Here is a 117,758-nt window from a genome sequence, read left to right on the forward strand (position 1 = left end):
ACTTGTTGTCTAATGATCATTTCTGTTTTTGCTCAGGTCAAAGAACAATGGATCCATCCACTTGAGCTGGACGAGCCCTACATGCTCCCACTGGACGACATCGGCAAGGAGAGGATGACAGTCACACTGATGGATGCCAACCACTGCCCAGGGGCCGTCATGTTTCTCTTCCAAGGATACTTCGGCTCTATACTGTACACTGGTCAGTGTCTGAATGCATTGGGCAGTACCATGATTTGCAGGGTTACAGTGCATCCATTTTAGTTGCATTTGCTCCCCCAAATAAACTTATGCTACCTAGGAAATTCTAAAAGGCGCACTTGCACGCTTCACATTCAATGTAGAGGTGGGAAATTTTGTTAATTTTCACAGATTGAGCTTCTAAATTTAATTTCTGTGCTTTAAACATTTCCTGTTCAGAAGCTTATGTACTCCTTGAGACAAATGCTACTTTGGAATGTTGATTTGTTTGCTTTTAGGTTTTAGGGATTATTTTGAAAACTGTGTTTTATTAATTGGGATTTGTTACTGTATTATATTCCGGCTTGGTTCCCTTTTCTCTCATTTAAGCATAGTTGAGTTGAAATTATATCTTTTAATGGCAATAAAAATATTTTTTACATTTCGTAGAAGATATGAATCAACTACTAGATGTAATTCAAATGCTTTTAAGCAATCTTTGTTTTTGTTTTTTTTGTACATCATTACTATCATTTGATGTTAAATTATCTAGACTTGGGGCACAGGTATCATTTCATTACAGTATTAAGGGGGATAGCAGCGTGATTTCATACTGACACAAATTCTATTTCAGGTGACTTCAGATACACTCCTTCCATGCTGCGTGAGCCTTGCCTGAGGACCAACACCACTATAGATGTCCTGTATCTGGACAACACCAACTGTGACCCCACCCGCACCCTGCCCTCCAGGCAGAGAGCCATTCAACAAATCAAAGAGATCATCCGCAGCCACCCCAACCACAACGTTGTCATTGGTGAGTGCTTATTGGCCAAATACACCCTAATGTTCTGCAGAGAGAATGCTGTATGGTTAGGTACATCATTTATTTGTCTTAATGGTGTTCTGCAGGTCTGTACACGCTGGGGAAGGAGTCCCTGCTGTTGGAGCTAGCCATGGAGTTTAAAACCTGGATCGAGGTGAGCTTTGAGAGGATGGAGACCCTCAGAGCGCTGGAGCTGCCCGACGTCTTCACCACTGAGCGGGGAGCCGGCCGGATCCGAGCTGTGGAGCAGTCGGAGATCCGATCAGCCGCTATGCAGCAATGGAACGAAGAGCAGCCCACCCTGGCCATCTTGCCCACCAGCCGGCCCCTGGTCTCCTTCCACCCCAACCTCCATGTGGTGCCGTACTCGGACCACTCCTCCTACCAAGAGCTGGAGGATTTTGTCTCTGCGCTCAAACCTACCTCTCTGGTCCCCATTGTAGGCAAATGCGTACCTGGGACCTTCTCTACCTTGCTGCCCAACAAAAAGCGCCATGAAATCCTGGTGCCTGAGTCAGTCCAAAACTACATGGTGAGGCAGCCTGAGAACCAGCTCTCCCACTCCGGACACACCAGCCCTCTCCGCAGCCGCGTCCGACCTGCTGCTCCCAGGGGGGTGGTGTTTGACTCTCCCTTAAGGGACTCCAGGATGTCGTCAGAAGATGCCTGGAAGCCAGCCTCCGTGGGGCAGGACGCTCCTGAGATGGAGATGGGCACTGAGGGTAATGAAGAGGACCCAGACTATATCCTCATAGACCTGAGCAAGGATTCCACCCCTACCAAAAGCAGAAAAGGGGTTGGGAGCCTGTGGAGCCTGAACATAGTCCAGACAGTCTCAGAAGACATGGTGATGGAAGAATCGGTGCCAATGAGTCAACTGAGCCAGAGCAACTTTGCCCCAATGGAGATCCTGACAAACACTGTTGCCTCATTGAAGCCCACTGTGACCACGAGAGGGACGTGTGAAACTAGTCCCAAAGTAAACAACGGCACGTTGTCAAATGAGAATGACACGAGTCAGCATACTGGACATGATCAGAACGACAGCATGACATCAGCGAAGAGTTGCTCCAGTGATGACACATGTAGTTCGCCTGGCTGCTTGACAGAAATAACAGATGAGTGTCTAGAGGAGATCGAAAGGAGTCTCCTGCTGGTGCTGCCATTCACAGAGGAAGACTTTCGGAGTTGTGGCCTCCTGGACCAGAGCCTTGTGCAGCAGTTCCCCCTCTCTCCTTTAGATGATGCAGCGGAGGACGACATCTTCTGCACTTGAGGAGCTAACTGCTCTCAAAGAGATAATGTGACCTGATGCTCAATTTTTTTTTTTGCCTTACTTTAGAGGCCTCTTTTTGTGTGTCTGTCTGCGTTTAAATCACTTCAAAGCACTTCAAATGCACAGACATACCAGCCAGCACACTATTTCCCTGGTATCTTCTTAATTTCTCTCCATTTTCCTGTTCTTTGCTTCCATTTTGTACCGTTTTATAGAGGTTACAAAAGCAGACTTGTGATCGGATGTTCACCGGTCTTCAGTCTGGGTAGGAAACTGAATGAGTAACACCTACCCTCAACTACCGTCAAGGTGGCCCTGAGCAACTCATCTTACCTTCAGCTGCTCCAGTGGTGCTGGTCAGTAGCCAACAGTAGAAGACAAAAGTTGTACTGGCGAACTCCCAGGTGTGAATGTGAACTCTATCAATGTGAGGCAGGTGAGCTTCGTCGACTTTCCCCGGTCAAAAGAATCATTTCTCACGTTAAAACCCCATATTTCTCTTTTTGCAAAGGGGAAAAACTGGAATATAAATAATAAAGTCACACTTTAATCACGGTAGAAATGAGTAAGCTGGCTAATTCGAGCAGAGATCCCAACAGAAACATCTCGTGAAGAGGCGATATTTCAGGATACAAAATACTGTAAAAATAACATTGCTTTGTCATTTGCTTTTTTGCCTTGAGAACGAAATGCCTTGAGGCTGCTGTCGCTCGCTGGTAGCACCGTCCTCCATCACTGAGCAGTTGAAAATGAGAGTGGAGGGAATTGGATTGGCAGTGCCTTGAAACTTCATTCAGCGGGGAGTTTCTGTTTCAAAACAGAGTACAGGCCCCAAAGTCATTCTGTGCTGTGGGACAGTAAAAACCTTAGTTATTGCACCTTTAATTTCAGACGTCAGTATGGTTAGGTATGTACCAACCAGAGGACGATGTTGTTTTGACTGGTTCAGTCTGACGAGACATATCAGTGTATAAGATATAAAAAATATAAAACGGTGTTTATTCTGCTGCCAAGCCTCAAAAAGTCTTTTGGGAAACATTTATAGAAGTTTCAGATTTTGATAGAAGTTGATGGACAATAGTAGCTGTTTGTAAAAAGTTAAACTATCTCAATTCACTTTGTTGCCATCTGTTTCATCTCTTTCATGTTAGTATTGTTGCCCAACTAGGCCACCACAATGTGTTTGTTCATTATGGTGTTGATATGTTTAGTGTGGGCACGTTTTGATAGTCTTATACTCTATGGGCTAGGGTTATCTATAGGCATTACTTATTGCCTACTTGTAAGTGATGTTTCATTTTATCTCAGTAATGCCATATGTTCAGTTCTAGCCAAGAGGTTGAAACAAAGTGAGAGAAAGCTTGGTACCCATCGAGGCTTAAGCTCATGCCAGTTTTTCACTTAAACTTTCATTTTTACTTTTCCACTATGTGCCAATATTATCTTTTAAACATCAAGTTTGAAAGGATATTGGGCAGAAATACATATTTTTTTCCTCTTGTTCTTTAGCAGTGGTGGCAGTGTTCTTTCCTGGGTAGTCCACCACTGAGGAATGAATAAAAGTGAAATACCACTTCAACATCCAAAAGTTTTCACACCTACGTTTTCATTTTTGAATAATTGGTAGCAGCCTCCAGTAAATTTCTTAGCAATGCAAGTGTAATTTAATGGGGAACAAAAGCATTTATGTTAAGTCACATTCAAGTGTTCTAAATGACCTATTGCTTATGCTCTCTCTACAGTTTAGGGCTTTAATACTATTTTAATAGAAGTGTTTTTGTTCCCCATTACTAGCTTTGATAACTTATAAAAGGATATTGCTGCCAGTTTCTCAAAATCACTGTAAACCTTTTTGGATATTTTGGTTAGTGATGACACACTAAGCCATTTGGCCAACACTGCTATCCAGAGCGCCTGATGGTACCATGACAGTATGTGTTTTTAGCATGGCTGGCCCCAGTGGGAGTTGGTACCTGATGAATGGTGCAGACTGGTGCAGAATAATCCTGAATCCGCACCTTAAGTTTTTGTTTGGGGAAAAAAAAAATTTGTTGTAATGCAATGAAAGACAAAATTATGAAAATATAATGCACCGATTAGCTATTCTGTAATGTTCATTACTTTCTGAACTAGTATTTATAACAACATTATTTATAGTGAAACATGGCCTGATTTTGATGCATTATTACATAATATTGTCTTTTTGTCATGTGGAAATAATGATAAAGAAATGTGTTATTTATTGATTGAAGTGAAAACTATACCAAATGTTTCTCTTTAGTAGGTGACCCTGACTGTAATGTACATTACACATTGAATATAGAGTCCTGATAAAGGCCTGGGTGGATGTTTCCCTCAATAAATTAATGTTTATCTGCAAGTCAAGCTGCCTCGGTGTCCTTTTGAAATTCATTTCTTATGCCTGATAAAGAGCTGCAATTCATAGCAGCACCTAGAGAAACTCCTTCAGCATTTATCTGTTCGCTATAGATTGACAGCAATTTCCTGTTGTAATGTTGTAATTCTCCCTTAAGATGGCAGTAGCTTGCTAACAATATGAGCTGATATTTTTACCATCCATTCTCTTAGTTAATCAGTTTTAGATTTCTGCAGCACCACTGGCAAAAAAAGTGATTTACATACGTATATTTGGTGGATAATAGCATGCTGGGCAGTAATGAGCAGCTGTCAAAATGAAATCGCATCAGCCTCCATAGTTTCATATTAATGTCATATTGCCTAGCCTGATAATACAAGTGCTACTTTAACGTTACATTACGACAATTGGCACATACAGAATCAGGCTAATTCAGTCAGAAAATGACCAGATACCAACTACGTATCTGATGTGAAAGTCAAGCTCACATCAAAGTCCTTCCACCTTGGTATCAAGACCTGGTGCTTATGTGAAATACAATGTGAAATACAATGAGGAGACTTTCTCCCATGCTGCACCACCTGACTACAGAGCAGCGCCGGCTCTCTGCCGCTGCAGCCGCCACAGAATGGAAGTTCGCAGGCCCGCATGCTTTCCGGTGCCCCTGGGTAACAACCACAGAGAATCTCATCCACCATCCACTAATGAAACATGACCTTTTCCTCTTTGAGGAAGAGATCCACACTCCGCAGCAGGAGGGGCCGGGCTGCAAACTTGCAGACTAGCACACACCGAGACACAACACTAATGTCTCTATTGATGGAAGAAAGTCCATTCATCACAGGATGAAAATATTTTGCACAACAAAAGTCACCAAAATATTTGAATGGGATATTTTTTGATGTGATTCACTCATTCTGTAGACTGGAAAGTTGTGCTCAAAGCCTCAGTAGCCTGTTTACACTACAGGGTAACTAGGGCTTACTCATTATGTATGTTACAGATCCCTCCCTTCCTCCCCACAGCAGCTTTGTATTGTCAGCAGGCTAATAGCTTTAAATAAACAGAGCTATCGATCCAGCGGTATAAACATTTTGAATTGGCCCTGGTCCTAGCGCATCCCATTTGCCTGTGCTTTGTAAAAGGGGCCTAATAAAAAGTTGTGTACTGTTCCCCCGCTCCCCTGCTAACTTCACAAACCTTGGAGGCATCCTGCTGAGACATCATAAAATCATCATCAGTGGGTTGCCAGATTGACATGCACTGCCAACAGGAGTCTCCTCTTGTGCTCATAAAGGATGAATGACCGGCTCCTGCATGGGGATTCTCTGCATGTGGGAGGAGGCAGAGCCGGGATTAACAATCAGCCAGGGGCTCAGAGTCGACTCTTTGCTGCTGAATGCTGATGATGGCTCCACAGACCTCTAAACACCGACTGTGAAGTGCCACAGGGCTCCGACTTAGCTTCCTATACATGACCAGGGTACAACCTGCGGTATAAGGACTACGGGCAATCAGTTTCCAAGACAAGAGGAGCACTAGAACTGATTGTTATGGGGTGAGTGCGCTGAAATGGCTGCTTAGATTACAGTGAGTTGTAATCTTTCTTGACAGAATGGGGGACGGACTCTTGTACTCTTGAGATTGGTTGAATTCTAATCAGGGAGAGACAACATCTGAGGTTGAATTCACATTAAGATTCCTGCATATTTTACACAGGCCCACATTTTACTGTTGTCCCAACTGCTATTTTGAAGACGGTGTACTTGTATTTCAAAAGACAGCAACTTTGTTCGTGAAAAAATTGTTCGAGGGAAAATGCATTTTCTTTTTACAGTAAGAGAGAATCTGAAGCACTGGCAGTGAGGCCAGGAAATGAAAGGAAATGGAGTGTCACATCCCCCCATGAACATCACAGCGGGGTATTAGGGCTAAAGTAATGGATTCCTCACACACACCATTACTTCACAGTGGAAATCATATGGAAGCTACCTGCAAGGCCAAGCACTTACACCAGGGGTAAAGCTACATATATAATAAGGTGGCTATTTCAATTTGCTCGACCTTCCCTTCAGCACTATAGCTAATATTTACATTAAGGACAGAGATCTGACAAATTATTGCTGGGCAGGCAGGTGTGTGCCATTAATCTTTCTACCCAAGATTATAATGAAGATGCACTGTTGCATTTCCTATTATCACAATGCTGCAAACAAAATTCACCCAGAATCACAGTGTGACATCGGGCGCGCTTGTTTCACGACAATGTTGTGTTGTGTTATAAAGAAGGAAAGGACCCAGCTGGGTAATTTATAGCTATTTTCAAGCAAGGGCTCTCAATACATTCTTCAACTGTTGCTAGGAACTAAAATTCCCTTTCCCTCAAGACCCACAAATAAAACAAGTAGGCACACATGACAGGCTGGCAGGCCAAACCTCTGTTAAAGTGCTGAGTGTTACGGCCCTGATTCATAGGGAGTCCCGGATTGTTATTACCCTGCAAATTCACTGCTAGTATAATCTCCATAAGTCTTTGAACAGGACAGCGTTGATATGTATTCATATTTACTCTCTGGTCTTACTCTGGGTGTTACAAAGACTATAAAGTGTTGTCTGTCAGCCTTAATTTGTCTTTTCAGCCATAAAGGATGAACAGTTGAAGAACTACAGTCCCTCCATTATGTCACGCCCAAATGTATTTGGACAGATTTACATTACGAATTAAGAATATTAATCCTTTCATAGCAACACATAAACATCACAAGCCTTTTCATATATCTTATTGTCAAGTTCACTTTCTGTCCTTTTTGAATTTCAGTGCATCCCAATAAAGATTCAGCTGTGACTGCACTTGTGTAACAAAGCGAGTCATGAATAAAAAGAGCTGCAGGTCTTCAACTCTCAATCTGATATTGTATATGAAAATACCTTCAAATTCAAGCTGACGATCTGCGCTTTAACCTCATACACCGTCATTGCGTCATGTCACATTCAATGAACTAAGAGTACAGAACCAAAACATCAAATAATGCGTTGTTGTCCAAGAACTTGTGGATCTCCCTCTATGTGTGTGTGTGTGTGTGTGTGTGTGTGTGTGGTATTTCAGCACCATGGACAGCACCCAGGAAAATCCACTTTCACGGAGAGATCAAAATCAACCCCAAATCAACTTGAGGCATTTTTTTTTCCATCATTTAGTGAGTTAGAAAATATCACTAATGTGCAGATGAATGCATTTTCCACACGGCTGGGTTTTGTTTTGTTACAGGAGAAGAAGCCTTCGCACCAACGGAGCGTCACATCTTCTCTGCATCGCTTCTAAGCAGAGGATAGCAAAGTCAATCTCTGGAGTTAAAGCAATTGTATCAGCTTGACAGCCCACTTGACTCGGCACAGTTGAAATGAGGACTTTCCTGGAGGCAAAACCGACGAGAAACAGCGAAGCCTTCTATGTCAGACCTCAGAGGGAACCCTTATTCCTCATTTCTCCTGATTTCCGCTTTAATGTCTCAAAATGCTGAGTGTGTCTGTTCTCGGCGGTGCTTCAAAGACGACGCGGCTCTGACGGAGCCATGTGGGTGACAAGCACCAGCTCAGAGCTCAGCATAGGTGATATCAGAAGAGCGCTGCAAGTCATTGAGCGGGCTGGGATAGACAATAAGACAGCCTCTGGTTTCTGCACTTTGTTGTGATTTCTCTCGGTCCTTTTCTCAGACTGTTGCAGAGAGTTGGAGGGATGAAGCTGAGCCGTGTCACACCCACACAGCGGCAAAGGCTGTTATCTTTTTGCCCACAGTCTACTGCTATTTCTGCTGCCTCTGTCGGTGCTTTTGTGTATCTGTGTGTGTGTGTGTGTGTGTTTGCGCGTGCATGTGTGACAGTGTATGTGTCTGTACAGTTGACGTGTTTGTGTGTCCTCTGAGGGGTTAAATACACAAGGATGAGCAGGAGTCAGAGGGATGAGACTGAGCACAGCAGTCACAAAACATCTCAGTTGAAAGGGGAGGGAGCAGAAAAGAAGGATTTGGGGAGCAGAGGTAAAGGCTGCCAAATTCAAGCAGAGAAATTGCAATTATTTTCAGAAATGCAGCTGTGGGTTTGCGGCTTTGAAAGAACTCAGATAACGCTGAGCGATTCTGGGTTTTTTTTTTTTTTATCCCATCATTAAACATTTAGAGTTCTGCGCATTGTTTAGTCTCATTGTGGAAACACATTAGCCGAGAAGATGCATCGCTTGTGATAGTGGGTATCATTAAATGTGCTTAGGATTCAAGTATGTATTGTGCTTTTGAATTTCACAAAAAAAGACAGCGCTGTAGTGTATGGGCCGACTCATTCTTTCACATCAGAGGAGCTTCAATCGAGCAGCCTTGAATTCAACAACAGGCTTTTTTTTTCTTCTATTTTCTCTTTTCTCTTTTCTCTCAGCAGCCATTCATCACTCTCTTTCTCTCTCTCTCTCTCTCTCTCTGCTAGTATCCCACAAGACCGAGGGGAGGGAGTCTCGACTTCCACAGGCTCTAATCCAGCTGCCTGTTGGTGACTCACAGCTCAGTGCTTCCCTATGGGAGCTCCGCCGTCCCTCCTCTCCCCTACTGTACCTCTCTGCTCTCTCTCTCTCTCTGCTCTCTCTCCCGCTGCCTCTCCTCCTCTCTACACTCCCTCCACTCTCTGTCCTCCTCTGCGCTCTCTCTAATCTCCTTTTGCTACTCGCTCCAGTCTGCCATCCCGTCCCCCCTCCCTCCCCCCCCCCCTCTCTCACCTCTTCTCCACCTGCCAACTTTTCTTCCCTTTCAATGCACACTCGCTCCTCTCTCTAATCTCGAAACTCACCCCTCGCTCCTTTTGCCTCGCTCTCTCTCCATCCCCCCCCCCCCCCCCTCCCCATCTCTATTTCCCTTTTTTTTTTTTTTTACAACCCATCTCTCCTTCTCCCTCCCAGCCAATGTTTGCCTGGCTTTTTTTTGTGTGTTTTTTTTTTTTTTTGCGACAGAGATCAGAGTCCTGGCTCTTAGTCGCTGAAGAGGTAATCTAAGGTGTACGGTAAATACAGGCAGAGGCCACCGCAGGTAGAGCAGCTGTCACTGTAGAGGAGGTATTACCTGCTCGCTATGCATCCACCACCCACTTTCACTTCTTTGAAACCTCCAAGGCTATCGCCGCATGACAGGTGTGGTCAAGCCGGTCGTTGTGTGCACTTTTCAGTGTGCTGCTAAATGTCAAAACATCAACCAGGGAATGATTTTCCCCAGTGAAATGGTGTATGGCTGCCGGCAGCTTCAGCAGCCTGAGATGTGATAGCCATTTGATTTGCGTGAGATGTGGCCAGTGTGGCTATCTCGCGGTAATTAAAGGACTTCACATGATCCCAAAGCAACCAAGAGCACTCCCTCCCTCCCTCCCTCCCTCCCTCCCCGACACTGACTTTCCCTCTCCTCCCTCTTCCCTTCCTCCCTCTCTTTCTCCCTCTTCCTCTCTGTCTGTCATGTGCATGAATTCTGTTTCCACACATGTTCATGCATGCACTGTATCCTATTGTGTTCAAAAAAATCTTAGGCAGTACTATAACAAGAAAACAGGCAATTAAAAAAACATTCTTATTGGTATTCAGTGCTTCAGTCTAGGTTATTTGTCTGCTCAGTGTCCTCCTGTTTCGTTGTGCCACGCAGAATCAACATTCATTCAATAAAACCACTAAAATATCCCTGACACTTTCAATTCCAGTGTTGTTTTGTCTGTAATGGGAATGCATTTTTACGGGGAACAGGCTGTTCCAGCACGCAGAAAATAGTAGATAAGATTAATTCTGCCAGGCTGTAATGATATTCAGCACATTGGACTCCCCCTGTGGAGCTAACACTCACATGCTGCAGGTCCTCCGCTGCTCTCCATTTTGTGTTTGTTGATGTTATTGATGTGTGTAGTCAATGCATTAAGCAGCAATTTAATGTTAATTTCCATCCCTTCAAGGCAGAAAATTGCATTTATTTTTTTAGTGAGGTTGTAGCAAATCAATAATAAAACCTCTTCATTGTGTCTTTTAGTTTAAATACAGACGAACAGGTGGACAAAGATACGGGATGTGTCTGGTTTGTTTCAATGAATTTGACGTATATTTAGATGATTCATCACAATTACTGTTTACTATGTGGATAGCTATTGTCCAACACATCATCTCATAGCAGTGGGTGGTAATGGGAAACCGCCCACTGCACTCTGGCACCATTATGGGGGTTTTAGCGCGCTGGAAATTCTCTCATTCTTCTTATATCATTCTTTATTGGTAGCCTAATGATGATTTATAGCCAATACAAAGCTGAGTATTGAGTCGTGATAGTGAGTGCATTTGTGCTCTTGAGCGAGACCTGGGTTGTAGCCCGAGGTGTGTGCATTTTCGACAGCAGAGCATAGAGGTTACGAAAGGCATATCTTAGAGTTGTGTTATACAGCAACTACTGGGAAGACTAGGTAGGGACTGTAATGGCTTTTCCCCACTGCATCCCTCTCCAATTCCATTAAAAATAGCCCTGTATTTTCGATTGACTTGAGCTTCATAAATTGGAGGATGGTGTTCCACCTCCCATCCGACAAGGAGCTGCCCACCTTGTTGCTGGAGAACCTAAGTGGGGCTATTTTAATTGGCCAGACTACAGTGCTGGCATGACATACCATGAAGAGATCTGGTTCTGGTTGGTTACCGGGTCAATACTGAAACTGCAGTCCAGGGCTGGGAGTACAAGAATCTCATTGATTAGAGTGAGAAGAGCTCCTCACCTCCCCCCCCCCCCCCCCCCCCCCGTCCTGTTGACAGATTAAAAACAGGCGCTGAGTCCAGAGGGGCATTCATTAGCTGTAGACCACACTCGCTGCTGACCTTATTAATTCACAAATGCAGACTTGATGCTTCTACCTCGGAAATACACTGCTGTCATCGCTGTGCCGCGTTAGGTGTTGTAAGCTGCAGCAATTTGGATTCATTTCGCCTCTGTAGTTATCCATATATTGAATCTATGTTCTATCATTGGTGCAGTCAAAGTGTTGAGATAAGCATAAAATAGATTAACATCAGATCATTTGCATTCATTGCCGAGGGTCCCCAAAGAAATCAATTCATGAAGCGGTTGGCGTTGAGTCATATTTCTATTACGGGGTATTTGAGGTATTTCTGATGCGAGTGTACCCAGCGTGATTGATTCTGCAGTATCGACAAGTGCATTAATCAATGGTCAAATAGATTTTTACCCATTTGAATATTCAATATTCACTGTCTTTGAAGTGTGTGGACTATCCTGAGATTGATTTGCCAATATCTATTTTGGGTCATAAAATAATGCCTGCTAGCGCTTTGAGGAAATTGGTGCAATTCCTTCCAGCAAAACTCTCTCGTGAATGATTTATGCATATTAAATGTGAAATGTTGTATATAAGTAGAGTATAATTCTATGTCATTAGCTGTTGATTTTCTTCCTAGCTGCCTGTCCGTGGTTATTGTTCAGGCAGTAAGTGGGTGGGCAAGGGAGGTGTTGCCTCTATCTTAGGCTGGTAATTTATGGCTCCAGCTGCTGTCTCCCTCTCCCCAGGTGGACAGCTTGATTCGTCAGCAGTGCATCTCATTAGGGGCAGAAAAACACATTTCTAAGGGAAAGTGCTGCTTGCCAATTGGACAACAGCCTCTCAGGGGGATACATGTGTAGAGACTACAAATCAACCAGCCTGTAATAAAACTCTGCAATGACAATGGGTTTTCTAATGCAAGATCCTACACTGATAAAAGGTTTTATTAAAAAATAAGTGAATGAAATAAGATTTTCTCAAAAATGAAGAGTAAAATGTTGAAAGTTAACTATTCCGTCTTCCTCGCCTCGTCTCACAATGACTGGACACAAAAACCATCTTACATTCTGCAAAAGTTGTCAGTGTTTTATTAATCTTCAATTAAGGCAATCCATTACAAAGCATTTCACAAACCACAGTATGACGACAATATCATGTCCAACACCTGGTTTGGAAATTATTCAGCATGCAAGTCAGAGACCAAGAGAGGTATGTAAACAACCTGGGATAAAACAGGAATAGTGGCAAGAAGAACCCATACTGTATATGCCTAGTGGGAACAGAATGGAAAACAGAGATGCAACATGCTAGGTGGCTGCTATCTCTAAATAACATCCCAAGCAACAAATGAAGCACATGGCAGATGCACTAATCAGGTGAGATGAAGGTAGACCACCAAACGTCCTGCCATTTTGGCACAAACATGCACATTGTCTAAGGAGGCCAAGGTCAACTAAACACATTTTGGCACTGAATATTCTTTATATGGGGCTTATGTACACAATTGGGGTTCAGCCTCAAAAAGAAAATTCAAAATGGTGGGAAAATTAAAGCCATTTCCACCAAGAGAAAATAAATAATTATATTGTTGGAAAGGCCAATTCCATGAAAATACATTTCATAATTGAACTTTTTACAGTTGCATATGTTTAATTTCTATGCTCATTTCATAGTAATAGATTAGTTTGGTCTGGGACGTCCCTGCGGGGGGATCCTAAAGACTCTCAGGGGTACCAGGCCTCAGGACAAAATGACTAGCAATCGTAACAATCGTAAAATAACCAAAGAAAATGCCATATAACTGATTTTGAATGGTCTTAATTGCATGAGATGTGTGTTTGAAAGATGCACACGACGTGAGCTTTGGAGGCCCTGAGGGGAAAAGTTCAGGACTGTAACTGACTGCACTGGACGTCTTTTCTCATTTCATCTCTTCTCACAAACAATTACAGGATTCATGTCAGTCACACTCACAGCGTCTGGGCCGCGGTGTGGCACTGAGAGGCTAACGCTAAACTAATTGTTTTGTAAAGAATAACAAAATGAACAATGTGAAATAAATGACAAATTATTTTTCTTAAAGTAGCACTAAAGCAAGACAAACTTTTCATCGAGCTTACTTACAAAATAAATACACAGACATTTATAATAGACATTTAAATAATATACATTTAGATTGATATTCAATCATTAACTATTTATTATTCTAACTGACTGGTATTTAATGACATAAGTTAATGATTCATAATATACTTCATTATAACTTCTTCATAAATTTATTAGCAAATTTAATAAATATATTTATTTATTTCCTTTTGGCTTGAATGGCTTTCCATAGAGGTATTTGTGTGTCTATTAGGGAAGTAAACTTAACTCATAGCCTCATTTCAGTTCTGATGAAGAATTTGACTGTAGATCAAATACTAATTTGTCTTTTGTGGGAAAAAAGAAATCGTCACTAATGAAAGAAAAAGCAAACTCTGGATCTGGTCTTGCAACATAGGGAGTTCTCTGCTTCTGGACTCTGTGCCTGCAGTACAGTCAGGCTCTGTCTGCTCTCTGACAGCGTTAAAGCGATGGGAGTCAGAGAACAAAAGAACAAAAAGTTCATGATTCATGATTTCCACAGCAACAAAAGTGATCAGACGGCTTTAAACTGCATAATGTTTCACAACAACATGTTCAAAACTCTACACAAAATATAATAACAGCGAGAGGACCAACAGGAAAATGGGAGAGCTTCACATTATCCGACTACAATAACATCTCCTCTTAAACGCTGGTTCTTTAGTGTCATTCAGTGAGACAATACCACAAAGTCATGAAAAAACAAAATAAAATTATGCACAAACAAACAAAACAGATCCAAAATAAGCTCATTTCGTAATGAAACCCATGACATTTTTACTAATTCCTTGAGGCAATGTAAATAGACGCAGTTAAATTGTAAACAAGTCTTGACTTTGAAAATTGTACAACAAGGCTCGGCTACACTGTTTACTTTCATTACTTCAAAGATCTTTTGTGAAGAGTTATAAGTATAAAAAGTATAGAATACTGGTTATGGGAGTATATAATAGCCACTGTGGCTGTAATAATCCTAATCTTGCAACACTTTTTACTGTCACCGTCATTTTCTGCGTGTTGATCTTAAAAGTGACATCTGCTGCTAGCAGAATACAACCTGGGTAATTGAATTTAGATATGTTTCCATATAATAGGCACATTTGGATTAGGATATTGAGTGACTGAGAGATACTACTGAATATAATGGCCATTATAAACGGATCACTTAGGATGTACACAACTGGGCCACAATGTCTGTAATTGTCAATAAAACTCATACACAATAACAATTAAAAGAAAACTTGGTAGTAGCCATAAACAAATGTTGTCCATATTGTGTCTAACACTAGAAAAAACAGCTGGCCTGCAGAATTCAATCCTAAAACAATCTGAAATTGTATATTATGCATCCAAATGGTTTGGCTGATTATAAAAAAAAAATGGGCTGTTGTCCATTGGTATATAGCAAGGTTAAGGAATCGATCAGGGGACACTTAATGTAAAAGCAAAAGAAAAGTGTCACAGTAAAACATAAAGCATCCATAAGACATCGAATGGCAACAAAATACACAGTTTGAATGGGAAGGATGAACTCTTGACTGTTTTTTGTGCAATTAGTTGTTGTTTCCCTTAGATCACTTTAAAAACACATACATCGAAAAGCAAATATGTAAGAAGGCATACATTATTAACCCAATCTTCAGATATCTAATACTGTGCTGCAAGGTTTTTGATTGTTCAGTTTTCATTCTGGGAAAACAAATCAGTTTGAGCAAAAAAATGGATATTAGTTGACATCAATCTTTGCGAAAGGTATTTGTAGGGTCCTTTGAAAGTACTGAGGAAAATCCCAGAAAATAAACCTTAACCACAACAAATATAATGGAAAGAATCACTAAGACGATGGATGTGAGACAGCAGCGTGACATAAGCAGTATGATTTACCTCTCTGCATACTAGAATGGAAAGCCATAATGTGCTTTGTACCTTTCTTCTCTATTTGAGTAAATATAATGTTTTGTATGATAAATATATGTTACAAGTTTAATATATCAATATAATGTGGGTTCAAAATAATTTTCTAATAAACATTCGGTTCCTTTTTACATCCTGTTTAAAATGGTGGTGGAAGACGCTTCATGTTCCTTAAATTAAAAACATAATTATATGATCCTTTCCATTATGTTCATTGTGGTAGTTATTGGTTCTTTCAATGAATGATTTTCAGCTTATCAACATTATGACCTTTGTGCTTTTCATTTGGACAGTAATTAGTGCATTCTGTTAATATAAATATTAGAAATACGTATAAGACATGGTGCTGGAAAATTAATATGGCAATAGCTCACAGCAGGTCCTCTACATAACAGCTGCAGTCAAAAATTGTTGATCCGTGACAATGATTAATAAACTGCTGGATAGGATTTTATCACATGCTTCTATATTACAGTACTTACCAAAGTAGAAATGGGGACTTTTGTATTTCACTGGTCACAAAATATAGGACGGAAAACTACAGGGAAAGTATGACTTTCATCCCCGCCCTTTTAACCCCCTCAAATGAATAAATAATTTCTGCAATAAATAAATAAATAAATTGGTATGCACATGGTTTCCTAGTTCAACACACACCGACTCCAAAAGGTATCACAAACATGATACACACATGGCACATTCTAATATATTTATGCCTTCAAACAGGCCCTCTCTAAGGGTTTACTTGCTATCCATTAAATCACCACTTTGACAGGTTTGACAGCGAACAACTAAGACCTCCTTCTACACCCGGCTCCTCTCTCCACCTCCCAGCGCTCTCATCCGCAAGCGAAAACACTCAAAGAGGAAAAACTTCCCTGATCATCGGCGCTTTTCCCCCAAAGCAGTCTCGCTCCAAACCAAAATGGAGTCTCATCATTTTGTTTAGCGTGACAGCCGGATTAATATTTACGAAAGGGCCTTGAAGCGTTTCCATTTTCCCCCTCAAAGGATCGGTCGGTGGAGGCGGGAGTCACACCAGGGCTCCCATCCTTCCTTCCTTCCTTCCTTCCTTCCTTCCTTCCCTCTGCCCCCTCCCACCCAACCCTCAGCTGTGTGTGTGGGCTCAGATGGGGTTGGGCTGGGGGTGGTCGTCGGGTGAATAGGCCGGTGGGATGGGGCAGGGTTTGATGCCTCGGCTCTTCATGTAGGAGATCAGCTGGTCGGGGATCTCAGCCAGCACGTCCTTGGCCAGCCGCGCCATGCTCAGCACATGGTTGCCCGTGCGGTCCATGTAGTCTCTGAACGGGACAAACTGGGGTGACGGGGGAAGAAATTCATGGAAGTAACGTCATTTATCATGCAAAGAGCGACGCTTTTCAACCACTGTGTCAAGGCCAAAAGAAGCCCGTCTAAGATTAGAAAATATCCCTCCTACCATGAGCTGAGAGTGAGAGAAAAACAGCGGCAACATCTCACCTGTACAATGTCTCTCTCTGCCAGCTTCCCCCGTGAGGAGATCCTGATGTCATCACCATCCAGCTCCACCATGGCTGCAGAGAAGAGCGGTTTTCATTAGACAACCATTTCACAAGTCCTAACTAACGCTAGTGAGTCCTAGTATCCAAACATGCCACGTGTTAATCAGTGAATTTCGAGTGGATCAAAGGCCTTAAGTCAGTCTTCTTAGCTAGACAGGAAAAGCACACCAGATAGGCCAGTTTCAAATTTGTGTCACTTTAATTGGACAGTCCAATGAAGATACTCAACTATGTATCAGGTGACAAAAAGTAGATGCCTATTTGCCGCATCTCTACACACTATGTAACAATACCCTAACCTTAAGATTAACCCTAACCTTCATTTAGCACTGCTTTGTGGTCTGGTACACATTTCAAAAAAAAATTTAAACAGATTTTAAATATATGGAACTGTTGTGCCCTTGCAACTCAGGGCCGATGGTCAAAAAGAGAATAAATGGCTCAAACTTAATCCAGATATTGAATATCTTTAGAGACTTTACACACTATTTTGAGTATCACCTGAGACTCAGAAGCCTTTTTAGTGATAAATCATGGTCACTTCATAGTAAGTTGAGTATCAGCACTGGACTATCCAAATAAAGTGTGACCATTTGTTATCATATGTTGAAAATATTCAAATATGTGCAACAACTGTTATAGCTGGGTGAAAATCCCGCTGGTTGAGTCCAACATAAGCTCGTTGACAAGGAAATCCCTAGTTGAAATTCTGTGTTGGTTTAGATAAAACAAATGATCCACCGTGTAAACACAGACCACAAAAACAGGTTTTCCAGTGCTTTTTTACACATTGGTGCCTCGATGAACTTTATTTACTTCTCTCACCGTCAAACTCAGCTTGTCCAACTCCAACAATGATGATAGACATGGGGAGTTTAGCTGCCTGTCATGAACAAGAGGAACAAACAGTCAGTTGTCAGTCAGATTGGCACATACTGTATTCTGAAAGAGTCCCAATCAAAATATAAAGCGGGTTATACAGATTTCCAATTACTTGTGTTTTCCCCAATGCATTTATTCATCGTTCTGCAAATTCAGTATTAATCTGCAAATACGGTTCCCGAGAGAAGCCACATACAAGAACGACAACAGACGAGATAAGATAAACACAAATGATATACAGCATGATTTTTCCTCTTTGTGTGTCACACTGCAGTATGTTACATAGATTGGGTTGTCTTGGCCCTGGGAGAAATACATTATTCCACTCAGAGGACCCAGGGTTGTTACAACATTTTGCCAGTAAATCATGGAACATTTTTAACGACCACATTACATAGATATCTTTTACAATGTAGAATACCAGAGTAGGGAAGACACAAGGTTACTGTCTTCACAGAACAAGGCAAATGCAAGTAAAGACAACATGAGCGAAGTCAAATACTGTATTCATAACACATGATTGCCTCTTCCTACACATTTCCATCACACAGTCTCTTATTACTTATTCATGATGTTTGCTTTAGGAAAAAATACCATTACCTTCTAATGCCCAGTGCTTTAAGTAAAGCAATGTCCATTCATAATTAGAAATTAACCCTTTCTCTATGCAATAAAGGTTTAATATGGCTTACTGGTGTACCGTTTACGTCTCCACTACATGAATTTAGATTGCTGTTCCGATGTGGAGGATGTGAAAGCTCTGGCATGAATGAATGATCTACGCTTGTGGTGGAAATACATTTGGAAGGGTAAAAGTAGGTCAGCTTTCCTGGAAAACCTCCCGAGGGGGGAGGCCTGTCACGGATAGGAGTAAACAGACTTAGGAGGACCACCCTCTCCATATTCTCTATCATTATTCTCTCTCTCTCTCCCTCTCTCTCTCTACTTCTCTCTCCCCATTTTCTCTGTCCTCCTGTAAGCTCATCCCTTCTGCCCTCTTGCTCTCACAGAAAATACCATGTACCCATACATTCTCTGTGTCTCTTTCCCGCATGCCAGCCCCCACAAACATACACCCATAAACGCCACATCAGGTCCTCAAAAAGTATGCAGACCTGCATTATTCAGTCTACACGGTTTGTTACTTTGCCTGTACTCTAAAGTCACCCTGGGGATCTCTCACTACACACACCACGCTGTCTGAATACATTCCTCTCATTCCACAGCACCGCAGTCATCATGCAGAAACCTTTAATAGATACCTGTTCTCACAATCGCATTCAGTTCATCAGTGAACCTTAAAGGACCGCACTGACTCTATGGGAGTGTGGCCCATTGGTCAGTCACCGCACCCAATAAATGAGGACAGCAATGGCACCAAAATCATCTCTGTGAGTCTGGTATAATAAAGCTCTGTCTGGTGTGCATGCTGATGGTGTGGCATACAGTACAGTACAGTGATCGTAGGCGACTGTCATTATCCTGAAAGTGAGAAAATGAGAACTTGTACCAGCTCTAAGGCTGGGTGGTTAGTTAATTTTAATGACGCAGCTAAAGCTGCCAGGCTTGTTTAGGGTCTCGGTAAAATAGACACAAATTTTGACAAAAAGAATGAACTTTCACTGGCAGAAGATTACTCTTCCCGTGAGACTTCGAGTTTAACTTGTTTTGTTTATGCAGGAACTGAGTGAAATTAGCCAGACAGCCAATGTTTTTTGTGCTGTTCACTAATGGACTTTATTAACAATGAGATTTTGTTTTCAGACATTATGAATCTACAAATCACAGAGTAAAAACTAACTCTGGATTACTAAAAGGTTTATCTTCATACTTTGGATGCTAATTGCCTACGGTTACTTAACATACTGTATGCTAAAGCATTAGCATGCGCATCGGACAGAGCTAACTACCAGAGACACACAGAGATGATTTTGGTGTCAATCCTCAAACTCCCAAAACGTTGGTTTGGTCCTTTTAGCTTCCCTAAACTTTAAAGTATTCATGGCTTTTAATAAGCCACTGACAGAGGCAGCCTCCCATCTAGGCAACAAACTGACAACCCTAGAGATTATCTAATAGCTGGGAAAAAATGAATTATGGGCCGTAATTTTACCAAGTCAGAGAGAGAGAGACCCTCCTTTTTAATAAAGTCCTGTATGAAAACTGGGAGAAAAAAGCAAAACATCAAAGGGAAGAGTTAGAGCTGTTATTTACCCCAAAGGCTGTCTTGTTAGACATGTAGACATACTAGGAACTGAAGGCTAAGGTGTGCTGGGTTGGGGAACAAGGCAACCACAAGAAAGATTACAATTTGGCCAACAGCAGTTCTTACAACATTCCCAACAGATATCTGCTCTGATGCTATGTGTAAACTAAAGACACATTTAAAAAATACAGCTCAAAGACCACAGCACCGGAGGGCATAAATAAGACAGCAAAAGCGCAGAGATCAGAATTGTACATAACTCTTTGTCTATGATTTATCTGTAGAGGAAACGGGCTAAATGCCAGGTGAGCCAGGTCATTCGGTCCTTTGCTCTGCGGTGCGGAGGAGGAGAGGGCTGCCAGGTCCAAGCGAGAGGTGAGAGGTGGCAGCAGGACACAGCAGGTTTGGCCCAAGCAGCTTAGAGCAGCAGACAAGATCTTAAAAGGAAGGTGTGGCTGTTCTAATGGTTTGACTAACAGTCGCAAATTCCCTTTAAACCCAGTCTGCTGGGGGTCAGAGCACCGCGTTGGTCTGACGGTCTGCCTTGTTGACGAGTCCTACAGTCGTGTTCGTATTCCAGCATTACGTGACTTCCCATATTTTCATGAGACGCAAGAATACTGCCGCCGACGGGTGAAATACCTTATAACTCAACTGAAGGATTACATGCTCCTCTAGGGGCTTGGAAAAATTCTACAAACATAGGGCTTATGAAACCTTTTCAAAACCAACTGGATAAACTCAAAAATGCATGGTGGTCACAGTAAAAATAAGGCTGTTTTTCTTAGTTTCTGAAAAGTTGACATTTTGGAGATACAAGGTTTTCACCCAACAACAGCGATTGTGCAACACAGACACAAGTACAATACAAAAATAGTTTGAAAGTTGAACGGCTGCCTCAGATGGTGCACTGGATAAAACCCTTGCCTCTGACAGTAAAGTAAACCTGGTGACCTGGGAGTGAATCTCAGCAGAGCCTCTCAGCCTCCCTGGTGCCTCAGTAAAAAGAAGAAAAAAAAATACTGGACAAACAGAGCATCCAAGGTACAGGGGGGGGGGGACAAGTGGAGCAGAAAACATCCCATAAATCCTCAAATCTATAGTGCTACTGGCTTATAACCCCCTCAAAGTAACAGAAAGCCTGCAAGCAGTGCTATAGTAAGCTAAAAGCACCTGCAATGCCAATGCCCTGCAGAGAAAAGGGAGAGCGAGAGAGAGATAGAGACAGGAGAGAGAGGAGGGGGGGGGGAGTAGAGATCCTCCAGGTCGTATTAGAGCAGCACTCACATTCACTATGGCCTCCTTGGTCTGGGCCATGTCTGATATGACGCCATCAGTGATGATGAGCAGGACAAAGTACTGCGAACCGTCCTGCACCGCCGCTGCGTACCTGAAAGGGAACATCGGTACAGTATGTTGTTGAGACAGCAGCAGACAGGCAGATACAGTAAACCTAAAAATAGACACAGGCTATATGGATTGACATAAAACAAAAACTTCTGAAAATCTAAAAGGCAGCTACAGCAGTGTGTCAGCTAACACTGTGTCAGAGATTAAAAAAAGAAACCCACACATGAAAACCCATCTGCTTCAGATACAAATTCCCTCTGTGCCCAGAGTGTGTCACAAAGGCTTAATATAGACATGTAAAGAAGTAAAATATGTTGTATAGCTGTTCATGTCTCAGAGGCCTATCCAGACACTATTACGAAACCCATCAGAGACTCCACAGTGAGTGTGGCCTAGATTCAATCGCCCATCGTCGGCTGCTCTATGAATAATTTATTAAAGTGTTTATGCAAGTGGTGTAGTCTTATTCTTTCAGAACATTATTGATTGCCTAGTGCTCAATTGACCAGACTTGATAAGTGAAAGGAGGGGGAAAAAGTAGCAGATCATGGTGAAAGCCAAGGACAGGTCAGAGGTGGAGGCGTTCTCTTCCTTTCAGTTTGGTATATTTGACTGTGTGGAGTTGACATTTTAATCAAACGGTGTACCCAGCCTTTGAAAAAAAGGGGATGAGCGATGGCTGGTGTTTAGGAGATTAAAGAGACATTTGTCCTCCTCCTCAGCCACACAACAATGTGGACCACACTCACTGGAGCATCAGACACTTGACCACAAAGGCAGCACCATTACAAGAGCAGCACCAAATAGAATACTATTTTATAAACAGCATAGAAATGTGTTGAAGAGACAAATGAATGCAGAATCTTGCCCTGTTTTACATCATATACTGTACATTCATATCAGCCCTTTTTGGCCCTCTAAGGCATCCTTCACGCGTTTTTCTTCAAAACTGCCACCGCCTTTTTTTTACATTAAAAACATGGGGAGCGGCTGCAAGGCACCCGCTCTTGAAAAAGCGTCGCACCCAGCGGCTTTTTTGGCAGTGCAGAGTGCTTTAAAACATTTAAAAATGTTCAACATTTCAGAAAAGCACAGAGTGACGTGAACTGCTTTTTTTTTTCAGACAACCAATCATGGTGAAGGAGAGACTGGGTTTCATGCTGCGTATGAAGCTGGTTGTTTCCCACAACAACAATGATGGAGAAAGTGCCGGTGCAGAAATTGGTTGTTATAGTAAGTGAATTTCCGGTACCGTGACACCGATCATAAAGAGGCAGTGTGGATCATACTGGATGTGTATTGGTAATATCTGGTAAGCCTTTGCTTGTTGCAAAACACGGTATCATCTGCTAGAAGTACTAACCAGCTAAGTTAGTTAGCAGGCTAGCCAGCTGCTCAGCTGACATCAGATGTCGTTATCGTGATCCGCTTTTTATTTCTCCTCACAAGAAGCTCTCCAGGCAGCGCTTTTTCCACACGAAAAAACGCTGTGTGAACACAACCTAAGAGCATCACAAATATACCACTGCTTTCATCGATCAGTCTCTTTATCTTGAGGGTGACATGAAAAACCTGTGAACTTCTAACCCCCACCATTTAAAAACAGATGCACTGCATGCTCTGCTCAGGCAAACATCTTGTGGTAAGTAGCACATTTCTTATTTTGCTTGGTCAAAGTCTGGAGGTTCACGATGGCAGGCTACTTTCTCTGTTTCTTGTCACATGAGCCACTGTAATCTTTTCATCAACTGTTGGCTGGATGATTCATAATATTTTGACTTGTTATGGAGAGTATAGCGATTCTGAAATTATGGAAGAGAATGAGTGTTTTAGGGAGTGTTTTAGGTGAAAACAAGTTGTGGACCAGTTGTGGTAGCCTTGCGTTTTTAGCATGGCACCACATTGTACCACATTTCAGGTCAGTCAGGGGTGAAACATTTCACACCTGTGCATTAACAAACTTAATCATAAGTTACTGCACTTGTCTAATGTTTATTGAATCTTGTACATTTCAATTTGTTTTATGTTGTGTTTGGATAAATTCACTTTGTCCAATAATCCCATTTGCAATGACAGCAAGCCTGCAATGGGGAAAAGCATGTCGCGTCCCATTCACAGGCTTATTTGTTGCATGCTGTGACTCATTTGTTGAATCGTGTTAGGGCAGCACATAGCTGAAAAGCTACATAACTGACTGTGCGAATCCATTTTCAACTCCCCTGCTAATCCCAATCGCCTTACCTCACCACACCCAAAGTCTAAGAAGCAATTCAGCATCCACACTCAAAAATGTCTGGTACCACAAATGCCCAATTGCCATTTCTATTCATCTCAGCCTGGCAGCTGATTGTTTATTTTCCCTTCATTAGTTCTGCTCAATTTATAGAGCAACCATCACTCACTGTCCTAATGCCTCTGATGCCTCGTCTGCTTGCTGAAGGTTATCTACAGATTGACTTTCAAAGATAGGATGACTGTGCTGTGATGTTCGGATGCGTATTTGTGTGAGTACCTTGCCACATGGTTAACAACAGGAGCAAAGTTGGTGGGTCCATACAGCTGAACTGTCTTAAGGCTTTGATGGTAAGCTTCGAGAATCCCCTCCATCCCGTTACAATAGGGGTTCTCAATGTTGCCATTCTGAGAAAAAAACACACAAGACATGAATGCCAAGTAAATAAAACTGAAGACGGGTTGGCTTCATGGAATATTTCTAACCAAATCTATAACAAATATTTTACATAGGACTGAAACTTTACTTTTACATCCATTTACAAGTGTGGGGGATGAAAGAATGAGGTTTAAATTATTTTGTGAGATGAATCTTAATTCGTAAATTTTAATGGAAACATGGAGTGAAGCAGACGTTACCCTGTAGACAGGCTCCTCATTAGAGTGAACTGTACAGCAGCCAGAGCACATTATCTGGCTGAGAGAAGCCAAATTGATTTAAGAATCCTTCACCCTTACAGAACCTAATTTGCACTATAAAAGGTAAATGGAACTCACTCTAAATTATGCATGTCATAGGTGCGCCGGCATTCGTCTCAAAATGCACACGTCCATACGTAAATGCATATGAAAACACAAGCATACCCACACATGTTGGAGAGGACATAAAAACACCACTAATGCTCACACTCAAAGCTCCACTGGGAGGGCAGAACTCATATTCATGTAGATTCAGCTCAGCTACATGAAACGTTCTGAGGCGGAGTTGGGGTCCGAGTGTCTGCAGGGGGCTTTGAACTCCGGCTCTAACAGCCGCAGAGGTTATAGTTACCAGAGGAAACTCGTGGGAGACCCTCCCATCAGGCGGCAGCTTAGCACCGAATCCCAGAGCCGGGAACATCTTATCACTGTCATAGTCCTGGATGATCTCTCCCACGGCCTTCAGGGCCATGGCATAGGCGTTCATCTGGTAGGGGTTCATGTAGTGGAGCGAAGTGGACTGGGATGGATTACCTATCAAGACAGGAAAAGTCAGAGTCAGTGATGCACACCATTAGACACTGAACTGGCAGCTGTAGCAGGAGAAACACATGATGGGACCAAAACTGAAGTGGATGCTCTGAATCTGAGTTGGGGCTCAATAAAACTGGCTGGCATATTGCCACTACTGGTATTCAGTGCTGCTATGATGGCTGCAGCACAGGAGTAACAGTAGATGTTTATGACGTTCTGTTCATTTTCTGAAGTTGAAGTGCAAATTGTGCAATTTTGAACACTCAGGCATTAATTTCCATAATTCCCTTTTATACAGCGCAAATCCATTCAAAAGATAATATGCAGGAAGAAATATCCAGCCCCCACTTTAATTCATGGAAAATGGCATAGTCATACATCAGCCTATACAAACAGAAGCAGAATGGGTGGATGTTAGTTGGAGCGCTCACCATTTGATGCTGTGAAATCAATGGCCACTGTGAAGTGAATCTGAGTCCTGAAACAGATGAATACGGAGAAGGATGCTGTTACCAAAGGGAGGGCAGGAAATCAAAACTCGCCATGAATGCAGAGCCGACTGCGGGTCGCAGCACTGCGGCTTAATGAGGGCTGACTGGGTCGAACTACCATTCTCCTTCTGACCAAACAACTCATATTCTCTCCACCTCCCAAGGTCTACTCCAAAAATGTTGTCACATTTACACACTTTGGTTTAGAGCCCTAATTCTGCCAATCTGTTCAGAAGCAGTACTGCAATTACTCAGGTTTCAGTCTGCTCTCTCCTCCAGCTCTCACCTGGGAAGCGGTGTGCCACACCTCAAAGCCCAGTTAGGCAAGTCATCCCAGCTACCATGCATGGCCAGACATCTGTCTGTTCGGCTAATTTGAATTCAGACCATCCCTGACATTTTTTATTGAAGTGATAGAAGACAAATACCAGGGGCAAAAGAATCACAGTCGGGATCGAACTGCTTTTTTTTGCCAAGTTAAACATAAAAGGAATCTATCTCAGTTTGGTTGGTGTTCACATGTGCAATTTTAATATGCAAGTCTTACAGACACACATGGTACATGGGATCATACAGGTCCCTACAAACAAATCACAGATGTGCTGTTAAGATCTTAAAGCTATAAAAATATGTTGTTGGGTTGTTTTTTTACCAGCAGAGAGCACAAATGTACCTGTGGTCAAACTCAAGCAATGTTTGGATCTTGAAATGATAATCATGTCTTCAAAGATGTAATAAAACAGTGGCAAAGTGAAAAGCCGCAACCCACATAGCAAAACCTGGAAAAGTGATAAAGACGGAGTAATTTCCCAAATGGTTTCGATAAACACACATAATGAGTGAAGGGAGCTGGTTTAATGGTTTGACAAAATACATGCAGAGGAAAGATATTGTTATTAACAATGCATCAAAGCTGCACAAAGAAAAAGATCCTCTCCCGGTTCTCTCCATTCTCAGTAGTTGTTTTTAAATATTTACATCGTCTTTTCGAGGCGCGGGAGCATTTACACTACACTGTTTAGTGTGAACCATCTCATCCATTATATTCTCCATCCTAATCTTGATCAGTGTAATCATCATTATCATCAATGGAACATTTTAATGATTTCCACTCAATGCATCTGCTGTAATATCAATCTGCAAGCGGCATTACAAAATGTCTGACCAAAAACCACCAGACATTTTTTATTCATGAGCCATGCAATAATGATAGCCAGGACCTTGAAAAGAAACTAAACATGGCCTAACTACTCTCCGCTGGATTTGCCTGTTTCCCATGAGAGACAAGCTGGGAGACGGGGAAGCGGAGTTGAGATCAAAGTGTGTGCTCTTTCATTGTGATTAACACTGATTGCCTTTCCTGACTTCACCTCCATTCAGAAAACCCTGCAAGCATTGTATTGGAGATAATGGCGGTTTTCTCCTGGGGAAACTCTGACCCCAGCTCATTAATCAGCATTGAGTTAGACTGCTCGACTGACAAAGGGGAATTGTTGCAATGGCATGCTGCCTCCATTTAACAGTCTCTGCTGATTTCTATGGTTAGCTCTGAATGTGTGGCTAGAAAAGCAAGGTGGTGAGCTGGAGTTAAGGTACAGCCTCGGACAGTAGAAACGGCCACAATAGAAAGGGAACTGTCAGTCAAACTGGCAATTGGGTCATCAAAGCAATAGAAGCCCAATATAACACTTACATAGCAATTACTGCATTCTGCAGACAGCTGAAGCACGCACAAAGAAAGCTGTCATTTTCATCTATATGAGCTTATGATTGATGTCTTCTAGAAACAACCTCTAACCTCTTTGAACCAAGTGCTGCAGTGGAGCGCTGGCTCTCTGCCCTCTGGTCTGTATATGCACCTGGGGGATTCAATGTTCCCATTGTTGTTTAGATACAGGGTACAACCATTATTTTCCCCCCTCTCCACCTCTTTCTCTGTCGTTCTATATGTCCTCTCCACCCTGCTACCCCTCCATCCTTCCAGATTCCAAGAGGATATGCTGGATGAACAGGTTGGGAAATCAGGGGATTCTCATTGGTGCCACTTTCTATTAAAACAAAGTGCTGTGAGACAAACAGGTCAACAGACCATGGACACACACACACACACACACACACCCCTCGGGGGAATCAGTATCTGCTGCTGTCTGTCTGTGGCCAACTGGAGGAAGAGTTACTTCTCTCAATGCGGTTATGACTGTGTTCAGTTAAATGGCTTCAGCTTCACTCCTTGTTTTACTTCGCTTGCGACAGCACTGGGGATTTGTTAAAGAGCTGGAGCTCACGATTGTTTGAAACTGAAAAATCAATACTTGATTGTTGTTGCCTTATATGCCACAATAGAGGGGTTTTTTTTGCTGGTCCTCTTGCAAACCACCAATGGCTGTTGGCCTTGAGTTATTTCTCTTTTTCCTGAAATCCTCCACTCTAACTGGCTATGGTCATTGAGTGTGGAGAGTCATTGTTGTTATCTTTCATCATTTAGACACACTTCCTTCAGTGATGTGCTAGTCCACACACACATGAAAGTGCCCACATAGTTCCCCAACATTTCTCACATTATTTGATTAGAAGTGCATCAATCTGACAATAATTTTCAAATGGCCTCCTACAACTCTACAGTGCATATGCCTCAGAGCTGGCAGTCAAAAATCTCAATATGGGCTTCACTCTGTCCTTTCACTTCACCATTAACTCGCTTTGGCGTCTCCTCTGCTCTCGGCTCTGTGCATCTGAAAGTGACAGTCCATCAGCTGTTCAGTATGTGCATCACCTTGGATTACTGCAATTGATTCAAAGAGATAGAAACATATCAGTGCCTCACTGACTTTTCCCTTTAATTCAGCCTGACAAGCAGCATATGTGAAATCTGCAATCTGGGCAATCTGGGTTGGGATATTATATGTAATGTAAATGAATGTGTCAAAGAATGGAGTTATTCCCACAATCTCATTAATATGTGTTGGTAATTGGCCAAGCCAGACCATATCAATGAGCAAATCTGCACAATGTTTTTACCATTTAATGAGTTTCGCCCAGATAGATGTGGTGGCACAACAGTAGAAGTTATAGAAAGTTCGGGGAGATCTAGGCTTGTAAGACTGGGATTGCAGAAAACTGTCATGACAGTTTCTTGTTGGGGCAATTCCCTGGACAAAACTGAATACAACCATCTCATACATAAATTTAAAGTGAAGTGCTCTGCCTCTGCTTCTGTACATGAACAGGACTAACGGTGGCCCCTCTACGTCAGAACAAGACCTGGAAGCAGCACAAAGCTTAGGAGTCCACCACAAAATATCTGAAATCTAGGGCACAGTCCCATCTCCTCCTTCCTGTGTTTCTATAAGCCCCTAAGCTAAACAAATTAACAAACCACTCTATAACATGATATCATGTACAGGTCTGTACAGCAAACTATAGGCAGGCAGGACTCGCATCTGAGAAACATCTCCCTATTTTCAGGAATCAGTGATTATTGGAGAAAAAAAATGCCATCGTTCTATAAAAATGCCATATTGCATTCTGACCACAAAGCAGACTTAAACAAAAAGAAAAAATCAACACACCAATATCATTCTCCCATTCCAGGATTACAGGATATTTTGGGATGAAACTATTAAACCTTAATAAGACCTTCATACAATGCAGGCCCAACATAAGCCATTACCCGGGCAATCTCAGTGAAGATTTAATTTAAAAAGAAACATTTTAATACGGCATGTAATGAAAAGAATATAAATCTTTCATTAGCCTCTCAGAATCAGATAAGTATGTGCGGCTTTTGGACCTTAATGATCTCTATTTTCCTATATCCCTACCCCACTTGAACATTAATGAAATTAATGAAAAACCAATTCACTGTGAAACCAGTCGGGCTATGTCGGTGTGACAGGAAAAGAAATCACTTTTTTACCTTCTTGTGTAAAAAAATCATCTAAAATTTAACATGCTAGTGACCGTGTTTTAGAAAGCGAGCGGTGGCAAGGCAAACATACTTGAAAGGAGAGAAATCAATACCACATATCTGTAACATCAAATCTGGGTTTCAAATCTGTTTTATTCAACCTGCTGCTCAGGCAGCGAGCGTCTGAAAAAGAACTGGCTGCTTCTCATCTTTCTGAATGGGGGTTTTGATTAGAACAGGTTTGGTGGGCATCCAAGTTTAGTTTATTTTTGCAATTTTTACACATTTGCAAAGATACAAGTACAAAAGTTACAAAGTACAGAAATAAGTCTGGAAATGTTTGTGGACAAATACTGATAGCGTGTAATTGTAACATGGTGGTGATCCGATTCTGGGATTTCTGCCATTAGACTGTTTTTGTTTTTCAGCCATAGATATTATGCTGCGTTCATGTGCTGGTGGGAAAGTACGACAAACGTACTGCTGGCTTCATCAATTAGTTTGCATGACTACTGTCATACAGTAGTTTTGTGATATACAGTATATAGCTAAAGCTTTTTATGATGTTAAAACAAAACATACTTTGCTTCTATGTTATAAATTATGTTTGCTAACATTACTGTATTCTCCATAGAAGAGATGAAGGCAGCTGATCAACTAGGGATCCAGAAAGTGATCATGAATTAAACTGATCATTAATTAGCTCAGGTCTAAACTGCATCACCATGAATGTGAATGTGTTAGCTAGCAAACAGAGCAACTTTGCGATAATAAGCATTAACTATGAAGACCGGTGAGATTTCACAGGAGCCTTTGTAGTTGCGTCACAAATCTCCTAGCAACCACAGCTGGCGCCATCATGGAGATCCATTAGAGAAATGGCTGCGCACAAATAATGTCTAAATATATAACTAGGCAAGAAAAAGGGATATCTGAAAAAATAGAGGTGGTGTGGGTGTAGGTCCATTCATTAATATTAATGCTCCATTAAGGTAGATTTGTTTCCCAATGTACGTTGTAGTAACACCCTAAACTGTCTTGTCTTTAGCACTAGTCTCTAATCCCAAACATTCTTGAGTTGTAGCATCACAAGTCAGCTCAGTTAACCTGAAACAAACAGTTGGTTTTGGCTTTGTAACAGTGTTTTCCCTATATGTTTTCTACCATGGCGGCCCACCATGGTAAGATCATTACCCACCATGCTAAAAGATATTTGCAAAATAGTTTTATTTTTACTCCAAGTGGTCTCTTTAAGTAAAGAGGCAGACAAGATACAACTGCAACACAGGCAGTGCGTTTCCTCATCATCTCCTCAAATTCACCTCAGCTGTCCAGTCAGACCGAGCATCTGAGATCCAACAACACCAGAGACAGACTTAAGCTGATGCTATCTGGATCTAGACTCTAAAATTCAAGTCAAGATGCTAAATAACCTTAAGTTAAAGAAGGGGAAATCACTTTGCAAAGGCTATGGAGATATTAGATTTCTCTCCAGCAACAAATCTACTGTAACTTTACTTTAGCGATCAATTGTGTTTTGGTTATATTTATTCATAGCAGTAAAGTCGAGTTAATCTTAAATGTATTCTGAGTCTGAGTCATATTGCCTAGCAGTAATTTTCTGATTTAATAACACTGGTTCTGAGGTGAAATCCTTATTTATTTATTTTTTTGTTTTGTTTTGTTTCATGTTTCCAGAGGCATTTATGGCAGCTGCTTTCCAACAGATCTGTTTTTGATAATACCTGCCAGACTATTCTTAACTCTGTTGCTCCTTATAACGCTCTACACTGGGGAGCCAAACGACAGTGGAAGGCAGAGAGACTACAAGTCTTTTATGACATTTTGAAAGAAAATATCAGAGGGAGGAGGAGTTAAAGATACTAGAGCAGCTTTCCTCAGCGATCTCATATCAAAGAATTGCCATAATCCAAGGGTGTTTTTCAAAGTTATAGAATCCCCCCCAGTCATGGACCGGATTAGTTAACAGGGAGATTTCTTTCGTTTTTCGCTGTTTTGAAACCATTTCTGTCTCATCTCTATCAGAAGCTGTATCTTGTATGAAGTCCACCACTTGCCCCCTTGACACTGTTCCAAAAAAACTTAGCTTCTGTTTTAATCTTAAGTATTACAGAAAGTTGTTTCAAGCCAACAAATAGCTTTTATGAATCAAACAACATTTCTGAGACTCCAATTCCAGTCTGGTTTTAGAGTAATGTATCGTCCTGAGACTAGTAAGTAACCAATGGCCTTCCTTTAACAGCAGATTCAGGTGAAAGTTACAATTAAATGCTTTTAGATCTTAGTGTGGCCTTTGATACTGTGAACCATGCGATTTTACTTGAATTGGTTCAGCTCGTATCGCTCACATAAAACATTCTCATGTCATAATAGGAAACTCCTCTTATCCTTTAACACTTACTATCTGTGGAGTTTATCAAAGTTCAATATTTCTGTCCACTGCTACACTTGTGATACACAGATATACAGATCTACCACTGAGACCCAGTGACTCCAGCAGCCTAGCGTCTCTCAAGGAAAGCCTCAGTGATAAAACGAGCAGGATGTCATTGTTTCATGATGAACAAGGCACTCAGTCAGCCACTGTAAAGCCAGCTGCTGGAAATTTGGGAGTACTTTGTGAGGCTGACTTAAGCTTTGATTAACAGGTAATGAGAGTGGTGCTGTGTTGTTCCCTTCAGTTGAGAACCATGTTCAAAATTAAGCCACATTTATCATTTAGTCAACTGAAGAAAGCCCATTCATGCTTTTATCTCCTTGTGTTTAGACTACTGTGAGTGTCTTTATACTACATCTTTTTGGTTTTTTCGGTTAATGAACAGCGGTTTGAACATCAAACTGCTGCTGGAAACGCATCAAAATGCATAATTTCCTGTGCACTGGCAGAAAGACCTACCCAGCACTGGCTATTTAGAACAGCAAATGCTGCGTTCATCAACTAAGTATAGTTTGAATCACTATTGTGATAAATCAATCTGCAATAGAGAGTAACAAAGCAGACATTTTCCATGAAATGATTATATTTTAATAGCATGAAATGGCCATGCCAATGTGAAGAGGTTAGCTAACGGGTAAGTTTAGGCAAATAAAACAACTTTGGTTAAGATTAGGGTCGGGTTTAGGCAACTGAAACTTTGATTAGGGTTAGGGTTAGGTAGTATTGGTATTATCCTGTGACTCTCCCTGCATCATCCGTCGACTCTGCAGTTAATGGAAAGCCACTGGCAAGGCACTGGCCAACGCATGTCGCTCAGACGCCTCGTCTAGGTGGGTTAGGGTTAGGGTTAGGGTTAGGGTTACCTAGGGTTACCTACCCAGACCAAGGCTTTGGTCATACGGTTAGGGTTATGGTTGAAAATTAAACTTAACTAAGACATCATGCTCATTTCACAACATTTCATGAGACCAGGCTGGTATGAAAACCCAAAGGTCACAAGGGATCATAAAACCACAAATTCCTGGATATGTTTTACACATTCACAAATGTTGACATACAACCACAAGTTTCAAAAATGATTTGTGAAAATCAGTTGGGTTTTTTTACAAATTCACAATGGTGAAACATTTGTGGACAAACAATGGTAATGAGCTCAGATTCAGATATGAGTCCTACTTGTGACATTTATTGCTTGTCAGTTGCCCCTCTCTTCCTCCCAGTTTTCCTATCATGTCTCAAAGGACAGATTTGATAATAGCACAGAGCTCTGAGGCAAAATGTGCAGTAGAGGTAAGGATGAAAACACTCTTACCTTGAGTGTGTATGTGTATGTGTATGTGTGTGTATGTGTGTCCATTAGTGTGAGTTAGAGAAAGACCAATAGGACAGATCTGGGACACGCAGCCATCAGTGGCAAAGCAGCAGAAAACTAAAACCAGGGCAGCCACTGATCCATTGAGAAACATTTACATACGTGACAGGTTGGCCGCCTTTAATTAAGCTCTAAGATCCTCTCCATATTTTATCATAGTCATTCATATTCATTCACACTGTGGCCAAGGCTGCAGACAAGATTGTGTCCTTTGGGGACACACTCTGCCCACATATGGAAAATTCCAGGCCACTCAAAGTAAATGCAGTTCTTAACATTGAAGTGAATGTGGACTTGTGCTAGTCCAAGAACTGCTAGAGGCAGCAGGGGAGATGGGAAAGAGAATGAGCTCAGGGAACTGGAGTAATGCATCTAAATGTACTGTAATCTGGGTCTTAAACTCCAGGTTGTGCAGGAGCGCCTGCTCTCTAATGTAAATGTTACAGTGTTTCTGTGGTCAGCCAGTCCAACAAGCAGTACAATTACACTGTTATTGCTTAGGTGACCATAAGGAGCCTGGTTCAAGCAATGTGCGCAAAGCAATTGGGTAACACACAAATATACAGTAACAACATAACTGACACACAAACATGTAAAGAACTCACCCTCCTTTGATGTAATCCAGGAAGGTGTGCTCCGACTCCACACTGAATGACAACAATGACACCTGAGAAACAAAGTCCAAGCAGATTACCTAATGGTTATCTTGCACCTTGGCAATTAAGGCGAGCAAAATTCACCGATTTACACATTAACCAATGACCCCTGGGCTAACCACCCGCAAAATGATTCATCCAGGCAGAATGAGTTTGACGCTCAGCGGCATATTAGTATTGCAATCACTGAGAGAACATCCATGTGGCTGCGCACTGATGGGCCGGTGTGATGGATAACTAGCCTCAGATTTTAATTATGCAGTCACCGTATTCAACTGGAGCAGCCAAAGTGCTCCGGCAGTAACGATGCTGTGGCTCACTTATAAACATCAGTCACTGGCCCTCACTAATAGGACGTAGACAAGAGTCCCTTTATGCATTACTATGGACTTGGGGTCATGAGTACGTTTTCCCATCTGCTAATATTCACTGTCTGGATCATAAGCCTCGGGACTGGGAATGGAACAAACACACTTAACGGAGCTGAACTTCTACAATCCACTTAGCGGAAACTTCCTGATGAATACAAAAGCGAAGCAGGGCAGAGGTGTGAGTGCACCTGAAGGTTGGTTCTTATCTCAGAACTCAGACTCACCGTCCCCGAGTTGATGTATCTCTTTTTCTTTATTTTCTTCTTGGCATTCACCACCTAGTACCAATGCAGAGCAGAGAGAAGGATAATGATAATGTAAACTCTCAGCACAATTCTTTTTATCCAGCCTTGGGCGAGTAATAAAAACATCTTTGTACTCCTCCTCCATGTTTGTAAGGGTAATGGAGCATGGGGACTGAATCCAATAACTGCAGTAGGTGAGAATGAGATAGCATTGATCATGCCTCGCGGGTGGATACAGATTATTCAGGAGGATTTTAAAAGCATGTATACTGTACTGTATATTTTACGTGCACTTTACCAAGCCTGGTGAAAATAGAGCGCAGTCACCCATGACCCATATCTCTGCCCAAATCATTTATTCCTAACAAACAAATGGTAGCCACACACAGACAGAATTACAAATTTGTACTGGTATGGGAGAATGTATAATGTGTTTACATACATACACACACATACATAAATATATAAGGCAAATAAGCGAGGAGAGCTGATTGTGAGAGATTATAGTACACCCTGCCATAAATGAATTGTACATTCAGTGCCTGAGGCCTAAAACATGTATGCAGGAGCAAGCCATCAAGGTCAAACATTTCTGCTGCTCATTCTATGAGTCCACACACATGCATAAAAGACCAGCCTCGGGTAAACTGTGCTGAATAATAAAGTCAAAGGTAGGTCGCTGTCTTCTATACTCTCCTCTTCTCCTCGGGCTGATCTCCTCCGTTCTGCCTCTCTGGTTCTGATGTTTCTCCTCACATCTCCTCCCATACAGATAATGCCTTGTAGCACCACAGCATCACTCACTGCCAAGTTCACATTACATCATACAGACATCACTCTCAATTACACCTGCCCCTGTTAGCATTAGGCTACTGTCAACTCCGATACAACTTAGGGAGCTAATGTTTGTGGCTTTCTTGCATGTCAGATTCGAGTACACAGGAATCTACAAAGGGTGCAACAAATTGGCCCATGACCTATTCAAACTCATTTTTGTCAGTAGCGAAAAGGCAATGTCATACAGTTCTTGGCCACATATTGAAACTAATGTGATTCTTGGGGACTGACATGGCGAAGAGTAACTGAAGAAGCTGTTCTGTTTCATTTTCCTTATTGAAAACCAGAAAGGTCTGGTGAAGGTTAATGAATGCACCTGCTTCTGCCATGTCAGCAGCGTGAAAGGGCAAGTCTGCATGCTACTACTCACTCATTCCATCTCTCTCTCTCTCACTCTCTCTCTCTCTCTCTCTCTCTCTCCATCCCCATCTACCGCTCGCCCTCTCCATCTCAATCTCTCTGTTGGCCCTATTTTTTCCTTAAGTCACCTCCATGACTAATTCAGAGGCTAATGTAACATGGCAAGTGTTTTAATGAGCAGGGACCAGTAGGAGCCTCCCAGGGTCTAACAGTAAAACCCAATTTGCCCCGCCGAGAACTGTCTGAAAAAATGCAAATCGAGTTTTATTGCATTCCCTCTCAACTCAACTCAACTCAACTCAACAACACACACAGAGGAAAACAAAACAAAAGAAGGAGACAAACACAATAGAAGAGGAGAAAAGATCAGAGTGATGATAAATAATGATGATAATAATAAATAGTAAAGGCACATGGTCACACAGAGCCCAAGTGACAACACAGACCTACAGAGACTCCAGGAGAAATACCTGAGCTGGTTAAGTTAAGTTAGGCACAGTTAAAAGCTAGTGAGTAGAAGTGTGTTTTAAGATGACTCTTGAAGATCTCAATAGTGGGGGAGAATCGGATGGTGGGAGGAAGAGAATTCCATAGTTTTGGGGCAGCGATAGAGAAGGCCCTGTCCCCATAACACTTAGTCCTGGATCTCAGGACAGACAGAAGTCTTTGGTCAGACGATCTCAGTACTCTGACAGTGTGATATGGGGACAGGAGTTCTGTAATGTAAGAAGGGGCGAAACCATTTAACACCTTGTAAACAAACATCAGGATTTTAAAGTCAATTCTGTAGCTAACAGGCAGCCAGTGTAGGGAGGCAAGAATGGGAGTAATTTGTTGGAGACGGGATAAACAAGACTGAGTGATACCAAAATATAACGAGTTGCAATAATCAAGGTGGGATGATATGAAGGCATGGATGACTTTCTCCAGGTCAGAAGTATAGAGAATTGAGTTTGGAGATGATGCGGAGCTGCATGAAGCTTAATTTTACCACCTGATTGATTTGTTTGTCAAACTTCAATCCTGAATCGAATATGACTCCAAGATTTTTTGCATGTGGTTTAACAGAGGGGGCCAATGGGCCAAGATGAGGAGAAATAATGTTGGTCAAATGCTGTGGTCCAAATAAGATAACTTCAGTTTTATTCTCATTGAGCTGAAGAAAGTTTGCAGCCATCCAGGATTTGATGTCTTGAAGACCTTAAGGTCTTAAGGTCAGTTAGTTTGGTGTAGTTATTAGGCTCTAGGGGGAGGTAGATCTGTGTATCATCCGCATAACAGTGAAAAGAAATGTTGTGTTTTTGAATAATGTGGCCTAGCGGAAGCAAATAGATGGAGAAGAGGATTGGACCAAGTATGGAACCTTGGGGGACACCACAGGACATGGGGGCAGAGGAAGAAGATGAGTCGCTAATAGAGACACTGAAAGATCTGTTAGATAAATATGAAGAAAACCAATTTAAGGCAGAACCGGAGACCCCCACCCAATGGTTTAACCTGTGAATGAGAATGTAATGATCTACTGTATCAAAGGCTGCAGTTAGATCTAGGAGCAAGAGGACGGAGCAGTTACCTGAGTCAGCAGCTAGAAGGAAGTCATTAGTTATTCTCAGTAATGTAGATTCAGTACTGTGAAGAGCTCTGAAACCAGATTGGAATTTTTCAAAAATGCAGTTTTGAGCCAGGTGGGACAACAGTTGGTTAAAAACTACTTTTTCAAGGATTTTAGAAAGAAAGGGGAGTTTGGAGATTGGTCTGTAATTATTGAGGACGGATCTAGATTCCGTTTTTTTAAAAGTGGCTGAACCACTGCATGTTTGAAAGATTGGGGAACATGGCTGGTTTCCAGAGAGCTATTAACAATTGAAAGAATGCTGGGGCCAATGGTGCCAATAACTTCTTTGAAGAGTTTCGTTGGAATAATGTCGAGAGAACAGGTGGAGGTCTTCATAGAGGAGATAATATGATGAAGTTCTGGTAGAGTGATGGAAGTAAGTGAATTTAGAACTGCAGTGTTCTCAGAGGAGATGGATAGGCTATTTACAGGTGGACTAATACTAGCTCTGATATCAAGTACTTTGTCTCTAAAGAAGTTTAGGAAATCCTCACATTTAGAGGCAGACACTTCTAAGCAGGGGGTGGGAGTGGAGGAGGTGACAGAGTTTAACACACTAAAAAGTACCCTGGGATTATGGCAGTTTTTGTCAATAAGATTGGAAAAGTATTGAGCCCTGGCATTTTTGACAGCCAGCTGGTATTTATCCAAGAGATCCTTCAGAATTTGAAATGAGATCTGAAATTTATCTCGCTTCCACCTCCGCTCTGCCCTTCTGCATGCTCTCCTTATTTCTCTAATATTACTGTTATTAAGCCATGGTGAGGCCAAAGGCTTACGTTTTTTAGTTTTGACCGGTGCAACAGAATCAAGGGTGGCCGAAACAGTATTGTTGAATAGTGAGACAAGTTCCTCTGTGCTCACATGAGATGGTGCAGCCTCGATACTGGTAGTGATGGAAGCCTCTCTATAGGCTTCTGCAAACCTAGTGGCAGTGGAAGAGTTTAGAATGCGGGAGCGGAGAAGAGCAGGGCGGCCAGGAGAAGCGTCTGGCAAATCAAGGTCAAAAATGATTGCCCTGTGATCAGATAGGTGAAAAACCTCTATCACAGGGTTGGAGATAGAGAGACCTGAGGAGAGAACTAAATCTAGGGTATGGCCTTTAACATGGGTTGGGCCATTCACAGATTGTTGGAGACCAAAGGATTCAAGTAAATTTATAAAATCACGGGTCATGGCTTCAGAGGGACAGCAAATGTGGATGTTGAAATCTCAGAGAATGAGAATATTGTCATATTTCGGAGCAATGTGGGAGAGGAGATCAGAGAATTCACTGATAAAATCAATATTGGGCTTAGGGGTCTTAGTCTTAGTGTATACTAGTAGGCAGAAAACCGGCGGGGTGCTATCTATCACAAAAGCCAGAAATTCAAAAGATGAAAAGGGGCCTATAGAGATAATGGAGCACTTGAGGGCATTTTTGTGAATTACTCTCATACTCTCACCACCTTAATGGCCTACCTCATCCGGTCTGCTGCACCACTTGACCTATCAGATGCTTAATACCAGGTAGGGCCAGTAAGGAAGTAGGTTTAAAGGATGTTAATCTCACGTAGCCACAACTCCAAGTCAAATGACGGAGGTCTAGAGAAATTCTCGTCATTAAGCGTGGGACAAGACCTTGCTAAGCCAAAGGCAGCTTTGATTAGCTCAGAGTTTGAAATAGCATTCTCTCATAAGCCCCCAGAAATGGCACCTCTGGTTGGTCGGTTTGTTTTATGCCTGGGTAGAACAAGTTTCCATTGTTAGCTTACCTACAACGCTAGATAATATACAAAGTTTTTGGGTAAATTAAAGGAGCGAGATAAAAATGGATTAAACATTTTGAATCAAGACTTATTTCTGTTTTGCCAGAAGTATGCTGATTACAGATCAAGGCTCTAATGTTGTCCATTGTTGTTTGCGGCTTTTCATTCACTAGCTAACTGTAGATAGATAGATAGATAGATAGATAGATAGATAGATAGATAGATAGATAGATAGAAAACTTTATTGATCCCAGAAGGGAAATTGAGTTGTCACAGCAGCCAAGACACACAGATGACAAAATACATTAAAACACAACAGATAAGAACGCAAGAGGCGATTATGGCTAAAAAACAAGTGACTAAATGAATAAATAAAGATATAAATACTTGACAAGTTAAAAATAATAAAAGTTAGTCCACAGACGGTTTAATGTCACCAGGCCTGGCAAAGGCAGATGAATTGTAGAGTCTGATGGCACCTGGTAGGAATGATCTCCTATATCGCTCCTTTACACACCGGGGTTGAATTAGTCTGTTAATAAAGGTGCTCTTTTGCCTGCCTATCATGTCATGGACGGGGTGGGAGTAGCAGCGTCCTTGTTGTTGCTACGGCAGCAAACAAGGGAGCACCAGTTCCAGGCTCTGTCATAGCGATATTTGACAGCAGCCCACAGCGTCGCTGCCCTTTTCTAAGTAACTGTGTATAAATTTCTCCAGACCTCCATCATTTGAGCCAGCAGTGTGAGTACACGAGAGGGGAATGTATGCTAATGCTAATGCTAAAGCTAGATTGTATGCTAAGGATGTACACACAATACGTCCCCTAACTTTGTGCACACAGCAACTGTGCTAGGTCTGATACACTTGTCCTTTAAGGCGACTTTTATCATCTAATCATGCCAGGACGCATTAAGCGACAGGAAAAAATTGGATTTTGCTCACATATCAGATCTTCAAAATCAGATATGACATAGGTAAGGTTTGCATTGTGATTTGAATTCTGCTTAGTCTGGACATCCAGCCACAATGTGCATATACAAGCAATGTAAACAAATTTTGAGGGAGAGTGGGAAAAAGTAATGCAGACACAGATTTGTAACAGCTATTTATAGTGATAGTGATGCATACAGTGATGTGATCTTTAAAAAGTTTAATTTTTTAAATCAGATCTCAAACATCATTGATTGGCAATCATGTGCCACGGAGGGCAGATAGCTGCAGGTTTTCATTCCAACCAAATACTATAGCAGGTGATTTCACTGATTAACACACCGTCAACCAGAGAGGAGGAACTCATCAGTGAAATCAGCTGATGTTGTCTTTGGTGGGAATGAAAACCTGCAGACTCTTTGGCCCTCCGTGGCACATGATTGCCCATCCTCGCCCTAGTGACACCGCTGCCTCTCAGGGGAAATAAGGATTTAGGGTGATCACCGTGTCTGACCGGGGTGAGAGCCCCCTGTCTCTCCATCTCCACTCACCTCATACACGTTTAACTGGCTCTGACCCCGACAAAGCTCTTTGAAGCTGGTGGTGAATTCACCGATGAAATCATGGCTGGAAGAAAAAGACAGCACCAAGTCAAACAGTGTGCAGTTAAATGCAGTAGATAAACCTCTAAGGGTTTGTAGATGGAGGAATTGAAGATCTCTGTCACTGCTGCATAGATGGAATATATTAATCTATATCTGTGGTTAAGTCAGAATGATTGTGGTTTTGATGATAGGTTTTCTATTGAGTGTGAAAAAATGAATGAGGATCTGATGCTAAGAGATTGTCATGATGATTTAGAGAATTTGCATAAATTAAATGATTGTGAATGAGAGACTCTCAGACAGCATAAGACAAAAATTCTAAATTACATGGCCATGAAGTAGTAATCAAGACTGTGTGTGTGTGTGTGTGTGTGTGTGTGTGTGTGCGTGTGCGTGTATGTCATTACCTTCCGTCTCTGTCCCAGTCATACACTTCCACCTTGATTGTCCTGTAAAACACATCACAGGGGGGGGGGGGAGAGTGTTTGTGTGTGTGAGCACACTGATGTAAGATGTGGGCCACTACCTAAATGTCCTTCAAGGGAAACTTCCCAGAGAGCATTTCTGAAATGACTCTGGTCTAATTAAAAGATGAGGAGGAGCTGCCGGACTCACACTGTGTGTGTTTGGTCTGGTGGGGAAAACAAGCTATTAAAGCTCATTAACCGTTAAGTACAGGCTGAATTAGATCAATCATAGAAAGCCTGCGCTCTTCAAACAACTGTTTTGCATCCAAAACATCTTTCAGGGGATCTATGAAACTGAAAAAAGAAATAAAATCAATTACTTCCTCCAAATTACAATGTGCTGTACACAAAGATTGGGCAGTTTTGAAAACACATTAGCTATTGACAATACTTTGAAAACTGTAATCAAACAGTCAACTAAGGCTGAGACCATTAAGAAGCCACAAAGAAGTTTCAGTCTCACAGCCAAATTAGTCAAAAAAAGTAGGATGGTAAACTGGCAACAAGGACACCCAAATTACCAAATTATTTATCAGTGAATTAAAATTTCAAACCAAAGTTTGCGTGTGAAGCCGGAGCCTTACTCTATCTCAGAGAAGAGAGAGCAGGTTGATAGAGATGCTAAAAGTTTGGGCGAAGCATTTTTCCTGCACCTGCCAAAGATAGAAAACTAACCTCTTGGGAGGGAGCATATTTTGCAAGTTCCCAAAATAAGTTGGAAGGCGAGAAAACCAAATAAGTATGCCTGAGAGGAATCACAGAGAATGAGGGAGATGGTTCGTCTTCTACCAGTTTTGATGGAAAGATCAGTGGCGCACCACCCCCAGCTCCTGTCAATCATGTGTCAGTGGGTCCAAGAGGAGGTGTAATGGAGGGATGCCCTGCTATCCAGACCTGAACTCATTCTGTCTGCACTAAACGTATTTCCATCCTAACAAACGTGTGCACTCCATGTGGTACAGAGGGAGATAGGGCAAGAAGTATACTCTATGCTGTCTATGCTGTGAAAACCAATGAATTTCTCCTTCTAAATATTTAATAGCACTGAAAAAAATATAAAGCAGCTATTCAGATTAAAGAGAGTCAGAGAGAGTGAGCGATAGAATCTTCCTTGTACCGTCGACTGATTGACAGACATGATAAAAAAAAACACACCTAATGTGTTTTGACACTGGGGTCCAGCGTGGCAGATGATTCCCTAGTGGTGTGTCAGTCAACGTCAATTTTCTCCAATGTCATTTGATGCCAGTAATGAACCAGGGCCATAAACAGTACCACCAAACTAGCAAATCTACGCGGCTAAGAAAGAGAAAATGAGGCCTCAGATCAATTTCATTTCTGTTTCTGTGCCCGCTGCATGTTTGAGTGGAAATGGGAAGCATTTCATTTTCTGATAGCTATTAAAGCCAAACTGTTACAGGAGATTTGACAGCTCCACATGAGACTGAAGGACACGGCTGCGGAGAGGCAATACCCAGGATCATTTCATGCCTAAGAATCACACAAGATGAGAAAAAAAAATACGCCCACGGGGAAAATCTGAAGCACAGAACAAAAGGAGTGGCAAGGAAACCAGGAATGAATACTAACTGGGATAACCTCTAGCAGTCATTCTGTGAACTCTGCATGACATCGAAAGTAGAAAACGCTGTGCTTTTGACAAACGCCTGGGCCATGGACGTTCAATGGATGAGAGACTATAAGCCTCAAAATCAACGCAGCATTTTAAGCCCGCCTCCTTCAGAGATAATTTAGCAAATATCACTTCACATAGGTCGAGCCCAGGTCCATCGTTATTACTGAACCATTACATTTTAAACGCGGTTTGAAATTTGATTTGCTGAGCACTAGTGAACCCAACGACTGAAAATTGGCAAGCCTCTAGTCTACCGTATAGATGTTGGAAGCACGTCAAAATACATCACCGCATACTGTAGATACTTCATACTTGCACCGAAAACTATAGGTGAGACAGTAAATTGCCATAGAATCCCCTCTCCATCAAAATCCTCAAAAGGAATCAGCGGTCTTTCATGCTTCCACTCCATCTGTCTGACCCAATTAGCTTCTCCGGGCAGGTGAGCGGAGACGGCAGCGGTGAAAAGAACCTCTGTTGACACCCAGACCCCGGATCCTCGGGGCGTCAGGATGGTGGAGAGGGCCGGGCTTGACATGTGTTCTTTGACTGCTTCTACAGACTCTCATGGCTGTCTGGTTCTGCACATTTTCATGCTTATGCACACACACACACACACACACGTACACACACGCACGCGCACACACACACTCACAGCAGCACTCCTCTGATGTTCCAACCACCTGTCTCATAGACCAGCATCTACAGAATATGCAGCCGCTCTTCCTCTTCCTCTCCTCCTCCCCCTCTCCTTCTCCGTCTCTTTCTCACTCCTCTATCACACAAGTTTTTTTTTTTTTTGTTCCTGCCAAGAGTCTTCCTGCTTGTCAGCACTCCTGCTAGGCCCTTTGCTCTGTAGAGATTCAGATAAGATAGAAGATGCCACTGGAGAAGCCAATCAGAGACTTATCTGAAATGCTCCTGCCAGTTGTGGACAAATCAATGAACGGCCAGGCAAGTCTAGCAGGTAGTCAGAGATAGGCCTATAATAATTCTCTATTTGAGCGGCAGATAAAATAACAGTAGAAAATCGATGGTGTCTAAATTTGCTGAGCCCAACCCATTTTGAAATGATTACACGACATATTGAAATTCTGCGTGGCTTTGATTTCCCCTGATTCCTCCCACTCCCTCTGAGTGTGTGTATAGTATGTGTGTGTGTGTGTGTGTGTGTGTACACTTTTTATTAACATCAGCCTGCATCCTACCTGTCATAGTCTCCATTGCAGAGCGCTCTAACAGGGATGGAGAAGGCTTGCCATACAGGGTTCAGCGTGTTCTTCACCACCTCGGTCTTATGGCAGATGGTGAACCTGGAGACACGGGGCGACAGGGCACAGGATCCTAAAACACACACCTCTAAGCAAAACCCAATAATAAATCTTCCCACTATAGGTTTGCTTTGGGAGCATGCCTGTGTCTCCACATCAATTTATCTGTATGCAGCTGAGTTCAAGTAATCCCAATCCAATTCTCTTGACCTCCACTGCGTTCCCCTTTGATCTCCACACTAAGCCCTCCTATACACTTTGATAAGTCAAAATGAAAATCCTCTGAGAACAGAGCCAAAGGATGGGCAAACTCACGTGCCGTCCTCGTTGCTCCTGTAGAAGACCATGAACGGGTCCGACTTTCCGAAGAAGTCTTTCTTATCCAGTTTGTTGGCACAGAACTGCATGGTGGCGCAATCCTAGAGAGAGAGAAAACAAGAAAGACAGTCAGAGAGTCAGAGAAATATAAAGACACAAAGAAAGGGAGGACATTGTAAATCCATGCTTCTTCCCCTGTTTGCTTCCTGTTGTTTGTTTATACATGCTGTGTGCCAAGATATAAAAGCACTGAAGCACCAAAATAAGAGCAAAGTGCTGACTGAATTCTAATAAGTCTAGAATGAAACCAGCCAGTGTGCTCTAGTTTCCAAAACCAGCATAGAGCAAATGCATTCATTATCATTTCTTTATTATGCAAGTCCTGCATAACAACTGTGGATGAGATAGGGGATATAAAATTGAAAACACCTTGTTGTACGTTGTCTAATTATAACAGTATGAGAGTCCATACAGAGGCACAGAAATGGATTCTGAAATCCCACATATGGAGAGGGATTGTGTACAAAAAGGATGTGGAGGGTGTGAGTGCAGCTAATGATACATTAGAAAGGCTGGTATTACCATAATTATACTCATTTAGGCAGCATTTCACTGTGCTCTGCCATTACAAGGACAATGAATGCACCCCATAAATGCTTTTGGTGCCAAAGAGTGTCCCTGTGGTCAAGGTATTAGGCTGTATTGTATAATAAGGAGGCTGCATAATGGGCATATACTGGACAACAGGGGGGAAAAAAATATTGTTAATTCTTTGCACACCTTTACAGATAAACATTCACATCAGAGGAAAGCCTACAGAGAATTCTCCATCGCTTACACCCTCTATCTCAGGCTTATGATCTTCTACGCTCCTTTTTTTAGAAACATCGAAGCCCCTGTAAGTCTGAGGCTGTGCTTTATATGCAAGTGGGACTGCAATCCAGGGTTGGACCTTGAGTGTTTCACCTTTATATTTTAGAGCTTGAGATGCCATGTCAGTCAGAATGCGATGCCTTCAATCAGCGGATACAAATAGAAAGGGCTGCTCTTACCCAGGTGGGCTTTTAGGCTGTGAAATGCAGCTATTAAATCTGAATCAGTGTGGTGCTGGGCTGGAGTGGTAATGCGGGGCCTCCATCGATTACTTTGACCCACATCAGTGTGGCTGGCTGTGCCTCTGACCTGCCTCTCACTAACCCACAGCACATTACTCTAGGCCTTGGACACAGATATTACACAGACCAAAGCAGAGCCTCTTTTCTTTACGGCCACAGCTGAAAGAAAGACTGGATGCCAGTAGAAGTAATACATACTGAAATAACTCTCTCAAAGTGTTCTCCTGAAAATGGAGCTGCTTTGATTAGCACTGTTGTTTCCAATCAACACCGTGGAATTGTTGAAAACAAGACTTGTTATTGGGGAGAAAAACAAAGTGAAGAGCTGATTAAAACAGTCAGTGGTGGCTAAATGGACCAGAGCTGTTGTATATCTATTTTCATTTCCCACCGTCATTCTAAGTTATTTTCTGACATTCAGTCTATAAACCAACACAGTTCTTTCTTCCCACCCTACAATAATAGTAGAGAGTATGCTAAAGGGAAATTGACTTTTCCCATTTGCATAGTTGGATACGGATCAGCTAAACTGGAAGACCATCGATTCTACTGTGTAGTATGGCACCAAAGGGTGTCAAGTTCCCCCTTGATGGTGTTTTGCAAGAACATTTAGTTTGTGCAGCCAGGTTCCTCTTGTGGCTTGCTTTGCGGTTTCAAAAAACACCACATCACATTAGAGGAGACTGTGCTAAAGTCAGCTATCCAAGCACTTAGCAAAAATAGCAGCATCTTGGTAAAACCAAGCATAGCACTGACTGTCCTGCTCAGCCTTGACACGGCCTCTACAATTACGGTATCATAGCGACATGGTGCTATAAGCCTTCATTAGGCACAGATAACACACACTGACTCTGATGCCTTGCAGTGTTCTCGCATTTAGTGGGGAAAAAAGGCAGAACATTCATTTCACCAGTCAGTGGGGGTGTGGAGCACCAGGGGGATTTTCAATGTAGTCTGCATCCCTCTTCCCTCTGCTGTGGTCGACCAAGATTTCACTGCATGGGGCAAGTGGCATGGCGATGCATACTGTCACTTTCAAAGACTGGGACTAGCCTCTTAAAGGACTGGGAGTTTGGAAATATGGAACAATGCAGTCAATACTTGAGAATTCACATGATATTAACTCACATCATTTGGATTTAAGCCACATCAGAGTCACATGTATCACCAAATGAATCATGATGGGCCAGAGGATAATATGAAGCAGAAATTAACACAATTCCTCAGTGTAGTTGATTCCTTTCATTTCCGTGTTTGTGCCTAATGTATTATGAATGTACGCCTCAGGTGAAGGATCTTTGTTAATGTGAGGAACATTTTTACATACACAAACTATATGAAAATCAAACAAAACAAAGCACAACTCCCTTTTCCCACTATGTTGGTAAACTGAAGTGTACTTTGCCAAGGTTAATTATTTTCATATTACCAGTGGGTATACTGCTGAGGGAAATACACTATAACCTTACCATCCAAAAAGTCGATGGTAATTAGGCTGATTGGCGAGTGCAGGAATGCGCTGCTGTGATGCTACGATCCATATTAAGTGAATGGTAAACGGGTAAGTGAGTGTATTCATATACTCAAGAGAAAGAGATGGTCGTACTCTGTATACCTTCATATACACTATACTGTACCTTTCCCTGTACTGTGCCAGCACCGCACTGAATGCATAATCAGGCAGGAATAAAACTCCCTGTGGTTTAGTGCTGTCATATGAAAAGGACTGTGTGGTTTAGATTTGAATCAGCCAGAGCCGCGGCTGGACTGTGAGGAGGAACTGAGGGAGAGCCAGCCGCTGAAGCCTAGCTGCTCAGCACGTCACGTGTGCCAGAGATAACGACAGCCAAGAGGGAGCCTTTGATCCATGCTGGGGCTGTTGCTCTGTCTAATGATACCTGGCAAATCCAGCGCGAAGGTGAGAGCCAACCTGCCTCTTAGTTAACGGTCCCTGCAGAAGTTCCCCAGCCGACTCCCTATCTAACCCAAGCTGCTGTATCGCTTCCCCCAAACAAGAGTAGTGATGTTTACCTCAGGGGAAGCAGCAACTCCGCCGGCTCAATTTGTTGCTCACAGGTGGATTACAGAGTAAACACCATCCAGATGGATGATAGCAATTCCAAATTGTTATAATTCACAGGTGTGGGACTTCTACTGACAGCACAGGTTATTCACCCACAATGTGCCTTTTCTTATAGTTTCCTTTCTTTACTTAAACCAGAGTTCAGTTCTGTGTAAACATGGCAGGTTCGGAGTGACATTTCAAGTCTATGTCTCTCTAATCGACTCTGGGAGAGAGGAAATGGTCACTTGTACCAGTAATGATCATTTGCATTTATATTACAAATCACTTCTTGGAGTGGTGCTTGGCAGCGATGACGCTAACTCCTATCATCGCAGATCCACTGCACCTGGTGAATCACAGCAGCCCTTCATTGCGCTCACTGGCTGTAAGCAATGGCACTTCAGTCAAGCAGGACAAAATCACTAATGGTTACTGTGGCTGTTTTATTATCAGTGTGATATCTCTGTGTCACACTAATAGGAGGTTGTTTATTTGTCAGAGTATGGATTATGCTGTTAGTATCAAAACAAAAAACATTCTAAAAGTCAGGCACAGCTACTGTGTGACCAAGGGAATAAAGTGCATTTCGCTCAGCATTTATGGAAGATGTTGACTAATATAGAGAGTTAATATGTTGCAAAGCTTGGATGCATTAGGGATGCTTTAGGATATCATAAAACATGTATACAGTAGCTGCAGCTCGATGGTTTGCTTTACAGCCTCTGAGGGAGGCCAATTGTTCTGACCAATAAGTCTTACTACTTTCTCCTGCTCCACTGGCAGCACTATAATGTGATTATTTACTATCTTCATTTAGCAGTGCAGAGAGAAAGCCAATGGGCATTAGTGGACACAGGCTATTAACACTGATTCATGGATTAACACACCACACATAGGAGGTAATGCCCGTTCCAGTGATTGGAATGAACATGGGCTCATTAAGTAGCTATTCAAACTCATAGCATGTTCACTGTGTACACAATTTTCATATGTCAGATGCAACTGCATAGTGACATGCTGTAATCTGCTGGTTTAATATGTACAGTTAAAATACAATATATCTTCCTGAAGTCAAGGCTTTTAAACAGCTCATTTCACTTCAGCTAGCAAGTCAGATAAAATCGCATAGTGACATGCCATAATCTACCAGCGACAGTAAATATGTTCAATTAAGATACAATATATCTTACTGAAGTCAAGGTCTTTTAAGGTTCGCATTTCAGTTCAGCTAACATGTGAACACTGCCAAACATTTTTTAGGAAACTTACACTGTAAACAGAAAAAAAAATGTACTGGTCTGAAACTTAGACAACAAAAATGTTAATACTTAGGACTTACTCTGCAGTTTCCCAACTCCTCAGCAGACAGGACAATGGTCCCACATTTCTTTCCAGGTATGCCACTGCAAAGAAAACAACAAATAGTATTCTTTTTTTTTTTACCACAAACATTCTTTACAGAGCAACCTTAAAACTGCACAAGGTAATTTTGCATGTCAACAGCCCAAATGGCAATGAGAGGTAACTGTTTGAATTTGAGGACTGCAATACCCAAAAATCATGTAACCTAACATCAGTAAACTGCACACTCCTTGGACCTAAATGTTTTCTTCTTAGTGGCTGATGGAGATGAAAATGGTAATCTACCTAACTGCTTAATCAATGAAGGTTTCTCGCATTTCATCCCAACCCACAGGGGGACTGACGCTCTCAGGACCGATAAATATAAATATAAATAAATAGAAATAAAATATGAACTATCCAGTGTGTGCTCCAGTGCCGCTGCCGCTGCCTTTGCCTTTGGGTAAGCTGCCCAGAGACTTTCTTCTGCTACCCAACTACTGTTTAGTTTTAGCTTTCACTCTTAAGTTTCAATTCATCACTTTCTGTACGCCAAGAAGAATTCCCACCAGTGACCTTTCCCCACTTTCCCCAATAAATATAATTTCAGCAAATACGGCAAATATACGGCATCTCAATTAGTGAGAATGGGATGCTCCTTTTTGCTGCAGCCCCACTCTATGATTTAAGCTGATAAGATGGGTGTATTTTTACATAAAACTCTTGCTTAGTGCAGCTTTGTTGCAATGCAGTATGGCTATGGGATGTTAGAGTAACACTGTCACAGTGTTTATGAGCACACGTTGTAGTGTTTTACTGTTGTAAAAACAAGTTCTGAAGCATCTTAAAATAATGATACAGGCTCTTGGGTTTTTTGCAGTGCAATACGGAAGCAAACTGCTGAGACACAGAAGCCCTCTGATCCCTGTTTGCCAGCACCAGACTGAGCGCTGAAAGCTCCCCAGGTCTGTGGTTGTTTACCACTGATTCCTGCTCCAACAGATTATCAAGACATATGATAGCACAAGGGAGCTTCTCTGACTCGATCAGGCAGTAAACAGAAACATGCATGCAGATCCAACTCTGTATTGTGTGGGGTGCGTGTGTGTGTGCATGCGTGTGTGTATGCGGGTATTTCCAGATGTCTTCTCCTATACATCATCTCTCCAGTAGCTTGCCAATCCAGCGACGCTAACAAGGAGAGACAGCATTGCTCTAGAGTCGATCCTAAATGTTATTTGGCTGGATCTTTTGAAGCAGGACAAAATGAGATTTTTTGATATCCAATCTCTCTTGCCTCTCAGCACCCTTTGCAGCTGTGAGCAGGCAGAGCCCATGCCACCCGCACTCCAACACACAGAGCAAGACAGGATATCTACTTTCCAATCATACAGTAGCACTCCAGCTGCTGACGCTTGTGTCATCTTTCCGGATAAAGAAGGAAATTACACGGGAGTCCTGCCACGGCCCTAGCTGGAGACCAATCATTAGAAGGTCAGCCTTGCTTCAGATCCTCATCAAGCTGTGACAGTTGATCTGACTGACAGTACCTATCAATGGAAATGCACCGCTATTAAAGGAGAGGCAGTCTTTCACTAAAGCAGCAGAAGCTTGCATTATTTGCATGGATACTCTAAAGCATGAACCTGAAACGGCAGAACAACAGTCGTGCCAAGGGACATATTAGTAGATAGAGCATGATTTCCTCCTTCTTATCTGCCTGTGCGGGACCCAAGTGATTTAAGTGTTATTAAAAAACACAGTAAGGGGCCTTTCCATTAACCTTCATTGGTCTCTCTGAGGTTTCCCAGACCCATAGCACATATAATGCTCAATGAAGTAACTGTGCCTCCTGATGAATCAGGTTTGATCAATATCTCAATCGAAATCCACTGACCGAAGCATCGACTACAACTATTGTATATCTATCAGTATGTGCCAAAGAATTAGAAGTATCTCAGCACATAAAGAGTGCAAAATGAAGCCATCACACCCTCAGAGGGCAGGCACACTTCATTCTGTCAGGCTCCTATCCTCCTGCTCCTTAGAGACCAATCTCAAGGTGAATTAACTGTCCTTGAATTATTGATGTTTCAATAGTCGCCACCACGCAGCTTGATGATGCCTCAAATAGGCAGTAAACGCCTTTACCTGTGGGGGCAGTAAACCCTACACACTCGACAGGTCAAGCCATCTCCCTCGGGTCACGACAAGGACCGATATTACTATCAAACTGGGAAATGAGATCCAATGAGGGGCTAAATTTCAGCTACAGACAGGTCAATCTTTGGCACGGCCACCCCCCCCACCACTAATTCCTGCAGCAGAGGAGAGAAAAGGTACCAAAAAGGGCAGTGGTCTTTTCAATCAGGCATGCATTATTGAGGGCAGCAGTTTTCTGTGGCAAAGGTCAGCTAACATGAAGAGCAAGCAAGCACTGAACGGATTAATGCAGTTTCTGTCTTTTATGTCCGACACACAAGTTCCACTTTATCGCACAGAATAACAAATATTTCATTTTAACTCTGCTGGTTCTCTTAGCTTCAGTATAGAGGTGTGGCTGCTAGTGATATGAAGTGTCCTGCATCAGGAGGCCTTCCTCGCTCACCACTCATTCACTGACTGTTTCTCAATGGGGAATGCTTTGATGATGAAATTATGTGAAATGTGTTGCCACTGTCCCATTTCCTGGGCTATCTGCTACGAACAAGACCTCAAGTCTGATGCACAGCGTGAGCTTGACTGCTCCAAGGCAATGTTGGGCTCAATCAGCTGCTCATGTACACCTGTGTCATATTTCACACTCCCCATTGATTCTGCTGCTGCTCGAACATTTGAATATTTAAACAACTATGTTCAAACAACAAGAAAATATCTTGTGCTGTTTAACATGGGGGCCCTTCCAGCTAACAAATGATGTCACCACAGATTACCTAAGTTTCATCGGGGCGACGTTACAACTTACATCATCACAACCGGAAATGTGAAATGTTACGTTGCTATGATGTAAGTTGGTAACATTGTCAGTTGGTAGTTTGCATGTTGTGACAACGTAATATGGGATGGGTTTGTGTGAAGATATAATCAAATATTGTATTCATCATTGGTTTATTCACATTTCATCATGAACTGATAATCAATGACACTACTTGGTCAATATTAATAAATTACAATCAACTGGGTAGAGTAATTGCTATTTAAATTTCTATTTCTAATATTGTGACAGTAATGTAACAACTCTAGTCAGGAAAGACAGGAAAGTAGCTCAGTGTCAGTGAAGACACTGACATGGACGTACTGATGCAGCGACTCTTCTGGGCAAGGCATTCGCACAGACAGCCAACACTGTTACAGTTTACTTGACATCAAAACAACATAAATCAACTGTTGTAGAATTATGCATTTATTCGCTATAAATTTGTAGCTGTTGACGTTGACTCTGAAAGCAAGAGGTTTACTCCTGCGTGTCATTTATCACATTTCCATATCAATTAGCGAACAGCTGCTTCATAGCGCCTCCAGCAACACAGTCATTTACTACAGACTCCTCCTCAAATGTATTCTTAATTTTCATTTTGGTACCTTGTGTTTATCAATGAGGGTTTATTTTGAATTCAATTTCTTTGACTCTGGCTGGCTTAACACTGGTATAAATTAGTTCAAATCTAGAGGGGTTTGCTACAATGCAGATGATATTCACAATAATAATACTGGATCAAATACATTAAAGAGTGGATGATACAAGTGTGTTAAGTATCCAAAAGCTGCTTCACTGCCTTTGAGTTTTGGTACCCAACCAGCCAAAAGAAAAATATAATTTCAAATATTGCACTCTGATTTATTGGCTGGTTTACTGGCTAAATAATCAATTATCTCCTGACCCCCAGGTTGAGGAGCACTGACCAAGACCTGGTCCCAGTTCAGACTGAAGAGAGCGACTGAATGAGTGAAGGGATTAACATCTATATTTGAAGCATAGAACATTTAAGCATTTACGCAATTCCATTTGGCAATTGTGAAGATTTGATGCAACACACAATCAACTGAGAGGAACAAAAGCGGAGTTTACAGGAGCGGTAATGACATCACAATTCAGCGAGTTAAGCGCAGGCAATTGCATAGCATTTTCATGAGGTGGTCTTGTTCAGAAGACTAATGACTGCCTATTATCATCCATGGCTTCTGTGCTTCTGGTGAATCGTTAATGTGATATAATAAAGGCATTAGGGCTTCAAGCATCTCAGCAATACAGGTGCGTAGTGACAGGACTAACCACATGCTAAGTAGTTAACACTATTCAAAGCGTTCTATAATTCATACAGTCAGTTGCAGGCTTCCCTTGGCACCCAACAGACACTCTGCAATATGGTCCTGACCAGCCTACTGCCAGTTGAAGTCCATGATGTGTATTGATGTTCCCTGAAAACCTCAGGTGGGTTTCATATTCACAGTCAGATTAGCATTATGTCAGTGAGGCTAGCTCCCCTACTGTTCCTCCCTCTCTACAGAAACCCAGAGGATCAAACAAAACTTCATAAAGAAAACAAATAAGGAGAGACAGAAATGAAATCCGGGCATTGTAGCATGATGGCTGCCTGTACCGGGGAGGGACTGGAGAGCAGGAAAGTCATACCAATAAAGAGCTGCTCCGTTCTTGTGTGTTTGGCTCTCACTGTAACAGAGAGTTAGCCACAGGTCTTGACAGTTTCTCTATTTGATCAACTGAATGGAAAGAGATCAAGGAGCGTATTTCAGCATCACAACAATTACTTGGCTGAAGTTTCTGATTTTGTTGTTCTGCAGAATACCAAGCAGGACGTTGGGTCCTTTTCTCTCCAGGAGAGAGCACATTCAAGTCATTTATGCAAAAAAAAAAACAGCATCAAAGCATGACATATTGTACTATGGATATTCAGGCTAAATGTATGGCCACTATAATACCTTCTCTAGAGGTGGTTGCCGTCATGAAATAGTGATTCACAATTGCTATATTCTCCATTACCAACCATAAAGGTGGGGTGAATGGAGGTTGGTGAGATTAAAGTCAGGAGAGGGAGAAGGAAGCAATTGTTGATGCTGTTCACATTAGGTCATTAGGATGAGAAATGGTCTTGATATTTAACAACGCTGCAACGTGTCACGCATATGAGAGCGGGGGAGGGCTCCAGGCTCGATAATATGCAACAAGAACAAAATTATTTGCTTCGGCTGTTGTAGTGTGGGTCTACATATTCTCCTACTAGGCATCATGCAATGCAGGCAATGCTACCACGTTAAGAAGATTTTCACTTTGCAATTTCACACCTAGATGGGAATAAGACAAATACATTGTTCACAAGCACCGCTATAAGAACCTGTGATTTCCAATGTAATAAAACCTTATTTCAATGAGATAGGCCAGGTCAGTGAATCTGCTGAATCTCATTGGATGACAAGGGGATTTGGGTAAATGAGCATCTGACTGGTTTGAGTTGAGTCAAAGATAAACAGAGATGGAGGGTAGACTGATAATCTGGCTCTGTGCCATAGTAAATGTTTGGGGCAGTGGGCAGATCATAGTAGAACAGAATTAGACAAGGTTGCCAAAACTCTATGTGGGTTCAAATGGGATTATACCCCTAATCCCCTTGATCTTCATACACCGATAAACAGCCATAATCCTTCACCTCACCAGGATTAAAAAAGGGGATGAAAAGTGCAGTCGGCTAATTCAAAAGGACACTAGAATACGTAGTTTCTCAAAGAGCAAGAGAGAGCGGCTTCGTACTGGCGCTGCGAGAGAAGCTTCTGTATGGGTTTAAAGCAGGTAGCTACAGGCAAACTGTGCTAAGCTCTTTGAAGCTTTGTTAGAATGTGCACAAAGAAAGTAAATAAGGCATAAAATCTGCTGCAGAAAAATGTCAGCTGGTGAAAAATGGATATACAACAGAGAGCAAAGAATACGTTCAGTTTTGGTTTTTTTGCCAGTGGAAAGAAAGGTGCAAGCCATTAGAACTGCTGACAAGGTTAGAGATATATTTTGTTTGAACTGCCGCGCTGAACACAATTATTTGTAAATATCTCAACTAAGTAATTACGTCATTCATTGTATTATCATTACCTTTTTATGCAATACCAAAGACTTGATAGATAGATAAATAATCATCACATTTTCTTTGTTTTGTTGCAGTCATGTTGTGTAACCTCTTGACTCTTATTTACTGGATATTCTAGCTTCATTATCACAACTTCAAACAATGAAACTAAGCCTGTCATTTCTGGGAATTTTGGAGCCACTTATGTACCCACTAATTACTAACACTCAATATGAAATACAATTAAATTTGAAATGTGTTAAGTAATATTTCAGAGATGTAATGAGATTGTTGAAGTTTTGATTACATAAATTATGGTACAGGGCTTTAATGACTGTATCAATGTTTGATTTATTGTCAGGCTAAATAAATGAGCCATTCATCAACCACCTGCAAGCACTAAAAAACGTTTTGACTGTGAAGGAGAGGATTAAGTGGAACTGTCAATCAGAAAGATACTTTCTCTTTCATTCTTGGACTAAAACTACTCAAAGTCATGACAGTGAGTTCACTCACTTCCCTTCTTCTGTTCTCTCTTGCCAACAAGACATTCCCTCTTCTAGAGGACATAACAAGCTGCCCGACGCCCATTTCAATTTCCCCCCGGCAAGAACAGAACATCCTACTCTATCAGAGGCCAAAAGAGATGCCCACTTTCTGACAGGCACACTGATATTAAACGTATGATGTAGGTAGCATTTTATACCACTTTCCCTCTGTGAGTGCATGACATCAAAACACAGTCGTCTCTCATTTCTCATATCCTCACAGTGTCAGGAGGCCGCCGCACCTTTGGCCGCCTCACCTGGCGCTGGGCAGTGACTGATGGAATTCATATCTGTAATCATGTTACACAGGGTCGCCTTGACCTCTTCTGCCGTGGTTACGACTGACTATAGATTGCCTTCTGCCTGTGGACAGATCTGTTTTGGCTGCTGAATAGATTAATAACATAAAGGTGTTGAGCTGGGGCAGCGGAGCGCTCTTACCGAGGCGATGGGGATGCAGGGATTCTTTCTCACCTTTCCGGGAGATGACAGCCTGTGGCCATGACAGAAATGAACAGTGTCTGCTCTAAGTGCAAAACAAATCAGCTAAGCTTATCTGCAGAGTAAAAACCTCCACTGTCCTTGCCGGCTCTTGCACCTGAGGCCCCCCATTATAAGTACGGGGAAATAAATGTATTGCACTATTATCTACAGTGCTTTAAAAACCTACCCTTTAACAATCACTGTGTGTACTAAAAATTCTTTTCATAGCAAGTAATGCCCTGGAAGATTTCTAGATTGTGCAGCCAAATTCCTTCAAGAGTCATAAACAAAGCAATTCAACTAAATGTCAGATTCTGAAGGCCAGGAGGACAAAAAAAACGGAAGCAGATAGTTTCCTATGGTGAAAGTGCAAGCTATTTGCATCTTATGGAATCAAAATGGTTCCTAAAAAATCCCCGTTGCATTGGACAAAAAGGGATCTTGTACAATCAGCAAGGCTGTAGTTTTTCCACACCTAAGCAGGAATACAGATTATTAGAGAGGGACCCTTGTTAGTGTTCAGCCTTGAAGTCCAAATTGGCATTTAGCGAGGCAGCAGAATACTCTAATTGTGTGTGATGTCCCGAGGCAAAGGATGCTGATTACTGTAAGCCGTCTCAAGCACTTCACCCTCCCAGTTAAAGAATACAGACAAATACTGCAATAAATATGGTGAGAAACCCTGTACCCGCTTCCCTCACTCCACTTACAATACCTAAAGGATTTCCAGTTTCACAAAAAAAATGAATTTCACTCTCCCCCACTCATTATTTAAATCTGCAGAGCACTTTTTTTTTTTTCTTCTTTCTTTCTCATCTTGGAGGAACAGCCGCTGCGTAGCCCGGAGTCGGACAGCCAAGTACATTAACCAACAACTTTAAAAGAACTGTGAGTCTCTGAAGTCAAGATGAGACAAACGATGCTTTCCGCTTCAGTTTTCTCTGAGTAAACTTCTGCCGAGCTCATACAGCTCTGCTAATTAACAAGGTCGTTTATCATCCTGTGAGCTGGGAATTATCTGTTTTTGGTTTTATTTTTTATCAAAATTGATTCTTAATCTTTTAACGTTGCTAGTGTGGTGTTATTTTTTTTTAAATAGCTATGCCAGATATTGCATTTCAGCTTGGTACTTCAAGATTCTAATTCCCATCCAATCACAAACTTTAATGTTTCAGTGAGGACCAATCAAAAGCTTTTCATCCACATCCTGTCAAAGGAAGAGTTTTAAAGTTAAAGTCATACTGAAATGGAAAATGATTTTTTTTGCCTTTTTAGCTCATTCTATCTATTACACCACACACCTATTTGACATTTTATACCAAAAATTACATTATTTTATTGTATTTCTATATCAAAATCTCATTACTTTTACTTCCTGGAAAATGAAAAATCTTTAGTGGCGACTTCATCGTGTACCAGGAGGCGTATATAAAAATTTCAACCAATAAAACCATCACAGAATTTTGAATAATCCAGCCCCTCTGCCGTTCCCATCAAATAAAACTGCCATTCACTCCCGAACTGATATCCCATTGGTTTACACTTTTGAATGATCCCTTTATGTCCCGCCCCAATATTGTGTTTCAACCAGAATTACATCACATTAAGGAAGCAAGATGCTCAAAATGCTGTTTCATTGTGACTTTAATGGCGATATCGCTCCACTTTTTCATGCTAATACTGAAGGGTAAGTGAGGATTTGAGCTGGTGAGCTGGTTTACCAACTAAATTGTTAGTTTTCTGATGTACTAGCTAGCATAGATAGCTAACTCTCCCTACAGAGCCTAACATCAGATGGCCTAGAATAATCATTATTGTTTCCTAACAGGTTATGTCTCTTTATATACTGATGTATCTTCAGTAGGTGATTGTAATATGAGCTAACTCCTGTCCAGTGGCTACCAGACAGACTGAGTCAGCCAATTTGATGTTGAATGAATATTCCTATCAGAAACAGAGATGGGTGTGTAACTTATATTGAATTAGGTTGAGAGCAGCAGAAACACAGACCAACAGAGAGGAGTGAGACAGATAGAGCGGGGTAGAGCAGCAGCCACATCCAGTAGAAAAGGAAGAAATGTGACAATGAGGGTTGAGGATCGAGGGAGAAAAAAGAGCAGGAAGAGGGTATACGATTCATCCTCATGAAATTGTCATGCAAGATGCAAACAACAGTGAACAAGTACTAAAAACTTGTGCAGAAAATGAGATTATATCTAAAATACTATACCAAATTTGATTTCATGTGATGCAATCCAGTCTTAATTTGCTTCAAAACAGTGTGTGTTATTTTAAATCATATTCATCCAGTTTCCCATTGAAACTGGTTATAGAACCGTATAGAACCAAACCCAGATTGACTTTACAGAGTTATAAGGTTCTATCTTTGTTTGGGCCCTCTTTAAAAAACATAAAATTTCTAATTATCCTAGGATTTTGATATATTGTATTCAGAGTGCCATGGGGGTGCATGCCTTGTTGAGCTATAAAGACAGATTTCACTACATAACACTTTTACCAGCTGGGATGTAAACACTTGGATGCACATTATCTCAAAACTGCACTCTACTCAGATAGAACCTTGTCATTCCAAGCTCAGGATCTGTCAAAGAAAGACTTGAGTGAAATAAGGTAAAATACACTATCACACTGACAAGGTCTAATCAATCAAATCAGAAAGTAAGAGGCATCATTTGAATATTGCATGAAACGTCCTATACCTCCATGAAGCATCCATGGTACAGCCTAGCAGTCCATGAAATTAACTTAAAAACTTAACTTACCTAAAAAAACATTACAATCATCTAAATTAATTATTTTGTAATTAAGCAGTGCACAGATTTATCTAGGGTATTGCATCATTGTAGGGATACAGCTTATAGCTCTTCTTTTTCCTGACATGTCACTGAGAAACAGATGCTGATCTGCCATGTAAGCTGAAAAGCGAAAGAGGCATGAAGTGCACTGGAACAATTCACGCTTTATAGCCTAAATAGATGATAAAAAGTGAATTGCGTAGTGCAAGCGTATAAACAATTTTTCTTAAACTGGCTACACTGAGCAAATCTTTTAAAATCAGGATCCATTTGATATGCAGTGTTTCACAGAAAACTGGAAGACAAAATTGGATCCTTTTGATGAAGGTGTGGTGGAGGTTCCCTGGATAGCCCACAGGTAGGATGCAGCACAGATGAGCCTTTGATGTGAACTAAGAAAACCGGTTCACAGTGTGTTCAATTCATCTTGCAAGTTTTTTATATTATTTGCTATATTTCAACAAATCCCTTTTTCTCGGCTCCCATGGGCACAGCCAGCACACCCACGACTTCCACTGTAGTTTTGCTTATGGCTCATTGCCTGCTTCATGCATACAGCGGGAGGGCACAGTAACAGTAATGGGCTGAACATGCTAATGTATTGCATTCATATGCTCTAGTGTGTGGTATAATTTCCCATATAAACATAAAAGGTTACTTCCATCAACATAATGAACTCTATTATCATGTTACCTATACAATCTCATTACACTTCCTTCCCACGCCTATACACATGATCACAGCCATGAGAGTTGTGTCACATTTTTTCCAGTAAAAGATGCCATTCACCTGCATGATCAGTTAATCATTCCGCTATACATTCCCTCAGCTACCAATAACGTTGACATATGTCTCTCATTAAAACCAGATTGTAAACAGAAGGATTTGCACCACTCTGTCAGCTACAGTATATTATTTTAGTGCTTCATAGCTCGTATTCCATCCATCAGCATACGTTTCTGTATTAATATAAGCATGTGGAAAAAGCAATACATTTCATCCGACCTCTTATTTTCCCCAAGACAAAAAGATCATTGGTAATTTACTTGGAAGTGAACGCCAGAACATTACCTTTGTCCCTCTGTGTAGTACATACATATTCAGAGGAGGTTGTGGTAAATTATTGAGCCAAGCGTGTGTAGCTGCTTATGTTTCTGCTTGCATGAAGGAGAAAGAGTGTTGGAGACTGTGTGTGCATTCATGTGTGTGTGTGTGTGTGTGTGTGTGTGTGTGTGTGTGTGTCATTGTTGTGTAAGGAAGAGGAAGGAAGAGACAAAAAGAGACCATGAGAGAGAGGAGGGAAGGACAGAGAGAGAGAGAAAACGAGGGAAATGGAAAGAAATGGAGAACACAGTATGGAGAAAGGGGGTCAAGTTAGAAAAAAAAGAGAGAATCTGGCGGATGGAAAGATAGAGAATAAATGAGAGAGGAAGTGTGGAAAGTAGGGACAGGGGTACTGATGTGCTTCTTAAGCAGGTCATTGGATGCAGTGTGCCTTGGGAGGGCTCATTTAAGCATGGCTAACAGATTTCCTCAGTCCCTGGAGGAGCCACTCCTCAAAGCCCCACTACAGAGAGGCACTGTCATGTCAGGATGCATGGACAAGGAAGTGGAGCACATAGCCATTAAACAACTTCTGAGCAATCCTCCATCATAAGAAAGGAGGAAAACTCTATTACCCATGGATACTATTTAGCTATTCAAAAAGCATAGACCTGAATAAAACCCAGACCCTCAGCTGAATGTTGCTCACGGGTGGGAATAGAAATCCTGCTGAAAATACCATGAGATCAAAAGGAAACCTATACTTTTCTGGAGTTGCTGAATTGCGGCTGAATTGCCCCGACATGAGAGCTGTTTGAACAGTTAATAGCACCACAAGTGAGTGTTTTCATGAGGCTCGTCTTTTCAGTCGATAAACTGTAAAGTAGGTTGTAGTGGCAACAAGATCCTCTCATCGCTCTCTGCTGTAGCAAAAATTGGCCGTTGCATCACCGCCTAGCCTCTATGCTGATCAAGGTGCCCCGCTGGAAGCTGTATAATCAATACCTTTGTCCGTCATGTCTCTGCTTTGGGCTCCTTAGCCTCCTGCCTGTCTCTGATGTGGAGTATGAAGCCTAGTTTACAGCATATTGGTGAAACAGCGTCTCTTGATCCTGCTCATCCTCTTATTCAGCACTGAAGGGCACCAAGCTCTATAATCCACTGCCACCAGTCCCTGGCAGGGTTCACGGTCGACACCAAAGCCCTGCTGTTCACACAAACCTCCTGCTGCAGAGGCCAGCACATGCACACACATTCACAGTCACACACACACACACACACACACACACTGCACTTCACAGTCACACACACACACACACACACACTGCACTTCACAGTCACACACACCTTATTGTTTCTCAAACCCACATTTGCCTGCATACACTCACTGTCACTCCCAGACACATAAAGACGCATAGACATATAAACTCACATACACAGTCATGAACACCCACGCACAGACACATGCGCCCACACACACTCACACACACACACACACAATTCAAAGAGCAACACATAGGTCTGTGGATGCCAATTGCTGCAGGGCTTCATATCTCCCAATTTGTGTGGAAGCAGAGTTGATAGTGCTGTGTGTCTCATGCTGACTTCCATCCACTCTCCATGCTAGATCGCTTCCATAATGACAGTAATTGCACTGAGGAAGCCCCCGGTCGTGTTCAATTACCCATTCCCATCCAAGCACACGGGTCTAATCTTGCCACGTAATGCACTATACAGATGGCTCTAGAAGGCAGACATATTCATCATCATCTCATCTCTGCTGGAACACATGAAATCCAATGGGAAAACCATGTCACATCTGAATGGGCTGCGCAGTGCGTAGTGCCTGTGAGTTTTCATTATCTGATAATGTCTGAATTGGAGAAACTCAAGGGTTCTGGCAAGTCAAATTGAACTATTTGTCTCTTTGAAAGAATAAGGCTCAACCTACAAAGTGAAGGCCTCTTCCTGGTTCCGACTGACTCTATTCTAGTCATATGAATAATTACTTTCACCAAGTAATTCACCAAGAACCAATTAGACACTGAAATAGTAAAATGTGAGCTGCTACTCACCCGAGAGGCTTCTCCAGACGACTGGCAGGTGAGCCCACGATCTCTCCCAGCGTACAGAAGACCTGTCCCAGGAAGTCCTGCCATGGGGGGAAGCGTAAAGACACGGGGGGTGGGGGGTGGGACGGGTCGTAGGGTGGGGCACGGGACGGCGTTTTTCAGGTGGATCACGGGGGGGGTGACAAGGACAGTCGATGAGGAGTTAAGCATTGTTATATAAGCGTTGTACAGTGATAAATTAGGACATCTGAGGCAGACACGTACGTTAAAGTCGGTTGGCTTCCGGGGGTGGAGAAGGAGGAGGAAAAGAGAAAGAGAGACCAGGCAGCAGCATTGACACAACAGAGCATATCATGGAACAGAAGGCACAAGACTCAAATACCAGGCCGTCATCAAACAAGTGCAAGAAAGAAGAGCAAAAGGTGACATGTGAAAGAGCAGATTGGCAGAATGGGAAAAGCAGAGTCATCGAGTCTCAGAGAAAGAGAGAGAAAGTGAGATAGAAAGTGGGAAAGCGAAAGAAAGCAAGGAGGCAGAAAGAGGAAGAGGTATACACAAGGAACAGTTTGTTTCCAATGCATGGAGGGTTTGAAACACCAATGTGGATATGCAACAATAAAAGCATCACAGTGATATATATGTGGAAATAATGATGAATATTGTGGTAGTATGCAAACCAAGGGCTGCAAATATATTCTTCCTGTGTCTGTATAGTATGAGTAATGGTTTGTTTATCAAAGCTTTTAGTGTAAATGATGATACTAACATACATTTGTCTTAATGAACTATATACCTGAATGTACATTTTTTTTTTTTACCAGCGTGCATCCTAGCAGAATGCTTGTAGTCTAAATTGCAATACAAAAACAGGTCAATGTAAATCGCTTTGACTGTATGCTCTCTTGAAAATGGATAATAGAAAAACCCTGCATGACAAACAACACTGCATAGCATACAGGGATATGTGTTTGAAAAGCTTTGATATTGATGTGATAGGCAATGCTTCATTTCTTATTGAAAAAAGGTCATGAGGATATAGCAAATGTAAATGTAACTTCTATTACTGTATTATAGGTCTATAATAATAAAATACCTGATTTTACGAATTCAATTTGGGAAATGAAGCATAATTCAAAAATATATCCAAAATATATTTGAGCTTTTAGATGTCACCAAAATGTTTGGCTTGCACAAAACCAAAATGTGGGTGTCATGCATTTATAATGATTCAACTGAAGAGTAAAATCAGGGTAAAGTCAAGCTCCTGATATGTTGTGAGGCATCCACAAAATTAAAAGTTTTTCACTCACATGCTTTGCTAGATCTGGACTTTTAGAATCAATATCATACCTGAAATCACAAAAAAGGGCACAAATCACAGAGGCAAAAGTAAAGTGTGGCAAAACATTTGGAGACCGAACAAGACCAAAGAACCATAACACTTTAATTATTTACTCTCATAAAAAAAATACTGGCTGATGCAGGACATTTGCTGCCTGTCAATCACACGCTTGGGTCAGCCAGGGAGCAACGGGAATGGCCCAGAAAAGAAATGTAAGCAATAATGTGACAGTTAATTAGGGAAGTCATTCTATAGTTTATGAATATAATTTCCTCACCATGCCTTGGGGATCAAATTGAAACAATGTAGCAATGCAGTGAAAGTTTAGAGCATCTGCCAGTCAAACTTAATGTAGAAGTAATTAAACCCCAGCATGCCCTCACTCCCACCTCTGTGATAAAAGAGAGATGTAAATGAGTAACACTAATTGTGAGGGGAAATACTTCCTCTCCTCCTGTCCCAGAGTTGTATCATGATAGCGCACCAAATGAATTCATTAAGTGTCTAAAAATCCTCAGAGACCTTCAACTAGATCCTGGATACATCCTGGAAGTCCACCAGGGACTCTGTTCTCTGTTCAGGCTCGAAGGCAAAAAAAAAAAGAAAAGAAAACATAAGGCTTTTTAAAAACATATCTTTTTCTTGTTGAGTGGATGATGAGGAGAGAGTCAAGGAAATGATCGTGACTCTGTTCTCGGATATCTCAAAATGAAATCGCACCTTCCTGACCCTCTCACTGGTCTGGCCTTTTCAAAAGGAAAAAGGCGGCTATCCGGGAGAATAGGGAGGACAGGGGTCTTTGCGAGTCTTTCATGGGACATGGTTTCAGACATTTGCTTTGCTTAGCAGCAGGGAGATTGAGGATAAAACTTTATATGAAATATTTATCACCCTTATACCAATCTCCCTTCAACGCATGACTATTGAGACACTGCGCCAATGAATAATTCCTCAGGAGAGAGCTGAGTTGGTGGCGAGGGGAAGAGGAGTGAATTAGGGAGAGAAAATGAGAGAGAGAGGAACAGGAGAGAGAGAGAGAGGGGGAGAGTGGACAAAAGAGCAAGAGAGAGAGAGAAAATGAAGGGAGAAGATGTTAAGCTTGTGGTGAGAAAATGAGGGATTGGAAGATTGGGTTCGAAGCGGGCGGCACATCTGAAACTCACACACCTCGGTGCGTCCTCAGAGGACTGGATCAAATGGAATAACTCACACGTCAAAGCGCAGGTTCTGCTTCTCCTCAAAGAAGTAGTCCAGGATGTACTTCCTGACAAAGTCTGGGTTTAGCGAGTTGTCTATCACCTCTGTTCTCCCAAACTAGATCAGAACCAAAACAGAGGAAGACATACAGACAACGAAGATGCAGAGATGTGAGATGGCACATCATGCAGTCGCTCAGAAAGTACATGCGCTGCTCTGTTACCTCACCCCACCCCCTCTATCTTCTCCCCACAGCCGTGTGAATCCACGGCATCAGATAAGCTCAGATTTGATTAACAGAAGCCGATGATCACATGCAGTCAGCTCTTCTTCTCCACCTCTTCTTATTGTGCTGGTGATGAGCAAGCCTGAGGAAACCACTTTGAGTACAATTACTCTTGTTTAATTAATACCGCATTCACTCCATCATGGCTCTCGCACCCTCTTTCAGACAAGGGGCAGAGGGCGCGGGGGGGGGGTAAAGAGACAAAGACGGAGAAAAAGAGTGACTTCCACATTTTGTCGGTACACATGGGAGCTGACACAACGGCAGCGAGATGGCAAACTATCTCCTGTTCCGTGGCGTTTACAGGGAAATGGGAAGCTGCCTGCACAGACGGTGAAAAAAGACCTGTTATTGTTACAGAGTAAGACCTTCTGACGAGGTGTTGTGCTGATAAACAAATCAACAGAGAGAGAGTGTTACAGTTCCCCCCCCACACACACACGCACGCACACACACGCATGCACACTGATTGTATCCAAAATGAATAATTCATAGTCAGAGAACTGACGTTGAGCTGCATAAATAAATGATCCCTAGTAGAAAGTGTTACCATAAACTGACACAGTGAATTAATAATAGCAGTGTTAGGGCTTAATGAGGAGATGAAACAGCAGGATTACAGTGGCATCAGATCACGGCAGGCTCACAAATGTGTGATTACATCCGGTGGTGGTAAAACTCACAATGGCTCCTGACAGGGGAGCTGCACATACCCAAGTTGGAGTAGGAGAACACTTTCAACGGATGGACGCCTATGCTAATGCAAAGGCACTCAAGTAGGATTGTGTGTAACATGTGACAGTTTGACGGACTGGGTTTGCTGAAGTGTAACCTGCCATCAAACATGAAAGTGTGCCTAAGCCTATAAAAGTTTAACTACTGTGCTACTCTACTTCTTCTCTCGCTCTTTCTCTGCGCCTCTCTTCTTGTCAGAGAGCGAGCTCCATTCCAGTAGTTGCAGAAGCAGTGAGACTCTTCAGAGCGGACAGGGAAAGTATATTTCAGTGACAGGGGCCGAATCTGGTGGCAGGGGGCCGATAGCATATTCACTTTGGTCTCGAGCCAAACTTAACCAAAGAAGAAGAATCAGCACCAGAGCAAAGAATTGCCACCCAAGGAAATAACAGACCTCCCGATCCACATATTATTCCTACCTTGGCATGAGCACAGCAGGGCAGCTGAGACACGGCAGCAAAGCACTACAATTAGCTGTCAAGCCCCAGACAAAAAACCTGCTGAGGGGATATCTGGGCACTGGCTGTGTGCAGTCGCTGCCATCCAATAACCCTAACTAGAATGAAGTGTGAGCTAGACTGTCAGGGAATTCATCTTGGTATAAAGATTCACGCCGAGGACTTTGACTAAGTGGAAAGGCCAGGCTTTTTTGGCGTTAGGGAGGTCATACTGCGTCCGCCACAACTACATTAACATCCAGTGGTGACTGTGTGGCTGAGTAAAAGAAGAGGAAAGAGGAAAACCTGTCATGGACTGAGAGTAATTACAGACGCAGAGCTGAAGATTATGACTTGAAAGTAATGTGGTAACAGAATGATGCGCTGAAGCTACGGTCTTATATATTGGACGACAAATGGCGAGAAAAATTAGACACGGGGGGCGACAGGTCTCGAGTGGAGCTGATGAAGGCATCCTACTGCAATCAAAACACAATTTATCTGTAACCATTTGGTTCCCCATTCTTCTCTTGACGGAGGGTGAATGACTAGCAGCCGATGGGAGAGTCTCTCCCACAGAAGAGTAATTGGATTACAGGCGTTTGGTGGCACAGTGAGAGGTGCTCCGACCAACCATATCTACTCTGGGGAGGACAAAAACACATTACATGACAGAGGGGCAAAAGAGACGCTTAGCTTTATCAATTCTGCACAGCTTGACTGCTGCTCACAAAGCCATCTGCCTGCACCAAATGCACAAGCCCATATCTCTTTTAGAGGGAGAGATTTCGAGGCTGCACCCACAGTTTGTAAGGGTTTAGCAAGGGGGGCAGATTAGCCAGTGGTGACAGGTGTGGGAGGCTTTCCTGACTGTACACTGTACACATGCTTGATGCTCATCTATATTCTACTGAGGCGTTTTCCATTCATCATGACAAAAAGTAAAATTCACCAGGTCTTCTCAAGAATAACGAGAAAGATCTTGATATAATAAGAATATCAAGATTTTTTCTCATTAACTGTGAGATCAGATCTCATAATAACAAGATCTTTTCTCGTTATATTGAGCTCTTTTCTCATTATATGGAGATCTCTTCTCATTATTCTGAGATCTGTCCTTGCAATAATATCTCTTCTTGTTATATCAAGATCTTCTCTCATTATTATGTGATAAAGATCTCGTTATTATAAGATCTTCTCTCTTTATTATGAGATCTTTCTCGTTATTATGTAATCTTTTCTCATTATAATGAGAAGAGAATCTCCAAATACTGAGATAATACTGTATGGTTCTGCCGCGCCTTGCCAGTCACAGAGCCAGGTTCAGGGACGCACTGCCTGATCCTGGGGCTCAGTGTAGAGAAACTAATGATAATTCCATTTATATTACTCAAAGACATCAATATCTCCCAGTGCCTCAAACCAGGAAGAAAATAAAAGCGGATTAAATCAAGTATCCGTGTCATTGCCTTAGCTCTTTTTCTCATTATTCTTAAATCTTGATATTATGATTGATCCTGTTTCTCATGATAACGAGAAAAGATTTTGATATAATGAGAAAACCAGGTGAACTTCCATAACATTCACGTTCATTGATAAAACAATTCTTTGGATTTACAAAGGAATGCCGCCAGGTTGTTACCAGGATCAGAGTACAAATTACAGGGTCAAGGGCAGCTGACCTCCCTTGAAAGAAACCTGAGCTGAAATATAATCAACCACCATGCTTGAATTTAATTTGTTCTCAATGATTAACATTGCAACAAGATAAAATAGAGCTGCAAAGAGAACACAGCAGCTGAATCTCATCTCCTAGAAAGTCAATCCATTCATGATTTTGGTTCAGATCAGATGTCGCTAGTCTGATGTGTGTCTGTGTGTGTGTGTGTGTGTGTGTGTGTGTGTGTGTGTGTACGTGTGTGTGTGTGTGTGTATGTGTGTGTGTGTTCATCTGTGTCTAACTACCTCTACACCCTGATGAAGGCATGTTGCTGAAACGTTGGTTTTTATTGCATCAATTAAAGTTTTTGACATCCATTGGTCTCCAAGAGTAGCTGAATGTATTCCTTTTCTAGTTATGTATTTCCAGTTCATGCACCTTGGTTTAAAGACAAAGTTGCAACAGTTCTTCTTCTTGTAACAACCTCTACATACATCGAGTTCAGCTGACTGTGCACAGTATGTGTATTGCACTGCAATGTAGAAGCGCCATACGGAGTTGGACGGGGAAAATCTGACATGTGGAATTGGCAGATCTTGACAATTGCATAGTGTTGGCGGAGATATGCGCTCTACTCAGTGCCATCGAGTTTTCAGTATGTGTCTTGTGTCAGTATGTGTGCGCATCAACCCCTGATGCACACATATCACTGTGGGCTATTTGTGAACGACGACCCCTCCTCCCTTAGGAAACCTCCCACTGAGAGACAGATTATAATTGGAACTGCAGTGCTAGAAACAAGAGGGCAGAGTTTTTTTTTTGTTTGTTTTGTTTTTTCACCTTTATTTATTCTGGGGGAGTTTCACTGACAGCAATGCTCTCTTTTTCAGGAACGCCCAGATCACATTCACACACACATTCACACCTGGAAGCTGACCAGTACAACCACAGTCTGATCTGCTGGCCACTGAGCAGCTCCACTGGAGCAGTTGGGGTTAAAGGGTAACTTCGGTATTTTTCAACCTGGACCCTATTTTCCCATCTTTTTGTGTCTAAGTGACTAAAAGGGACAACAATTTTTGAAATTGGTCCAGTATTGAGCGAGATCGCTTCAGTCGGCAGCCGCGAAACGAGCTGCAATGTAATCCGACGGGGCAAATCGCACCGTCAATGTACGTCCACTAAAAGTACTTGTTTTTGCCACTGACAGGCTCAGATTGTTATAATAAGTGTCTGACAACATTATGGAAAGGACCCTACAGAGAAATGAAATGTTTTTCTTTACCTTTCGCTTGATCCGGTCTGTGTGTAACTTCCTGCAACAACTCAACTCTCGCGAGATTTGAGCTGGGCCTTGGTTACACACAGACCGACGACCTTCCAGTTTGTCCCACCCCTTAATCTGTGGTGTCACACCAATGTATGCCAATGTCACAGCAATGTCTATAGGGAATCAATATATATTGCTCTGCTATTTAATAAAAAATGATTTGGGTGAAAGCTCAAGCGCAACATTTTGAACCCACAAAGTCACTCTCCCATTTACTGTCAAGGGAGCAGCTCCAGCATGTACATATTGATTGTGTCATAGATTTCAGACCTGGCTGTCTGAGTTTCATGTTCGCAAACAACAGTTGGGCTGCCTTGGACCACAGGAATGCCATGCATGAACACTTCGAGGTATCATACTGTCATTTCTCTGCATGTCCATCTGTTTAGATTATGGGGACAAACAATAATCCCAGAAGGACCCTCTGTCCAGCTGCAATCTCTGCCTTCCACCACTTTATCTGAGTCTCTTGTCTAATTAAGGTCCAGTGGCCAGCAGCCAGAGGGATTCTGACGCCGAGGCTAATCTTTATCGATACGTGTAGCTGTCACTTTAATGGCCAATCAGTCACAGCTAACACAGCGCTGACCAACGCATGAATATTCATAGGGTCAATCAATAGAGTGATTGGCACTCACAGCATTTACCTTGAGACTGAGGAGACTGAGGAGACGGAGGAGACTGAGGAGACTGAGGGGAGGGAAGGGGTTGCAAACTGAGAGTATAGGCTGCTGTGGAGAGGACAGAGACGGGCTGATAGAGTTGTGTTGACAGAGGAACTGCTGTGATCTCTTACCTCTCTCCACTGTTTGGACTCCACGCCCTGGGTGTACAGCACAACCACTGAGAAGAGAGGAGGGGGGTGGTGAGGAGCAGAGGAATACATTGTCACAAAATAAACTAAATCAAGCATCCCGCTTCATCAAATTGTGTTTGTTTTGTTCTGCCTTTGCCGACATTCATCATTAATTATCCTGCCACACCCTGACAGCATAATGAAGTGCCAAGCTTAATGATACTGCACCGCATCAAATCTAGGTACGATCTCCACACGCAAGGAACAACGCTCTAAGTAAGATTGAAGGCTCCAGGAGCACAATTTAAGCTGTGCAATCAAAACACAATTTCTTAACAGTGGGATTCTCCCAATTCCTATTTGATTTTGAGACTTCAAATGGCGCTGAGAAAAGGGAGCGCAACGTGACCTGTCACATATCCCAAGGTTCATCTTCTGGTGAATACAAAACAGGGTGAGTGTGATATTTCTCCCGTCGCTTATTTACAAAAAGGGCTTGAACCTCCACCCTATTATGTCAAATGTCTCCTCCATTCTCTATCCCGCAGGGAGAATCATAGAAAATGCCTTTATAGCGGTTCCCCAAGAGACCTGGCTTCCACAGTGTCTCACCAAAAGATACCCATTTGTATTCAAAGGCTGGCGTTTATACCCTGCATGAATTAAGGTACTTTCTGTAGCTCTCACTGAGGAAAGGCTGTCACATTACTGTGCAAATGATATGCGGTTATTGAAGGAACACTTATATAAATAGCAGAGTAAACTGAATCACAGTTAAGCTCAGCGAAAGTGAAAGTAAAGAGTCGCAAAAAAGGGAAGAGGCGTCAATGCACCATATTCTAAGTAAAATCTCCCACAGGAAAAGGTAAGCTGCATTGCAGTCTTTACTCTTTCTAATTCAGTGCAGTTTGTGTTTAATTTGCATGGTAAAAGGCTGAGAATATGATACTTACACGGGTCGGATTTGGAGAATGTGTCTCGGTCCAAAAGATTCCTGTAAGGGAAAGGAAACAAATATACATCAAAACTTCATGTCAGTCGGATTTGGCGAATGTGTCTCAGTCCAAAAGATTCCTGTAAAGGAAACAAATATACATCAAATCTTCATGTCAGTCGGGAATGAGGATATGATCAAGATCTATATTTATCTTTTCTAAAGTCCAGTCAATTCCAGTGCATTTTGAATCATGTAGACTGTGGTGTAACTGTGGGGAAGTTCCAGCTTATTTTGTATGGTGTCTCTCTTGTAAATACTTCCTGGCTTACACAATTTGATCAAAATATCTCATATGCCAAGTGCTACGACAACACAGCATGGTAATTTACAATCACACTTAACTCCCCATAAACCATATTGTCCTTGAGTTTTCATTTCCAAGCTAGCAGTACAGTAAGCACATTAAAGCTCAGTAAAAGGACACAGAGGACACGCAGGCAGAGCTGCCAGCAAAAACTTCTGAGAAGAGTTTGTAGTAAGTTACAGGGAGCAGACAAAATAACGGAAACACCACAAAAAGGACTTCAAGTAACTAAATCGTAATTGCACAGGCAGCTACACAGGTGAGTCATATGCAGCCGAATGCCAATTAGTAGTACTGTATGTATCTGCTTTAAATAGAAAGGTCTGACACTCACCCCTTTTATGTGAGCTTTCAAAGCAACATGAGGCAACTGACAGGTCCAAAGAGGCCAAATAGGTGGTGCCTGACTTGCAGGCGCATCAGCCACAAAAACTGCAGAATTATTTCATGTAGCATGGGGAAAACAGTTGTGTAAACCATGGCAACACATGCCAAACACAGACAAACTGCTCTGGCAAAAGAGGAAGCGTGGCTTTGGATTTGCCCTGGTGAGTCTGGCCTCGGGGTTGCAGGCGGGGGAGGCAGGTGGAGGAGCCAACCGCCATAACCAGCCACAACACAGACTGAATATGAGGTTCTACTTCAGCAATCACAGCAACAAGGTGCTGACTGCACTGTCAACTGCTTTCAACAGGAGTAATCAGTATGCATCCACATGGACAAAGATAGATGCAAAGCTCACTTAGCATCCATGGGAGCATTCTAGTATAACTCAGCGGTCCAAAGAATATTCCATGTGTTCATGTCATGAGTTTCAATCTGATCAACTACTTGGCATGGCAACATAAATCACATACATTGAGACCATATGGCATGTGTTCCCCTCAATCAGAACCCAAGAAACCAGGTTACTATTGCATTGCATAATACCTATAATTATTTTTCCAATCACACAATACAGAGCTTGAGCGTTTCAGCACTTCCCACATCTTAAATTCTCAGATACAACACTGCTTCGCACACTGTGGAGGAGCTATCCAGTTCCATAACATTGATCCTCATCCAACACCCTTTCATGCAACCAGACACTCTGATTGGCTCATTGACTCATTCAAGATAAGAGTCGCAATCAGCATGAATATTATTCATGCAATCTTTATTTTTAGCCTCTCCTGGAATGGGTTTCTTCCATTTTGAGAAATGAAGGGAAATTCTGTGAGCGTCCCAGCCAAACGAAGTCACTCCCTCTCTTCTCCCATCTTTCCTGCCTCTCTCTGCACCATCACCATACACACCATCCAATAAAGCAGATATTACCATTGAAATGAATACGAAAGGCAGCGCTATGAACTCTTCATACAATTGATCATTTCAATCAATGTTTCAAATAAGATACATTATACAGTCGACCTCAGTGATCTCATTAGCATACCAGTATAGTCCAAAAGCCTATAAATTTGTCCCTGGTTCTGAGCAGTGTCAATAAATAACTCACATGCAGTATAGGACAATCCTCTTCCCTTTGGGGAATAGGAGGATTTCAATGAATATAGATGAGGCTTCGAGACTCAATCCGAGCAACAAGACATCATTCATGTACACATATATAATTCTGCAGTGCTGGATAAAAAAGTCTTCCGTCACAGGGATATGTGGGGTGGGGAGGGGGGTATTAGATTCAGCTTAATTTGGGTTATTGTCGGTGTTTAGCCTTGGGCTGACCTGACTACAGTTGGAACATTGTCATTGTAATTATCATTGGTAATAATAAAGCCATCCATGACTAACTGCCTCTTCTCATCCACCTGTTATTGTCTGGCATCCATTACCCTCAGCCAATTAGCTTGTCCATCACCTTATCCTATCTCTTCGCACACAACAGAATGCAGCACACGGAAAAGAAAAACAGGAAAACGTGTCACACTATATCACAATGATACACTGTTACAGTAAATGGAGAGCTGGGAAAAACAAGCCAGCATTCGAGTGAACAATATCCATTCCAGAAAGAAATGATTAGTACATAGATTTATACACCCATACAAACTAATCCACCATCTTACTGTGCGCATGTCCGGAGCGCACACAATGCAGCGTGGGTATTAACATCTCCGATAATCCATCTGCTCTCAGTGAAGTAATGCTGCCCGTTTCAAAAGTTAACTCACCGCAGGTCTCAATGGGATAAGACAAGATCATTATCCCAAAAGTTGATGTACAGTGAAGTTCATGAAAAGTAGGACAAAAGTAATTATATCTAACTGCTTCCCTTCCTCATCACACTTCATATAGCATCCTTTATAGTGCACTACACGTCCTTTTATTTTCATCAGTATGAAAATGTAATCGTCCCCTTATTGGAAGTATGATTTTGGGAATATGAGAATGAATATTGCAAACAGTTTTCTTATTCCTCTTGATATCGCCACCTTCATTAAAACTCTGACTGCAGAAATCTCTTATCATTGGAGCATTCAATATTTTATCACATGTGATGCAACAGTCTGGAGTGTATTGTCAGATCAAACAAAAGCGTGGGAAATGACAATCAATTCCAACAGAGGAATATGAAAAATCCCATTAATAGATTTCCTTCTCCGCCTAATCATCCCTAACGTGGTAATGTTTGTTTATTCATCAATGAATGAATCTAATTGTAGATATCGGTTATGCATATTTTAATTAATAAGTAATGCAGTAATAGGAAAAGCTGTAAACGCTAAATTAGCATTACCCAACTGATGTATTTGTTCTGCAGATCTCCAGATTCTGCAAAAATGTGTCACAAAAAGTGTTTAGTTTGGCTTAAATATTCATAAATATTTCCACTACGGGGCAAATGTGAATCCAAGGGAGTTTGACATCCATAAAACCCCTCAAGACAAGTATCTGGCTGCTGAACTCTAATTTGGAAGTCTATATTAGGAAAATAAGCTCCTTCTCGGTCAGACACCTGCAGATATTTTAGCAACTCCGTGGTCCATGTGGCTGGTTATTAATCTAAGAGATGTTGGAATTAATTCATGTGCCTGCAGTGCGTCACTGTCAGCAGTCCCTTAATTCTCTACCCCTCTCTTAGAGTTGCCGAAATCATAATTGGCACCTTGGAGAAATAGCATCTAATTCAGTGGGAAGAGGTTTTAAATAGCCTTGAATCTGGCTGGCCACCCCGGTATGATCGCCTCCCTCGGTGGTTCTTAAAGGACAAATGCAAGGTTGAAAGTCAAGTCTCTAACTGCATTAGCGGGAGAGGAAGACCTAACTCTGTAATACATTAGAGACAACGGGAGACGGCCTGGAGGAGGGAGTGAAGGATGGTTTGTAATTGTAAGTCTGCTCTGTCACTTTCTCTCCCGCCCTATGACCCTCTCTTCTTTGACCAAGGACGGCCATTTTCTTTCCACTCAGACACCACGGGGTCAGCGGGGCCACTTTCTGTCTAATATGCCCTTAAGGAACATCTCAGGGGCCACGGGGTCATATAGGACCAAACAGGAGAGACTGACAGTATGCTGCTGCAGAGGTTAGCTGACACTCTTACAAACCTGAGGCTTCCCTTTATTTAGACTGCAATATTCCACACTTTTCCTGAGGGGAATCTTCAGAAAAAGGGATATAGTTATTGTGCAGGAGAGGTCAGAAGCAGTAGGCTTATAAGAAGGACCTCCCCTGGAATTAAAACAAAATAGGCTATTGATAAGAATTGATACACTCTTGGGTTCTCTTCCAGAAAAAAAATGAAAATACAAAAAAAAGCTCTTAAAAACATTGGTAAAATTGTCCAGCATTTCAGTATTGGCAACAATCTCTGCCTGTATTACCTTGTCTGTCTGTGACAAATGATGATACAGAGTAATGTTGCTTTTGTCTCGATCTCAAAACCTCTCCCCCATTACACTCAACACGCAATCTGGTCCCTTTATTAGTGACAAACCCATCTGCTGACCTTCACTGTGATGGCGCCAGGTGTCTTCTCCTCCTCCATCTGTTTAATTATTCAGTTTCTGTTCAACCTGGGATCTCTCCAGGACTACAATACCTGCAGCAGAGCACTCCCTGGGCGGCCGTCTTGCAAGCAGTGACAGAATCTCAGTCATAAAATCGGTCTTCTGTTGGTCTAGTAAATGAGAATACACACCCATGCACATACGCTACGATTCCCTAAGGCTGTTCCAGCTAAGTTTTCGGTGTATGACTAATGTTTGTGCTGGGAATAATATCACTGCTAATTGCGCACTGTGACAGCTCGGGGTTTGTGCAGAGATAGGTTTCTGCGAGGAGCTGGGGGAGATGTGCACACTGATACTATGGCTGTTATAACCCTGGCAGAGCACTTTGCGCTCTGCCTAGTGTGAATTCACGCCAATTTCACTTCATCTCCCGCTCTCTGTTCCATCTGAAAACACCCAAGCTGTTAATCTCTTTGCACGCACACACACGCGCACATACACACAACAATGTACTTCACGGAGTGGCGAACGTAAAACACTTTGTACACTAAGAACAGAGTCGAGCACAATAAGGCATTTCTAAGCGTATAGGCCTATAGCGTTTGGCTCTGAAATAACGCTAATTGATGTTTGTGAGGGAGCTGCGACAATATGAGGCAATATGAGGCGGAAACAGAGAGAAGGAACTGGTGAAATTGGTGCTGATATACAATGAGCCCATGTTGAGCCTAGGTAGATGAGAGGAGTACACAGGAAGGAGGTGGTAAACTGTAGTGAGCATGAACTGACTAACACTAATTAGCATCGTGACAATTCAAAGGTATGACCACCCTATAGAGCATAATCACACCAATACCTGCGCTACACAGTTTAAAAATACATGCACATTCCCACATACACACCCAAATGTCCCACTTGGCTACAATATAAGGCATCCGCTGGAATGTATCTAACAGAAAAGCTCCCAACTCTGATAAACCTACAGGTATGACAATAACTTGACAATGACTAACTTGTTTAGCCCTTCAGCTAAGCCCCCACTGCAAAAAATCTCCATCTTAAAAAGTCATTTAGTCTATTATTGAGTCCAATCTGCCAATGGCGTTAGATCATTTCACTTGTTTCCAATGCAAATCAATTTGTTTCAAGAGTTTTATAGAATCAAGTGTCATTTTCTTGATAGTAGTGCAGTGATCTGCCTTTTTCTGACTTGTTTCAAGATACTGACACTCGATTTCTAGAAAATTCCTGAAAACTGCATTGGAAACAAGTGGAGTTATCTCACCCCATTGGCAGAATTTTTCTCTTGGTTTAAGAAAAATAGGATTTGAAGGCTGAATATGAGACCAAATGACTTGTTAAGATGGATTTTTTTTGCAGTGTGTCACTGAGTCAGAGACCTTCAACATATCATAACATGGTGAAATCTTTACTGAGGAAAAACTCAACCTGTCAAGCCATGTACAAATCCGCCATCAGCTCTCACATTCCCCAGACCCAAACAAGCTGCGATGTTAGGTCAAATATTCCCCCCACGCAGAAATCCACTGACATAGTCTACTAACCCTTAAGGTTGAAAACAGTGACAAGAGCATCTTGATATGTCTAAGCCAAAGGGAATGCCTTGATTTTTTCTACGTACACCACACTGTTGGATCGTACAGTCACTCAAATGAACACTTCCAGATGACACCGGCAACATGCAGTGTGTCATAAACCAGTGACATGGCACCACAACTGTGTCTCCATGGGATCCCCCTCCGCTGCCATACATCCCAAATGAGAATGTATTAATAACACTGACACCGCCACAAGCCAAGTGTCTGGGATCCAAACTCATTTTCACTGTGTCAGGGGTTCATGCATAATTATTCGCTTCATCGACCTGTGAGACTCGCCTGCTGCAATCTTAACATCCCCAAAATTGGAAAGGATCTGCCTCTCTTGGCGCCATTGTGTCTCTCAGCCTCGACCCCCAAAACAGATGCTGCACATCGCGCATAGACACACACCGTCCTGGGAGATAAAAGCTGTGAGCCCGCCTCAGGTCAGTCTTAACCCAGAACTGGTTATGAAAAGAATGGCTTAGTAAAACATTGCAAATTGAAATCTCTCTCTTACCCAGAGAGATCCTTTATTAATATTTTATGCTCTGGTACAATGCAAACTAGTTCAATTCAAACTTGCTTCCCGCCAGCGCAAAACAAAAGGATGTTTCAACCAGGAAACCAGGTCGTGGGGTTTGATTGAACGGGTAACTAAGACTCCAGAGAGGTGACACGAATTAGATCAACAGCTACATTCGCGGAACAATGACAGCAGAGTTATAGGCCAGGAAGGCAGCGGCAATGCATTCGAACACCAGGTTGCTTTCCCAGATTGAATTCCAATTTCTCTGCTCAAACAATTGTTTTTGACCGATCGAGTTGCGACACCGCCCATCCTAATCATCCTGATGCTTTCATTACGGCTCCCCTCCTCGTGCTGCCATGATTGCCTCGGGGAGAGTTCAGATGGAGAAGCATGCCACAAGTTTTCAGAGTGACCCCGGAGAATAGCAATCAGTGGCCTTGTACGATGGGGATCCTCCCCTTCCAGCATTTGTCACAGGATGCTGGATGTCGTGTGACCTCTGTGAGCTCCACTCTGCGATTCACCAGGTAATGAATCCCTGAGGACCGGAGTGGCCTGGTTGAGTTAAATCCCCCAGCTGTGGAATCCATTGATTGGTGGAGTGCTACTCTAACCAATCTATCACAAATAAATGGGTATGCCGAGCTCCAAAGCCACGGAGGAGAGCCATAGTGGAGAGACAAGGAGCAAATGTCTTCATACGGATGAAATGGGCGCTAGGCGCAGATGAAGTTTGATACTTTGGGCTGTCAGGTGGGAGGCTGAGCACAGTGGAGAGGGTGGCTTTGTCAGCAGATGCACTTTAACAGCAAACCTAGTCGGCTTTTCACCTGTCGCAAGAGAACAATAAATTTATGTTTGATTTAGTATGCCTTCTGTAGTTCTGCTTTCTAATCTGGTGCAATGTGTTTTCATTTTCACGCCAGAAAAAAAAAGATAAGTCTTGGTGCCTTCTGCTCCCTTGGGACTTCCTGGTGGTTTTGTTGGACTAAAGTGTATATCATGCACTCACAGTGTTACAGCTTCCAAATCTGGGTCACAATCTTTCAACAGATCATTCTGCTATTTTTCCTTTCACTCTCTGCTGTATACTAACCATCTATCTAACAAATGCAGATGTAACAAAATAATGATGTTTTTAGAAAGAAGAAATTATCTCTCCCTTACAGGATTGATAAGTGTCCTAAAGCTTTGCCAGTTTTGGTGTCAAGCCAATCAACAAGTCTGCAGATATAGGCTGTGCACACTGACACTGTATTTGCAGATCATGACCAATGTCCTGGACGTGGATCTCTGTAGTGAACAATAAAGGAAGCAGGAACAAAAAATCTATTCATCAAATGAAGATCCATGTGTCAAGCCTTCAGGGGCTTTGTGGTATTTGTCTGCGTGCACAATTTTTCTGACAGACATTAGCCTACCAAAAATTGGAAACTGTGTTTCTCAGTGGTTATTTGGACCCACAGAGGCAAAATCCCAGTTTCCCTTAAGTCATTTTGCATGGGAAATCTGAGACGGTCTGGTAAGCTCAGATATAGAAAGGGCAAATTCTGAAATCAGCTGGATTCACATTTACTATTTTGCTCATCATTAAGGCATGATGTAGCAAACCACAAAGACAACTTATGAAATATTCAATACTTAACTATTAGCTACTGAAAACACTCGTTACTGGCATGTAACTGGTGGGATCAAGCCTATAAATGCACAGCGGGACCATTCATTGCCCCTCTCCTGTCTAACCCATTGAGCTGTATTCACTGGCATATATTTCACAGGGCAAATGCAGGAATAGATACCACTTGAGTTTCAAGAGCCATCTTATCACTGAGCTGGAGTGTAGCCCTCACAGCTAAGAAGCAGATGCTCTGGGCTCGGCTCGCCGGCTGACCTATGAGCAAAACCAATCAGAGCCATAGACGGGAAACAATGTGCTATCACAGCGATATGCACTTGTTTTGATAAGAGGTTGTCTGCTTCAGTCCCTCCAGCTTGTCAGGAGGCTGGCTGCAATAACAGCAGCGGGTTATGAGAATGCCTGTAGGGTTGCACGCCGCAATTCAATTCCACGTGTGCTGCAATCTCAGAGCTTTCAGGCTTGCTAAATCAATTACACAGAATTGTGGTGCTGATGCCTCTCACCCACATAACAGCCTTTGTTTCTGTTTGTTTCTATTGGACGGACCAAACAGAAACTGGCAGACAACTGGCAGAGAGAGTTCTATGGTTGGGTGTTGTGTGTATTTCTTTTTTTTTTTTTTTTTTCATACATGTTTCAGCCAGTTTAGCTTTTGCGCTGTCCAGTATTTAATCTTTCGAGCCGTCTCACACATGAGCTAGCAATCTCCATAAGGCACAAAGAAGAACAGGACGGACCTGAAGTCTTTGCATCTAAAGCAGACAATATTTCAAGGCTGAGGCAAAGCAGGAATGAATTTTTCTATCGAACTGTGTCCTGGAGCAAGCCTTTGTTTGGGGAGACATTAATGACAGACAAGGGAGCTGCGGATCGACACAGCCTGAGGGCATCTACACAGATCCCAGCTTCAACCATGAAGGTCTGAGGGGAAAAAAACACAGTGTTTACCAAGAGGGAACAACAGGAGCTCCATAACAAAGTCCAGCGGCTAAGCAAAACACATGCACACACATGGATACACGCACACCCAACCACCCACACACACACAGCACGCAAACTACTCATACACATGCATACAAGTACACACAACAACACATACCACACACACACACACATTCTGGCTTCAGTTGTGTACACCATCAAGGTATTCCTGTTACATTCAGCATAAAACACAATGATAAGCAGAATTTCTAAACTGTGGCAGGGGGATCCCACAGTCGACCCACCATGACGCAGCCGCGTTTAATGCTGCTCACCATCCTCATCCAATTCTAAATTTCTTTCTTCTTTTCTTTTCATGATGAAAAAAAATATATCAACGGGAAGATTTGACTCCAGCTGCACCAGTCTCTATTAATTGGCTTGACTCCTCATATAAAGGTTAATTGGTGTGTTTTGAACAGCTCAATTAATAGACCAAAAATGGTTTGGGGCTATTAATTAAGGCTACCTGATAACAACAAAGCTGGTTTTATTTACAAAGCGAATGGCATCAACGATATTTGCAACGAGAGAAAACACATTCACTTAGAGCCGACCTTATCAATTCTCCCCCGAGATAAATGAATGAATGTTTAGTTCGAGAAGAATGCAAATGAGAGAAGAAAGCAGAAGTGTCAGAGAATGTTGATAAATCTCTCGGCTATAGCTTACATACTGATTTCTGAAATCTCTATGGACACAGATACGGTCGTCAATTTCGACACGAGAGAGAAATGTAGATGGGAACACGTCATTTCTACTTCTCATGTGTATAATACTGATGTAGCCTACAGTAGGGGTTAACCTATAGAATATGACACAATAGCGCACAGCTTTTGGGAAGGCCCTGGAAACACAACGAGTCCAAAAAACTGACTTATAGCAATTATGATCAGTTTCCATAAGAAATGTTTACTTAAATTGGACATACTGTGCGTGCCAATTCATATAAAGCTACTGTATGATACAGTAGCCTGTGAATATTAGCTTGCAACCACCATTTCTCTACCTACCTAACCGCGCCCCACCCTACCTAGACGAAGCACTTGCCCTCTTCGTGATGTTTTTGGGGTTGTTGGGGTTAAACTACAGGCTCGTGAAGCACCACCATGAGAAATCAGCTATCGCGGTCTTAATGTTTCTGAGCCAGAATAATATCGTTTTCACAGCCTGTAAATAAGTTGCACGGTTTTTACATATGACACACAGCCTCAGGGAAGCCTCTCGCACGCGCCAACAAACTCTCCAACTGTCCATAGAATATCTGCTGTGGCACGCGACTCCCACACGGGCTCGAGACCCAGCAAACACTCCAAATGAATGAAGGGACAATTAGGGGGGGAAACAAGTGGGAATTGTAGGCTAATCTAAATACTCACGCCATATGAAAAAAGTTTAAGGCTGCTATACGACTTGCAGCACGTCAAATTAGGCTGTAGTCTACTTCACAAACTGGTTAGGGAAAAATGTTGTAGTGTTTATACTATTGGAATGGTAACTACATTATGGTTTTGTAATTCTCCATACCACCCTAATGAAAAATCACTGTAAAATTCCTAAAATATTCCTAAGGACCTGTGTGTCTGTGGCACTTAATAGTGAGTTTATAGTGACTGTATCATAGCCTACTGACCTAGGCTGTCTCCTATATAGGGTTTTCTGAGGTATAGTTTTATGACCTATATGCAATTTTAAAGTTTTGCTGTTATATTTGTATAGTAGGTATCCATCAAAAATGTACTAGGCTATAGCCTACTAGTAGCCTATATAGGCTAGTTCCTTCTCGTAAAGGGAATGTTGGACAGCGTTTATGTACAGTATTTCAACTAAGTGTGTTTTAATTAAATGTTTAATACTAACAGCAGGAGTTTGGCCAGTCTAAGTGCTCCATAGAGCCAAAGCACCAAAGCGCACGGAGCTTCCCAAAGCCTGACGCAGACAGAGCAGCAGCAGCGGCGGCGGCGGCGGACTCACCTGCAAGACACTGTGATCTCCACTTTGGTGGCCGGGATGCTCCCGGTGATGGGGTCGAAGTCGCAGACCGTCGCCATGGCCTCCACTTTGTCCATAACGTCTCCCTCCATGCGTGCGGGAGACCCAGGCCAGCTCCCCGGTTCGCACAGCCTGCGTCCCCAAAACCTCACTCCTTCACAGAGGCGACAGCGGAGAGCGGGGACGCAGCGGATGAGCGGCGGGGTTTAGAGTCCGGTCAGATCTCCTAAGTGCTCTCCACTGGACGGGCAACAGCATGGAAAGTTTAATGGGAACCTGCGGTGATCGAGTTATTGATTTGGCGACTGGAATCACAAGCCAGGGCGCGTCAGTGTGGAGTCCACTGTTTTCAAGGCAAAGAATGATCTGGGCTGGCAGAGGAGCGTTTGAAAAGTGAAATCTGTGAACTCCACCCCTCCTGTCTGCATTCTTCTACAGACAGGGATGCGACTGACACTCGTTGCGGATTCAAGCTATTGATCTACGGCTGCACGGATCGTTATTTCAGCCCAAATTGGTTTTGAGGGCTATTAACAGCAACTACCGCATGGAAAAGAAGCATTGAGGGACAGGAACCTTGGATTGTTTTGTTTTTTTTAATTCGTCGACCTGATAAGAGTAGCTGAATTATTTTATTTGAATTTTAACCAGCTGTGTAATTTCCTAAAGTGTAATTTATTGCTGCTTAGGCTACTGTATGACCTATTCTGATTTAAGAAAACAATAAAAGAGTTTCACCACACAGCCTGTGACAGCTTGCAAATTAACGAAAAAATACGATGCTCAGCTGAACCTTTGCATCACTTGCAACGGATGAATAGTTTATTCTTAACCAATGTCAAAATTACATCAGTTCCTCTGGAGCGCCAGGTCTTATTACTAATTGAAAGGCTGCCTGATGCACTTTCAGCATCTGGACAGCTCCTCCAGCTCCAGCACCGTCTCAGCCGTGTGGCTCATTTGTCCCACTAATAAAAAAAAATTTTTTTTAAAAAGCGCCGTTTTCTCCTCCAGAGCCTCAGCTGTCTCGTTTTAGACTGGCACCCATATTCCTCTCTGGGAGACTGGCTCTGCTCTCCCTTGGGAGTGCCTTTTCTGTTGTTTTTTTTCTCTTGACTGAACTACCTGGTGAAATGAGGAGAAACTCAAATGCGTCAAACGAATATTTCAAAAGCAAACATTACTTTGGAACTGCTGTGGTCCATCATGCTGGGTTTGAAGAAAAGTTTGCTTTTTTTTGCAGGCCTGTGTGTGTGTGTGTGTGTGTGTGTGTGTGTGTGTGTGTGTGTGTGTGTGTGTTAACTCCCATCAGTCATGGCCACCCAACTACCAATAAATCTCTAGGGAGAGGAGACTGTGCAGCAGTGAGCGATTGTTTCCTCTCTGTGCAGGGAACACGGTTTGCCTCATCTACCCACTCACATAAAGCTTTTTAAGAAATCATGCTAAATCACTCTGTCCCCCGGAGCCTTTCAGCGCAGTTATCAGCGGCAAATACAGCAGCTCTACACTCAGATTGGAATAACGAATAAACCACTCCAAACCATCCATTTACACACACACACACACACACACACACACAGGCCTGCCCCAGTACATAATTTGTGACACATATGGAAATACGGGCATATATACACACACTGAGCCGCCTACATATGGTTCATAGATGTAAAACACACCAACACACACACAGACGCACACATACACATATCCACCTATACACACTCAGGCACTTATACAGCCATTGAAACTCTATGGGGTCCACAGGCTATCCATCACTCTCCGAGCGTCAGTGGGCAGCGAGCATTGTGGGAGGTCGAAACACAGCGGTAATGCAGCACTTACACTTACACCTGGGACTGCGACTTGGGCTGAGATTTCAGGACACAAAACCTCGCAGCACTGCTTCATCGTTAGCCATACACTCGGTAATTAGGCCCTGTGGTGGCCCTTGGTCGGCTGATTTTGAGTTCCCCCGAGTAGCTGCACTGCTCCCGCCGCACGCTGAGAGGGGCTGCGCTCCACTCCCACACCCAGCCCACTTCCTATATACGCTTTGGCAGAAGTGTAATTACAGGGGTGTGCTGTGCTCCCTCTCTGCAGGGAGTGTGTGTTGTGTGTGTGTGTGTGTGTGTGTGTGAGCAGTGGTGTGACCCCATGCTGATGCTGAGCAGGTGTCAGCGTCACCAGCAGACTCTCAGACCTCTGGTGTTTAATTCTGCAACCTTTCTGATGACTGCAGCAACGTGAAGATAAAATAGCCTCATGGGACCCATTGGGTGGTGGGAGAGAGAGAGAGAGAGAGCGAGCGAGAGAGAGAGAGAGAGAGAGAGAGAGAGAGTAATATGCGTGTGCACGTCCGCCTGTGTTTTTTATGAAAGCGGCTGAAAATAAAGGCCTGGAGAAGAGAGACCTAGCATATTCGAAACTCTAATATCATCTATTTTCTATGCTGTTTGAAGACATTCCAGTCATCTACTCTGAAATGAACAGCTGTGAAGCAAGATACTGTAAATGTACCATAGAAGAAATATCGGCAATGAATACTCAAGATGATTGTTGTTAAAAGTGGAGTCTTGTTTGTTTATGTTTTTTGCACATTTGTGTTGAAAAGCAAATACTTTTCAAGGACAAGTAGGCAATACCATCTGTCACTCTGTTTGTGAAAAAGTCTTTTGTGCTTAAGTACACACACACTGAGTGACTAACAAACTGAATGAATGAATGCATAAATGGATAAATGAATGAATGAATGAATGAGTGCCATAGCAACAGTAACCTATCTCTCTAGCTTGTTATTCTGACAGTACATCTGGCTGTCACCCCTCCCCCATTGACAATGAATAGTGCATGATGGCCAGAGACAGATAGTATGGTTGAAGGCAGGAGTTTTCAGCCCAGTGGCATCAGACAACCTGTTAAAACCCCAGAGATTAAACAACAGCGCCCCATCATCGCAAGGAAATATTGGCGATGTAAAGTCTTCCGTTCACTAAGGCCTCGTTTAACTCCGTATATATCTTTAATGTGAAGCCCTGGACTGCCCACTTTTCTTCTGCGAGACTGAAACAACGCTGCCTCTCTCAATCTTCCGTGACATAAATCAACAATGTCCCTGAGCTGAGCCGGAAACATATTTGTCATTCTCCATTTCAGATGATCCTCTCAATTTGTCAGCGTTGTACTATCTCTGGAGAGCAGGAAACACAGAGCACTAAATCCCTCCAGCGTGATGGTGCTCAAGTCATACAGTCCTTCTGAGAAGAGCCGTGTGTGTGTGGATCTCTAGTGTACACAAGAGCGCCTCGGTGTATGGAGCAGAAACCACTGAGATCAATTGAGAAGCAGTGTTTCCATCACACTATCTATGCTAAGCTGTTCCGTTGCATTGGCAAACTCATAGAGAGCTGCGCTATACTGCAACGTAAATGGACGCTCACCAAGCATTCAGGGAAGAAACTCATTCATCTTCCACGTGACAGAGAAACGACAAGGTGTGACCGCCACACCGGGCGCCAGGCAGCCATCAGAGGAAAAAAGGGGGCTCCAGGAGTGTGTTTTGTGTGTGTGTGTGTGTGTGTGTGTGTGTGTGCCCATATGCATGTGTGTGTATCAACATTAGTGTCTGTAACAGAGACTCATCTGTTACGCTGCTTGAGCAGTGGAAAATGTGATGTCGGCAGCCAATCCACCACTGTCACTAAAACAATGTAGTGTGCCTGTCGTCGGTGGTGGCGACACGAAACGGCCGTGTTTTACTGTGGTAAAGCTCTGCCACTTACATGTCAGGGGGGTTCATTATGTTGAGGAAGTGACTATAGTGGAGTGGAGGCATTCTTAGGGTAGAGTACATAGGAAATTTGGAGCGTTACTTGTGTGTTTTGTCTGAATCTTCCTGCAGAATATCACACTGGATTTTTGTTTTTTTCAGAATCCTTTGTAGTGTGCATCTTGATTCTATCCTGTTCCTAGGCTGAAAATTACACTTACACTACAGTTAGTTGCTTTGAAAACCTCAAGTTCATAGAGTTGGCTTTCTTAGGTTATGCATTTCAAAGCTGCAAACACACAGTGGGAATCACTGGGTAATTCATTCTAATAATCCCCCCCCCCCCCCCCCCCCCCAAAAAAAGAAAGAAAGGAAGGAAATCATTGCATTTATTGAAAGCTGTCATGCATGCAGGAATCATAACCTTTCATAATTTCAAAGTGTGATTGCCAGCGCTAGAAAAAAATGCTTGCACATTTTAATAAAAGAAAATAATACTGGAGGCATTTCTCATATCCTCTGACAGATCTGTTGGTTAGGCATATGTGACAGCAGGGGGAACTCAGCTGTGGGGCAGGCTGGCTGTAAGAGACATGTGATTGGCTCGGTGACGGCAGGCCTTTTCCCTTCCACTCTGAAGCCTCAGCAAACATGTGCCAAGACGCAGCAGCCAGGAGCACGCAGAAGGAGCTTCACCTTTGAACTCGGCTTGGCTGTCTAAATCTATCACTGATGCTGATAATGTAAACCAAAACAATTTCCAGGGAGCAAGACCATGGGCTGTGAAATTGGGCAGCTGTTGCAATTTACGATCCTCCAGGGAGAAATGATTGCAGAGCAACGGAAAGCATTGTAACCAATTATGCAGTGCACATCTGCTTAGCCTGAAACGCCACGGACGGGTCACTATCATATCTGACTCATGACTACACAGCAGTTGCCTTAGTGCTTAATTATTTCCAAGGATTTTGCAGTAATTTGATTCGGGTGATAATTTTCATCGTCAAGGCAAAAAACAAGGAGGAAGTTACAGATTCAGTATTAAGTTTCAAAGCAGCATCTTCGTGGACTGTATATTTGTACACTACATCAAAAGTAAGACTAACTCTGGGCCCCAGTCCCCTAGAAACCACAGAGAAACATGTGAAATCACTTTCTAGCTTCACCACCTTTACATTAAGCAACTATTTTGAATTCTGCTTGCCAAGTGAGCGGATTGACCAATCAATGAATCCAATTGCTCTATTTAAATGCCAAGCTGTAACAGACAGAAATGATCCCCAGAGAAGTCATTGAGCGCTCCTCAGCTGGAGGAGGTAGCTCCCTCTGAATACCAAAAGCCCATAAACTTGTTAGCGATGTAATCTGGAAAAGTTAAGGTCCCTCACATCTGCGCGCCTCATGAGGGTGTCGCTGAATAGTGTGGTGTTGCAACACGTCTCCTCGCTTCACTTCACAGGCAGCTCATCATCCACCAGCAGCCTGACCTAGATCCAGCCATCCCTGTGCTCACATCATCTACATATTCATTGGGCTCTCTTAATCATAAGATGGCCCCTTGAGCGGAAGAGAAAACTCTCTAATTAGTTGCTATCATCTGATGGCAGCTCATTGTGCTGCTGTGTCTTGTCTGCCATGTGTTTTTCTGCTCAGTGTGCTACTGCTGCTGCAGTGCTACAGTAACTTCATACAGTTTCCTTTACTGTGGTCACGTGTGAAATAAGGGTTGCGATGAGTTGCTGGTACTCTCATTCTGCCGCATTATGTTTGACAAAGTAAACATATCATGCGTGCTTGAAACGGCCCACTCAGCACTTCCGAAACTACATTACATTAATTGTTTGAAGTTTGTAATTGCTTACTGTCAGGGAGAAAAATTTTATCAGCATGCTAGCCTGTGGCTTGCAATCTTCAGACTGAGTTACTGCTATCCTCACAGTCTAGAAATTGGATGGTCACTCATGGAAACGGTTTGGAGAAGACACTGGGCTGAATGGCTGGGCTGTTGTCCAAAATACATAATCCGTACTGTCTGTCCCTGTCTACAGCACATAGAATGACTGATTGCAATGTCAATTGTGATTGCAGGCTGTTCAAACTAGTAGTTAATTTGAGTACATTCCAACAGATAAGTTGCATCAGATTGCTGATAACATAAAAAAATTCAAGCCTCTGCCTGAGTGAATGACTCTGCAGCAACCAAAATTACTGTGGAGGAGCACAAAATTACAGTGGAGAGAAACTCAGCATTGGTTCTAAATTACATTGCAGGTTACTTGCAGCAACCACAGCAAGGTCAAACCAGCCACCTCATCTATATGAAATGAATTTAGAAGTGCAATGCCCATCCCTAAAGAAATCCTTAGCTTACCTTTGGCCAAACATCTAAGGTCAGACTTCATCTGATTCAGAATTCAGGAAGTGTGGGCATCTCAGTGGGTGGACCGCAAAGTAAAGCTGGAGACAATCCATACAAACATGGTGATGCACAACAGTCAAACAAAGCCAGAAAGAGCCACAAGTTCTGCACCAAAAATAGCCACAGAATCAGAGACTACTGTCTTCTTCTAGTCTAAAGTTTGACAGAGACAGACATGTTGGGGGGTTTAATGAAAAAGGGGTCTCTTCAAAAAAAAAGTCCTAGTATCTTCAAAGGCTGCCTGGTTACTCCCGCACAAAAAGTGAAAATGTCAGAGACAAACAAAAGCATCCTAGACACGAAGATGACAGGTTCCTCCTGTGCTCTCTAGAAAGAATTCTAAAAAATGGATTGAATGGAAACAAACACACACACACACACACACACACACACAAAAGCTACTATTTAACAGCCTCTACAAAGCTACCATTTATTTTCAGGAGGAGAATAGCAAAAAATTCCTTCATTATGGCCGCCTTCTTCCATGAACCACAAACATCATGGTGCCAGTGTCAATCAATAAAAGAAAATAAATGAAATTACATTAGAGCAGGAAGCCTGACAGAAAATGTATCATCTGTTTATCCACTGAATCCCAGGCCTTCAATATCATCTAAATTTTCCATTTCAGCATCTTCATGCAACAGTAACAGATCAACTAATCATTCCACCTCAGGATGCTAACCAAAGCAATTTAGTTTGTGTTGACTGAAACCCAGCGGCTCCGCTGCTCATATTCGTAGGAATACAAATGATTTAGATACTTAATAAAAACTTATTTATGTGGCAGTGGTATCATTACCAGTATTGAGACCTGAATACAATCTTTAGGAGGAAAACAAAAAAAGTTCACTTCCCCAAGGATTTTAACCCTCCATCATGTCTGTCTGTTCTGCAAGCTTTAGGTCTAACCTTAAATGCTGCAACCCAGTGCAAGAGTCAACTGCAGCTTTCTGTCCCAGTGCTGCAGCAGAGCCAGGAGGCAGGGAGACAGTTCACTCATAACCCCAGTCGAACTTTGCTTTTCATCGTGGGAGGGAAGGACTTTCATCACAGTGTTTTCTCAAAGCTATATCGATGCAAATCATTACACTAATCCCCTGTGCGCTCTGTGTGTGATTTGGATGGAAATGAGTACAGAGCCAGTAATGTGTGAACGTTGACACACAAAAGCCCACAGCAGGCATAGTGCACCACCAACGGCTCACGAGGACAAATAGCAGGATGCCGCCTACACACGCGGATCGGATGCAGGTGCAGGGAAACACCGCTGAGCCGGAGCTGCGCAGGAGGACGGCCATTATGGCACACGCTCCCAATAATATCAGCCATCATTCGGCTGCAAAGTAGAAAAATATAGCTCTCTGCAGCCTCGCTATATGTGCGTACCACTGGGGCTCGGGCTAATATTGAGTGAGAACACTACTTGTTGTCACCCTCAATACATCAGCGTGTGATACGGTGTGAACTCCTGTCTCTGGAGTGGACCTATATATGCGTGACAGAATGATTAATGTGACTCCAAAGCCTGAGCACTATTCAACCCTCGTGGCGCTCACATCTAGATAATGAGAGGGCCTGCTCACCAGCTGAAGCATCCCCACTCTCTGTGCATATGCCCTCCGGTGCAGCCATCACAGTCAGGAGGACGCTCCAAGCAGTATTTGCCATTATGGTTTTGCTCATTACAGGACCAGCATGAATGGAGGAGTTGATGGGCAGCCACATGCTCACGGGGGCCCGGGGATGTCATCACAGTCTGAAAACGCATCAGTAGCTAGGTCTGCTAGAAGCGTAGGCCTGTTGTGGTGTCGTTAACGCCACGAGTCTTTAACCCCTTGAGCTATTCTTTAAACCCAACACAACCGCCGCCAACTGGCGCCGGTCAATTTCCATAGAAATGACAGCTCTCTCACTTTAATTATACTCTACAATCAAATCAGTCAAGAGGTGATGGAGTGAGAGGGATGGTGTGTGTGGGTGTGTGTGTGTGTGTGTTGGGGGTGGAGGGGGGTTATCATGCACACTATACTTACTGTGAACACTTCAGCCACCAGTGTGCACTCGTACTAATGTTCACAGTTTGTCCTTCACTCGCTTCCCCAAGTGATTGTTAGGTTAGTGAGCGGAGCTGTTACACTCAATTCCTTTACACTGCCTTTGTCTTCTACTTTCTGTGATACAATAGTCTGTGCTCAACGCTCAAGTGTCACAAAGTCAAGCATTCATGAGCCATGAGTAGCCTACATATGTTCAGCCAGGGCCGTAACCATAATACACATTCGGGAGGACATACCCCCCACAAATATATGTACCCCCCTCAGATATGATCAAATAGACTCCATATTATGGTTAATAATTCTATTTATTTTTTGATATTCTACGGCACCAGCCATGACCCACCGTCCGAAATACTAAATTACCATTCATACTAGTAAGTAATAATCACCGTTACTTACTATCGAATTGAATAGGCTACACATAAAAGTTGGGATGATGCATTAGTGAAAATTTTCCCCCAGCCCCTCCAGCATATTTGCTCCCTCGCAATGTTGACTATATGGTTATGGTTATAGCCTTGTGTTCAGCATATGTGCAACCTGGAGGCCAGGCTAGCTGAGACAATCCAGAGTATGACAATATGACAAACAACCTGAGTCTTTTAAGCATTACAAACAACAGTGTGCTACAAAAACATAGATACCTGAAGACTAAGATAAGGCAGATAACCAAGCCTCCCATTGTAGGACAGACAAGCTCAACAATGAAGGCGTGTATTGAGCCGTCAAGCGCCCAATACACTTATTAGATCACCATTCATGCTGTCCAATATTTAGCCGCAGCTCCTGCTTTATGTGATAAAGTGCCTCTCCGTTCCTCTGTGAGTAAAATCAGAGCAATTAATGGCTAAACGACCAGTAGTGATTTAAAACTAAGCCTATTTCTCTGTGCTCCATTCCTCTTGATAAATCAACTCGCTGGGCTCATACAAAACATGAATCCTGGGAAAAGTGGTCTCCAGCAGAGACAAAATGCAGTAACCTACAAAAACCCATAGTAGCACCATTCCTTTTTTTTTTTATTTTTTTTTTTAATATTAAATGTTTGCTCAGCTGAAAGAGGAATTTGCTCGTACGCCCTGCAGCTTCTTTTGAAGCTTGACCAGACCACCCCCATCCTGGTTCACAGTGGGTTTACATGAACTGGCATCATCATCAATCATTGTTTCATCAGTGTTTGATGCATCGTGTTTGTGTTTGTGTACTATCTGAAATTTAAATTGTGTGTGTGTGTGTGTGTGTGTGTGTGTGTATGTATGTGTGTGAGGGAGAGAGACAGAGAGAGAAAAACCCTAAAGAACACGTTAGTAAACCAACACCCTTTTACAATCCTAGGTGTGAACAAGAGTGATATGCAGAGTGGGCTGAGTCTCCAGTAAAAAAAAATCCTTCACAATCCAATTAACAGCAGAATTTCCCCACAGTTCTCGCAGTTTTGCCTCCTCAATTTCACTGTCAGGGGAAAAATCCTACTTCCTATCACTTCTTCTACAAGGTTATATAACTGTCAGAGCTTCACATACACACACACACACACGCTCACACTCACACACACACACACACACACACACACACACACACACACACACACACACACACACACATTTCCGCAATGACAATCTAATAGTGAACGGTTGGTTACCCACGGGCCATGACAAAGGAATCATATTGGAAACTAAATGAGTACAAACAGGAATAGTGTTAGAGCACACATTAAGTTTGCTATGCAGTTGCTGCCCTCACCTACTCGTGTACATAGGGCACTTGACAGTCATATTGATGATGATGACATTTCAAAAGGGCAGCGCCCATCATGATTGAAATCATATGTTTGTTGTTTTTTTTATCATTTGAAGGCCTCTGATAGCGTACAAGGGAGAATACTCCAATCAAAGTTCAGAGCCTCAGGTCTTTGTATGCCACAGAGTATACCAAGGAAGGTTAGATAGGAATAGAATAATTATGAGATTCACTACCATGATGAATATCGCTCCCTTCTCACGCATGCCCTTGCATGGCTGAACACACACCTGATATCCCATGCAGTGTGTGAGCTCCGAGAAGAAGCTGGTATCGCCTGACCAATAGCAGCTGTGTTGGGAGGGGCGGAGGGGGTGTTTTCATACGGATTCAGTCTGTCAGGAGGGCTGAATGATGACCACATCTCGCACTCAATATCATGCACACACACACACACACACACACACACTGGGCTTCATTCCCAGAATCTTCCTCAGAAACAAAGAGGTGCCTCTGCAAGATGTCCAGGAAATAAACACATTCACAAGTCCAAAGGAGAAAGAAAAGCAGAGAGAGAGAGAGAGAGAGAGAGAGAGAGAGAGAGAGAGGGAGGGAGTGAGAGACTCCTAAAGTAGGTGTTTAAATATGAAAATCAATGCGATTGAAGACTTTGTATATTCATGCATGTACTTAGGGGGATTCGGAAGCCAGTTCTCTTCAAAGCACATCACACCACAAAGGATTTACATAAAATACACTGGGGTCCTTATCAACATCAAAAGCTTTCCATAACATACGCATACACTGCTCAGAAAAAAAAAAAAAAAACTTACAGGACTCTCTCGAAAAAATATATTCAATATTGATTTCTAAATATATCTGTCTATTACAAGAGATCATGTGTAAACACAGTATGTAAATACATTTGTATGAACAGTGAAGACAGTCTGTGCCTTGCCTGCTGTTTGTTTGAGTGAAGCATGTGAGGAGTACACTCTTAATTCACCCTCTGTGTATACACTCTAATAAGTTGGCTCAATGCACTCAATACACTCAATACACTTAATGGCATACTGCCCCCTCTTGGACAATCTTGGCCAATAACAGAAGGAGTCCTCACACATGCAGAGAAGCACTTTGAGGCATGTGATGCATTCTCATTTATTCTGTTTTGCACAAAAGCAAACAGTCCATTGTGGAAAAACTCTCATTAGTGTGTAACACCAAACTTCATTCCACAATGTACCATAGCTGATGCCTCCGTTACCCCACACACTGTGGTGCTGAGCGGCTGAGGGGGTGAAAGCTCATTGTGCTCTTTTCTGGGTCTGAAATAACGAGATGCGCCTGCCTGATGTCTGGATCGGCTCCTGCTTTCTGCTGCCGAGCCACGCAGATTCTGACAGAGACGGGATGAAAGAAAATTGGTCTCAGAGCCGGCCGGACAAGCAGCTTTGAAGCTGTGATGCCGTAATGAAGGGGAGACAACAGTGGTGTAGGGTCAGGCATCACGGAGGAGATGATAGGGTTTGGGTGTTTTCACAAGCAGAGGCTGATGCTCTGAGAAGAGCAGAAAGTCTGGATGCCAGTGTCTGCTCGCCTGGCAGACCTTATGACTGCTGCAACAACCATTGTAACACTTTACTAAAATCACAGGGCTTGTTATCATCAAACATATCACTGCAGATAAACACAGCCAAAAATACAGCCGAAGTTCAAGATTATTAGAGTGACACAAGGGGGTGTTTAGAGGGATTCGGCCCTATTACAGTATTCACAGCCCTGGTGAGGTTAAAACAGGAGAAATGAAGGGATGCTAGAGAATATGCTCGAGGACAGTTCGCCCCCTGCAACAGCCCTCCTGCATACTGATTGGACTGGTTCATTAAACTGAATGCCAAGTGGACAGGACTAACTAAATCTTATCATTCTGCTCAAACCACCATCAATAGGCAACACCTTCCTCTGAGAAAATCACAAAGGAAAACAGTTGCAGGGACTACCGGGTTTAAAGGATTGTTGATTAGCGGATGAAGTGTCTCTTAGTCTATAATCGCCACTGGCATCTAAATCTACTGAGGTACACAGAGAGACGTGAGAACTGCTGGTTCTGTAGGAATCGAATGTTGGAAGATGCCATCTTTTAAAATGACAGCCAGACATTACGATGAGAAGAAAGATGAGTGATACGCCATTACGCAATAACACAGCAATGCTTTAAGAAGATATGATGATGATAGAATATCTGTCAGCTTTCTATAAAATATTATGATACACTCTCTTCTCCGTCTCACCACCAAACCTTAATCATATCAAGGAATAAGCGTCGCTCATTTGATGAAAGTTGGCCATAAATGTAATAAAGCTGCCAAGGTTATTAGAACTGCCAGAGGCCATTTTACAACAGCTCACACACCTCATATTGGATTATAGAGAGAAATATGATGAACCAAGGAAGTAGAACTCGCCCATTTACTATGGGCCAGGGGAAGTTTAATGACTTGTGACCGAATCCATTCATAAGCATTAATTCCTGTACCAATGACGATCTGCTACATTTAGCTCTGCTCTATGAAAACTTGTGGGCGTCCTACCCAGGTATACTGTAGTTCTTTAACTGCCGGTGCATATCAAGCATGTATATACTGTATATATACAGTGTGTCCAATCTAATGGAAAACCTGCATAGCCTTGCTTTGATCAAACACAGCAAATTCCCCAGTGTTAATACGTGTTGATTTTTTTTTTTGTGACAGTTATTTGGAGTTGACAAGTGTTGATTGGAGAGTTGTTGACTGGAGTGTGTATGCTATCTATATGTGTCAAATTAACTCTGATGGGTGTGGACTCATACAAACGCTGTCATAATGTTGATTTTTCCAGTATCAGAGTTAAATTCACACAGATTTTGCTGGGCATATACTGTATGTTCCAGAGGATATACTGTAGGAACAAAAACAAGATACAGCTGCATTACTTATTATGTAACTTCACATACTGTATTCTTTTGAAAACACAATGTGTTATCACTGGAATACATTCACAGTTAGAGTTAAAGATTTAGAGAGCATGTTGGGTTATGTCTTTCTGCCATTTGCCACACTGTATATTAGGCCTTGTTGGAACAGGAGCAATTTACCTTGTTACCAGCCTATTCAATGCCATCTCAAAGGTAAGAAGCAGCACCATCCATCCGTCCCTCTGGGTTTGGTCTATTACTCTATCTGTGCCCCACTTCAGTTTTGTCTTTCTCTTTCTGCTTGCCTCAAGCTTGTGCATTTGCTACACAGTAAAATAAACTGCCATATCTTTTTAACAGCCTCGATGAACAGCACTCAGGCACAGAAATTATTGAACAAAGGGATAAACAAACTTGGCTCCCCAAGGTATGAGCATGACAAGACAGACTAAGCTATCAATTATGCTTGAAACTCATTCATCTGGGGTAAGGAGCCCAAATCTACACTTGGCCCCAGGTTTTTTGACTTGGAATAGGCCTGTTACTACCATAGGAATTATTACCTTATGGTAAACTTGTTAATAATGCAATAAGTTACTTGAAGGTGCTACATGTTCCATTCTAACATCAATAAATTATTACCGCGTTCATTCTGAGACATTAGTATAAATACCGTAAACAAATGAGACATTTAGTTGGAAATCTGCTGGATTGCTTTACTACACAAAACATAAAGAGGGCGCTGTTCCTCCAGAGCAACTAGAACTAAAGCTTTCAGTTTCCCACAAGCAGATAGGAGTTTTGCTTATTGAAATATCTTCTCAGGGCAGAAACTGTTATGATTGGTTCAATCATGCGACCAATCTGAAACGTTGAGCAGGACCATGACGGGCAGAGTCCTGTCAAATTGTCATTGTCAAAGACAGAGGTATGTTAGCTACTGTAAATAAATCTGCCCCCAAAACAGACATGAGTCTTATAACCTACTGTAAATAAATCTGCCCCCAAAACAGACATGAGTCTTATAACCTACTGTAAATAAATCTGCCCCCAGAACAGACATGAGTCTTATAACCTACTGTAAATAAATCTGCCCCCAGAACAGACATGCGTCTACTGTGCTCGGGGCAGATAGGTAGATGCCTACACATCGAGGGATGTGTAGGCATGTGTAGGTGTTTATTTCTGCCTAAAACAAGTTAAATAAAACTAACTATGCTATGTAGCCAGCTAAAGTTAGCTAGCACACAAGCCGTGACCAAAGAATATATAGCTGGCTATGTCTAACTGATCTCTATGGCCGTGACCATACCAGCTAACGTTAGTAACTACTAGCTAACATGTTGTTAGCTAGTAGTTAGTTGTTTACATAGCAGCAACTGTGCCTGAGCACTTGTCTCTTTCTATTTAACAGGAAAGTTAATAAACTGTCAATGAAATACCTACAAATAAAAAAACATTTGTGTTAGCTAACTTACGTCTGTCTTGGCAATGCCAGCTCTGCCCGTCACGGTCCCGCTTGATGTTTCAAATTGGCCCGCCTCCTCTCTTTTTTAATTGGTCACCTGATTGAACCAATCATAACACTTTCTGCCCTGAGAAGATGTTTCAACTCAACTCCTATCTAGCTACTTCTCACAATGGCAGTTGGCGGGAGGAGTGGAAGGCCGATGGATGAGAAAGAAACTACCAATCTTCTCGACCATGGCCTATCCACATGATCCAGGCCATGTGGATACCAATGGTATCACATTGCACCTGTAATTTATATTCAATAGAGGGCCCTATTGGGATCTTCCCAAGTCAAAGCCGTAGCTACATCACTTCAGGATCATCAGGCAGTGTTTAGAGCCAGGGGGTTTCTGTGCTCTTCAATATGTAATCAAGTGTATAAGTGACCATAAACTGGTAAGACAGTTGAACACCTTTATCCTTCTGCTCATGTTAGATCGTTTGTGTGATGGAAAAAAGAGGTTGTGAAAATCAAAGGGGTTCTAAAAGGTTTTATTGTCCACCATCTGTTAACATCTGTGATAAATCCAATGCATCAAATCTTAATGAACTGGAGAGATAGGCATTATGTTTCATCTTTTGCATTAATTTGGAAGCTATAGTGCAGCACTGCTGTGGGTCAACAACAGATGGCCATGGATTAATCTCATTATTTACCACACATGAGTCTCATAATATAACAGACTTGGGTTTTGGATTGGACTTTCACCCTCATATTACTACTGGCCTTGGATATAGATATATTATAATAAAAACCTGTAACAAGGCCATATAAAGAGGAAACAAATGAAGGGTTGAGTTAGTTCTGCTGGCAGTGGAAGAGATATCTATTATGTTTGTGTGTGTTTGTTTGTGTGTGTGGTGTGCTCTTATTGGCTTTTTTATTTCAGGATTATCAAAGTGTGAAAACTTGATCCTCAGTTTGTCTCCAGCCTTGTCTGTTTCTGTCAAGATGCTTGTGATAGCTCTCCTCTTCAAGCTGTTGGTGAACAGGGATCTGCTGAATCGCAGGCCTGATGAGTGCGAGTCGATCTTGACAAGTCACTCAGCCAGAGGCTCCAGCGGCGAATAAGCTGTCAGCCGACACGTATCTGTGACCGGCCCTCATTACAGCAGCATTCACAAGCAGTTCCCCCCGTCACACACTGGTTTTTCATCGGGCTGTAAGAGCTGCTGCCTGACCTGTGACATCTCCTCTCTCCTCTCTTCTCCCTCTGCTGTCAGTCTTCCAGGTAAAGCCGGTGTTCCCCTCTCTCTCTCTGCTCCGCCCCTCCAGCCACACTGGCACCTCGCTCCGCTGCCAAAGCCCGCCGTCCCCCCTGAGCTGCAGGGAGCCATCAGGGACGTCCTGGGGCAGCATTAAAACCAGGTGTCCCTTCATGCTTTGCTCTACACATGGCCCAGTCTCCTGCAGGAAGCCCTCAGGCTGCTTGTTAGACACACTGACCCGAGGGTGAAGGGCACAGATGGCTGCATGCTCTGTGGGCTGCCCCCGCCCGCCTCGGTCCGTGGGTGTCATCCCAAACTGAATATAGCATGATGGAGAGGAAGAATAAAGATGAGTTCCCTCCGAGAAGCACAAAGAGTGAAACCATATGTGTTGTTGTAATTTAAAGGAAAAGTATAATGTTATTAAAGCTACACTAGGCAAATTTGTTATGTAAAAATACACCCTGATCATCTGATCAGCCTAAATCACAAATTTAGACCCTGTAGATGTGCTTTAAGTTTTTCAGTCATCTGTATCATTTCTATGCTACCACAGACTCAGATTAGACCGTTGCTCAGCATGTGTGTTGTGTACGACGCAATTCAACTTCCACTCCCAACACCCTCAACAACACCAATCCAAAACCATAATCCATCCATAGGAAATTAGCATTTTTTATGGAAATAGTGTCCTTGTTATGTTCTTGTCACTGGTAGAAAGTTCCCAGATAAGCAGTGGTTGAATCAGAGGATTCAGCTGGAACAATATAACTCAAACTTAAGTTAATATCAGCAAACCTTTATCTTAAGCATCCTGTGCATCAGCCAAAAACCTCAGCAAACTGTCAGGAGGAACCCCATGGGTTTTAATAAGCTCTTGCCAACACATATCACATTGTGACCTTTCAAAATATGTGAATTAAAGAAACCTTGTGCCAAATTATAACAGCCAGCTATGCAATGAATAATGCAACACAGCAATGGAATGAAGATAATGACCCAAAAGTTGAAAACGCGTTTTTTTAATTGCCTAATACTTACAGGCCTCATTATACTACAGTATGTTAGGTCGTCTGAAATAAGACTTCTTGAATGTCAACTTTTTATTTAGTTGGTATAGGGACACATCTGCTGCAGAGCAGAGATTCAGTCTGAATAAGACAAATAGTGTAAACAGATGGTCTAATACAGCAGGCTGTTTAGTTTTGGTGAACACAGACATTTAATATGAATTCCAATAATTAGGGATCATAAAGAGTAACAGAGTTTTAAAGACATTTTTTTTCTTGAGGAATGCTTCCGTCTTTTTCTGTTTTGGAGTCAGTTCAGTGACAGTGATGGAAAAAAGGTTTCTTTGAGATGAAAGGTGAAATGCCAACCCTGGTCTGTTATTTGCAAATTACCTCAACATGTGTGTGTGTGTGTGTTTGTGTGTGTGTGTGTTTGTGTGTGTGTGTGTGTGTGTGTGTGTGTGTGTGTGTATAGGAGTTGTGGTGAATGACTGTGAATGGATTATCATGTAGGTGCATCAAACAAGGTCTCTCCCCTCCCTTATCTTCTTACCCTGAATAATTCATTCCATGACACCTTCAGCGGCATTTTCTGTCTCCATTGTGTTACTTTGCTGTTTGATTAATCCCAGATGACCTTCATCAAATACACTTAATTACACAATATGTTTCAGATTTCTCTGGATATTATGTAATGATATGTAATTAGTAAATATAGTTGTGCTCTTTTTCCACGTGTTTTTTGTTTGCCTTAACTGTGATGTACATTTGCTAAAAAATACTTTTAGCAATTATTATTGTTATTTATTATTACTATTATTAGTATTAGTATTATTATTACATAGAGTAGTTAAGCCTGTGTGGTGATTTTGTGGTCCGTCAGGCCGGCCTCAAGCTCTGACGTCAGAGCAACGTCATGAGAGAGAGGGGTGAGGGTGCTGTCCAGGGTGCTGAAACACTACAGAGGTCTTTAAAGCAAAGCAGCCAGAGCGGCAACACGTGTGTGTGTGTGTGTCTGAGTTTAGCAGCCGCTTACTAAATATTTTTACAGATTTACTGAAGACAGAGTAATTGTAAGAAAAAGTTAAACTCTGGATAGTGTCGAGTTCTCTGGGAGCTGAAGTCCCTTACAAACTTTGACTTCCCGCACTTTCATCAAAGATGGATAACCTGTTGCCGGCCCAGGAGGCTGCCAAAATCTACCACACCAACTATGTGAGAAACTCTCGAGCCATCGGCGTCATGTGGGCCATCTTCACGATCTGCTTCACCATAATCATCATCACGGTCTTCATACAGCCCTACTGGATCGGGGACAGCGTCAACACCCCGCAGGCCGGATACTTCGGCCTGTTCCGCTACTGCATCGGCAACGCGCTGACCTCGGAGCTGATCTGTAAAGGCAGCGTGCTGGACTTCGGCTCCATCCCGTCCGGAGCCTTCCAGACTGCCATGTTCTTTGTCGGGACCGCCATGCTGCTGATCGTGGGCACCATGGTCTGCTTCAGTCTGTTCTTCTTCTGCAACGCGGGGAACGTGTACAAAATTTGTGGTTGGATGCAGCTGGCCTCAGGTAAGGGAGAGTGTAGTATCCAAATCTATGAAGTGTGTTCAGTGCAAAGGCTGCCAAACGGATAAGATTGCATACATGAAACAGTGAAAAAGATCTGTTCAGTATAGCCTATGCACATACATAGATTTTTTGAGGGGAGAAAAACATGACCTCAGCCTAAGGGCTTAAGTTACCTACCATCCTCTAAAAAGTGCCATAATTTGTTTTAATATATATCATTTTGTAAGAGAACTGATTGTCTAATTTTTTTTATGAAACTATACAAATTCAACTAAATATGTCAAAACTTTTTTTGACTTTTTTAAATTTTATTTATTACGTTTATTTGGATTGGGATGTTGCACAACAAAACTTAAGTCTCAAAAATAATGCGAAGTGAACCAGACTTAGCTGGCTTCCATCTGTAGTCCATGGGCAGGTAGACATAAAAGACAATACAAAAGAGAGTGGCATATACAGTTAAAAACATACAATTAGGCTACAACATAACCAATCACACCCACACACACAATACTCTCTCTCTCTCTCTCTCTCACTCACACACACACACACACACTCATTAACAGTTTATCGCCTTATATCAAAAGGCCTACATGAGTCTCTGGCATGAAGCAGCAGGTCTCAAGTATGGGGCATGTGCTTCTGTTGTGAACTGTCCGGTGAGTAGGGATGAGGTGATAAATTCATCTTGTCATGATGAGCCGCCCTTCACCTCTCTGGTTTCAGGCGTGGTGTGTGTCCAGTGGATGTGTTGCTCTGCAGTGTGGAAGCCAACTGGGATCCAGTTTCAGCCCAGACTCTGACACCTCCGATGGCAGATTGGTTACCTGCAACACGATCAGGTGTTAGGTGCTGTATTGTTAGCTGACAAGGCTGATAACTGAGGGCAGAGGAAACCTGAAACATATATGATTTTTAGGCCTATGCAAATATGGCAACTCCCTGAAATGCTTGTAGCAACAAAATCAAGATTCAAATGTATGAAGGTTTGTAGCCATGGTAACACCCAGAGGCAACTTTAGCAGACGCAAAGCATTTAACATTTAAGAACTTTCATAACAGTGTATCACGCAAACAGTCCCACTGAGCATCCTTCCCTCCGCCGCGCCATAACATAGATCAGGCCTGTGGCACTTTAAAGAGAAACACCGAGCGTCAGCCTGCACTTGGGGCCGAGGCCGTCTCCCTCATAATTATTTATCAAAGTAAGTGCACACAAGGGGCAACTGTTGGACGCCTCTGTCATTTCTGTGTCCTTCTCCCGCAGCTGTGTTGATAGTGATGGGATGTTTGATCTACCCGGATGGCTGGGACTCCCCGGAGGTGAAGAGGATGTGCGGCCAGAGGACAGACAAGTACAGCCTGGGGAACTGCACGGTGCGCTGGGCCTACATCCTGGCCATCATCAGCGTCCTGGACGCCCTGCTCCTGGCGTTTCTCGCCTTCACCCTCGGCAACCGACAGGACAAGCTGCTACCTGATGACTTTGAGGTGGAGGGAGCAGGTGAGGGTTAGGGCAAAAAGGTAAAGATGGAGGTGGGGGAGTCATCTTCCCTGCAACATGCAAGAGCCCAGGTATCTCCCTTGATCAGAGGAGAGTTTTCCTTGAGCTTGATTGATAGCTGAGTTACCACATGCAGTTTCAGGGGTTTGAACACTATTACCAGGGGTGTAAAGAGTACTAGAATGTCCTACTCAAGTATAAATATTGTTACTTTGCTGATGTTTTACTTCAGTAGAAGTAAAAGTACTGGTGTAAAAATCTACTTCAGTAAAAGTAAAAAGTAGCTAATTTAAAATGTAAGAGTAAGAGTCACTGAGCTACTTTTTAGAAAACAGAAAGTTGTTGGATGTGATCTTTTCCATGCAATTCTAAAAGGATGACAGGACAGAGTTCAAACTAGGTTCGTTTAATTAGACAAATTGGACATTCCAAAATAAAGTGCACAAAGTAAAGCCAGGTTACTCTTCTCTTCTTTGCTGACTGATGTTCACTGCAAAGGGCTTCACAATTTGTCAATTTACATTGGTGCAGTCTCTGTTGCTTATGGAGAGCCACAAAATGTGCACTCTGTAATGGGTGTGATTTATGTAAATAAATCACATCCATCCATAAAAAGTAATGTGAGTAAATGTAATTAGTTACTTCCACCCTTGACCATTACACATGGCATTATGGAAGTTTGGGTGTTGTGAAGTGTTAGTTTGGGGGCCAATGACTACTGCTGAGTTCAGACCAATGGAGCTAATGCAAAGCACCAATGTCTTGTGCTTATTAAGTTTAGCTCATCAGTGTTTTCCTCTTTTACAGACAAATCTTGACCAACATGGACCTTCAAGACCAGGATGAGATACAGATTTACTTTAATGGGGGTTCAAGCTTGGGAACATGGCCACTGTGATATTCAAAAGTCAGAAAATTGTCTGTTTGTAGTGTTTTTAACCACAGTCTCTGGCTGTTAACACCTGGCCTACAGTTGAAAATGACTGGAGCATTTACCCTCCGGCTGATTAATGTGCATTGTCCCTGTTAAATAAATAAATTAAATAAATAAATAAGACATTTATTCTGAAATGTCATGACACCGTTTAGGCCAAACTGTTCACTTTCATTTCCCACTTTCATGTTTTCAAACTTGTAGTGACATGCTGACTGTGCTTTTGTAATCATTGATTGCTTCATAAACCTGACAAGTATCTATTGCACAACTTTGAATTATGTATTTCCTGTCTGACAGCTAATAAACTTAACAACTCTGAGAGAAAAAAGCTAGACACGGTCATTCCATGTAGTATGAACATCTGTTTTATTGTATGGTGTGTTGTACAAAGTTCTGTAAATTGACATCTCACACAAGTCTATATGCTCTTGAATCTGACAATAATGCAAATTGCGTATATTTAACAGAACGCGGGCCTAAATAGATACATAGATTAATTTGATATGATAAATTTGGTACACCATTATGTAACATCAGATCTCACCATTTCTATGGAAAAAATAGTGACATTATTGAACAGTTGGCCATACATACAAATGAGTTTGAACACTTCTTCCAAATGTTTTATTAAAACACAACTACCCTGCTAAATAATTTTAGCTAAGACATAGTAAGATTTGTTAAAAACTGTACACAACTGTAATATACATAAAGGCAAACTCTTTGGTACAGGTATATACAGTTTATTTTCACTTTTTTTTCCTTTAAAATCGGGCTTCTTAACATGTCATCTTGTTGAAACCTTCCCAAACATTATATTCCTGAATTGTAATAAGTGTATGAGAATACCAGCCTCCCATGAGAATGAAAGATCTCCTTTATTACAATTGATTGACCACACTAAATACCAGGTGAAAATGGATTTTAATATGGCTACATATGACCTACATTATCAGACAGTGGATGTCTCAAAAATAAACTAAAACAAATGATTCTGTCTGGAGAAATGCTGTGTACATTACTACAGTCAGTGTAAATATGTCAGCCCAGTGTGCAACTTTCTAATACTACTGTACAAATACAAAATGTATGCCTTACATGTGTAATATAAGATAAAACATATCATAAAAAAAAAGAACACAGCACTAATGAAATTGTAAGAGAAAAAGTGGATACCAAGTTTTCTTGGGGACAAAACTGACCAATAAAGGCTACATATCCTTGATTTGTTTGGGTTTTAGTGCAGGAGTGAAACCAAACAAGGATGAGTCACTAGCATTACAATAACAGGTTTGCTTAATTGGGTGGGTGAACGGAGCACAGCAGTTTGAGCCAACATGACCACAAAGTAATACAACCCACTGGATTCCTGACGTCATCAGCACAAGGGAAGAGAGGAACCAACAAATACAAAGCAAACATACATAGAAGCATTACCTCAATAACAAGAACAACGTAAGAAATCCAAAACAATGAAACAAAAAGAGAAATAAATATTCATCCGATATGCCCAAACTGGAAAGTGATCTGTTGCAGTCTCTGGAGAGAGAGGGAGGGAAGGGAGGTGCAATGTTTGGAGGGCTCCACTAGAGGGCTCCACTAGAGGGCTCCACTAGAGGGCGAGCCACGGGTGGCGCAGGCACTCTGCCGCCGTGGCTCTCTTCTCGGGGACGAGCTCCAGCATGGGAAGCAGAAAGTCAGTGAAGCAGTCGGCTTCTTCGCTGGGCCACTCGTACTTGTCGACCAGCACCTCCAGCAGGCCCCAGGGCTTCAGCTTGGTGATGTGCTTCAGATCACCTGCAGACAGCCAGACAGCGCTACATCACACAGCCATGCAACACCACAAACCTTCACCCACAGTGATACTTCTCAATGTGCTAGGGCACTCTGGACAGCAAGTTAGTCTATGCAAGCATCACACGTGTACATAATATAAATGTGTCGAAATATCTAGGCAGCACAAGCATGACATTCTTTGAATTTTAACAGATGTGTGAAAATACTTTATGATTAAAGTGCAAAGGCATTGTTATGAAGTAGGGCTGGATCCTACGAAGGACAGACAGAAAGCTTTCATTATATCAAAGAGAAGCAAGTGATGATCTTGACACGGACACTTTTTTTTTTTTACCTTTCTTGGTGAAAAAGTCCTTGGAATATTTGCCCGCCACTATGAGTTTGCGTGGGACAGTCCCCAGCAGCTCAATGATCAACGCTATATGGTCTACGCAGCAGAGCCGCCCAGCAGACGGTTGCAATGGGGAGGGGAGGGGAGGGGAGAGGTGAGGGGGGGCAGACAAGACAAACAACAGATTCATCAGACAGTGTCCCAGTCACTGGCCCACTCTGGGTGTGTGGGTGGAGGGCCGAGGAGAAGAGGGGTCAGGTTGACAGCACACAGACACAGACAGTTTGTTGTGGAGTTTGGATGTGCAGACCGAGGAAATCAGGCTAACACACACTGCCACCAGACATTATAAGGAGTTTTATGCTCCCAGCATTCATCTAAACCAATAGGTTCTTAAACGTTTTCCAGCCCAGGATCCAGAATCAATATTGTCAGTGTTGCCATGGGAGTCAGGCTCATTAATACAACCTTCTGCTCTAATGGGGACCAAAAGCAACAGGTTTGCGACCCAATTTGAGTCTCAGTCCACAGCTTAAGAAACCTTAACCTAAAAGGGCTGATGCCTCCGAAACACCCAATAACCCTTTGGGTGGGACACCAGCAAAATTCTCCCATTGCCTGACCCTACAATTGATTAGGATCGGCAGATTGACTGTAAATATGAGATCAGTGAGTCTACTGGTGATGGGTCTGTTCATATACTTCAATCCAGTCTTGAAGCAGAAGATTTAAGTCGCTCACATCATGTTTGCTACCAAAGCAGTGTTTCATGTTATCTCCTACTCGTAAAAAATATCAAATTCATAACATCTCTAAGTAAAGGTTCTTTTATGAATTAATGTATTGAATTCAAGATGATTACTTATTCATTTCCTTCTGTTTATACTAAATCTATACATTTAACGAGAAGCATCTTAGAGTGGTTAATAAACATACATGTCTCGGCCATTGGGTGTAGTCTCGGCCATTTCATCATACAAGAATTGTTCATTATATCAAAAAATCCCAATCAAAGCACAAAAATCATCACAAAGGTTATGTTATCAAGGCCATAATCAGTGGCAGTGGGGTGTTGTAGCGAGTAGGGAGACCTTCTTCACACAGACGATCCAGGTTCAAGCTCTCATGTTGGCCGCCCGGCTGAAGTGTCCTTGAGTAAACACACTGAAACCCTACAAGTGCTGCTGTAGCTGACCTTACACTCTGACCTCCCTATGGAGGGGAACAGATCAAACGAGAATTTCCCCTACAGGGATCAACACAGTTTCACATTATTATCATTATTTTTAGTCAAGTCCTCCAGTTACATCTGAGCAGCTACGTACGTCTGTCAGGTAATGTTTGGCAGAATTACTGACACTTAAATTAACGTCTGATGGCGCTGTTTGCAGTAGCTGACATTTATTGGTCTGTGTTTATTATGCAATGTGTCCATCAGCCTGCACACACCAACAACCTTAATGTGTCCGAAAGTGCTGTCAGGGACCCTCTCCCTCTCTGCCTCTCCCTCCCTCCCACTGCTCCCACGGCAGGCCACAGACACAGGGTGGCATACCTCTCTTGGTGAAGTATTCCTGTGAGAATTTCCCACTCAGAGCATAATGGCGCGGGATTTTGCCAAGCAACTCAATTACGAGAGCAAGGTGGTCTGGAAATGAGGCACATCAGAGGAGGAGAGAGAGGAGAGAGGAGAGAAAAGCAAGAGGGAAAGGGAGGGGAAAGAAACAGTCGTAGGGGAACAGATTGGAGAGAAGACAACAGCGAACAGATGAGATAGCAAATAGAGGGGGCAGGAGAGAGATGGAAAAAGAGAGTCATGTGGAACAACGTATTAGGACAAATGGAGAATGATAGCCTAGTATGACATGAAGCACACGTATCAGAAGACAAAGGCTATTACAGTCTTCTGAACAGAGATGGGCCACACAGTTTCTTACAACATAAACCAAAAAGATGGAAAATGTAAGATGGAAATAAATGAGTAAGGTTTAAGGCACAACCATCAAAGCCATATAAACTAAAACAAACTCATACAGCAGATTAAGTGGGGCAGGGTAAGAGATGAGTGAAAAATCCAATCAAGCCAATTAATTCATGCTACAGAGAAAGCAGTGGTATAATGTTAAGCGAAGAGGTGAAGGGTTCATGTACTGCAAGTGAAAAAGCTGAAGAAACTGAAGACTAAATCTCAGCACATCAGTACAGAAACCTCAAGCTAAGCAGCCGGGCAAAGTTAACATAAATAAACCATAACAAGGAGGAGGAGGAGGAGGAAAGGTGAAAAGTGAGTGAGGAAGAGATGGAGGAAGATGAGTAAGGGAGTGGGGAGATGGGCCCATCTTCAGTGGTGCCAGAAATGTGGCCCCATGTTAGAGGGGAAATAGACACAGGAATGCTGGTACTCAACATCACATGATTGAATTCTGTTTCCTTAGAGCTAAATTTCTTGTTTCGTAAACATTGTAAACTGGAAACCATTTGAAATCACTGTAATGGAGTACCTCATTTAAGTGTTAAACACTGAAAAAATTAAACTAAGGGAAGCACGCTGTGCAAGACTGCACAGTAATGTGTAGTCAGATACATAAATTGCCATGCCTACTGTGAAACTCTTACTAGCTGCATGGATATTTAAGTTATTCATAATGACAATTAAAACAACAATGAGGGCCAATGTAAAGGAAAAATCAATATTCATGGAGCTTTTCACAGTAGGCATTACAGTTAAAAGTGGCCACAAACGCAGCACAATTCTTATCTGTGTACTTTGTATTTTAAAAAGACTACTGAATAGGCTATAACACAAAGAACTAATTCTACACAATTACAATTGGATAAAATATAGAATGGGCAGGAACAGGAAGTCCAGCAATACCTTCATCCCTGGAATAATCTTCGCCAGAATGTGGTTCAAATAAGTAGTCCCCCGTGGCCAGCTCAAAGGCCTGAGGAGACAGCAGAGATAAACAGAGACAACATAATCACCGGATACAGACACCGCAGTGTGTGTGGGGGGACCAATATCTATCACAACTGAATACATAATGAGCTCTCCCATCACCACCTCCATGTCATTTAAGTTTAGGATATTATTGGCGTACGATTTTTTTTCACATTCTGATATGATGCAAATAGTCGATCGTCAGCACAATCTCACCATGCAGGCTGTGCTCCATATATCGGCTGGTGTGCTGTATCCAGCGCCGATAAGCACCTCTAAGGATCGGTACTGCCGTGTCTGGATGTCTTCTGTAAAGTGCTTGTGCTGAGAGAGGGAGATAGAGGGAAAAAAATCCCAACCCTAAATAACAGGCACTGGGCAGAATCCAAAAACATGTATAAGTAACAGAGCCCACAGACCCTGTTCCCAAGGTGTAGGAATGCATTACTATCAACTGTGAAAGGGAGTGTGTAGGCTCCATTTCCAGTGTGCAGGCTCTATTTTCTCCATAGAGGTAGATTGAGGGCAATGATAACTGTGTGCTACCATTTCTACCATAACATTACTAATAATATATCAATAATCAAACAAACAATAATCAAACAAAGAGCTGGAAGGTCAGAGTATTCATATTGAGGTAGGTAGAAGACATTGGATGTGTCCCTAGCTGGAAGGCTTCGGCCTTAATCAGGAAATCCCTCAGGTCATTAGCAGACTACTCACCACCCAGCAGGCATTTCCCAAGTCTGCAATCTTGACCTTGATCTTGTCTGCATTGACTGGTTCAAGGGGGTTGACTAGCAGGGCTCCCGCTGCTTGCTTACCTACATCATCAGAGCCGGGAGAGAGAGAGAGAGATAAGCACAGCCTGAACATCTGCTAAAAGAGGACTCGATCTTACAATCAATATTTCAAAGTTCACATGGCTCAGCTATTACAAAACCTCCAAGGCAGCCCCAGCCAGAGCAAACAACAAGCACAAAACCTGTCCAGAGTTAGCAGATGTAATGCTGGTGGGCGACTGACCGTTTCTCAGGGCCTCCTGGGTTTCATATTGACAGTCAGGCTGCTCCTCTATCTCCTCCTGACACCTGCTGTGCTCCAGCTCTCCCTCCTCCAGCCCACCAGGAGGTCGTCTCTCAGTCACCCCACTGCTGTACGCTCCTCTGCCTTCAGTCTCAGTGTCCAGCTCCTCGAGCTCGGCAGAGTCCACGCCGTTACAGATGGGGTGAAGAGGGGACTCGCTGTGCTGCTCCTCCTGAGTGCCGCATTCCTCTGTGGGCTCTGTGTTGCCATTGTGTTGGTCTTCGTCCCTCCACTGGGCCTGCCTCTCCTCCACCTCCACATGGGAGAGGCCGTTACAGTTGACCTCTGACAGCCCCTCTGGTCCTGCCCTCATCAGGTCTGCATTCACACATTCAAAAAAAGAGGATCTGCATTTACACTGCTATCCAAAAATGGACAGGAGAGGGCATAATTCTGCTCAAATTACTCATTCCAGAGATTTAAGTACTGTATTATGGCTACAACGGAAGTTTAACCAATAGGATTAAAAACACAGGAAGCACATATTCCTCCTCTGTGATGCTGGCTACTCACCTGCTGTTTCCTCATTTCCTATGTCCAGAAGAGACACCTGTCTGAGGGGGGCGCAGGCTCGTGCCTTGGGAGACTGTGGGTCCTCCTCCTCATCCTCTTCCTCGTCCTCTCGTGTCTCTGGAACCTTTTCCATCTCCTCCAGGTCCATGATGCATTTTTCCAGCAGCTCCGCCTGACGTTTCTGCTTCTTTTTTAATTTCTTCTTCTTGTTCTTGGACATTTTTACTGCCTGTGAAGAGGAGGACAGCAAACAGAGGAAGGCTCAGATTCCAAGTTGCATATTTGTGGGACTGCTATACATGTGTGTTTTACTAAAAATTTGGGAGGCTGATATCCTACACAAAAAATAAATAATGAAAGGGTTGTAACTTACTTGTTTTGGTGCAGGCGCTGTGCTTACTGAAATGAGAGTATCAAGTGAGTACAAAGTATCATCAAACTGTGCTCATAAATGTACATATAAATGTGTATGTGTAGCCCATACTTGCTGATCCGGAGGGAGGAGGCGCCCCAGCCTTCTGCCACTCTGTGGCCTCTGCTGCCAGCCTCCTGATATACGGCTCGTCGACGCTCATCAGGATATTCTCCGGCTTGATGTCTGTGTGAATGATCTGACACTTTGTGTGCAGGTAATCCAGGCCTTGGAGAACCTGGGAAATGCAAACATGGAAAATTAGTAACTGTTACGGGTTTACTTCAATACTTTTAAAACGTTGGAAACACATCATTGTATTTAAAGAAAAAAGAAAGTGCTCACAGGTACACATTTATTGGTTATTTTAAAATGGCTTCAAGCGTGACTAGGCCAATCAGATATGAGGACCAGTCCTATCCGTTTCATAAAGGTCTGCTAATGTTTAGGAATATAGAGGACCAAGTCTGCCACATCTATCAATCAATTAATTAATCAATGCCTACAGAAAAGGGAAAATAAATGAATGAATCAATAAATAAAAGCACAAAGAGAAAATAAATGAATTAGATAAATGCATAAAGAAAGTGAGCAATAAATACTTCAATGTCAATTTTTCTTTTTTGTTTTTAATGCATGAATTGTGCGTTTTATTGCTGCAGTTAGATTTATTTACGTTGAATATGTATGACGGTGCGTCAACCAAACCCTTGTGGGTTGTACCTGACTCAACAAGCACAGGTACAAATGATGACTCGGTACAGTCAAATGATAGCTAGAGACTTCTGGCAAATGAAGCCTGAAGTAATGCCTTGCCTGATTATTTGCTTTTTCACATGGAGTTACTGGCTGAGAATTTGTGTTGTTAGCTGCAGCAACATGTGGTCTGCTGCCTCATGGAGCAGCTGGGAAATTGATCGCCTCTCTGCTGCCATTTTCTCCATGTGGCTGCAGGACACAATCCTCCAAAAGTGTCCGTAAGTGGCCGAATCTTCACCGACAGTGTTAGGTTGATTACTACTCTTGAATCTTATACCATGCACACCAATTCCCCTTATTAGCATATGCTGATGGGAAAATAAATCGAAATGTGACAATATATGAGTAAATAAATATATGAATGAAAAATATATTTACTTCGTATTTGTGAATAGAAAATATTTTCCTTTCCAGTTAGGAATAAATTCATTTGTTTCTTTATTTAGTTATTTATTAATTCATTCATACTTATATTGATTTATCAATGTATTCATTCATTTATTTGCCCTTTTCTATGTGCATTGATTGATTTGTCAGAATTGGTCCTCTATACAGGAAGACCAAAAGACATTTGTCGGTGACAGAACCTTGACGGGTATTGGGGGAGGAGTGCAAAACAAAAGTGTGAATCCTCGGGTGTCACGTTACCTGTCTTATGATGCTCTTAACACAAGGCAGAGGCAGGCCTTGGTAGTTAGACTTGATGATCCACTTTAACAGGTGATGTCCCAGCACCTCAAACACCATGCACACATCTGACAGACGCAGCAGTCAAGATGACAACAGACAGAAATGCAAGTGAAGCCAGAATGAGAATCCATTAGGAGCTTGTTAGTGGTGTCGTTCTCTAAACTTTGTAAATTAGGCCAAAACAATTTCCCAAGATTGTTTGAGGCCCTGAAAGAAGGTATGTCATAGGAGTGCCAACACTAGAGTGTTCTTAGGGAGTGTCAAATTGCAGCTATCCCTAGGGTTTTTGGGGCATCTCCCTCAACCATGTTTAGTGATAGGTGGGGGTCTGTTTGTGATACATGAGGCCCCATTCAGTGCAGCCATCACCTGTTGTTTACAATGTTACAAGCCTGCTGCCTTCCAGCTAAACTTGACACCAAGGGAAAGAATAATCCTTTACCTGACAAACTATTTTTTCAGGGGATTAATAGGCTCCGGTTCGTCCAGTGGGAAATAAAAACAATAGATCAAAATCTGAGTCAGAAAAAAAATCAGGAAACATTAAAGATATTAGGCTGTAAAGGATACGAGTTCCATTGACACCAGAGATCTTGAAGTCATCTAGCAGCTGGACCACCATCTCCCTGTTGGGATCATCGGGGTCTGAGTTTCTTACCTAGGCAAAAACAGGAGGAACAATACAATCAAAACAAATGTGGATTTACACTTCCTCATGGTAGGCTGGACCAATTGGCCACACTTCCCTCTGTAGCTACAACCATGTAACGCTGCTTGAACACACACAGTTATAGAATATTGAATGCTGAATGTATGCATGTAGTTATATTTATAGTCTGTAATGTCTTGCACTGTATGTGTGGTCCTGTTGTCCTTGTACCATGTGTGTCAGCATGTACTGCAAAACTATGTTATTAATGTGTCTCTGCACTAATGTCATCAAGGAAAAATCCTGTGTATTTATTTGCTTTTAACTGACTTTTATTCTTTTTATTTTATTATTTTATTTATACATTTTATTGTGTTGTATTATTGTCTCTTTATGTTATCATGTTTCTTGATGTTCATATGTGAGTACTTATGTCATATATTCTTTTGTGTTTATATTCTTGTTTTTATTTTATTGTTTTATTCTTTACATGATCCATTTTACTTTGTCTAAGCACTTTGTAACAATTGTTAAGAAAAGTGCTATATAAATAAAGTTATTATTATAATCAAACTGCAATGTACAATAAATTAATGAACTCAGCAACTCACAGATCTAAGGAGTTTGATCTCATCCACGGCTGTCTCTGTGTAGTGCTCTGCGCTCTTCACCACCTTCATAGCAACAAACCTCTTCACCCTGCAATCACAGAACCAGCAACGTTCACAAACAGGAAGCACTGCACAAGGTCACACCACAACAGTTGCAGAATCAGTTGCTATCTAACTCCAACTTCAGGCCTCATAAAAAGAGAGTGCAGTAAGAAATGTGCAGTAAAGTGTTCGTACTGGATGTCCCAGGCCAGCCACACGGTGGAGAAATGCCCCCAGCCTAGTTTCCGAATCACATGGTATTTTCCGTTGAAAAGGTCTCCTATTTTCACATGGTGATAGCCGCCTAGAGGAGGAGGAGGGATACACTTTGACTAAACAAAACAGCAGAAGGATCAACCAGGGCAAAGACAGTCAGTGGGACAGGAGGCTCACCCTTGCAGTAGTCGTTGGGGTCCTCCTGCTCCTCATCATCAGAGCCAAGGATCTCCTCCTCAGGTTCCTGGGGCGAGGCTTCTGGCTGCGGCTGCTGCTGAGCTCTGGGATGGGTCGTCTGCCTGTGGGACAAACACATGCATAACAATAATCCAAGGCTTTACTGGGAATAGAGTCCATCACATATGCTCTCCTGACTCTCTGGTCCTCTGAGTATTAACCATCACAGCACATCATAATATTGTCTGTCATTTTCATTATGTAAATGAATTCCTTTCAAGAGGTCCTACTCAACAGATGTTTCACGGTGGAAGAGCAATTTTCTAACTCTTCCCCACAGCTGGCAAACAGTCAACTCTGATTGCCTCCACCCCATACCTTTACCACACCCAAATCCTGCTCAATGCATCTCGGCCAACTGTGCTGAGTACAAAACAAAACAACGCCAGCTGCCCTGATTGTGATTGGCTGAAAAACATGGCAGCAATATCAGTATTATTTTTTTCTGCCTTTATTGCCACTGGAAAGCTAAGTCAGCCAGACGCCAGGCCTTTTTTCTTGCACTGTCACAGGGCGTAAAATTGAATTGTGCAACCTGGAAATTAAATTTGTGAGCGCTGGTACAACCGCCAATATGTGTCTTTGTGTGTCTTCAGTGCAAGCAATGAAAAACACTTTGTAATTATCTGTCCTGGTCGAAACAATCAAATGTAAGCTTTACTTAAATTAACATTACCCAAACCTCCTGAGGCGTCCTTTCACTGGTAGCCATGTAAGCAGCACCATTACAGCATTTAACAATTACATCAAGATTGGATAAGACAGTCGATGCCGGAGTGACAGGATGAATACACATTTCATTACATCAAACTAGAGGCTGCCTAAAAGTCAAGTGGATTTGCAGCCTTCATTATGCATTGTAGCACTGCAAGCCTTCTGACCGTGGCACAGTGTCATGGTCTTCGAGAGCCAAGTTCAGGTCAGCCAGTCAGGGTGAGACGCTTCACTCCTCTACACCTGAGTGCTTACAAATTTTGTCAAGATCTGGCTTTTGCCTGATCAGTGTCAACAAATCATTTCTGTTCTTTATTGAGCAGTATCCAATCCATAAAAGAAAGTAAGCTGTAATGTTGTGAAAATGTAACTTCAATAGTAACTCTTCACATCTTTGCTGTGATTTTTTACACAACTCGCAGAAACCTTTTCTCATATACAAAGAAATTTAGATGGCATCACAAGACGGGAGTACGCACCACTGAGTAGTTTACATGGACTGCTTCCATACAATGATGTATGGCACTATGATATAATTGCAAAATCTTTATGATACACATCTGTCATGTGCTATGATGAACACATTCTGGTATTTTATAATAGATCACATTGTTGCATAAGCAGTGTGTCTATGTATATATGTAGGCTAATATCCTATAAGCTGTGTTCAGTTGTTAACGTTACCTAGCAAGCCAAGAAGTAGAGATTAAGACAGTTGATCAACTAGGGAGCCAGGGAGCTGAGATCACATTCAAACAATCCGCTAAACAAGTAGGTGTATACTATGCCATCGCCAAAAATGTGCTGTATGACTGTACATAATCTGTACTTATTCATGCCTGACACGTTAATTATTTGAGTCAGACAGAGAAGAGGTTTTACTGCGAGGTATGTGCACACTGACAGAATGTGTGCCGTATCTGCTCTAATTAATTATTGAATTAATCTAATTGAATTTTGCATTTTGGAACGTTTATTTTTTTGCTGGCTTTTTCATCTGAAATGCATTAGGCTATAATTGCCTTACCAGAATTTAAAATCTTGTAATAAATGAGACATTTGTTAAGAGGATTCAGACTTGGAATTAATAATAAATCCTATCGATGCCCATACTTAGTCACAGTTCTTCAGTGGCTACTGAAGCATGAAAACAAGGATAAACTCAAGGAATGCCATAATTTAAGTGTGGGGCCAATAACAAATTTAGTTAGTCACATCCTTCAAGATAAAAAACACTGGTGCAGGTCCGCACATTTTGGTGGGTGTTCCTGTTTTTGCTGGTGCTCCTCACTTTATGTTTGGGAGCATCTGTACACCCAAATACAAAAGTTAATTTAGGACTCTGTTAAAAGAGCTTTTGCTTGAGAGGACTGCATTAAAATGACATCTGACAAATGATACAGAACTATTACCCCTCCACTCAAAGTCGTGTTTAAGACGACATGAAAGCCTTCATGCCCTTCTATAAATACAGTGCTCAACATGCAAGGATGGCTGTGGCATGCAAAGCTATTGATTCAACACATTTAACTTATTGGATATTATATGAAGCTAATTCCTAATGGGCATGTGGGTTTAGGTGATGACGATAACAGTGTCAGGAGGTAAGTTTATCTGCAATGGCGCTGTTGTTTTCATTGAAATGCCATGCTTCGGTGGGCTGATGTGGGCTTCATCATTCTCTTGTTTTAAATATAGCACAGGGTGTTATGCAACGCTCTGGAGGATGCCTGTAATGGCATGATTAGTAGATTGTTAGGTAAACCAAACAATCAGTATTATGGATCAATTGGGGGAACCGTTGTGACTATTTTCAGACTTTACTTTTACATTATCAGAATGCAATCATTACTAAACTATTTTCACACTAGGATATAGCCTTCAGGTAGTTTATTTCAGGCTGCACATGCTGCACATTCTATATGCAAAGCTTACAAAAATAGCATACAGCTGAATAGAAGAATAACAATTGTTCAAACCAATTTGCTTTTTAAAACAAAATGTACTAATGCCCTCATTACAATGCCATGCAAATGAAAAGGTATGGAAACCGAACGGGAATGCTAATCTTCTTCCCTCTTTCTCATCGTTAGCACTGAAAAATTGATGCACGGACCAAAACAACGTCCGACTGCAAGCAAGGACCTCATGTGCATTTCGACACCAGTGTCTGTCTGGACCGTGCAGACAACACGTGTGTGTCAGACTGCCAGGAGCGACCAGCTCTGAAAGACTGCAGTATCCAGCCATTCAAACAAAATGCATGCCAATTTAAATGTTTAGTGTACAACATTACAGAGCACGACCTTGAGCTGAGATAAAAACTCACTTTTTGCTGGATTTCTTTGCTTTCGCCCTCTTCTTTCTCGCTTGGAGTGCCAAAACTGTCAAAGAAAAAAGTGGCAAATTATTTTATCATTAGTTGGTTGCTGTTTGTTGTCCAGCAGACATTCAATGAAAAAAAAGTCTGAAACTGTCCGGAGCAATGCATTTAATTAGCATACCTATGGCACATAAACACTATTGTTATGCACTGAATTATCGTGTGTTTGCAACTACCAACATGAAAATGTTAATTATTAAAGGGACTATCGGTCTGCCAGGAAGAGGCAGTTTGATATTGGTAGCCATGTACGTTAGATAGCTAAGCTATCTACCTAGGGTAACCTTTCTAAAGGCTTAACATTTTAGTGCGTCGCAAAGTATTACAGGCACTCAGCTGGCTAGCTAGTCAGCAAATATAATAATAGCTGGTTAATGTTGTCAGCGTTTTATGCGGCATATGAAATTGAAGCAGCTAGGAAGCTAAATCTAGCTAGCTAATCCTGACATGTTTCATTGAAGCTAAAGCTAATGTTGAGATAGCTAACGTAGCTTGCTTCAGTTCTACACTGCGTGACAGACGTGTTCAATTCCTCCACCATCTGAAAGCGTGCAGCACAACTAAACTTAAAAAAAATAACTGCAGAGAAACATATTATATCAACTATAGTCTCAACAAACATACAGGCTAACGTTACTTGATGTGTGTATTGTATGTCTTCGTAAAGATTACCTTTTCTTTCCATGTTGGCTGGATTCGTAGCTAGCGGTTAGCTACACTAGCAGTGATCGAATGTTCCACGCATGCGCATTGATTCGTTTTCCTCAAAGGGAGCTTCCCTACCTTGATGTATGTACCTGGACGTGAAGCCTTGTCTTATGAATTCACTTCTTAACTAGACTGACTAAAGCTACATGACAGCAGAAGTGAATACCTTGATAACTGTTATAAAGATGTATTAAATGTGTTATAATTATAAGACTATCAACTACTATTTTAACTTTTGTTACTTTTATGATGATGCTCAGACTTAATTTTGTGTTCAACCATTAACCTGCCAGGCAGTTGTACAATGTCACTGTTCAAAACAAAGGGTCTACCTGGATGTGGCTGAGGCAATGAAATGGTTTGCACCCCTTAGGACATCTCCACGTAACGCTCAACTTTGACAATATAACTAAGTGAAAGCCTTCTGGGCGTAATGCCAATAATTCAACAGCCTACATAAAATTGAATTGCATTCAAAGTCAATAATTGGAGCTGGGATCATCACAGGCAAGCTGTCAGATGCTTATACTTAAAATGTCCACAGACTGAATTCACAATGTACCCAAGACTGTGAAAGCAAAGTGACTCATTCTTGGACTAAATACTATTTTCACAGAAGTATCTAGGACCAGTACCAGATTTTTTTTATACAATATAAATTTGTCTGGGTCCGCCTCACTTAGATCTGAACCAACTTAGAATACATTATTGTATTGCTGCACCAGTGCACAGCTTTCATTGTGGAGATAACCTGAACATATGTAAACTGCCCTTGTGTATTGATGCTGGTTTCTGTGTATTATTCAATCAATTTATCCTGCCAATATCATGAGTGGTAATTACATGGCACTCAGCTGAGGTTAGTCGTAAATATATCTGACACATACTTAATTCTTCCCAGTAGTCCTGCAGGTGTACCTGATATTGATCTGAAACAAGCAGACAGATAAGCCCAATTTTTGTGTGATATTGCATTGATCTCCCAAAGGGGAAAGTGCAGTGTAGTGCCTCTGGAGCTGGTAGGGATTCAGTGTTTTGCTCAAGGACACTTCAGCAGTGCTGATACTTGCTGTCACAGGAGCTTGAACCCAGGCTCACCAGTTGCATGATGGTCTACCTGCTCACTACGCCATCCGTCTGACACCTTGCTTTATCATTATCTCCAGCATTTCAAACAATTCTGATGATAAGGCAAGTAAAAAATGTAAGAAACAGTCAAAATATGCATTGAGCTGAAAAATTTGTTGTCATAACATAAGACATAACTAAAGAGAATGGGGTAACGTAACTCATGAATTATCAAAATGTCATGCGAGTCTTCATATTACAAGTAGCTTGGTCTATTTTTATCAGAGTAATGTGTTTAAACTGTGAC

At 42.3% G+C, this 117,758-nt stretch overlaps 4 protein-coding genes across 5 annotated transcripts in view; 2 read left to right on the forward strand and 2 right to left on the reverse strand.

Annotated features, from left to right (window-relative positions):
- Positions 1-2,391, forward strand: part of dclre1b (DNA cross-link repair 1B) — a 2,758-nt gene extending 367 nt beyond the window's left edge. Inside the window, exons 2-4 of the mRNA XM_071919921.2 lie at positions 37-202; positions 815-997; positions 1,093-2,391. Of these exons, the coding sequence (XP_071776022.2) occupies positions 37-202; positions 815-997; positions 1,093-2,282 (1,539 nt within the window). The 3' untranslated portion in view covers positions 2,283-2,391. The remainder of the gene's footprint in view (positions 1-36; positions 203-814; positions 998-1,092) is intronic.
- Positions 2,392-16,660: 14,269 nt separating this feature from the next.
- cpne5a (copine Va) lies at positions 16,661-81,694 on the reverse strand. 2 transcript variants are annotated; one of them, XM_071919856.1, is made up of 21 exons: positions 81,585-81,694; positions 70,560-70,600; positions 69,607-69,653; positions 64,376-64,479; positions 63,134-63,173; positions 62,088-62,102; positions 61,827-61,903; positions 48,785-48,848; positions 44,263-44,366; positions 43,885-43,989; positions 40,981-41,022; positions 40,520-40,595; positions 34,458-34,511; positions 33,812-33,873; positions 25,410-25,456; positions 24,797-24,978; positions 24,026-24,153; positions 21,451-21,553; positions 17,901-17,958; positions 17,014-17,087; positions 16,661-16,849 (listed from the first exon to the last, which is right to left on the reverse strand). In XM_071919856.1, exons 1-21 carry the CDS (start codon positions 81,692-81,694, stop codon positions 16,661-16,663), a joined length of 1,722 nt encoding a protein of 573 aa, XP_071775957.1. The 2 variants fall into 2 exon arrangements, with proteins under 2 accessions (XP_071775957.1, XP_071775956.1); XM_071919855.1 differs by lacking the exon at positions 62,088-62,102.
- Positions 81,695-99,441: 17,747 nt separating this feature from the next.
- lhfpl5b (LHFPL tetraspan subfamily member 5b) lies at positions 99,442-101,368 on the forward strand. The gene is made up of 2 exons (XM_071919865.2): positions 99,442-99,853; positions 101,121-101,368. The coding sequence occupies exons 1-2, from the start codon at positions 99,442-99,444 to the stop codon at positions 101,366-101,368; spliced, it is 660 nt and encodes a 219-aa protein (XP_071775966.1).
- Positions 101,369-102,655: 1,287 nt separating this feature from the next.
- srpk1a (SRSF protein kinase 1a) lies at positions 102,656-116,406 on the reverse strand. The gene is made up of 16 exons (XM_071919869.2): positions 116,348-116,406; positions 115,622-115,676; positions 112,519-112,640; positions 112,321-112,429; positions 112,084-112,171; positions 111,394-111,481; positions 110,782-110,888; positions 109,447-109,612; positions 109,336-109,361; positions 108,963-109,191; positions 108,390-108,767; positions 108,087-108,187; positions 107,580-107,687; positions 107,298-107,367; positions 104,426-104,518; positions 102,656-104,091 (listed from the first exon to the last, which is right to left on the reverse strand). The coding sequence occupies exons 1-16, from the start codon at positions 116,358-116,360 to the stop codon at positions 103,907-103,909; spliced, it is 1,938 nt and encodes a 645-aa protein (XP_071775970.2). The 5' UTR covers positions 116,361-116,406; the 3' UTR covers positions 102,656-103,906.
- Positions 116,407-117,758: the final 1,352 nt, after the last annotated feature.

Source organism: Centroberyx gerrardi, chromosome 14, assembly GCF_048128805.1.
Source record: "Centroberyx gerrardi isolate f3 chromosome 14, fCenGer3.hap1.cur.20231027, whole genome shotgun sequence".
Taxonomy (NCBI): Eukaryota; Metazoa; Chordata; class Actinopteri; order Beryciformes; family Berycidae; genus Centroberyx; species Centroberyx gerrardi.

Excerpts from the sequence above, each read along its gene's own strand:
- srpk1a (XM_071919869.2), bottom strand. Across the intron at positions 112,641-115,621 it reads GCAAAGAAATCCAGCAAAAA|GCAGACGACCCATCCCAGAG; the intron begins GTGAGTTTTTAT and ends TTTGTCCCACAG. Across the intron at positions 108,188-108,389 it reads CCAGGAGGCCCTGAGAAACG|GTAAGCAAGCAGCGGGAGCC; the intron begins GTCAGTCGCCCA and ends CTGATGATGTAG.
- cpne5a (XM_071919856.1), bottom strand. The coding sequence starts at position 81,694 with ATGGAGGGAGACGTTATGGACAAAGTGGAGGCCATGGCGACGGTCTGC. Across the intron at positions 40,596-40,980 it reads GACTGGGACAGAGACGGAAG|CCATGATTTCATCGGTGAAT; the intron begins GTAATGACATAC and ends TTTTTCTTCCAG. Across the intron at positions 16,850-17,013 it reads CAGAGAGAGACATTGTACAG|TTTGTCCCGTTCAGAGACTA; the intron begins GTGAGATGTTGC and ends CCGTCACCCCAG.
- lhfpl5b (XM_071919865.2), top strand. The coding sequence starts at position 99,442 with ATGGATAACCTGTTGCCGGCCCAGGAGGCTGCCAAAATCTACCACACC. Across the intron at positions 99,854-101,120 it reads TTGGATGCAGCTGGCCTCAG|CTGTGTTGATAGTGATGGGA; the intron begins GTAAGGGAGAGT and ends CTTCTCCCGCAG.